The sequence below is a fragment of the Lagopus muta genome, chromosome 1, assembly GCF_023343835.1.
Source record: "Lagopus muta isolate bLagMut1 chromosome 1, bLagMut1 primary, whole genome shotgun sequence".
Lineage (NCBI taxonomy): Eukaryota > Metazoa > Chordata > Aves > Galliformes > Phasianidae > Lagopus > Lagopus muta.
In genome coordinates this window covers 176,781,340-176,925,518 of record NC_064433.1, presented here as the reverse complement: position 1 = coordinate 176,925,518, position 144,179 = coordinate 176,781,340, and the positions used below count along the sequence as shown (strand labels likewise).

The 144,179-nt window shown below is 42.6% G+C and overlaps 2 protein-coding genes and 1 long non-coding RNA gene across 4 annotated transcripts in view; all 3 read right to left on the bottom strand.

The window, feature by feature from the left end:
- The window catches only part of XPO4 (exportin 4), a 78,298-nt gene extending 3,083 nt beyond the window's left edge, over positions 1 to 75,215 (bottom strand). Inside the window, exons 1-23 of the mRNA XM_048942782.1 lie at positions 75,073 to 75,215; positions 54,440 to 54,545; positions 49,434 to 49,575; positions 49,037 to 49,175; positions 36,907 to 37,023; positions 36,035 to 36,188; positions 28,441 to 28,553; positions 25,866 to 26,023; positions 25,429 to 25,603; positions 21,403 to 21,579; positions 19,051 to 19,193; positions 18,792 to 18,937; positions 17,373 to 17,550; positions 15,755 to 15,914; positions 14,169 to 14,338; positions 13,060 to 13,234; positions 11,698 to 11,991; positions 10,634 to 10,814; positions 9,648 to 9,766; positions 8,978 to 9,108; positions 8,099 to 8,216; positions 7,025 to 7,117; positions 1 to 4,887 (exon numbers count right to left, since the gene is read on the bottom strand). The exon at positions 1 to 4,887 is cut by the window's left edge and continues 3,083 nt beyond it. Of these exons, the coding sequence (XP_048798739.1) occupies positions 4,690 to 4,887; positions 7,025 to 7,117; positions 8,099 to 8,216; positions 8,978 to 9,108; positions 9,648 to 9,766; positions 10,634 to 10,814; positions 11,698 to 11,991; positions 13,060 to 13,234; positions 14,169 to 14,338; positions 15,755 to 15,914; positions 17,373 to 17,550; positions 18,792 to 18,937; positions 19,051 to 19,193; positions 21,403 to 21,579; positions 25,429 to 25,603; positions 25,866 to 26,023; positions 28,441 to 28,553; positions 36,035 to 36,188; positions 36,907 to 37,023; positions 49,037 to 49,175; positions 49,434 to 49,575; positions 54,440 to 54,545; positions 75,073 to 75,150 (3,465 nt within the window). The 5' untranslated portion in view covers positions 75,151 to 75,215 and the 3' untranslated portion in view covers positions 1 to 4,689. The remainder of the gene's footprint in view (positions 4,888 to 7,024; positions 7,118 to 8,098; positions 8,217 to 8,977; positions 9,109 to 9,647; positions 9,767 to 10,633; positions 10,815 to 11,697; positions 11,992 to 13,059; positions 13,235 to 14,168; positions 14,339 to 15,754; positions 15,915 to 17,372; positions 17,551 to 18,791; positions 18,938 to 19,050; positions 19,194 to 21,402; positions 21,580 to 25,428; positions 25,604 to 25,865; positions 26,024 to 28,440; positions 28,554 to 36,034; positions 36,189 to 36,906; positions 37,024 to 49,036; positions 49,176 to 49,433; positions 49,576 to 54,439; positions 54,546 to 75,072) is intronic.
- A 10,037-nt stretch (positions 75,216 to 85,252) lies between these two features.
- On the bottom strand, positions 85,253 to 91,604 carry LOC125698479 (uncharacterized). Of its 2 annotated transcripts, XR_007379200.1 has the most exons (4): positions 91,565 to 91,604; positions 90,535 to 90,941; positions 86,523 to 86,602; positions 85,253 to 85,769 (listed from the first exon to the last, which is right to left on the bottom strand). It is a non-coding gene; the product is annotated as an uncharacterized LOC125698479 (long non-coding RNA). The 2 variants fall into 2 exon arrangements; XR_007379199.1 differs by lacking the exon at positions 90,535 to 90,941 and having other exon boundaries at positions 91,565 to 91,602.
- Positions 91,605 to 95,874: 4,270 nt separating this feature from the next.
- LATS2 (large tumor suppressor kinase 2) lies at positions 95,875 to 143,937 on the bottom strand. Its single transcript, XM_048955131.1, has 8 exons — positions 143,659 to 143,937; positions 138,878 to 139,461; positions 108,519 to 108,651; positions 104,255 to 105,792; positions 101,029 to 101,611; positions 100,277 to 100,459; positions 98,873 to 98,979; positions 95,875 to 98,180 (listed from the first exon to the last, which is right to left on the bottom strand). Exons 2-8 carry the CDS (start codon positions 139,214 to 139,216, stop codon positions 97,686 to 97,688), a joined length of 3,378 nt encoding a protein of 1,125 aa, XP_048811088.1. The 5' UTR covers positions 139,217 to 139,461; positions 143,659 to 143,937; the 3' UTR covers positions 95,875 to 97,685.
- Between the last annotated feature and the right edge of the window lie 242 nt (positions 143,938 to 144,179).

Sequence of the window (144,179 nt, the reverse complement as noted above, 5' to 3'; positions counted from 1 at the left end):
ATGGAAAAGTGCACGAGCATGATCTTCCATTGAGGCTGGGAGAGCCTTCCCAGTCTTTTATAATGGCCTCGAGGAACACGAAAAGCAGGATAGGAAATGGGACGAAATGAAAAAGCAGCACTTGCTTTAACTCACTGAGGAGGAGGGCAGGCCACGGACATCTTATTTCTCAGTTGCTTGAGCCCCAGTAAATCTCACATTGCTTTTTGTTTTCTTAATTTTTTTAAGACAGGTGGCTGCTTAAGGCTCTACAGCAAATCACACCATTTGCTTCATCATCTGTGCTAGGGAGCTTTAATCTCATGTACTGCCGAGGGCACGATTTTATACTAGAAGCAATGTAGAGGTTTTGGAGGGCTGGCTCTTTGTGTGTTAATCACTGCCACCAGGCTCTAGTTACACTGAGCAGAACTCGAGTGACAGTGGGAGAAACTTGAGAGACGTGGGAGAGACAATTCATGTTTGTTCATTGCAAAAAAGCATAAAAAAAAGGCAATAAACCTACCACCACGAGAAGCACTTGAGAGAAGCAGCAGCACCAAAGCCTGGCTACCTAACAACTGTCCTCCTCCTGTTTTTTCTATTTAGAGCAGAACCGAGGCACCGCGGTGGGGAATCGCGTCTTAGAAGAAGGAGCCACCACTGTAACTGAGGCAGCCACTGCAGACAGCCAGCAGCACTGGACTGCAGTGGACCACTCTTGTAGAACACCGTTCTGCCGCTGCCTCGACGGCTTTATAATTACAAAAACCTCCTGTTTTCATGACAGTAAATCTTACACCTCGCAAAACTAAAATTAAAATATTTAATATTTACATAGCATTTCCGATCCTCAACGCATTTTATAGGCATAAGCTAACCCTCACAACACCCCTGTGAGGTAGGTAGGTACCATCGCTGTTTTTACAAAGACACAGATTTAGCGACGTGCCAACGGCCACAGAGGACCCAGTGGAAAAACTGATACAAAATTAGAGGAGCCTGGCTCCTACTCCTGCGCTTATATTCATCAAGCTACTTCCGTAAAGAACACCCCTCTCACGTAATTATTTAACTGAAATTACTTGAAGAGTCTTACAAAAGAAATGCTGCAATTGTCTCTTTGTAATAGTTTTCACGGATCACAAGTTAGAATTTACATTACCTTTTAAAGAATTAAATTTTAAATGGACAACTGACTACTCCAAGCAAGCTTATTTTCTAAAACTACATGGCTTAAATACAACGGGATTTACCCAGGTAAACATTGGGGTTTTACCAAGTGCAATGCACTATCAAAGAGATGCTCCAGCTTCAAACCCCTCTCGTTGAACTCGTAGGATTTGGACATGCTGAGAAAACAAGTTTCTCGTTCCTGAGGAAAACCGTGAGCCCTTTATCTCTGAACAGCGAAACACAAACCTGGGGGCAATAAGATGCAGCAGATTCTTGTGGTAACCCAGCAAAGGTAGTTAAGGCATTATGTGCATGAAAGCAGAGGTGTAATGCAGTTCACTTCTCCCTGCCCATGTGTCTGTGCTTTCAAAGTCTTGAATTTCACGACCCAAGCAGATAGTCATGCTTGCCAGCATCAGAATCTATAGGCTGAACAACAGAAAGTTACTGTGGTAGCATTAAAAATAGCTATGATGATGGGGAAGGGCTGGAAAAATGGGAAAGAAGCTACTGGATTTCTACCCTCAGAAGAAAAACATAGGAGCAATAATCTGTCTTTGCAATATTATGCCTAGACAAATAAAGTTTGTTACAATTACATCATGCACCATTTGCAATTCAGTTTGACATGCCCTTTTTGGATGTTTTCTTTCAAGAAACAAGTGCCTTTTCAAAACTACTACTCCCTTTGTATGCTGAATGGAAAATCAATGCAGTGCATATGCATATGCTATCGCTATTTCAGGACCATTACTTGGAGCCAGCTCTCAAGGTGCGCTGAAAGCCGTCCTTGGCGCTGTTCTGAGGACTTGAACGAACAATACACGCTCACAGCAACTGGATGCGGTGTTTTGTTTTTGCTGGGGTTGAGGAAGGGATATACAAGCAAAATAGATTAGGCAGAAGTAGCCACCCAGCCAGGGGTATGAATTCAGAGAACTCATCGTTGAAAAACGTTCTGGGAATTTCATGAGTGTCACTAAGCGGAGACATCTTTGCACGTGCTCTGAAAGAAAAATCATCTGGCAATGAAAGATCCACGCTGAACAGACAAGAGCAGAAGAAAAATTAAAAAGAAACATTAAGCACAAAAATCACACAAAGCGCTCTCTGGGACAGTTCCCTTTAACATAACATCGATTTTAAATAGAGGGATAAACAAAAGTTTTAAACAATCTTCAAAATGTGTTTTTGAAAGTAAATCTTCATACTTTAGCAGGTCTTGATAGACAAACTAAGGCGTGCATCAGCACTTGTTACAATACAGCGGGCCTGAGTAGAAAGTAATGGGTATGCACGTGAATTTGTTCTGAACACTAACTCCATTTGTATCCCAATCACTTATAATACTTTTGATAATGTCACAAATGTGCAGTTATATTTCTGAATATTGGAACAGCTTTAAAAAACTGACAGTGGCACAGCTAGTTGTAGAGGAGCATTGATTATCCAGTCAGATCCAAATAAGTTGAAGGTATTTGCCACGATCTCTTTGAAGGCATTGGCCTACATATTTGGCATCATCTACATTGTGACGAACCAGCAGCAGCTCTTTGAGCTCCTTCTGTTCACAGGCTTTAATGCCCCCAGTCACCCTGTGCAACATACAGGTTCAGAGAAACACCAGAAGCAGTTTCAGAATCATAGCAAAAAACCCAAGCTAATTAAAAAAGATCAATCTGCTGGGATTGTTATCATTTGAGCAAGTACACAGTCAGGAGTTTTTGGGGGTATTTTTTTGAAGGAAAGCACTACAGCTTCAGGGAAAAACAGAGTGCAACACCCCTCCTGTTGTAAAAAAATATCCAAATTATGTTGGAAATAAAACACAGGGAGCGTATATGATCTAGTAAGTTTTATGGTCACTTTCTCATGCGTAAATCTGACCGGGCCCAGCTTTCACATAAATTAAGAGAAATGTGCAATGAAGAGATGGCTTTTTTGGCCTTGTGGATCCTCACTTGAGAGAGGTGTGGATTTAACTGAGAAATAAAGTCTTAGATCACTTATAGCACAGTATTACAGATTTGTCTTTTTAACATTCTGGCTATTGGGACTAATTATGAGATGAACAGCTGAAGGATGGCACTGAGTTGCAAACATGATGCTGTACTTAGCCACACAAAGGTGTGCACTGTACATTCTACAGAAATTCAAAAAACATGGGAAATGCTCAACAACAATCTAGCAGAGGTGTTAAACAAAAGGGCCAACTTCTGCCTCCATTTCCACTAAAACCGATTTTACTCGGCGCACAACATTTGTGTTTGCTTCAGTTTTCTCAGGCTTGTGACTGGAGACAAAACAGGCTTCACTTTTGTGTTTGTGTGCTACTATTCCTTGTTGGTCCACTAAACTCTGCTGTTCTGCTGTCATAACCACTGAAGTGCTGACAAAAAATGAGCAAGAGCAGAGCAGCTGGGATGGCTCTACAGAGGCGGAGCTACAGCAAAACCCAAATCCCCCACAGCACTGCACATCCCAGTTACCTTTCTTGACCAGAGTCAAGTAAGCACGGCCTCGAGTCAAAGGGTTTGCTACCACTGTTCTAGCACAAGTGTTTTAGCTAATGCCCCAACTTTGAAAGGTCTGTAAGTCAGCAATTTAGACCTTTTGAGTTGTTATTGCTTGAGCAAAGAGCTCAGTGTAGAAATACATCGCAGTTGCGCGTAGCCTGGACGTGAATCAAACCGATGCTGAAAGTAAAACTACGCGTGAACCCTGCGTCACACTCAACTCCAAAATGACACCTGTCTGTGTGAAGGGCTGCAACAGGCACACGGCAGCTTAATGCCAACATCCTAAACCAACTCTGAAGAGTCAAATCTTGCCTTAAGTTCTGTAAGTATATGAAGTTTTTTTTCTTTTAAATTAAGGCAATGAAATGGCTGCAGATCCTAAAGTTCATTTTAGGGGAACAAAAATATACACCTTTTTCTTCTGAACTTTAGGCAGCAGAACATAATGTAAAAACCTGCATTACAGAAACACGCAATGTCAGGTTGATCTAGAAAAACAAAACTAAACGCAAGTTAAAACACCATTCTTTTTTTCTCCCCATTGGAACACCAAACTCAAACTTTAGAGAGGAAAAAAATAAAGCTTAAAATCAGCTAAACTGTTTAGAGCTTTTTATGTATTTGCATCACACTCTAACATAATTCTGGGTAGAAAAGAAATCTGCACGTTTATCTGGACACTCATTTTAAACCAGTGGGGAAAAAGGCACTGAATTTATTTTTCATTGTGCCCATATCTGTTTGCACATATATGGAAAAAAAATTAAATTCTCATTTTCTGTTCATTCTCTCCCACACACAAGTATGACAGATTGCAGCTAACACGTAATAGCAGAAGCTGATTCGAAGTTGACCTCTCCTATTCCACTGTGTTATGTATGTTCAAACTTCCAGACTCTCTAGAATCTGAGATGGCTGCAAAGAACCCAGAGACAGGTACAAGATTTAGTCAGCATTCAGCGTTTCTCAGTGCATTTTGCAGAAAGGGTCTAAATTAGGCATAGAGTTTTGTTGTTTATTTTACACAGAGAAGTCCACCAACATTTGCCATAAATTCTTCTAAACTCTTTAAGAAGGCCATCTTCTGCTTACGGTCCAGTGTAGGAGGAGTGCTGCTTGCAGTAAGCTTGTTGAAGGCATCTGCTAATCGCTGGTAGATTACTGGATCTTGTTGAGTTGATAGTAAGGTTTCAACTAACTCTGAATATTCAGCCTGTTAAACAAACGCGAGTCTCATTAATTTAAACATAAAAATATCCAAAGCCACAATATATACAACTTCTCTTGTCAGGACAAAATCCAGAATTAAGGCTGCGACTGAAAACCCTCAGTAGTATCTCCCCACCAACTCCACCAACTGGTGTACCAGGGGCTGCTATGGACTTGCGGCCTCCCACCTTTCTCTAAACCAGATAAAGACTTTGAACCAGAACAGGCCGAAACTTCAAGCACTCCCCTCAAAGTTCTTTCTGGCTCTTAGCATATGCTCAGTTCTATGAACTGAGCTTCTCTCCCTTCACAGCTGCCCCACATTCAGTACGCCATTTCCCTCCACAGTTCTCCCTCTCTCTGGATTCCCTTCCCTGGGACGGACAGCTTAAATTCCTAAGAGTTTCCCCACTTGAACAGCAGCAGAAGACAAAGAAGCACATTAAACGTGATTAGGATAGTGAAGGAAAGGCTGAAGGTTTTAAGAGCAGCAAACTGACTGCTGTTCAGGGAGCACCAGGCTCCTGGCTCTTTTTATCTAACATGCTCACTTGTCCCTTTACGTCGATGAGTGCTGCTAACCAGACAGGAGATTCATATGGAAAAGTGGCTTAAGAACACCTCTGTCAAAGGCTTGTCAACCTGGCAAGAAGGGCTTTCAAGAGCATGTTGGGGGACAGTGGTAACAACTTGTAGACAAGTGGGGATGGTGATCAGCAGCACTAAGAACGTGAGGCAGTAATAGATCTAAGAGCGTTCATCAAGAAGGATAAAACAGCCTGAAGGAGGCAAACCTCAAATGTCTAAGAATAAATACATTCAGCCTTGGAAACAAACAGTAAGAACAGATGCAGAGCTGCAAGATCACTGCAGAAACTTAGAGGTGGTGGGACAGCTGATATAACTGGAGTGCTCTAATGGACAGAGAGGTTCTTTGGACAGAGAAGAGCACAGAAGGTTGCTGTTTACGTGAAAGAAGGAAATTAAGGATGCTGTCTTATGGACAAGGCAACAGTCTAGCTGAGTGCTCGTGGGTCAGAATAAAGAGGCAGTAAAGATGATGACATGGTGTGAGTTATTACAAGTTCCCTAAACAGGTGAATAGAGGACCACCAGGTCATCTTTAAGCAACTGGAGAAGAATTTGGGTCACAGACTCTTAGGAGATCATCTCCCTGACACCTGCATGCCAGATTGGCCAAAGGTTTTTCTGCATTTGCTACTCACAGACAAGGACGTACTGGGCAGGGAAGTGGTACTTAATGACAGCCTTGGCTGCGCAGATGGTGAAATAGTGGAGTTCAGCATCCTTAAGAGAGTGAGGGCAGAAGAGGAGAGTACTGACCCTGCACATCCTGAAAGCAGATTTCAGCTTATTCAGGAGACTGGCGGGTGAGATCCTGTGCAATGCAGCTCTCAAGACCAGCAAAGCTGACAGGTTTGTTATTTCAAGGCCAGCCACTCTATTGCCTTTGAAGGACTGCGGAGACTGGGTACACACTGATGGCTGTATGAAATCAAATGTGTCCATCTCCAAAGGATTGTGTTTAATGGTTCATATCCACGTGGAAGCCAGTTTTAATAGCGCCCAGGGGCCTTATGCTGGGGTGTCCAGAATTGCAGTAGAAACAGACCAATTCCCTGCAACTATACAGACTGGGAAATGAGAGCTTGAGAAGCAGTTCTGCTGAATAAAGAATCAGAGGGTTTCAGTGGAGCTGCTAAAGTGTTAGCAGCACACTGGACTGTATTTATTATTTGTCTTTACAGAGCTCTCATTCCATATTACACATGGAATACTGTGTCCAGCCTTGGATTCCCCATTGTTGAAGAACAGTGACTGATCTAAAGGAGGGCCACCAAGATAGTCAGGCAGGTGCTGAAAGTACATCTGTTTTAAAGACAACAAAGCTTTCAATGGGCTGCTTGGAGGCTCTGCACCACCTATCTTGGAGGTTTTGAAGACATGGTTGGAAAAAGTCCTGAATGAGCCAACCCGACTTTGGTATTTAGCCAATTTCAAGCAAGAAGTTGGACTACAGACCTCCTGAATGATGCTACAGTTTGCCAAATGCACAGTAATTAAGCATTCTCCACCAAAAAGTGAGTGGTTTTCAGAGTTCTGAAGTGTTTATATCATACCTGATGCAAACACACTAATGTGTAGAATGCTTCACCTGCTGCAGTTGTCATTTCTGTATTGTGCTTCTGAAGTACCAGCATATCAAAGACCATCTGAAATCACAAAACAAAAGCAGAGAAAGAATGAAGTTCCTCAAGTTTTCAAGTCTCCCACAAGAGTCTTTCTCTCACAGAAAGACAAACAAGGAATGGATTAATAAGATCAATGTTAAAAAATTAAGTGGAAAATTTAGAGAAAATGCAGATAGCCATGTTAACATGATGAATGCAGTTATTTAAGGTGTTTCTCACACTCTTAGCTTAGCTGATGTAAACTCTCAATGAGAAGTCTCTAGCACTCTGAATGTCGGATTGGTAAGAAAACATCAAGCAAAACTGGTCTACTGAAATCCAGAGTCCAGAACACAAGTACCCCAATCACTTTGTTCCTGATTATCAGTGAGCTACCAGCTGGCTGCTACCTGCTAACCTGGAAATTCAATGAAATACAGTGAGTGGTCCTTTAAGGAAACTGCCAAGAAAAAGCAAAATTTATTGGGTACGTTGAACAAATGACAGCATTTACCTTTCTTTGCTGTACCCAATTATGCTCTTGTTTTAGTATTCTAACCCTAACTTCATTTCACACAATTCTGGAAGCTTTGTGACACACTTAACAGTAAATTTAACTGCTGAAACTACTGAGATTCATTCAAGAACTCACGTACCGAGCACAGACAAAATATAAATTGCTGAAGTATATGTATTTATATATAAATATAAATAATTCTGAAGTATTCAGATCTTTTGTCGAATGTTGAAAAGTCATTTTCCTCTCTGTGTTCCTACTCTTCTTTCTAACAGTCAGTGTTCCTGATCCTCTATGCTCTTCTTCAACTGCAAGTTCTGTCTCTTACTATTTGTGCATGATGCTCATTAATGTAGTCTGACAGTATCACTATTTGGCCTCTTGAAACCACATGTATGCAAAAAACAAACAAACCAACCAACCAACCAACAAACAAAAAACACAAAAAGGCAACTACAAGACAACAACAAAAAGCCCACAAAGTAACATGAAACAGTTGTTCTTACCTTAAGAAAGTGCCTTGTTGCTAGAAAGAGGGCTGAATCTGTTTCTTGTGCTTTTGCACACTGTTCTGCTAGCGGTGTTACAGCCTCCAGACAGAGCTGGCAAACCTCAGAACTCATTCTGGTAACGAGCATTAAAGAATCAACACCAGATTTCAGTGAAATTGTGACAAAACTTCCCAGTGGCGTCACTAGAAAACACTTCAATGCTTATATATTCCAAGATATCTTTGTATTGTAGAGCCGTTAATAAAATAATAAAATAACAAATATAAAAAAGGGGAAAAAGGGAACTCTGTCTTTGTTGCTTTCCTTTATTAGCTGCACCCCCTGAAGCACCACAACCCTCTCTGACATAACACTTTCAGAAAGAGTCCCTTATGCTCAAGCTCATCTGTGTCTGACACGTGCCACAGATTAGTGAAAATGGTGCTCCTGTTGTAAGAGGGAGAGCCCATTGGCAACATGACAGGAAATGCTCTGGAGCCAGCCCAGGAGAACAGCAGCAGTGTTTTCTATTACCAGCTGAGAAACTAATTCAGGAACAGCTTTGGGATGCCAGCTGAAGGCTTATGAAGTTACACACTCTGAAGTGAAGTAATGGAGGAGGCAGGAATGGCTGCCAGAAAAAACTTACACGTTCAACACTGCATTCAAGCAACACGAGTCAGGAAATTCAGCTAATACTGGAATCTCAATAGACACTACCATGAGATTCTCAGTCACTAGGAGGCACAGAAGAGGAATTGTTTATGGATACAGAATTGTAGGTACGGAAATTGATAGGAAAAGAAACAATGCAAAGAAAAAGAATCAAGACTTAACACGTCCTTATAAAAGCAGCTCAGACTTTTAAACACTCTCAAGCCCCACAAAGGATACGATGACATCCCTAACTCCAGTGAGTACATTAGGCTCTTAAAGAGGTCCTCTGGAAGTTGTGGGATTTTCTCAGGGAATATCTCGCAGATGAAAGTGATTAGTTTGTAATATTGATTACACAGCGATGGAAACTGCCAAAAGAAAAACAAGATCGTTTCAGAATCACGTAGCATTATCCTGGCATTATTTCCAGCTGTACAAAGACACAAGTCTGATGCTTTGCCCTGAAAAAAGACAATTATAGGCAATAACTTCAGTTATCAGTGGCTACAACTACACTAGCAAAAAGCATGGTGCAATAGAAGCAGACTGCTACAAGTTCAAGTTGATGGCAGCTGTCCAGTATCCACTCCATACAAAGTTATGGAGTTTTACTTCCACGTGAGCAAGTCTAGCCCTGAGGGGAGAAAGCCTCTCAGCAGCTGGAGTGCAAGCAGGGTGCTCCGAGGGCACGTCCTTTGCCTTGGTTTCATCTATAATGCATGCAGCTCTCACACTCAGTAAGTGCCACCAGATGAGAACCAAAGCACGTCAAGAGGAGACAACTGAGGTACGCTTCAAAACTGTTCCCCTGATTCAACTTAAGTAGAATGCAATTTAGAATCCATTTCTGGGATTCACTACTATAAAACTTTCATATTCCAGCAGTTGCATGTAAGAGCAAATTTACCTTCAGCAGATCCTGAGACATTAGAGGCAGAACTAGATTAACCCCATATAAGACAACATCTGCAGCTGATACAGTTCTGTTTGTAGCTTGCCCAGGCTCGTGTCCTCTAAATACTTCATCTGTAGCAAAGACAAAAACATGTTTTACAGAAGAGACTATACATACAGACTAAGTATACTGAAGAGTCACATTACTTTAATAAAGACATTCTTAGTGATAGGACTATTACCCTCTTCCCAAACAAAACCACGAGGCACTGTTTTAAAATAGAAACGTAGTGAGTAGAGACTGCCACATCACTCTATATTTATATTCACAAGGACGAGGCATTTCATAATCACATGTACCAGATGACATACTAAGCCAGAACACTTCAGATACTTTGAGAGTTCCCTTCCATTACAGAATCTTACATTTGTTTCTAATGATATCAGCTTCATACTTGCATAAATACACTGAGTGAAATATTACAAGCATTTCTATGCTTTCTCTAAATTTCTGGATAGTGTACATTAATAATTTATATGAACGTTATGAACACAAAGATAAATAAATTGGGCAAATTACTGAAGCAAACTCTGTAATAGAGAATTTGACAAGTTTCTCTACTTCCTGTTACGATCCATATTTCCCAGCAACTGGACATGACCTTACTTTTGTCATTCTCGCGTTAAGTTAGCAGCAATTGTCAAGGCATCTGATAGCTGGGTATTAAATTAAGGTAGTACTCACAGTCTTTGGTTTCACTGTATTTTTTTTACAATACTTTCAGTGCATCTAACATCCAATGTCAGACTCAAATAGTATGTATTAACAGCACTGAGTTGTCTAGTCAATGGACAAATTCTACATCTGGTCTTGCACTTTTGTGTTGTGCATACATGACAGAACAAGGCAGATGCACAGACTTTTCACTTTACCTTGACTGAACACATGCCCCATGTTTAACACAAATTACAGCTCAGCAATTACCAAGTACTCCATACCTGTATCACTGAAATCAATGAATTCTTTTGATAGAAGATTAGTGAGAAGCTCCATAATAAGAAGGAGATCCTGGTACTGGTCTTCCTCTGCTGTAACATCTATCCGTTGTCGACCTAGATTATTCTTTGAATACACCTGGAGCAGAGTTAGGCAGGCCTCATACAAGTTCATGGCTTTGGCCTACAAAACATTGTTAGATAACAGTAAGAAAACTTCCACATGCCAAAAGTGACACGTTTTGTTTTAAGACTGTACTACATGGGCAGTGATACCTCAAGAATCAAATTTCATTTATATAATCCATTTTTGTAATAACTGCATAAAAAATCACAATAACTGAGAATACTTGAGCCATATATCTATGTGCTGTTGACAAAAGCACTACAACACTACTTTTATCAATCCACTCTTAGGAAAAAAAGTGACGTGGGATAGGCTGCCCTATCTCATGAATCTCACCAACTGGAATTAAAATAACAAACAAAGGGACATGCTTCAGCTATCAAAGTCTGGAGCCATAATACACTGTGCAGACCCAGTTGGAGGTAGGCTTCTCCTAGACGCAACATCAAAATTAGCCAACAGTACTGCAGTACAAGGGGACTGCATTGACTCATCCCATACTCACTCACAGCAACCACTTGCTTAGGACCAAAGCAGTATCTCTATAGCATGCATTGGTCACAGACAGCAGTCCTGCCATTGTGCTAGACAAGACTTCACAGAAGTATGAGACAGTCAAATCAGCACTCAGTGTGGTCTGCACTCATGTCCTTCATACCTGCTAAGACTAGTGATGAATTATAGTTACATAATTTTTTCTATGAGAACAGTCTAGATGCCCTGCTTTTAATCTTCGAGAATGTAAACTTTTAAACAAAGGAATTCCTCAACCACATACGACCATAAAGCATTTCCATTTCTTTCTGTATCAACAGAATAGTGATGTGAACACAGGGTTTTTCTCCATACAAAACATAAAAATTGCATTATTTTGCAAGAGGGAGAGCAACATTCACATACGACTACACACAGACACACTTCCCGCTCTTGGCTTATTTACCTCTCCAAGATAACAGATTTGTTTATGTGCAACTTCAACAAAGACTTCTATTATGAGATTAACAGTTTCTGGTGTGTTTTTGTACACTTCCATCAACCCAATGCAATTATTAAGGAAGTCCATTAGGAAATTGAAGAGAATCGCTACGTTGTCGATCTGAGTAGCCTCAGCAATGCCACAGAGCGCTTCTAATGTAGCTGTGATTTCCTGTTTCACCTCCTCCTCTTGGCAGATCTGCTGAAAGTTTTCTTGGTTTATCACATTCAAGAAACGCTGCTGAAGTGGTTGAAGAACCTGAAAATGTTTCAGGAAAGTCACAGTAAGATAAGCATGTTGATACATGAATGAAATTTCAGATTTAAGTAACTCAGCAAGCTCATGGGTTGCTTTTATCATAGCAGTACAAGATTCAGTTACTTCCAGTTTGCAACTGTGTTCTTTTCTGTCTCATCAGCATTGTCTGAAATGAGTGATCAGTGATTCTCACTATTCACCACCCCCTGCAGGTTAGTTTCACAACGAGTACCTCCATAAATATTTAACATTACTTTATCATGTTTAAACAAGTAAGGACTTTGAGTGACAGCATTTGATGCTTTTCCAGATTCAATACTGGCAACAACAAAATCGTTACAGGTCAGTGCTGAAAGCACTGATTAATAATTATGTTCCCCATTGTCTTTGTCACATTACAATCTCTCTTACTCAGCCAGTGTGACTGCAGCTGTAACAAAACCAATTTGAATCAACTTAGAGATTTCCATAAAACAGCTAAATGCTTTTTCCAGTGCCTTATCATCTCACTTCATTAATTTTGTAACTTTGCTAAACTTTTCTCTGAGGATCAGTGTTTTTCAAACTTCAGAGCCAACGTAGCGCTCCCTGACCACATTTCATCTACCGATCTTCCTGGCATTAAATATCTGAGTATTAACAGAACACAGGCACAGAAAAGCTGATCAAGCTTCTTTATTTTTTTCTCATCAGCTTCACTCAATGAGAGTAAGTAAATAAATGAATAATTCATAACCATCACCAAATTAAAACAAAGGGAAGAAATGAGGGAAACTCTTCACCTTTACAACAGCATTCTGTTATGCAGGATTTCATGAACCCTCCAAGGGTTATTTAGCCACGTATTGGCTATTCCTATTTAGGTACTGATGGTTTAGATAATTTTGGCAACTCCCAGGTGCTATAAGATTATGGATGTTCAAGAGTCACTAAAAAAATAGATGTCAAAATCGGAAGATTCTGAATGAGCTAAGTTTGCATCATCATAAAATGCTCCAAATCAACTCCAGACTTGAATTGTACAACTTGTTAAAAGTTAAAGGTAACAGAAGCACCGAAACATCTTACCTCTGTCCAGTATTGTTGTTTCATTTCCGTATCCATATGAGCAAAACCTCCTAAAACTAAAGCTTTCATTAGTGTTCTCTGCACAGAACTAGACAAATAGTGAAGAGGAGGGCTTCGCCTTGCAAACTGTTTAGCTAAATTCCACCAGTTCTCACACTGAATAACCAAGTTTGCCCTAGAAAGGGAAAAAACATTTTGATTAAAGACTCAAAAAATTGTACTTTGAACAGAGTGCATCAGGTTGCTAGCAGCTGTCAGAACATTTTAATTTTCTTAATTGTATTTCCTGTCTTCTAAGGTTCAGTTGCCTTTTGATTTCCATCTTAATGTCTCAGTCCTAAAATTTCTTAAATATATACTCTGAAAGTAGCTCAATTCATATAGGAGAAAAGCAGGAAAGTACTTTAGTTTTACACACAAAAGAACACACACACAGTTAATGGATATATTACGTGGATTAAGAGCTTAGTCTCATTATGTCATGATAAAATAAGCAGTTTGTTCCAAAACTAGCTCCTGAGGGTTTTATTCACTTATCTTTATAAAGAAAATTTCTCAAGCATTTAACTCCTAAAATTTCAGTCTTTCTACAGACTGAATGTACGTTTGCATGTCAATTCACAAAAGCAAAACATTCAGGCATTTTCTGCTTCACAGTCTATAATACTGGAAAAACTGAAATTTGGCTGAACCCACCAAACCCTAGATTATTGTTTCCTTTAAAGGTTTGTAAAACACATTATATATAGGCTTAGCCAGTATCTGAACTCAATCTGACACAACTTGCTCAACAATAACCAGCAACATGAAAATCCTTGCAATAAGAGTGGAGACCAGGAGAGTTTTCAATTCTCACTGTTTGGAAGTGAGGCACAAAGGAAGGGGAAGGAGAGTGCACTGATAAATAATAATGGAGATTAGGTTTGTCAAATCTAGGTCTCACTCCTCGCTCGGTCAGACATTTTTTTCTTCCACTTATAATATGTTACTAAAGTAATTTGACTTACAGAGACATGAATATAAAGTGCCCCGTATCTGGATTACTTTGGCCAAAACAATTTAAAGGAAGCAAAAGAAGTTTTTTGACTTCCAAAGGTGTAGCAACTTACCGCTCTCTCCTTTCCACTAATGTTACTAGCAGTTGTACAGTATCATTTGCAAGGTCCTGCTCTGAACTCCACACTGCCAGGTTACTGATCACTTTTTCTAAAAGGTAACCCACAATCCACTGGGAACCCTCTGTATCAGCACCAAATGCTGTACTAAATGGCAGACTTATCTATAAGAAAAGCATTAAAATGAGTGAGTTTTACAGAAGGCAGAACCCCAAAGTGTACGGTCATCAGTCAGCAAATTCTTTTCAGGCTGTCACTTCTCGCCTATTTATAATACACAAATGTTACACAGACGAAGGCAAAGAATACCCGTAACACAAAAATCTTTGCCAAATTTATCTTCCAATTTTAAGCACAACACCTAAAAAAAGAGAAAGGTTTCAACCTCATCACAGCATCAGGTTCGATCACGTCTAGCTTTTAATGCCACACAAAGTTCAAAAGCTTTAAAAATGAACAGAAAGATCCAAACCAATCCATCTCCCACAAGTGTTTCCATGAACTTGCAATATGACAAAAGTAACTAGAAATAAACCTCGCACTTGATCTGGGTTGAGTATTTTGAGAACTTATTTTGATATGCTTCCTTGAACTCTCCACTTTCCTATCTTCAGAAAACAAAGTTTAAGTTTAAGTGAAATCCAAGGATTCTGTAAGATTCGCACAGGGGCTCCCTGTCAGCACACCACCAGAATTTCTAATTTTAAACTGTCTGAGCATAAGAGTTGAACAGAAATCTTCAATCACTTCCACATGCCAACACATGTAGCATTTCCCAGATACTCTGTTTCACGCTCTCCAATTCTTCCCCAGCTATCTTTGCTCTACTGCAAGGACAAGTTGAATAATGTAACTTGAATTAATTATAAGTCTTTGGTATCTCCATCTTTGTTAAGGAGGGACCTCCTGAAGCGTTAGTATTCTTAGCTGCTTCAGCAGTGGAAATAAAGGGAGGAGAAGGAGGCTTCCTTTCCAGAAGTTAGAGTCAACAGGACCTTCTCTAGCTGGATTATAGTTAGTAGTATAAGCAAAACCAGGATCAAGGTCTAATCATGATTAGTGCTGTCCAAACATGATGAAATGTTGCCCTTTACAAAGAATGCATTATAAAAATCATGAAATATACAGTAAGAACATATGAGATTGGGAGAGAAAGTATCATGATTTTAGCTAATGTCACAAGGTAATTCAAGGTTATGTAATTCAAAGTCATGACCAGGTTACTCACTAAATCATCCATCAAGGGCAACCACTGTCTGAGAGATGCACTGTAAGAGCTGACGCAGCTTACAGAATTGCTCACCTGTTAAGCAGCCTGACAGCACACTATGCTATTCTGTGATGCCACTGGCCAGAAATCATATTTATGTCAAAATGTGCAAGAAGAATCCCCTAACAGCTTATATTTCTAATTTAAAAAAAGAAGACAACTACTTCCAAACTTATTCCAAAATAAACCCAATCCCAGTTAGTATTGAAATGCTTTATCGTTACGTATTAAAATAGCTACACTGACATCTACATCCACAAGATACGGTTGCTAATACTCACCAAGGCATTCATAAAGGTCATATCCTTACCTGGTCATACAGTTTTTCATCTGCTAGGAGGTAAGTCTTTGCCCAGCGCTTGAGGAACCATACAATATCTTTGCCCATCTGGGGGCTCAGAAGGTGTGTGAGATTTGCTCTTATTGCTCGAGATTCTACTTCTGACACTCTTAAAATAGCAGACAACAACCTGAGGGTTACAACATACAATAAGGATATTGAGAGTGTTTTCTGGAGAAGCAAAACAACTTATTTTTCATGAAATACAAAGGGAAGAAGAAGAAAACAAAGTGTTTTCACTCTAAAGAAGTAGAGAGCACTTGAATTTATTGCTTCTTTAAATGTAAGAGAGGAGACAGGCTACAATGGCAAATATCATCCGTGAAGTCAGAATATGCATTAAAAGATAAAGTGGTTTTCTTTGATATCAAAAACACTGGAACAAAAGAAGTGTGACATGCATCCTGACAGCATGGGATTTCTCCCTTTCCTGCTCCCCTAGTTACAAAGTGGGGCCTAATGGCGAAGCTTCAGTAACACAACAGTTCCTGAAGAACAACTGCAGAAACACCCAGGTATTTCTTACTTTCTCATTACCACAGAGAGACAGTGTGATGTAGCAGATCACTAAATGATTGCCTCAATACAACCAGTCAAGAAAACTGTATTAAATGTTAGATTTTACAGTATATCAATTAAACTTGGTAGCAAAACATTGGTTTTCTCAAGGAATTTAGGAGTTGACAGAGGTCTACTTGTTGAAGAAATTTCAGAGCTATTGTTAGAGAGCCTCAAATCTATATCTGATTTTATTTCTATCTACACCAAGACACTGCATTAAGAAACTGTTTATTACTTGAAGCTGCCAGACTTGGAATCAACAAGCAGTACTGAAACTCATGAATACATTAACTCATTAACTAATACATTAGGATTACCCACAAAGGTAGATTTTTCTAGCCTTTTCCTGAAGAAAATGTTTAGTACACAAAAACTAATCTATGGCTAATGTAGACAAGCTCACTAAAGCTCTGGAAAGTTCTTTCTCAAGCTGCACACATATTGAATGCATTTATATAGCCTACAGTATGGTATCAAGATTCATCTGTGTTGCTTTAAAAACAAGATTTCAGTAATTTGAGCCACTGTATGGACTTTCTGTAACAAATAGATTAAAGACAAGGTTTCTGTAGAGACAAAGTTTTTGTATTTGTTTTAATAAGCAGCTCATGTCCACCATTACAGCCATTAGGTCAACAGTCTAGTCATTTTGGCCATCCCATCTCAAATAACTGATCTGTTTTGATGCCATATTCTCGCTCAGCCCTTCAGCCCTCCTCCTGGATCACCCTGCCTTCAAATATAACCTGTGTTAAAGAGTGTAATCACTCTTCCCTTCTTTACCATAAGAAAATTATATTTAATCTTTTCTCTTTTCTTTTACATTGCTGTCTTAACGTGTCTTTTATAAAAACATTCATACAAGTTATTTACCTTACTTTACAACTAGTTAAAAGATATACTTGATTTCTAACGTTCAGGGTTTACATTTGGCTTTTTACTTTTACAGTTCACAGAATTCCACCCCTGTTCTTACTTTTTCCTCTGAAAAAGCATTCGACATATATAACACATGATGCATTTTTACCTTATTACAGAATCAGTTCTGTTGTACCCTGGGATGGAAGAGGCCTTTTCTCCTGGAGATCCCAGAATTTGAAGTGTTGTATTGATGTCAACTTCAGTTGAATGCTTAATGGAATATTCCATGACTTCTGGAGGTATTAGCGGAGTCTCTCCCTGAGTATCATTAGCCAAGAGGTAGCCTTACATTAAAGAAAGAAAGAGTGATCACAACTTTCTATCCTAGGTTAATCTATAATCTTATCTAAGCTTTTTAATGAGAGAATCCATTGGCTTAAATGCAGACATCATACCAGAACCAGATGTTTATACAAACCCTGACTTACACTGTTTAAATATGTACCACTAACTTTGGAGAGAGGAACCTAATGTGACATTAAACAAATACCAAAACATAAATCATCAGATTAAGTAATAAAAATAAGACAGGGTAAACTTTTAGTACATGAAGTAAACACATCAAGTACTGCAGCCAATTCAGCCATTGGGAAAAAATATATACACATTTTGCAGTCACTATTATCTCTGTTAAGTAATAAGAACAAGCAGTTGATTTTACAGCTTCCCTAGTAAGTCCATCTCATTTGGGACTTCTGCTCTGCTAACATTTCAAATCTCCTTTTAACTTTCTGACATCAAACTCACTACTGCAAAGTTTTCCTTGCATAGCAACAGCAGATCAGGTCAAGCAAGGATTTTCACAATACTCTAGTCAGGCTAACTAATATTAATTCCAGATTCAGAGTTTTCATTGTCTGATCTCATAACCATCTGAGATATGAATACAAACTTCATTTCACAGTGATACAAAAGTATTATAAACACATTTATGCCAACATCTGAGAGCAAGTTAAACAGCAGGCGTTCAGAAAGACCCCACAAAACATTTCATAAAGTGTACATTTCTTTTAATGAAATACAGACACTATATTTGCTAATATTACATTTTGCAAACAGATGTTAGATAATGCCATCTAAAATGAAAAGGTTCTAAATTTAAGTTCTCTGAAATAGCAAAATGCCAGGGCACGGACAAACAGCCCTGAGAGATTCTGGAACTTACTTGACTTCTGGCACCACCAAGTAATATTGCTATCCAGATCTCACGTGGATTACCTCACAAAGCCGTATGACCCCCAGACATTACAGCTGAAACCATGAACAGACCAATTTCTTGAATACGTTGACTGGTAACATTTCAGAAGTCTATGACAAAATTATTAATGGGAATTTCCAAAGGATGTACTTCATGTAAAGATGCCATAAATCTTTTAAAGACAACTTCTGTGTTACTGCAGACAGGTGAATTGTAAGCATATACAGTCATTTACCAGCAGCTGACATGCAAAGATTTTTCTTTCCTGAGGTGTTGCAGCTGCTATAGCAATATCAGAATAAGCTCTGCTTAACACTGTTCACTAACCTGTGACTAAAATAAGCCAATGAATATCCTCATACAGGTCATCAAGCACTTTATTGTCAATTGAGCCTGATGCAGGTGAGGCAAGCAACTGCTGCTGATGTCTTTGCAACTGACCATGGAGCCTTGTCACTCGGTCTTCTAATAAACTGTGGACAAACCATAATAAAATAACTTCACTGTTTTTAAACTGTTTCAGCAAAGACAAGTTTTTCCAATTAGACAAATTTATTTGTTTGTATTCATGGCCATTGTCCTGTACCTTGTAAGAAGAGGTATACAGTGTTCTGCAGCAATTCTTCCTAGCATGCCAACACTGGCCAGCTGGTCACAGAACTGGTCTCTGTCATCCTCCTGCAGTTCACTGATTTCTTCTTCTTCCCGAGAGGCCACACCATTGGCAGTCTGGTGTTATTTCAACAAAAACAGAAGCAACCAATTCATGTTACATTCACTACAATTCTTTACCACTGGACTTCTCTATGTTATTTTGGCTTCTGTGTCACAGAAACGCAATAGGCTAACACTACATTAGATGCAGAAGAAATAAACAGAAGAGTACATAAGGCTTTATATTGTCTTGAAATAATAATTTCACAAACTTATCATGAAACAGCAAATTCAGTTCATTGTATATTTGCTGCCTTTTCCAATAGTGCTCTCAAGTCAAAAGAATCACCGCTAGTGAAAAGAATCACAGAATCACAGAATGGCCAGGGTTGGAAGGGACCTCAAGGATCATGAGTCTCCAACCCCCCTGACACATGCAGGGCCACCAACCTCCACATTTAATGCTAAATCAAAGATAGAAGTTAAGAAAATTGATGCTCATTAATAGAATAAGAGCAGACTGGACAGCAGGACAGTTTCTTTAATCACATACATAAATAAGCTTGGTCAAGCATCCACTGCTGTAGGCACAGTATAGCAATGCACTGAATGACTCTGGCTCATAGAGATGGTCTGCAAACCCAATGAACAGGAGTCTGCTAAAATACATGTAGATGTGGATTTCAAAACACGTAATCAGGCCAAGAACCATTTGAAACACTGGGACTTCCACATCCTATTCATTAGCCAAAGATACTCTTCCTCTGAGATCTTACTTAGATCACAAGAGGAAGAATTTTACAAAATGAAGTGAAAATCACCTCTTTCAATAAATATTTTCTATAACTCACTGCTTGAGAAAACAAAAAATCTCAGTTTTAGAAGTTTATTTCTTACTGATGCAGTAGGTGCAGTGTTTGATTTCTCAAAGTACATCTTGATTATAAAATACCAAAATAATTACAAGACTGTTTTCTTGAGGAGATGAATCATATGTAGAAATCACATATCAATCTTACACGTGTTTTTAAGAAATCCCTTGAAGAATGACAGAATTTACATAAATTACAAACTCAAGCACAAGTGGTGGAGAAAGCCATCATTCTCCATTGTTTTTGCAAAGGCTCTGGAAAATTAAATCCAAACAATTTCTTACATAACGTGCTTTTAACCCATATTTTCTTTATCTAACCCACCAAATCATTCTCTTTTGGCAACTTCAAAGTCGCAGCTGTTTACTGAAGAGTGAGTCTGGTCTCAAGGCAGAGACTGAAAGTTCCCGTTACTGCTTTGATATCGAACAAGAAGCATTCTAAAATGCCAGCTGTGGCTTTTAAAAGGTTACCCATGGGATAAATGACTTATCTCACAGAATGACATGAATTAACCTGTGGATACAAGCTATGTCAAGACCGCCTGATATGAATGCAAAGTTCTCTTGTGAAATATTTGTCTCTGTTTTGGCACTGTTATTACCATCTGTTGCATATCAAGATATCAGAATTAGGTTTTACACAATGATTTTCAGAGTGAGGTATCTTAAGTATCTTTGCACAGCATCAATATAAGTTAATGTAGTTATTGAATCAAATCTCTGCAATAATTAATTCATTCAGTACCTACATCCAAGTTTCAGTGCCATAATCTATTTCAGAGAGATCCATACTCCTGGCAAAGAGGTTAACTTGCTTTCTTTCTCAAAGATTCAGCAACTAGTCAAGTTAATTTTGTTTTTCCTCTAGAAGAGTCGCTCATAAAAATTCAGTAGGGAAGTCACATACCATTTTATCCAAAAGAATGTAAATTTCATGTTTCTTCTAGACTAAGCATGTTATTCTGTATTTTCCTATATATTTATGCATGTCAGTTACACTTCAGTTGGAAGGTAACAAAAGCACAGAAGGCTTCCAATGTCACGGAAGATTTTTACTATGACTCTAGGCAAGAGAAGGACAGTCAAAGGTTTGGTCACTGCATGGGCAGCGAGGATCAGCAGGATGCAGATCAAGTTGAGTAACAGGTTTTTTTTGTTTTTGTTTTTAAAGGTATTTTTCATCTTTGTATTCCTTTATTTACTTTTCATAATGAGAGAAACAGACTGGAAAAAGAGCCTCTGAGTAACAGACTCTTTCAGCATTTTTTCATCTCCAGTCAAAGTCACAAGCAGTAATTCTACAACTACCTTCTTTGAGCTACATAACGAAGCACAAAACAAAACAAAACAAAACAAACATGAGTTAGTTGCCATATATTATCAGCAAGAACTACTAGAGAAAGGGCTTACCAAATTCCTTGTACCATCAGGAGCAGCTAGATGGCACTGAATGTAAGAATTAAAGACCTGAACAGCATGTTGGGTAAAGAAACCCTTATGGAAATGTTTGTCATCTTGTACCAAAGTAAGCCAAGATTCCAGCAACTTATCATATGCTTCCATATATACCATGTCATCTTTATCAAGCTGTAAAGAGATGAAAGAAACAAAACAAGATCTTATTTCCTAAACTAAATCAGAGGAACATACTGATTCTCATTATTATTACTCATTATTATTTAACAGATGTCCTTCTAATTGTGAAACAACAAAAAAAAAGTAATCACAAAGCCTTTTCAAGGACAGTCATAAATAAATCAGAAAGAATTGAAGTAATGCATCAAAAAAAAATCAGTGCTGCTTTGTTAGGGTTTAAAAATCTGTTGGTGTTTAGTTTGTTTTTTTCTTCTACTGTTCAAAATCAAACTAGTCTTAAGTTAAGCCTTTAGTGCATGACTGCCTAAATACAGGCACTAGCAGGCTCCCTCTACGATGATTCCAAGCATCTCAGGTCATTTTAGAAACTACAAATAATTGAGCAATATCTGTTTAATTAATTACATAAAAAGAACAAGTGCATATAGATTAATATTATTTCAAACATAGTGGAAAACAAGAGAGAGAAGAGATTACAACTCTATTATGAAAGAAATTGTTGTTATGACTGCATATGTTAAAGAAACCCCACTACAGGTAGTCCATTTTAATGAAACACGTCTCCTTTTGTGCAGGATAAAAAGAGAGTAGAATTCTATAGAATAAGCCCTGCACCTCCAATTGTTTAGTGCATTTTAACTGCTATTCATGTATGTTTACATGAGGCACTCAAATTGGCACAAGGAAATTCACATCTGGAAAAAAACTCCTGGGTTACAGGCAAGCTAGAGAACCCAGATAGCAAAGGGATTGTTTCTTTTCAAAAGGACATTTAATGCATTTCCCCCCACACACACTTTATGCAAAAATTAATCTTCAGTAAATACTACCAACTGCAAATAATTTAAATATGAACATATGGACGCATTTGCTTGTACTGCAGGACTTTTCTTGCCTCTAAAAAGTCTTATCAACTTTTATCCAACAAAATTGCTCACAAATTACTCTGAGATAGCAAAGCTTACTAAAAGGATTTCTTGATGAAATACAGAGATCTAAAGGCCTCAGTCACGTTCCACACAGAAGAATTCCTGACTTTCAGAGAAGTTACAAACACGGCTGCATGAACAAAGAAAAAGAAAACACTGGCTGGATGACTGACTAAGGGAAAATACCACGTTGTAAGCATTTCAAGGTATCTTCACAGCATCCTTCTGTAACTGCAATGCAGTTATAGTTATAGAAACTAAAGTATGGCACACTGATGCAAGTCTGAAAACAAAAAAATGGAGAGAGAGATTGAAACTGTATTCAGTGCTAACTTAAAGTAAATTTATGACTCACATAACATGTCTTATTTAAAATTTGGCTACATTCATTGAATCACCAAACATCTTGACTTGAATGTTTATAAAACGTACATACAATAAGAATCCAGAGCATAATGCAGTAAGCAATGTTGTTTTACTAGTGACAAAGCAATTCAATTTGAAAGGGCAATTATCACACAAAAATGATGTTAACAGCTGATTATATTTTCCTAAGGAAGCCAGGACTAGTGAGTTCAGGACTCAAGATGTTTAGGAGAGGTGAGGTGCAATAAGTAAGGCCAATGTCTAGGATGGGAAAGGTGAACTCATACTTCTTCCCTTGTAGACTGCAGACCAACCCTCAGCATGGCTGAAGCTTGCTGTTCTCCAGCAGCAGAGCTGCTCAGGCAGGTGTTTCAACTTCCCTCAGCAGCCAGGTAAGCATAAAACAACATTTGAACATGATTTTTGGATTGTGTTTTCCTCTCTCTCCCCCCCTTGGTTGAATATCAATATTAGCAACAGCAGCAAGTACTGTCAGCAACAGCTTCTGACTCTGTGCCAAGACGCATATTGCTTTGAAGTGGTTTGCACATTACAGCTTGGGACCTCCTGATTTTGACAGTTTCAATAGCAGTCTTCTGGCTGAGTTGATCCCCTGTGTCTGATGGGGTTTCTGCAACATTTGTACAAGCTGTTCTACTGGCAGAAATATGGGAAAAACAGCTTGTCCCACCAGCAAAACTTTGCTGTGTACACTTGCCTGTGTTATGCTGCATTTTAGAATTCTGACAAGCTGCAGGAACATTATCTCAGGATTCTACTGAGTCCAAAACACATGGTTTTCTATTTTTCACCAAGAACTCTTATTTGCACATGAGCTCACAGGGAATCTCAGCAAGAAGCTTAGGATAGAATGTTGACCACAGCTTGGACTTTCCTAAGCTATAAGATTGCTTTCAGGGATGCAAACCAGATCCAGCAACACCATTCTACAGTCAGAGCACACCATACCATTACACCATCTGTGTAAGTGAACAACAGCTTGAAATTCTCACAGTGCACATCACTGCTGACACACTGTTCAGGTATAGGAATTATTTTGGAAGACCCAACACCACACAATTCTGTAATCATTCTGGAGATAAAGAAACAACATGAAGTTTACATCTCAACTTCACATCTGTTACACCTATGATACAGTAAAGTGATGAATATGTAACCTTTCCTTTAAAGAGAGAATTTTTACATCATGCTGTGGCAAAGTCCTGCACAGTCCTCTTTCTGATGTTGCTGGATCTGATAACACCGAATATAACACTGAAAAAATTGCCTTCAGCAAAAACAACGGGATGATATAAGTGTAGGCAGCCACTGCTCAGTAGGCATCAGTGGTCACAGCCATCTCCAAAACAAACTCTGTACCCACAATGGTAAAAGCTGCCACAGGCTTCTGCTGGGACAAGAAGTGCTGAGCTGGCAGCTTCCACCAAGCACTGCTGTAGTGAAAAAACATGGCTACATAAAACAAGAGACTACCTGAGGAAATGTATATCCTCTAGCCCCCCTCATTTAAATGATAGCTATCTGTGGTTTTGCAAAACCTTTCTGTAAAGGTTCTAGGACTTCCAGTCTAAATGAAAACTGGGCCAGAAGTATTACATTTTAACCTTACGGCATAGTTCTCAAGCACTGCAAGCAATGCTAATACTAATACACCTGTGATCTTCAGTAAAGAAATGTGTCTGTCAACTTTATAATTAAATACTTCTGTAACAATTTTCCAACTCAATTATTAAGCCTGGTCAATATAGAGAACTCAAAAAAATAATTGGTAACGCTAACAGCAAAAAACTGGCTGCTACTGTGATAGCTTCATTTTAAAATAAATAACTACTCCATGTAAGTAGTTCAGGTGCAACATTTGCCTTAATTCTTATGGGCTTTTTACAATCAATTCCATTCCCCTAGATGTTTTTATTTAATGCAGTTTCTGGAAGGACAAGACTTACCCCTAACCCAGCTGATCTTTAATGTTACAACCAAAGTCTGTAGAACAGCAAAAAGTCCTCTGAAGTACAGATATGTACATGGAATTTGCTTGAGTCATGCCAGTAACACAGGGATTATTGGAGCTGCTCTCTGTATAGGGTTAACAACAGACCTTAACAGCTATATTCACTTCAAACAGAAGTTCCTGCCTGTAGAACCCCCACTGTGTAAATATCAGTCTGTCCATTTGCTCAGGTTGTCACTTCAAGCTTTTGTGTCTGTAACAAGTTCATTATCTACAACACTTCTCAGAGAAGTCCTACAACAGCAACTGAGCAACATTTAAAGACTTTCCTACTTTTTCAGTGTACCTGTTATTTTAAAAATGAAGATATGAAGCAGTGCTTTAAATCCATAGTTTGAAAGATGCAGAGCATTACATTATGCAAAAGCAAAATTATCTCAGATGTGATTTCAGAAACAACTAGAACAAAAGCACTGAATTTCACAATACTTAATGACAAAAGAACCAAATTCTCACTCCTTATTACAAGGAGAGGGAAACAAAAAAGACTATTTGTTGAGAATGGATACTTACCACTTCTTCCAAGGCAGCGCTTCTTCCAAAAGAACAAGTGAGATGGGCGAGGCAGTTAACAAATGAAGAGAAAAGTTCATTTGGAATGGCAGTTAAAATATTGCGCGGAAATACAGTTATCAGGTTGCTGATAATACTGGAAATTCCAACTGCTTCAGAGTCTTCTATTTCAATTCTATAGATAGAAATAAGAGTTACTTTTCTGCCATTAAGAAAAATGCTAAAAGCCAATTGATTTCGCTGATTCCTTTCAAATGAATCCATCTATATAAGAAGCACCTACTTCCAGATGCAGTTTTTAAATTTCAGGAATCCAAAAGTAAAGACAGATTATACCTAGAAATAAGCAAGTCGTAACAGTTCTCCACAAACACACACTGCACTCTGAACTAAAGCTTAAAAGATGTCATCTAAATTTAGAGAGCAGGCATACATACCCATTGATAGTATTCAGTAATCCCTCAATGAAATGTGCCAGGTAATCAATTTGTGAACCTTCGTCAGGAAAGACTGAGCCATGCAGAGATGCCAGCTGTGCCAGACACTGTAATGAATCTTGGGCCATATCTGTATCCTCTCTGATTTTTCGGTGTACCTTTCAGGAAGTGAGATAGTTAGCAATACATGGAAAATAGGGAGTTCTTACAACAGTCACATGGCTCTCAATCCAAAAGAGCACGCACCAAAAAAAGCTTATTATAACTTCTATGATTCTATTCAGTCCGAAATGCAAGGCTTCCTACAGCTCTCTGAAGCACAGCCAATGACAAGACTGGGACTTGCTTTGCAAAGTCGCAAGCCGCCAATTAACTCGCTGAAACCAACGTTTAGTTAATCTTACCTACATTTTGAAAATTGAACTCAGCACCGAATGCTATATCTTAAAGAGAGAAACAGATGCCAGCCAGTCAGACATACTGCTCCTGCTAAAAACAGCAATAATGACAGTCATCTCTATTATGCTAACTATGCCTCGGCTACGGAGTCTTGCTAAAGTTAGTCAACAAGTTCAATCAAGATTATACAGATGCTTCTTTAGCAGAGGTAAACATTGAAGACAGACGAAAATGAATGCATCACTTCCTTGGCAACACCCTTACATTATACAAGGCCAAGTCATCTTCTCTCATTTCTGTGGCATGTTACATCACTACTTCTGCTGGTAAGATGCTCAAATCTGCCAGTATTTCAGTGACCAAATTGTCACTACCTTACTTCAGTTATCAGCTATGGATTTTTTAGAGTTTTCTTAAGCTCACTCTTCCATGTTTTCACATAAGGTTTACTCAAAAAACGTAGGGTAGCTTCTTCCCCCCCCCCCCCCCCCCCCATACCAATTTATGTAAATTACAAATGTCATGAAGTCTAGTTAAAACACTTCCCATTTGTGGTATTACAGTTTCAGCTTTACACAATTTGCAACTAGCTAACCTCTGCGAGATCAAACTGCCAGGTGAAACAAGCCCTAACGCAGAAATACCCCTTCTAACACACATCCTACATTACATTGAGATCAGAAGTGAAGGCTTCCTCTTTAACATGGCAGTCTTGCCAAGTTTTGCAAGGTTATTAAAATTTCTTAGATCAGATATATGCATATGAACAACCACCATTCACTCACAATACTTCAAATAGGAACCTAATACCAACAGCCTCGAGCATGGCAAATCAGGAATCTAAAACCAAAACTGACAGCGCACTGCCCTGGCTAGCCTTCATTCAAAAATAATCAAACCCAGGTCTGCTATGGTTGCTATTAAATAAAATACAAATGCAATAAAACAATTCTGCATGTTATTTAAAACAAAATCCTTATCATAAGTACATACTGGTCTCCCAAACTAGCTAAAGAGAGATATTTAACTCAGACAGCTTTATATTATTAAACGAGGAAGGGTTAACATGTAAGCCAAAAAGTTATTTGCATGTGGAGGTTCACAGCTGACAGTAGCAACTGTCTGGATAGCCTGGACAGCTGTTCCAATTGTGAGGAGCTGCTAAGAGTTCTGCCACTGATTTTTTTCACCTTTTCAGAACTGCTGGAACAGAAAAACTTTTAGTTAAAAAAAATTACCAAAATGTCCCACCAAGTATGGACGTGTACCCAAACATGTATCAGACAACTCAAGCACCACGGGAGATTGCCATTTACTTCCTCTAGTAAAAGCTTTGCTCCCGCTTCGAACACACTGCTTCTCCACTTTGCAAGAACAAAGTAGCTTGAAAATGCTGAATTCTCAGGTCCTCAGAGATTTAACATAAAATAGCAGAGTAAGCTAACTCATAAGCCAATACATGCAGCAGCAGCAACTTCGAGTTGAACAAACACAACTTCTCCCCCAAAACGGGGGGAAGAAAGAACATTACTTATAAGAGTTCTATTATCAGACTTCTTTTTAAAGGATGGGAAGTGAATATGGCATTCCCTCTCCCTGCTTCACCTCTTCCCTTTCACTCCTAACAAAATCTCTTTTGATTTAGCATGCTTGGATTCACTTTGTACTGGGGTAAGAGATGCAGAATCCTGTATGCGGAACTGGCCAGAACAGTGCAATTACATTACTAATGTTCAGCTGCTCTGTTAAGCAATTGTTCTAATATCAGCAAATAACCCCACACACACCCTCTTGATCCTTTTTTTCTTTTTTTTTTTCTTTTTTTTTTTTTTTTTGAGAGCTGTTACACCTTATCTGAAAGATTTAATTTATCACCGCTTACAATGCCTGGTTTCATTTAGTATTGGAATCTATTTCCCAAAGCACTAAACATACAGCTTAGATAACTATATACTTCTTATTTAACAGTTATCAATTTAAGACAATTTATAGGCAAAACACATATCTGGTAACCTAAGAAAAACACAATAGTTCTGCTCACTTTGACAAATTGGCTGAAATGAAGGGAAACAGTCCTACCTGATGCAAAAGGAAGGATCCAACAACAAAGCTTTATAACAAGAAGGAGCTGCTTTCCCTGTGGTCTGGACTATGAAAGTTGAAGAATGAAACTTACTGTAAAGAAAAGCTCCATAACTCTGCTGTCCAGGAGGGTCTCACGCCAGGATTCTGTTGGCTTTAGCATCACATTTTGTGAGGATTCAAACATAGCTATATAATGTCTGCCCAGTTATCTGGTGTCAAGGTCAACAATAACATTCCTACTTGGCTTTAAAAAAATCCTAGATACAACAGGATCCATTCAGAAAGAATGTAATGGAAACAAACTTTAAGCCTCTTCACATACACAGCATAATTCATGCATGAGGCCAAGGAATAAAAGGTATTAAGTATTGAAAAAAAGAATGCTCCAGGAATGTTAGATAACAGTTTGATCATAATTATGAGACATACCATAGTGATATGATCACTTTGATAACCAGGGTGTCTAATGTGACACAGCGAGAAGGGAAAAAAGCAACCGCAATTAACAGGTGGTAAAATTTATGCAAAATGGGAAATCATTTCCTAAAAAATTTTCCTGGCAGCTTTTAAAAAGGCCTTACGAGAGCTAAAGATAGCCCACTGAAATCCATATCCCATTTTTCTAAATAGCCAAATATGCATCCCAGAACGCAGATATGTTAGCCTTGCATTAATCGGCATTTTTCATCACGCTGTGAAGAACAAAAGCATAAGGCACCACAAGGTACTGCCACAGCAAACATATGCTTGCATGAGACCCATATAAAAGCGTCCACTCTGCAGTGAAGCTACGACTTTGCTGCACTCCTTCCAGCTATTACCATACGTTCTGGCATGATTTAGCTTTTATGAAATTCTGCCAGTGCTCCAGTAAAAAAAAAAATAACAGAGACATGAGCAAAACCACTTGAACAAGCATGTGGCATTCTTTGTCAGTCTGATCACAGAGAAGCATTTATCAAAGGGTTTTGAAAGTCCTTCCTTCTGACACCCCTCAATCCAAAGAGCAGAAGTTTAACACATGAGTTATGTTTTCATTTGTCTTCCGAAAGCCCTTCGCTGCTCCCTCTGATCCCTTTGTAAGCCAACATCAGAAAAAGTGCAGCATGCTCAGCTGCATATAACTGGTCCTGAACATGTCTGCAGTGTAAAGTCATCAGGCGTTACAAAAAGTAAGTTTATCAAAAGGTATTTATACCTCTGAATGAAAATACATTTTTACAAATAGTACCACACAGGAAAGAAAGCAGGCCCCTGGCAATCTGATGATTGATTAAGAGAACATACATAAAGCAAGCATCTAGTTTCAGACAAAGCACTGTGATGCAAGGCAGAAGGCACAATTTTAGGTCCTCGGTGTTCTGCCAGTCCATGAGTTCCCAACAACCACAGGGCAGTTCCAAAAACAGCCACTTTTTCCATGGCACAGCACACTGCAATGCAGGAGAACAATCATGGATTTTCATTAGCACAAAAACCAAAAACAAGACATCTTCACAATTTTCAACACAATCAATGTGTGTTGAAAAATAACAGAACTGCATTATTTCATTTCAAGCAGAGTAAAAAAAACGTAACAATAATAAAAAATCAGAGTTGGCTATTTTACTTCCATCTGAAATAGAAATGTCATGTAGGGATTCAGAAGTGCTTCAGTTCTTCCAGATAAAAGTAAAATTTATCATGTGCATCCTCTGTCAGGAGTAATATCACAAGTTAAAACTAATTTAATCAACTCTGGCACTTTAAATCATCTTTTTTTTTTCCCCTTCATTTGGAATATTCTTGAAAGTACACTTCAACAGTCTTTATTTACAAGACCGTCCTTTGCCTTAACACTCCAGTGTAAGACTGACATCAGCACCAAAAGACTATTGATTGATTATCAGTCTGAAAATCAACTTGCTCATCACTTGTTTGTGCTCACAGAGGGGACCAGCTACATACCACTTTTGACGTGGAATGGAAGAAGGGCCGATTTGCTGTCGGTATTTTAACAAGCCTCAGTATTTAGTGGCCCTTTCCTGTTATTTTTAGTTCCGTTTCTCATGCTAATGGACTGATGACACATCTGACAATAGTAATCTGTGGGTAAACTATTTGTTCATTAAACAACACAAATTATACCTGCACCCATTACCAAGATTTTACATCTATTTTCTGCTCCACACTTGGTGAATGCAAACACGACCACAAGCTGGGTGTGGAGATGCTTTCTACCGCGAAATACCAAAACTTCAGCCCTATTAACAGCAGCCCAGATGTGTCAAACCTGAAAAAAATGGCACTGAATTACCTAGCACATGGCATGGGTGTGGTGAGAAGTGTCATCTTCATCAAGAAGATGTATTAACACGTACCAAGCTCTACTGAAAAGAGTAGCAATGTAACTAGATGCCTTCCAGCACGATACACCTCTGATGTTCCTTGATTAGAACCTATAGAAGAAGAGGAGATGCCAGTGTTCAAGAAGGAGGTTCTTCTGTCTTTGATGAAATTCACGTATGTAGCCATTAGTGTTACATTTGGGCTTTGTTTCACAAACACGAGAAAAAAGAATAACATGTTTTAAAATGCTAAGTTTAACTTACAGTTAATATAAAAAACTTCTATCTGTTTCTTGTTGGAGCACAGTAACAGAAAGAAAAGGTAAAAAAACCTGTAATTTTCTTCACAGTCTTTGCCTCGCTTCCAGGAGGAGACCGATGAGTGATTGTGAATAAGAAAATATTTCACATCCATAGCCATGGAGGATCATAGTACTTCAAGATGCCCAAAAATTCTAACATTTGCAAATGGTTCCCAAAGTTTCGGGTTCTTTTTTTCCCCACTGTGAGAGGCGAGGCAAGGCAAGGCTTGCCCTGGCACCATGAAGGAGTTTAGGAACTCAAAACCCAAGGCTAAGTATTCTGACAGACTCCAATTCACAAATTTGTCCACAGTAGTGAAAAACTCAGAAATGGAAGAAAAACCCACAGAATGGCAATGACTGATTATTTTTTTTCTTAAGTTATTTTAATTGCTTAACCTTTGTTGTCTGGAAAATTCTGGAGAGCTTTATATTAGTCTTTGACTTACACCTCACAAATAAAAATGCACTAGAAAGGTAACTGCTTGATATCCACCACACATTGTTAGAATGCTAATATACTTCTTGTATTTGTATTTTTTAAACCTCCCCTTGCTTGCTAGCCCGTCAGCCAAGCATATAGGATGAATTAAGAGCAAGTTGAAAAAGACATGCAGAGGCTTGCTGCCCCCTATAGAGAATACCTTCACAAATCTGCATGTAATTCACACTCTTAGGAAACAGATTCAGCATTCATGAGAAAGAAAGAGTGCTTTAGCATTCAGTTGTTAAAATACAAGTATTGCTATCAGTGGAACAACTATCTGATATGGGAAGCACCAGATTCAGATTGTATCTACAGAACAACAATCTAAGAGGCATAGGAAGCCCTCAGCTAACTTTAAAACCAGTCACTTCTTGCTGGTGGTGTAGCCATGCCTACATGAAGTCTCAAGTGGACCACCAAGGGGATTTGCAGCTCACACTGAAACTCGTTATCCCTACTAACATTCGCTACAACTATACAGCTCCACATCTCTCTTATGCTTAAACCACCTATGCAGAAGTCACTGCTATGGAGATGCACACCCTTCCTCTACACACTGCTTACCAACCAAAAAGCTGACGAACTTCTAAGCAGTAGAGATATCCAAGTTAATTTTCACTTCAGAGAGATGAAACTGATAAATGTAAAAGACAGATCTCTCTTTTGCTCTTTCTTCAACACAGCTGTTTTAGTTATACTGACTTTTACTTCCTATTCCAAACAGCCAGGACAGTATTTTCATCTACCAGATAAAAACTGTATTAAATGTTGGATGATCCCAGGCTGCCAGCAAAAAAGACAGCACTGCTGCTGAAGGAAACCCACATTGCCTCTCCTCAGCACAGGCTCAGTCATTTCTGCCACTGTTCAACAAATCAAAGTCAGGGCCTCACCCTGGTAGAAAGAAGTATTCAACCACCCTGCTCAGTGACACACTCATGGGAGTCACTGGAACAGGATGCTTTTTCAGCAGCAAAGCCAACTCAAATAATTCCTCAAAACAAATCTGGAGGCTTTTTTTTTTTTTTTTTTTTTTTTTTTTTTTTTTTAGCATTCTGTGTGTTTTTCACACACTTCCATTACACATAGCAGATGCTACCAATCAGGGTTGGACTAACTCCAAGTCTTCAACTTCAACTATATTGTTCACAGGATCTCCCAGAGAGAGATCTCTCATTCTGGCTTGAGATATTTTCACAGAGATTTGAAGAGCTTGTTCCTCTAAAAGCATGGCTGAGGAACACATACTGAAAACAGAGTTCAGATCAGACAAAAGCTTCAGTCAGTTCATGCAATTGTTGCACCATTCATTTTCATGGCATGTCAGTGATGCGCATTACTGGAGCACTTCCCATAGGTTTATGTAACCTGTATTTTAAATTCAATTCCCGATTCTACATTCACTTGAAAACTTGCCAGCTTGCCTCCAAGCAAGAAGAGGCACCAAATCGAAGAACTAAAGCTGAAGTTCCTCTGTGTTCATGTACTATTAGCACCTTTACAAAAACCTGTGCCTTTATGAATGAAATAATGCACAAACAGTTTTGTAACAGGTAACAAACATCCTCATTTAGATGAGAGATTGCAAGACAAAAGGTTATGTTTTGATAAAGAACTCCTATATTCAAGGGCATCTATCCAAAGTCCATTAGAACATGGCTGCCGAGAGCAGATATATCCTAAAGTAAAGAAGTGAGAAACTCTCTAGGGGCAAAAGAATATAAACTATAGTTATGTCCTGAATCCATAGGAGAAGTTATACGCCCATATCAAAATGCATTAGAGCCTACCAACACACACCTCCCTAACTGGATGAACACTCAATGCAATGTATTAAGAGAGGGGTCCTTGAAGGCACTCTACCTCTTAGTACCCATCACTTGCACATCCTTAACCAATCGGAACACTTACTTAAGAAAAGATGCAGTTAAAACAAGTTCCATCCAAGCAAACAATATTAAACAAACGGTGCTGTGCTGTGACAACAGTGAAAAAAGAAACCCTACAGAAGCCAACATGCCACAACTGCCACACGCTCTCAGTGCAAAACAGGAATTCTATGCTATTGTCTTTTCCAAGAGTACTGCCAAAAGCCTTAAACATCTGCAAATACCAGTGAAACAATACCACAAGGTAACAGATGAAAGCAACAAGAGATGATTGCCTATGTGTTAGAAAATGAAATTGAAGCAATTGCACATGACTGAAGGCCTCCTGGGTCACTGTGTCCTGCCTGCAGCAGGCACTGCACTCTGTGACACTCAAAAATGTTCCAGCTTAGGAGTAGGTATGTCCCAGCCTCTCTTCTTTCACTGCTCTAAGAAGGTGAGTATTCCACAATGCAAGTACCAGCTTTTCTCGCTGGTAACTGACAGCTCACATTCACTAAGGCTCTTCTGTTATAGTAGCTGGCAGCATTGCCTAAGACTACATTTAACAATGCAACATACACTGAGTGATCTTGAGTGACAGCACTTCTCAGTTTTTTTATTCCCTCCCCTTGGAGATACCAGAATTGTGCAAGAGGTTACAAAGAGACACCACTATGCTGCAGGGAATACTGAGAATCATTATTATCTTGCCAAAGGAATATGAACCAAAGGAAAAAAAAGTTATATATGTGGACACAATGGGTCACTTTACTCCATGCTTTAGGTATTATATTTATGCCCATTGCTTTGGCATGTGTGCTGTCAAGATTTGGAAAGAGGACACCAACTGATCAATCAATGCAGCAATTCTTATGTTCTTGTGTAATGTGCTATCTATTTAGGAATTGCAGCCAAGTTAAACTTCACTGCCGAGAGCCAACAATCAACAGCAACTTTTTAAACCAGTCTTCATAAGGGAGATCCACACCACTACATGCTACAGCCACCTTAACAGCTACCAAGTCTTACTTAAGACCCACTTTTCTCAGAGACGATTAAAGCTATACCAAATTCTGTGAAAACAGTTCACTAAATAGAGGAGGGAGACCAAAATCAGTGCAGTAATTTTACAGCAAATTGAAATGCCCAATGGTAGAAAGCCGTAAGATAGGACACAAGTTACGAAAAGATTAGACATAAAGCCACATAAGAGCACTTGTGGTGGTACAGCACCAGAACCCAGCCTCCAGAAGTGGCCAGAATTTGTTTAACAGCAGCAGTATCTTGTGAAAACCACAACTGCAAGGCTTGACTAAATTGTTACTGACATCTTGCTTGTGTATCTAGTTCCACCACTGCAAAACTCAAGGTTATGACTGAGCACTCCTGAAAAGAAACCTAGAGCTTTTTCTTTCAAACTGTAACATCATCAGTACTCATGACTGCATCAGGTTTCCACTGAGCAAGACCATAAAACAGAAGAAACTACCTCCAAACACCACTGCACAATACAAGGGCATTTCCTATCTATTTAAGACGACTGCTTTAAAAACAGAAGTTTACACACATTATTTGAATTCTTACAAGTCCCAAACCCTCTCCTGAAAACTTTTGTAAATGTAATCATTTCACTCTAATCTCAGTCTCATAAGCACGTGCAATAAATTACTCTCTGGTCCCCTGCCAAATCATTCCATCCATGATATTTTCCAGAAAAACAATATTGACTGGCACTCTGCTTTATTAAAGAAGAATAAGTACATTTTAAATAAATTTCACTTTTGCTGTTCATCACATAATGAACAGATTCAAAGACAACAGACACAGATGCTGCCTTCTGATTGTCAAATGAGGGAAGAGAAATAAAATGCTATGCAGAAGACTTGAAGGCAACATAAGATTCCTGCAGTACATGCAACTTCATTGAATTTATTCAGAAGGTTTTAAGAAGTTTATAAAGGAGCTTAAAAGTTTGGGTGTTGGTAAGTCTGCTGAGCATCTGCAAGATGAGGCAGCAGCTATCAAAAGAGGTGTCAATGCTGTATGCCAAGTGATGCCTTACCTTTATATTTCTACTATATTCTTCTAGCCCATTTTTCAGGCCAAGCATTTCCACTCTTTTTCCTTCTTTCACTGAGGCTCACTCTCTGTTTATTATATTCCTATTTCCTTTCCATCTCTACATTTCCCCTGAACTTTCTTAATGAACACACATTAATAAACTGCACACAGGAATAAACTGCACCAGTGTGTTGGCAAAAAAATACATATTTCCTCCCAGCAAAAGAGAAGAAATGGAATTTTTGGGCATGCACGTTCCTAAATTGGGCACTTAACTGCCCCACTCCAAATTAAACACAGCTGAGATCTCTTCCCTGTTTTGTCCTGCAGTAAGGGAGAGGGTTGCACTTTCCCTCTCCTTCACAGCAACAATAGACACACCAAATGGACCATCAGCTCAGAACTGAGAGCTGCTCTTGAACTAGTTTTGTCTTTTGTATAAAATACTTCAATGAAAAGTAACAGTAGTTCCTATATGTAAGCGTGTTTTAAGCAAGCACAGGGATGACCAAGAGTATTAATGAAAGAAAACATGCTGCTTATAAAATTTACATTTTTCTCTTCTCACAAAGACTTATCACCCGTTAGAACATGACCCAACTCATCTGAAATGAAGGGCCTGAGGCAAAAAGGATATAATTCGGAGGAAGGAAGTTCCAGCTTAAGACCTGATTGGCTAGTGCAAGATAACGCTGAAACACTGAAGACATCTGAGCATTGAGGTTTTCACGTCTGCTGAATTCCTGAAGTACCTCTACTGTGAGCATGAAGATCTGCCGCAGATCGTCCTCCTACAGTTGGGATGGACACAATATATTAGAGTCTCTCAGTCTGTTCTGTTCCCACCCTATTTTTCATTGAAAAATAGATAATAACCCAAAGTTGACAGTCAGAACCCCAACTTATTTGCCAAAATTAATGCAACATGTCTGTAAATAACAAAAAAAGAAAAATATTATCATAAGTACTAGTTTTAGAAGAAAAACTTAACAATATCTCTTAACAATTGGTGAAGGAGGGGTTGATCTTTGACACAAAAAAGTTGGTAAATTATTCCACAACAGTCAGAGTTTAAAGCGATGCCTTCACAAAAACATTTCTGCCTGGCCAAACAATACATCTGAGACAACCAGACTACACCATCTGCAATAATATTTTTAAATACATAGCTCTCCTTGGCTTTAAACCAAATCTATATTTAAGACTATCATTGTTCCACAGAGTGTTCGTTTTGTTTGCAATTGGTAGCCAAGGAATTAAAGAGTCCAACCATGTAAAGATCTGTAGCTCTACATTGATAAAATGGGCAAAAAGGGATGGCACTTTTTGACACAATTATCAATTCTTCTAAAGTAGCCAATATCTGTATTTGTAATACAGAGCAATCCAATTAAATGCAATCAAACATGCACTGTAGATGAATGCCCCAGGGGCAAGAAAATACTTCCACTTTTTAACATTTAAATTTTAGAAATATAGGTAGCATATATTGATACAGAACTACTTTACCTGAAATATACGTTTACAGTTACCATGGAACTCCATGCTTAGTCCAATGTTGCTGGTTTTACTTGAACTTGAGAACTCGCTCAACAATGCCGTTAAAATGGAACAGGCCAAAGTTTGCTATAAAGAAAATAAAGTGGAGTAATTTAACTAAAAGATGTCCAATAATTTAACACCATTTACAGTCTTTCAGTCCGTTTGTTAGCATATTCCTGTGGCTATTACTTCAATTTTTCATAAGACAAAGCACAATAACTCAAGCTTTCAGGTGTACAGACACTAGGGTGAGCCATCTCCGAGATCATCCACGTTCCATCCTTAAAAAAGAGATTCAAGAATTTGAGCAGCATAAAAAAAAACAACTAAGCACCTGTACAACCATCATTACAAAATGAAAGCAAATGTCATCAATTTGCCAGCCCATTTATTTTCTCCCACTGTACACACAGCTTTACAGATTCAAGGAAGATTCAGCTACCAGTATTTTCTATCCAATAGTTCATTGTAAACTTTGTTGTGGCCCTCCCTTGCATTTGCTACACTTACTAAGTGGATACGTGATCATCATTAAACTTATACCACAGAAAGTGAAACAACCTACTCAAAAACAGAACCTGCAGTACATCATTTACTACAGCTCTCCCATCAAAAAAGGGAGGAATACACAGAATGCTCCAATAATTGAAAGCTTTTCCAAGCTTCCCTCCAAAGAACAAGCTCCACAAGCCTCAGGAAGAACCTTTAGAGCTACTCCTTTAGAATGATGTCCCCAGAGCAGTATAAAAGTGAGTGAGGAAAAGACATGTTAATTTTAGAGAAACAAATCCACGGAGAAAGGAATCTAAGTATCTTCTTCACTCTGAAAATTTAAGGTGAATCGAATGCTTATTCTAAAACACAACTTAAAAGCCATCCTTCCTTTATGAAACACATTGCTCCAGACACAGTTGCTGCTTTTTTGAAATAAAAAAGCTTTTTTTTTTCCTGATATCGAAGTTCAGCAACCATCATCACCAGTTTGAATGTATTTCTGTAGCTGTTCACTACACACAAAGGAAAGTAAATAACATAGTGAGGATACAACAAGTACTTTAGAAGTGTGCCATGTACTACCATAACAAGCACAACGGAAACTTATACTGATGAAATGAAAACACTTTTTGTTAAATAGACGTTCTTAACAAAAAATTTCCATATTAATGGCTATACTCCTAGACTGTTTGGAGCCAAGGTGCCAGGGATGGACAGAGGGATAGGAATTGTTAAAGGGTCATGCATGCCAGCAAGTGTCCAGGGGTTAAACAGAAATATGCACACTACCTCTGAACACCCGAAAGATTAAAGTGGAGATGATACTATTTATGCAAGCTCATACAACAGCTGAGACCAGTGCCATCCACCCACCAACTGCAACATCTTTGTTCAGAAATGCCTCTGAAGTCAGTACCTTGACCCCCCCAGACAACTAGTTATCTTAGCTAGTATACACTAAATTAACATTCTTACTTGCTAAATAAATCCCAGACAGATCAAACATAGCAGCTTCCTGATACTAGACGGCTGTTCTTTTCTGCTGCATAATAAAGCTGTACATTGGGCCAGCATGTTGTTGATCAGTTGCTAAATCCACATTTTCCCATTTTAAAGAAATTTCAAGTGGATTATTTCTCATCTACTTGCTCATGACAAAAGCAACAGTTATTCAGTGAAAAACATCACACTTCAATCTGGTCCAGCAAAAGTACAATTCTCTCAGTCCTATACAAGATGTAAGATACTTCTAACTAGCTCAAACATTTCAGTAGTTTCTTTCCAAATTTCTGTGTAAGCTATTTCATTATTTCACTATTTCTGTGTAAGCAATTATTATTTTTAATTAACACAAATGCTAGGTTTGAGTTGATGTAAAAATTAACGTCTAACATCTAATTAAAGGCTAACACTGACTTTCAAGTTCAATATTTGAAGTTCCATATGGAAAGAATTAATCTGTAGAGAAAAAAAACACCACTGACCCAACCCCACAAAAATACTCGAAGTTTGGCTCTAGAACAATGCTTCAGATAAGAATACATGTTTTTAGAGAAATAATCCCAAGTTGCCAGAGAACACTGCCCAATTTCAATCTGCACCAGGAGTTGCAGAAGCCTCACGAGGCACCCTCAATACTTCAATACAGACTTCACTTTATGCTTCAATTACAAACATGCGGATACTTTTCAGCTCTGAAAAGTACTGATGCAAGGCCATCATTAGTTGTAATCACAAATCTGCATGGTTTGGGTGCTCTAAGATTACTATATGGTGTCTGTGACTGCAATGGTACAACAGCTCTGGACAAAGCTGAGACCCATCTGGTCAATAGCACAGACACCCTCACGGCAAGCTGCCACTATGAGAGCACAGCACAGGCAGAGCAGCGGTGCAGACCCTATGGCTAGCTGCCAATTGCTGGAAAAAATCACTGAGTTGGAATTAGAGGTAAGGAGCAAATAGCAAGCTGAAGTGGACATTTTCTCCTATTGCTTTCTCTGATTTGTTTATATGGCATAAAGCCACATATCTGCTCTGTTCAGACAGTAACATGCTATAGCACAGAAAAAAAAATTGTGTCCTGGATGTTTTTACTCTGCTTTTCTCCTGATCTTAAAGAGAAATTTAAAATGAAGGACAAATGTTATGACTGATGGTGAAAGCTCTTCAAAGATACAGAGAGCAGCAGATGCAGCTAGGCCTGAGGGAGTCTGCCATGGGCCCGATGAAAAAGCTACAGCAGCAACACTGACTTCAGCAACAGCTACTTCAGGTAGACCAGATACTACTCCAAGCACAGGGAAGAAAAGCATCAGATTATCATCATAGAATGGTTTGTGTTGGAAAGGATCTTAAAGCCCACCCAGATCCAGCGCCCTGCTGTGTGTTCAGCGCTGCCCCCCACCAGCTGAGGCTGCCCAGGGCCCCATCCAACCTGGCTCTGAGTGCCTTCAGGGATGGGGCACACACAGCTCCTGAGCAGCCTGTGCCTCACTGCCCTTTGAGTAAAGAATTTCCTCCTAATATCTAACCTAAATCTCCTCCCTTTTAGTTTAAAGCCATTCCCCCTTGTGCTGTCATTATCTCCCTACACAAAAAGACAGCCTTCTTCCTATTTACTGTGTTACCGCAGGTCTGTGCTCTTTATTCCTTCCAGCATCCCAGCTCATAGCAAACACCACACACTGCATCCCTCTATCCTCCCTTCCTCCTTCCCCAAATCTTGCATTCCCAGACTCCTGCCAACACCTTCACCTTGGTACGTTCATTCCTGGAATCCTGCCTCGTTCCCCCCTCATCCCAAGGCCTCCGCAGGCCCTGTGTGCCCTTCTGTTGCCATCTGCACCTGCCAATTGCTTCTCTGAGGATGTGGAAATGTGCCCCAACAGCCACGATATCATTGCAACAGAAAGCCAAAGGAAAGATCTCCACCCCAAACTTAAGCTCTATGGCAGCAGCAGGCAGAGGAGATTGCTGGATGCTGGTTTTCCAACAGGCAGATGTGAACCTCCCAGAGCTCAGTTTGAGGGCAAAGCACAGGAGCTGCCCCTCATCTGCAGCCTGCCTGGGCAATTCATAGCATGTACACAGAGCTACACACAAAACAACCCCAAAACTCCCATAAAACTGTCGTAAGATGATATTAATTAACATAAACTGCTATGCATAGCAGCAAGACTGCAATTTTTATAAGAATATTGAAAGACAAACTAATTAAAAGAATGTGTGTCTTGCCATCCATTAAACTCTCCTGAAAGCACAGAAACATACTTCAGATCTTCTGCAACAAAGCTTCCTCAAACTTCACTTTGCTGAAACTTTATTTTATGAAAAAAAGTTTTACTTTCATAAAACTTCACTTTATGAAGACCAATTCCACTACAGGTTAGTAAGTAAAATTCTGAAATACAGTTTTTGAATTTACATGCATGTTTGGTACGAAGACACACAGCCTATCAAATACAGTCTGTGGTACTAGAAGAAATACTTAAAATATCTGAAAAGCAACATTATCTCGTGTAAATACTAAATCATTCTGCACTGTGAAATTAAATTACTCCCTCTAACATAATACATTTGAACAAACTTGTAAGTTTGGGGGTTTTTTTAATTAACACTTCACATATGCTTTCTGCCACGCCACAGAACAGATGACAATAATACCACACAGTAACAAGTAGAAAATGCGCATGATGTTGGGCATCATATTTAAAGTCAGATCTGAATGTCTGTTGCCCAGAAAGGCCATTAACTTCACTCTAGTAAGAGTATACCTCCAAACCTAGCTTGACTCACTTGCTAGCAATTTCACTAGTTCTGTCACAAGTACATACCCAAACAATAACCCCATCTAACAAAATAAAATACCTCTCTTGTTGAGAGCCTCTGAGAATAGCTTGGCACTCACCCCAGTTAGCTTTATTACCAGAAATAAACTTTATGAAAGATCGCTATACATAAAATAGACTCTCAGCTGCTCAAACAGAAGATCAATGGGACTTGAGATAAGAGATTAACTTGGCAATCAGACACCCAGTAGTGACATCGTTTTAGTGATTTTCTTTTTAAACTGCTCTCATAAAACACAGACGCTACAGAAGGGCCACACACCATTTGAACAGTAATCTTTTATGCATAATTCATAAAACTCAGATGCCATAAGAAAATGCAACTTATTCCTCCAAATGGAATGTCCCCTACAACAAAAGCTAAAGCCATAATGTTTGAAGGGATTTCACACTTGTGCCTGGACTGCCCATGGAATAAATGAACTGCTTCATTGGAGTAGTTAGGTTACAAAGCATCTGAAAGAAAGAAGAGTTCAAATGTGGCTTAGGAAAAAATGGACATGTGGTACACCAGCTCCAAGGCAGAAAAGTCAACTGACAAAGCAGAACAAACTGCACCACTTAAAATGTTTTCTCTGTTCTGAAATTCTGAGCAGAGAATCAGCTAGCTCATCACAGACTTCATTTGATTGTTCATTCCTCTATGAAAACCTGAAATATCAGGCAATCCACAAACTCGCATACTCTGCAATGTCACTGACACCCACAGAAAAAATAGTTTTAAAAGACTAAAGATCTCAACTGCACAGAGTAAATTACAAAATCAACCCTGTTACATTAACTTGTTGCCAGACTGAATGTATATTTATAGGACTTTTGTCTCCACTCCTAAAACAGTTACTGAAACCAAAGGGAAGTGCCAAGAAGCATTTAGTAGCATTCCTAAATCAGCTAGTTTTAACCTGTGTAAAGCAGGAAGAAGAGGCAGAGTTTGCTGTGGTGCTCATAGATGATAAAATTCTGTGGTGAGAATATGTCAAAATCAGTTTTACCAAATAAGTTGTTTAAAGAAAGCCTTCATTAATAAAGGAGGTAACAGACGTCTTCCTTGATTTTCCTAATATGTTCAGAGTAAATCCCCAAAACATAAACTGCAACTCCAAATGGAAAGGTAGCAGTGAATAGGACAGTGACAGGATTAAAAGAAATGACATTACGAACACACAGTAACCAGGTCTACTTGGGCTTTTCAACTTGTAAGTACCATTGCAGTGGGAAAACAGCAGAAAATCCACGAGGAGCTGAAGTAGCAGCTGCCCCACCCCAAAATAAAATAAAATTAAAAAACAAAAAACAAAAAACAAATGATAGCTAACAATAATAATAATATAGTTAAAAAAAAAAAGTAGTTTAAAAGTAAAAAAACCCAACAAAATATATTCTGAACCAACAAAAGCAAGCACCAGGAAGAACCAACTGGATTTCATCTATTTTATCCTGCCCAAATGAGCCAACTGGTGGAAAAAAGCTGTAGAGCAGGGACAGGATGATAGGAATAGGACCCACAGCTGCAGATTTGTGCTGTCAGCAGTAAGGGACTAGCTGAGCTGAGCACCCCTTTCCTCCCCACTTTACCACCACCTGCAATGACAGATGAGTGATGCACAGTTAACACACCACATCTACAGCAGCACAAAGGCCAAGATCGAGCTTCCTGGGGCAAACGAGAGTAGCCACGCAAATAAACCCTCTGAGAGTGAGCCGAGAAAGAGGAAACCAGTCACTAGGGGCCACAGGAAGATGATCTTGTGGCATGTGAAGTATGCAGACTTTGGCCAAAGGGAAAAGGAAAGCCTCTACTAATAGCCAAAGAGGTAAGCTTGCTGGAGTTTAGGATGCAAAACATGCTTTCTTTTGTTTCTCTGTGAAGCAGGAATCAGGAGGGAGAAAGAAAAGTAACCGCATCAAGCGAAGTGAAGATCTGCAAACCATTTATCTAGAGGTAACATATTTTCTCCAGGCTCTTGTCTGAAAGGCACCAGTTGGATCTTCATTCCTACAGTAGCTGCATGAACAAACCCAAGACCTCCCATTTAATTCCACACACCAAATAGTGAAGACTAGCCATGCAGCTTGCCATTACTATTACCCAGCAGCAGAACTAGAGGATGATATATACTTAGTTTTGGCAGGTCATACTTCTGGCAAGTGCTCTTTGGTAGGCAGGGGTCCCTTTCTCCCCTGACTCTTCCCTACACTCGCTCCTGGCCCTAGTCCCCTGTGCTTGCCTTGCTGTCAGGATATGCCAAATGACCTGTGGTTGTCCAGGGCAGAATTGCTTAGAAAAAGAAACCAAAGGCTTAGGAAGGAGAAGTCAGGTTGTTCCTATGTAGACAGACAGTCTATTACTAGGTGTTCTGTTTTCAGAAAGGCAGTAAACCCCTGAGAAGGAATAAAGACCAAAAAGCACTTCTGAAAGATGCCCTTCTGATATCCATTTATTTGTACATCACCACAGTAATAAAAGAAATAGGTGTAACACATGGAAAGGTATAACTTCTTCCTTTCCAGTGAGGCCTCCACGTCTACACATCTCATGTGATGTCTAAACTGATGCAACTGCCTTGGACACCATACACAGAACAGGGAACACACACATCTCTCCTCTGGATCTTGCCTCCTCACTTTACAACCCATTGAAACCCTAGCTGTATTGTAGAAGATAATACTGGGAGCCATTAATTTGTAATATTGAAGTTATTAAGCAACCAAGCTGGAGTACTGTTGTATTACATATCTGGCAAAGTAGATTCTCTTTCAAAAGAGAAATTGGAGACCTTTAAAATGCAGCCTGGTTAATACAGAGCACTAAAAAAAACAACTTGTTTTAAAGTTTTTTTACAGTGTTAACCTTGTATTTGGAGTTGTTTCAGGATGTCTAAGATTCCCCAAACCATTTTAAAATGCGCTAGCTTAGGCCTTCATCGGCCACTTCTCAGAAAAAAGGAAGCAGCTTAAACATTCTCACTTACCATCTGGTTTTTAAAATTCAGTATGTTTCCAGGGTAATAAGGTTTACAGGAAAAGACAGTACCTTTATTGGAACAAGAGATTTAGCTGAAGGCAGAGGTGATCTATGTATGTGAAGGGGAATAGTACACAAGGTTCTGTCAAAATTGTCAAAATATAGAAGCCAAGAGAGGCACTCAAACTCTTATCCCACCATGCAAGACAGCAACAGTTAGGCAAGGATCCAAGAGTAAAACTCCTCTTTGAAACAGAAATAAGACCCGTAAATGCAAAGCAAACACAATTAGTTATCTATTTAACCATTACTACCAACATTTACTTCATAGAACCACAGAATGGTCTGGGTTAAGAGGAGATCTTAATGCACATCCAACCCCCTGCAGTGGGCAAGAGCTGGCACTCACCAAATCAGGATGCACAGAGCCCCCATCCAACCTGGTCTTGAATACCTCTGGGGATGGGGCATCCACAGCTTCTCTAGGCAGCCTGTGCCTCACTGCCCTCACAGTGAAGAGTTTCTTCCTTATATTTAAGTCTACCCTTACAACCTTACCTACCTTTACAACTTATGCCTTGTCCTATCGCCATACTACCTGAAGAATCCATCCCCATCTTTCCCATAGGTCCCCTTCAAATACTACAGGGCCATAGTAATATCTCCCCGGAGCCTTATTTTCTCTAGGCAAAGTAACAGTTCAGCCTTAAAGTGAAAGCCTTAAATTTCATTGAAGATGAATATCAAGAATTCTATTTATTTGTATTTCCCTCCATTGCTCAGATGAGATCCACATCACATTCCCATGCAGTTCTAGGTAACATGAAGCATCTGAATATCTTCTCTAGCTTGAGTGTGAACATCAGGAAGCAGACAAACAAATTTGTAGATTTTAACAGAGAAGCAGTTGACAGGATCCCTGGTGTTCTTCAAACAAGTCTTGACAAGCCTTGCACATTGTAAAAAAAAAAATAGGCTTTGGGTATGGAGCTATACAATTAGGATATATCCTACTGTACATATCAGTGAGCCCAAAAACACAGCTTCAAATGCTTTCCTTATTCTCTATCAGGTCTGCAGTAGTTGGACCCATTCTGTGTCCATCTACCCATATTCTGGAAGAATTCAGACAAAGTCCATCTGACTGTGTTTGTGTGCAGACCGCCTCTTCCTCCTGGGAATCAGCCACCTAGCTGCCAGGATTCATAGAATCACAGAATCACAAGGTTGGAAAGGACCTACAAGTTCATCTATTCCAACCCTAATCCTATCACCATTGCTACCACAAGCACTAAACCATATCTTGTACCTCCTCATCCAGCCACCCCTTGAACACTGCCAGGGACGGCGACTCCACCACCTCCCTGGGCAGCCATTCCAGTGCCTGACCATTCTCTGAGAGAAAAAGTTCTTCCTTATTTCTAATCTAAACCTCCTCTGGTGCAACTTGTGGCCATTTCCTCAGTTTGTTGCTGGGGATAAGAGGCCAAACCCTTCCTCATCACAACCTCCCTTCAGGAAGTTGTACAGTGCAATGAGGTCTCCCTTGAGCCTCCTCTTTTCCAGACTAAAAAATCCCAGCTCCCTCAGCCACTTCTCTTAAAGACTTGTGCTCCAGACCCCTCACCAGTTTTGTTGCCATTCTCTGGACACATTCCAGAACAATTCCTGTTCTTTTGGCGAGAACGAAGACAAACTCAGCCCTTCAGCTATGCGAAAGCACTATATTCTAACAGAAACAGAAGAGTCCAAGAAATTGAAGGTATTTACAGTTGAAAAGAACTTGGCTCACACAGTTCTTCAAAATCAGTGACAGGAAACATGCAATTCATATTTTAAGACTGGCCCATGATTTTGCATCTACTGCCAGAAGCTCTGTCCCCCAGAGATGAAGACTTTGAAAAGAGATGCTGGAATTCGATTTGGAACAAGCTTACAGCCTGTCTCTTCTGATCAAGGCAGCTTTTATTGAAGCTCAAGAGGAAGGGAAAACAAAACCAGAAAACGCCATGCTAATCTTTATCCTTCCAGAGGTTTACTACCTGAAGTTATTCATAAATTAGCAGGTAGCCAGATCCTCTGTTCTCTGTGTTCCCTTCTCAAACGAGAGGTCACTTTCATAGGATCCATAAAGGTCTACACTGTGGAACAGCAGGAACCATGTTCAAACCCCAGCTCTAACCACAAGCTCTTCCCATGCTTGCAGCATTACCTTTCCTTAATGCCCTGTTATTTTCCTACCAAGTACACAGTGTTCCACTATTAGAACATTACTCAGTTCTAAAGCCAGCTTTTTCCTTCTCCAGTTTATTTTCTTCCTCTTATCTCCCTTTCATTTTTCATTCTCAGCAGTTCATTCATTAGTCTTTCTCATGTCAGTTTGGCACATTATTCAACATACCATCAAGTTCCATCTTCAAAATGCATCCATTCCTAAAAAATATTTTTAACCAATGCTAGAGAAGATATCAAGCATATCAAACCCTACAAAAGGACACGAATGCAGAAGGCAGTAAAATATGCAGTTTTCCTCTTCACACCCACATTCAGGACCTGACCCTGTCAACACGCTACTGACAAGTCATGAAAATGTCATGGAACAGAAGTACCTAACACAAATAGAACTGGCACAGGTGTCTGTCAGGAGCTGGGCACTGCATTTCAGGGAATGGAAAAGATGAAGTACTTCACACTTATGAGATAAAGGGCCAGGTAGCTTCAGAGCCAGCAGATGAGAAAACAAGCAGGAAACACAAAAGAGAGTACTCTGTATTTCTAAAAAATACTCTAAATTTCAGACTACTCTGTAAATTAAATAACTACATCTTCACATACAGACCCAGGTTGACTACATTCCTTTTCTTAACAGGCCAAAAAGTATTTTCTCTACTGTGGTGAAAAAACACATTCTCCTTTTCAATAGCTTCCCATCCACTCTTCTCCCTTACCCATAAGCCTGACTCAATCTCAGCACCTGTAGAAAGCCACTATCAATGGCTAAGAGCCATATTTGAAAGCTTTAAGCATTTTTAACCACTATGTGACTTACTGCTGAGCTCACATTATTTGTGAGCCTCAGGCAGGGGGTGGAGAAGACACAAAGCAGGCAAAAGATCAGAGAAGAAAGAGCAGAAGTCTGGGAAGGACACAGAAAGGGGTGAGGAGGATGGACACAGACCTGGGAGTCACAAAGGTGTAACAGGCCTACAGTTGTATTAGCATATGGGAAGAGATGACACTTTCTAACCAAGATAATTTTAATACTCTTCCTAAAACTTGAGCACAAATACTTCACAATAACTATGGAGCAAATGTTGTTTGTGAAAGGGGTGGATAAAGGGAAGTGTGGTCTCAAGCAGCTAGTGGCACTTGGAGGAGAGCGAAGAGCTGCCCCTTTCCCCAAGCACAACCACTGCAATGCATTGGGCAATGTATTTACAGCTGGTAGCCGTGGTGAGCTGCATGCTGTGCTCAGTGCAGCCTGCCTGCAAATCAGTGCAAGCACAGAACACAAGTGCACAAGTAGGGCTGGGCAAGAGTTAACTCAGAGTTAGCTTCTCTGTGAATACGCAGGGTGCTATCTGCTCCCTACTTGTGTATTTTGGAAGGATAGTAAAATCTACGTAAGCACACACACTGGCAAGCAAAAAGTTTCTGAAAACCTCAGTTGTAACTCCATTTTAGAAATAAAATTACATTCCCTGGAAAAAAGCACGAACTAAGCACTGTTCTTCTAAACAAATACCCATTTCTATCCAAATTGCACAAACCCAAAAAGCTGAAATGTTCTTGCTAAGGTAGCTGTAAAAAAAGGTTTAGGAAAATAACCAAAATTTCCACGTCCTGGGGAGATCCCACTTGTGCACAGAGGTGACATGCTATTTTTAGGACCATGACATGAGCTGCTTTACTTCTTGCACACTTTGATCAAATTTTTTGCGTTAAACATTTGTTGCTCACATCCAGCACAACTGCTGTTCCAAACACACCAGTCAGTCCCTCAAGGTTTGGCTCATCTGAGAAAAACTTCAGTTAAAAATTTCAGCACGGATCTACGTAATCTTTGATTTGCGTTTGGTAGGAAGAAAATCACCTCTCTTTAATCTCTAGCTTCATGCCTCTATTATGACCTATTCTAAACTTATCTCCTGGCATAGCAAATGGCATTTCACTAAATGCAGAGATAGATATTGGACACCTTGTTTCCACTTTGAGCTCCCTCTGGAAGGTAACACTTACCCCAGCAGTATGATATTAAATCTAGAGTAAGTTTTCTATTTCCACTCCCTGTTTTCCCTCCTCGCACCCCTTTCTCTCCACCTACCCAGGGAGCACAGAGGCCCATGCCTCTCACTCACAGCCCATTGCGACAGCTGAGCACAGGAGGGTGCAGTGCTGCACAGATGGAAGAAGGACAGGGAGCGCAGCGAGCCTGCCAGCAAATGCAAAATCCATTTTAGATCATGCTGTTTTGTGAAAGAAACTCACAGGAACAACAACAAATCAAACAAACAAACAACAAAAAAAACAAAGTAAAGCATGTAGTCAGAGAAAGCTGTTCCCTCCAATATGCAATATAACTGCCTAGCAAAGAATTACACATACTACCACTAGTTCCAAGACATTTTTATTCAGAAATTTCAGACTTAGTAAATGATTGCTCAGACAGTTAATCACTAAATTTCACTTTTAGATAAGAAAAGTAGATTTTTATCGTCTTTAAAGGACAACATATGCTGCTGTTACAGATTGCTTAAATTTTGAAAGAAAGGATAGAAACACTTACCACAGTGGGATTACCACTGCTGATCAACTGGCTGACTTCATGAAAGATGCTTTTGCAGTCGATTGATTTGTCTAATGATCCCCGTTTCACTATGACCGCTACTGCCAGCAGAATCTGCTCCCGAACATACTTTTGAAGGCTGTAAACAACATTGTTAACAATATTTGCAAATAACTTTGGAAATCAATGATCAATTATATTTTAGATGCACTTTTTCAAACCTTTTGTGTGAATGCATAAAGGCAAACTAACAACTCTATGGAATTCAACCGAGCAATAAGAAACTGAAAGAAAAGTTACTACTGTAATGGTCTTCTGCCAATACCCTTACAAACAAAATGAAAACCAAGACTGCAGGCTGAATCCTATACATTTGGCAGCACTTTCCTGTACTTACTTCGGCCTTTGTAAGACATAGGTTAGAAGGAATGTGCGCAGTGATTCGATGCTAGTTTTTTCCAATAGAATCCATTCCCTTACAACTGCTTCCATTATCGCTGTAGCAGCTTGAAAAAGAACATAGTCCACTTTACTAGTTTCTGTGGGGAAAAACAAAAGTAATTGAGTGTCAGGAGTATCTATTTACCTTGCATCTATTTCTAACAAAAACAATGGACTCTTAATATTACATAATTATTAAATGAAATTTTGTTACGATGAAAATGAAGATTTACACCTCAAAAGAGGCAAAAATAAATAACTCAGTTATCAAATTGCCCGGTGCTATCAGAAACTCAGGGGAACAAAAGCAGGCTACACCAGGAGACTGAGCTAATGATCAAGAATGGGAGTGCTAATATAACTGTAGAAAAAATACATGTGACAGATTTAGTCACAGGATATTAAGATATGATTAAATTGACAGGCATGCCAAAATGAAGACTCCTCTATTATCAAAGAACTTGCCTTTGGAACCAACAGTGCATAAATTACATGTATCTTATGAATGGCAACAAGAAGCAAACTCACTTAAGCTCTAAGGGAGCGTTTGTGTTTTATTACAGAAGCAAAACTTTCACAGACTGGTGTTTTTAAGATTTTCTACATTCAAACTTCCACAATTATTTTCAGGTAGTCAAAATGTAACTTCCTTACTGAAGTGTAGAAATCATTAACCCTTACTATCTGAATATCTGACTGCTTTGCATATAGGTGGGCTAAAGGAACTAGAGGATGATGTTACCAAAAAAAATGACTGTTTAGGAGGCTACAAAGAGAAACCCCAGCATTTGAATGTGATTTATATGATGATAGAAAGCAACTACAATTTTTTTGATCCTTCACTTTTGACAATTTTAATTTCATAGAATCATAGAATGGCTTGGGTCAGAAGGGACCTCAAGGATCATGAAGCTCCAACCCCCCTGTCACATGCAGTGCCAACCTTCTAATCTAATACTAGACCAGGCTGCCTGGGCCCCATCAAACCTGGCCTTGAATACCTCCAGCAACAGCACATCCACAACCTCTCTGGGCAGCCTGTGCCAGCCTCATCACTCTATTGGTAATTTAGAAATAACTATGTAGAGGGACCTTGATAAACTCAAAAGGTGGGCCCATGTGAACCTAATGAGGTTCAACAAAGCAAAGTGCAAGATTTTGCACTTGGGTTGAGGCAATCCCAGGTATGTATACAGACTGGGAGAACAACTCCTTTAGAGTAGCTCTGCTGAGAAGGACTTGGGGGTCCTGGTTGATGAAAAACCTAGCCATGAGCCAGCAGTGTGCACTTGCAGCCTCAAAGGCCAGTTGTATCCTGGGTTCCAACAGAAGAGGGGTGGCCAGCAAAGGGTCCCCTCCCTTAGTGAGGCCCCAGCTGCAGTACTGTGTTCAGGTCTGGGTCCCCCAACAGAGGAAAGATGTGGAGCTTTTGGGAAGGGTCCAGAGAAGGACCACAAAGATGATCAGAGCGCTAGAGCACCTCTTCTATGAAGACAGGCTGAAGGAGTTGGGCTTGTTCAGCCTGGAGAAGAAAAGGCTGTGGGGGCATTTCATTGCAGACTTCCAAAATTTACAGAAAGATTATAAACATGAGAAAAATAAACTTTTTACATGAGTAGATAGTGATAGGAAAAGGGAAAATGGTTTTAAAAGGAAGGGAAATTTAGAGTAGATATTGAGAAAGTTTACCATGGAAAGGCTGCCTGGAAAGGTTGAGGATGCCCCATCCCTGGAGGTGTTTAAGGTCAGGTTGTGGGGCCCTAAGCAATCTGATCTAGTACTTGACCTAGTGGTTGGCAACCTGCCTGCGGCAAGGGGGTTGGAACTTGATGATCCTTGAAGTCCCTTCCAACCCAAGCCATTCTATGACCCTATGATCTCAGTAGCCAGTTCAAAACATTCTGAGTCTACAGAAAACATACAAAGAGCATTCAGAAAAAGCGTAGTTACGGGGCGGCAAAAACATAAAATAAAAAACAAATTAAAATTCCAGAACTAAACATGGAGTTGGAGCTACAGCGGGCAACATGCCAGGACTAGAAAAAACTGGATTTGCTGAAGAAAGCCTCAGTCATGGGATGACAGGCTTTAAAAACTTTCTTACACTGATTATATACACACAAGCAAACAATACACATTCCTTTATATGCAAGTTCTATATCCCAGATAAAAGCATTCCAGCAATTGGATGCTAAGTAATTTAATCAGGCTCCAAACCCAAACCCTCCATGATTTAAACATGCTAAAATCAAAATAAACCTCCTTTAAAATCTACTAAGCTTAATTTGGAAAACAACAAAACCACTTAATTGAAAGATTAATGTGCATGTCTAACAATAAATATAAACCTGCACAGGAATTTTAATTTTGGCTTTTTTTGTTGTTGTTAACTTCTGCATCTTTAGTTTCTCAAACTGCCCAAAGCACATACAAGAAGAAAACTCTTGTAAAAGAAAAAAAACAACAGAAGAAGATGGAATTTCTCCTTTGCGTCAAGTACCACAGATGCACAACTGCAATCATTAACAGCACAGACCTCCAGCACCGTGTAAACTTATAACCAGTCAGTGCACTGTTATTCTCTACATGAAGTTACTAAAGAAAGACAGGACGTGCTTTGCCAATACATTTAACAGCTATAAGCTTACACCAGAAGAACGTAGAGCCTCCTGCTTCCTGGGTTCAACTACAGGTTTCTAAATAAACTGTACGGCAGTGGCTGTTCTCCTTTCCCTTACGCTATCCATCTCTGTCGCTTTCCCTGCAGGGCTCATACACGCTTCTTTCCATGAATGCCATCAACATCCTTATCACTCTCCACCTCCATTCCAATTCCTGCCTTGACCACTCCTTCCTGTTCCTTTTTTAAAGCCAGCACCTCTGGTTCCTACTCATCCTTACCTGCTCAGTCCCCTTCAATCAGCAATTCTTTCTGTCTGCACTGTATGAACACTTACTCAAAAAGCAAAAAATCTGGGGGAAAGTTCTTCAGTTCTGGGTCTCAGTAACTCAGCTGCCCACTGGAGAAAACTGAAAGGAAAAACCTGCCCCACCTAAAACCACTGCTTTCTCAATGGTGATAGCACATGATCAGTTTAAAGATGTAATGTTTCTGGGCATCCAAAAGGTGTTCATAACAAGAGCACATTCCTTTCAATCATTTATATTTCAGAAGAACAACTAAGAAAAATAACTATCACTGCAGACATTTTTCATTATTAATGCTACATGGTACTTCTCTGAGGACAAGATGCAGCAATATATCCCTTAGCACACATAATATTGGTACATGTATTCCATAAATTTCCGTTACTTCTGATTAGTTACAAGTACATCTCTTAATAGCCACTGAAACGTTCTTCAAACAAAGTTATTTACACATGTTCCGCTGCCTATGTAAAATTATTTAAAATCAATGTAAGGAAGAAAAAAACCCAAACTCTTCTGACTCAAGGCACAAGTGTGGTTACAGCCTTCAGGACCAGACAAAGTCCTACTGTAATGCACAAAAACCTTAAGAAACGTATTTGTAGAAAAATGTTTGCTTTGGAGGAGGGCATAGGAAAGGAACCACACCCTGCTCTATATATTACAGAATAATTTGACAGCAGAGTAGATGGACTGCATTAGCAACACTACAGTATTCATGAATCATACTTCTCTAATGCAGTAAAATTGAAAGCAACTGTTAAGAACATCACAGAATGAAGTAGAAAAATAATCTTTTCAGACTTCAACATTTCTCTGTTTATGACAGCAAATTCTTTGAAATGGGAAGTTGCTTTCTGATTTTTAGGCATGGTTTTTTAATTTTTAATTTTTTAATTTTTTTTTTTAATTTTTAATTTTTTAATTTTTTTGTGTGTGCATTTCCACACATACCAGCTTTCATCACCAGGTCTCAGATCCAGCTTTCCCTGAAACTTCCCTCCACTCCCCCCAGCACCATAAATCTGACCAGTGCTGCAGCGCTAAGCAGGAATACATGCTCACTGCACCCGGATTTTTTGAACTATTTAGCTGCCAAACTAAATAATAATTCTCTATAGGGCCTGTAAGAATAGATTTATTTTTAAATACTTGAAACATAACCAAATTTGCACCATTTCCATAGAAACCTATGATTTTTTTTTTATTAAAAGAGTGACACCTACATACTTCTTTCCAGTCTCTGTGCATATAATCCCACAAAATTTTTTTACCAGTACTCTATTGCCTCTATCAGGCAGACAGAAACTTTTCTTTAACCATTTTTTTTTAAATAGTTGTGCTGTTAACAGCAACTGACATGTGCAATCCAAAATAGTTTATTGTTATGTACAGCACCAGTACAAAATCTGGCAGAAGGACACAAACTGTGTCACTGGTTGATACAGTGGGAAGCATCAAGCAACCACAGTACAGGCAGTTCTGCAAATTCCACGCATTAGCTAGCATTACAATACAAGATATAATAGAGACAAGTTTAATCTGTTAAACTTATCAGTTCAGGAACTTCGCCGAATGAAGCTGCACCTCACCAACCACAAGGGCACCAGAAACAAAACCAATGGCAGCAAGGGGCTTCATCCTCCCCATCACAACTCTATTTAAAGCAGTCCTGGCAGTTCTGCAGGCATTTAAGCTGTAGTTTCAAGCAGATTTTGCACCAAACCTAATATGAAAAGAAGCAGCCTTGCCTCCTTGCAACTTCTAACTGCCGCCTCCTATTCTTCTGCCTTATTTGGGTACAGACATTGACAAGCTGAACCTGAAACAGGTCTCTGTTCACGTGCTCGCCCTGAAATGCTATGACTACTGTACTGAAACAAGTAGATGAAGTGTGAAATTTGGGAAAACAAAAACAAAAAAGAACCCATGCAAACAAGAAATATCCTTCATCAAAATCAAACCTGATGTCTGTATTCCCAGCTGCAGAACATAGTTCTAGTTACAAAAACTGCTCAATTTATTAAAACTTACCCAAGATGTGTTTGCAAACAGCAAATGGTGATTTTGATTTTCTAAATGATAAGAATATGTGCTCGGCATGTTGGCGTTGTTCATTATTGACCATGGAAGGTGGTGCCTGAAAGAGAAAGAAACAACTTTATTCATACTAAAAACCAGTTACACTACAACCAAACTGTAGATGCACGAGCAATAGCACAAACTTTAAAGTATCTGCCTTGTTAAGTATCAAAACCTTGGTAAAACTGCTTCTTCTGTTCCACTGTATTCACATTGCGTGCATGTAAGTGTGGCTATCAAGACATCAGGCAGAGAGTGAGTAATTCTAATTATTGTCTTCCTAATGATGCTTCTGAAAGAAAGCCACCCCTTATTTTGCCCCCAAACCAAAACAGCACTGTGCACCACTAAGGTTGCCAAACAAGTTCACAGTCACAAAATACTATTTTTGCTCTAGGTCTACATTTGTTTTAAAAGATATGCTCATACCGTAAATTCAGAGGATAAATAATTCTTGCCTATGGCTGTTATAAAATAGCGTATTAGCAGTAACATACCACCCTCTAGTGTTTAACGTTAAAGTTGACACTCTAAAGATGCCATGAGGCCCAGATTGCAGAGAGGGGTACATGTTTGGGATGGTGGCACCACCGCTCCGCATGACATATGGGGCACTTGGCTGCTCAGTGCCTCCTGCCTCTCACCACATGGAAGCCAGCTCCATTTTGTTTCCCAAACTGAGTCACCTCCAAATAGAGCATGAAACCGAACAGCCACCTGGATCATCACAAGGTGGGCCATGGTGTGGGGAGCACAGCTCACACAGACAGCTTATTGCATGGAGGGCTGCAACAGCCCAAAGGCAGAGCAACCCACAGAGAACACCAGCCATTCACAAACCCAGGCTGTTCTTCCTCGGGCTGCATTAAAAGAGGAGTGGCCAGCACAGAGGTGGAGTGATTGTCCCTCTCTACTCAGCTCTTGTGAGGCCCCGTCTGCAGTACTGCATCCAGGCCTAGGGCCCCAGCACAAGAAAGACACAAAGCTCTTGGAACGGGTCCAGAGGAGGCCCCTAAGATGATCAGAGGGCTGGAGCACCTCTCCTGTGAGGAAAGGCTGAGGGAGCTGGGCTTGTTTAGCTGGGACAAGAGAAGGCTCTGGGGAGACCTCATCGTGGTCTTCCAGTACTTTCTGGGAGCATATAAACAGGAGGGGGAACAGCTGTTTACAAGGGTGGACAGTGATAGGACAAGGGGGAATGGTCTTAAGCTGAGACAGGAAGGTTTAGCTTAGATATTAGGAGGAAGCTTTTCACTCAGAGGGTGGTGATGCAGTGGAACAGGTTGCCCAAGGAGGCTGTGGATGCCCCATCCCTGGAGGCATTCAAGGCCAAGCTGGGTGTGGCTCTGGGCAGCCTGGTCTGGTGGTTGGTGACCGTGCACATAACAGGAGGTTGAAATTAGATGATCATTGTGGTCCTTTTCAACCCATTCTATGATCCTATGATTCCCTTTTGCCATTAATATTCCCCAGCACCTGCTATTTGGGATTTATCTGACAAGTGCACAGCAAAAAATGCTCACATGGGGAAGCAACACCACAAGGCAGTGTGAGCTGCAGCCTTCAAGAAAGGAGCATGCACACATGTGAAGACGAAGGTCTTGCATAAAGCCTGGTCAAGGTGATACAGTATGTTGCTGTACCTCAGCTGGGCTTCTGAACTGCCCATGTGAATGTTGTCCCTGGCCATCCCAGCACTATATGTGAGCTGCCCTGCTGACTTGTACAGCTGCTCTTGAAACAAGAGCACGAAGACCCGGGCATAAAGACGGCGGTATTTAACTTCAGAGAAACGTTTTTCAGTTAATAAAGCACCTGTAATTAATTAATTAAACCTGATTTAACTAATTCCATCCTTCACAAGACACCTCAGCCTCACCACCTCTGGAGATGCGAACGTGGCACCTGCCCACATCCTCTTTGAGGTCAGCAGCAGCACCCACCCACAGGTATCAAAGCTGTTCCACGGGAAACACTTCTTTATACCCACAATAACTAAAAAATAACTCCATTTCACATTATTTCAACTCTTCTTGTTCTCTGAAATCCAATTACAGAAGACCTCTAGCACTTTGAGAAGGCACAAGTATTGTATTCCTATACAAATTTTAAAAATAGTAATAATTTAGTTCTACATTATGAATATAGACTCTCAAAACCATGCAGAAGACAGGAGTGCTCGGCAGTCACCAGAGGGAGCCTACGGCTCACAGCCTCCTGCCTTTGCTGTATGCACCAGTGTGTTTTTTTTTTCTTTGCTGTATGCATCTGCACTAAGAATATGCTCAAGCCCAGTTAATTTAGGGCTGTCAAAGAAAATCCAGTATGCACATATGAGAGTGGTGAGGTGCTGGAACAGGCTGCCCAGAGAGGTTGTGTCCCTGGAGGTGTTCAAGGCCACATTGGATACAGCCCTGGGCAGCCTGGTCTAGTATTAAATGGGGAGGTTGGTGGCCCTGTATGTGGCAGGGGGCTGGAGATTCATGATCCTTAAGATCCCTTCCAACCCAGGCCATTCTGTGATACATATTCTGCACACTCAGTTTCTCTTTATAAGAGCATTAAGTGAGCTGGCAGCTTTCTCCAGCCTACCCACTGTGCTTGAAAGCACCCTTGCCTCCCCCCAGTGTCAGAATTTTTAAGTATTGTGCACATTTACAGAAATCCTCTACTTTCTCCAGGCAGTTGTGAAAAATCTTGCATGCCATTTGTATACCAGTAAGGAGTGGGGCCTGTCCTCTACAATATCTTTATTGATGACCTGATGAAAAGGGCACTGAGTGCACCCTCAGTAAGCTTGCAGATGACACCAAGTTGGCTGGAAGCGCCGATCTGCCTAGGGGTAGTGAGATCTGGACAGGCTGGATAGCTGGGCTGAAGCCAGTGGAATGAGGTTCAACAAGGCCAAATGCCAGGTCCTCCACTTTGGCCACAACAACCCCAGGCAATGCTTGGGGCAGAGTGGCTGGAAGGCCTGAGGGTATTGATTGATGCTCGGCTGAACATGAGCCAGCAATGTGCCCAGGTGGCCAAGAAGGCCAATGGCATCCTGGCTTGCATCCGAAACAGTGTTGCCAGCAGGAACAGGGCAGTGATTGTCCCCCTGTATTCAGCTCTGGTGAGGCCGCACCTTGAGTACTGTGTCCAGTTTTGGGTCCCTCACTGCAAGAAAGACTTTGAGGCCCTGGAGCGTGTCCAGAGAAGGGCAAAGAAACCAGTGAGGGGTCTGGAGCACAGGGCTTATGAGGAGCGGCTGAAGGAGCTGGGATTGTTCAGTCTGGAGAAGAGGAGGCTCAGGGGAGACCTCATTGCACTCTGCAACTTCCTGAAGGGAGGTTGCAGTGAGCTGGGATCGGCCTCTTCTCTCATGTAACTGGTGATAGGACTAGAGGGAATGGCTTCAAGCTGCACCAGGGGAGATTCAGGCTGGACATTAGGGAATGCTATTTCTCTGAAAGTACTCTTTCCAAAAGAAGAAAATACTACTTCTCAGTGCCCTGAAAGAGTGGTCAGGCAGTGGAATGGGCTGCCCAGGGAGGTGGTGAAGTCACCAACCCTGGAGGTGTTCAAGGAACGTTGTGTGGAGGGACGTGGTTTAGTGAGAGCTATTGGTAATAAGTGTACGGTTGGACTAGGTGATCCTGTGGGTCTTTTCCAACCTTGGTGATTACATGATTCTGTGACTCAACAAGAAGGAAGAGAAGATGGGGGCTTTGCCTTACCTTCTCACTCTTCTTAGAGATCATAAATAATAGCAATGATTCTCAATGGTTTTCAGAGAGGTGGTAGATGTCCCTGAAGACATTCAAGGTCAGTCTGGACGTGGCTCTGAGCAACCTGACTGAGCTGTAGGTGCTCTTGTTCTGTGCAAGGGAGTCTGACTGGATGACTTTTAAAGGCCCCTTCCAATTCAAATGATTCCATCATTTTTTCCACCATCAGCAGCAAGCAGCCCAGTGAAAAACTCCCTTCAGTAAGAGCCCAAATCACCAAGGCAATCCCAGATTTTGGATTTCTTATTGAACACAAATTTTTCATTTCTATCTTAAATTCCATTTTTCTCCTCTTATTCTGGTGGTACACCAATTTAAATGTCGTCATTTTTAACTGGTGCCATGAGAAAGGATAGTGCAATCAGAAAGGGATAAAAGGGCTACACATTTGTTAATACCTTACCTAGGCAGAAACCAATTAAAGCAAGCAAATATTACAAATAATTTCAAGTAATAATTCACTGCATATTGAAAACAGGAGAGTGGTAACTTCAAGAAAAACCAACAGTCCTTTGAAAAAAATATGCACAACGAGGAAACACTGGCTGAAGGTGCACTTGGAAGAAATAAGGGGTTAAAAATGAAGCATGTTTTAAATACAAGTGGTCAGGTGCAGATAGGGAATCCAAAGCCACGTGTTTGTATTCACAGCACACACTTAGTACATGCATTTCCTAAGCATTTCCTAACTCAATAATATACCTTTCAAAAAATATAACTAAGATTCACCACTGACAGAAAATGCCAAGCAATGAAGGCAATGAAGACATGAGAACCAGCTGCAATCTTTGTAAGTCTGAAGTGGGAATATTTGCCGATAGTAGGCTGAAGAAGTCACACCACATTCACGTTTGAGGTCTTGTCAGCTTTTTCAGACCTTCTCCTTACTTCTGAGGACTTGCTGAAGAAAAGAAGAAAAAGGTGCAAACCTCCTTCCCTCTCCAGTTAGGCAGGCAATTTCATGTTGAACAATACAGATAGGAAAAACATCACATTTCTACTTAAGAAAACAATGTCATTTCCAATACGCAAAGATCTTCAGTATCAGAGACTTATGAATCACTTCTAGACAGTGACAGTACCTTACAATTAACACTTCTAAGAGTCAAGTGACAGTGATATTATTGAAAAATCAACAACTGAAGAGATCCTTAAGTATTACTTATCCAATTTGCACTTATTTCTGCATCATATATATTTTTTTTAAAAAAAAAAAAAAAGCAAAAATAAATCACCCATGATTATGTAAAAGCAATTAAGAACGAAATGAACAAAATGTATTCCTTGCAGACGGAAAAATTTGCTAGAGACAAATTCTACTTTTTCACAGATTTCTGCTATGGCACGACAGCACAGAATACAACCAATTGAGCATCCTCCTGCAATTACCCAGAGGGAAATGGGCAAATTCGCACAGCATAAAGAACAATCATGTCCTCCTCCAGATTTCACTGCTTTTTAAGAGAAGACAGGAAAAGTGCACTGGAATGTTTTAAGCTGACACCCACAGTATTTCCACCTACAAAAAATGTCTCCTATGAGCAGCACAGCCTCAACACTAGAAGCATTAAGAAAAAGCAAATATGCCTGAGCAACTTCTCTTGTATTTAAAACAGATCAAATTACTTGTACCTGCTACTACTGATGCCAAGAAGAAACTGTCTTGCCAAAGGCAATGTTTATGTCTGCAAGAAAAGTAAATCACAACCTAGACAAGGGTAGAAATAAGAAACTTGCTATTCAGTGGGACTTCACGAAATTGACCCTGAACTCCCCAAGTGAGCTTTCCTAGGTACAAAGGGGCATCTGCCTTCCCTGCAGTCGAGAGGGAAGATAAAACTGTTCCCTAACTGCAGCCTGCGGGCCATTATCATCTTAGAAAAAGCAATTAAACACATTAGCTGTTCTTCCAAATGGTGTCTAAACTCTGCCAGAGGGATGTCTGGAAGCCTAAAAAAGACAAGAAACTGAATCTGTACCAATATACAAGTATAAGCAAGAGCCACCCAGACAGCAGGGTCACCACTGGGTTGGGACCATGCTGACAGCAACCACTAGGCAAGGCACGGAGTGAAGGAGCCCAGATGGCTCACCAACACCTCCCTGCAAGCAATGGAGCTGAGCTACACAGAGCCATATGCAAAGCAGAGAGATCGTGAGCAATCCTGCAAAGCATGTGCAGGGAAATACCATGTGACAGTGAGTATGAGCAGAATTATACAAGAGCAAGCAATATTTTTGAGTAGTGCACATGTTGCGCTAAGGGAAGCTAAACATATTGTTCCATCCATGTAAACAATCATTATACAGATCTAAGTAATGAAAAGTCTTAACTTACTGTGCACTTCTACTAGGATGCTCAACACTCCCTCCTCTACTACCAGATCCAAAGAAAACCTTTTGTCTCTTAAAAGAAACAAGCAAGACCACCTTAGGAAATTCACTCTTCTATGTAAGCGAATATGCATTTTTACAGAAAAATGAGATTCCAGAATAAGGACATTTATGTTTAATTCTACCAAAGTCATGGCAAGCAACATCCCAACACCACATCATCCTGCCTGCTGTGGAGTCAATCCACAGATTCAGTCTCCAACCCAACAGTTTACAGTTTTTTCCTACCATCACAACACATTCAATAACCATCATCTGCATTACTAAAACAGTTAACAGAGAGCTCAAATACAATAGTCAGGCAGACAGCTGGATGACAGACAGTGCTCCTCTCCCAGCTGCTCACCCCATGGTCCAGGAAACAACACCTAACCACGCAGGGATGCCCGGCCCACCTGTGGAGAGGCTTCCACCAGCCAACAGGTCAGGCTGCACAGAGATGCGTGGCAGCAGCATTCAGTAACCACTCCACAAGTGGATGAGACATTTGTGCTGTGGGCACCAGGCCAGGAAGCAGTTTAGACAACAGGTACTGACAGCAGCTTCATCTGTCCAGTTCAGATCTGTCACTAAACAGAAGTGAAAGCCCTGAACAATAGCTAAGTTACTGCAGAAAAACCTAGCTAGCATAGTAAACAGTGACAAGATCTGGTGTCATTGTGATGAGCTGGAGTCAAAATAGCAGTCCAAGGAGTGGTGACATGAATTCCCCATCAAAGAAAAAGTTCAAGATGCCCTCAGTGGGTAAAGTGATACGCGCTTCTTTTGGGATAGGAAAGGAGTGATCTGGATTTCTTGGAACTCAAAGAGACCATCAGCTCTTCCTGCTACATTATGATGTTGACTAAGCTGAAGCTTGAACTTTAAGAGTCAGGCCAGAGAAGATGACAACACGATAACGCCAGGCCCCATGCCAGTTTGAAGACCATAGAGAACACTGCCAATCTAGGCTGGACTGCCCTACCATACCCACCACACGGTCTGGATTTGGCACCATCTGACTCCCATCAGTGAAAGATGCGACTGCACGAGCAACACTTTCCTATCAACAATGCCATCGTAGCAACTGTGAAACAATGGGTTACCTCCACTGGTGCAGAATTTTACAAGCACAGCAAGCAGATCTTGTTCATCACTGGTGAAAATGCATTGTTAATGGTTGAAAGGCAGTGCTTTGTGGCAGAGAATCTGCTCCATCACATAGTGTTACTGTGCTCACTGTGTCTGTTCTAGTTTCAATGGAAAAAAAAATGGGAGGCATTATTTTCAGATCGACCTACACATGCTCCAGTTACTTCTTTTGCACTTGCTCTTTGGGATAATCATTTACATTACAGCACTAACTCATTTAACAAATTAAAAGATGAAGTTGTTTATGAAAATTGCTAAGAAAGATGCAATAGATGGCTTCTGACCAGATGTGCAATAGAAACAACACAGTGATACTAAAAAAAAATAATGCTGGATGAAAAAAAAATTATTCCCCAAACTGATTATCAGTTGAATTATTTAAACTTCAGAGTGCCCAGTATTTTTCAGTTTATATTTGGAACAAATGCATGACTGCTCAAGGAATTACTTCCTACACATCTGTTCTTCACCACCTTGCTTTCATGCAGACTTAACAATAGGATTTTTTTCTTCTCATCAGATTTAATTTTGTATTTTGCAGCTTAACTACTTAATGCAATCTTCTGCAAGCAGAAGACACATTTTATACATTTACAAATATATAAAAAAAAAAACGCTTTTACAGTGAGGGTAGTGAGGCACTGGAACAGGTTGCCCAGAGATGTGGTTGATGCCTTGGCCCTGGAGACTTTCAAGGCGAGGCTGGATCACACCCTGGGCAAACTGAGAGCTGTGCTGTCCCTGTTCATTCAGAGGAGTTGGACTAGATGGCCTTTAAAGGTCTATTCCAACTCAAAGGATTCCATGATTCTATTCCATGATTGCGGTTGTGATAAGATCTATCCTCAGTTTTGCAATGGTCTATATTTATATACTATATATATATATATATATATAGGCTAATTGATGAGAGAGCCAAAGTAAATGATTGCCATTAATATCAAAATGTCTTCTGAGATCAAGCTTCCTAAGATAAGCAATGAATACTACAGAGATTTTATTTTTCTAGTAACAATTTGAGCCTCAAAGACACAGAACTATAAGTTCTTCCTTGAAATTAGCATCCATTTACCTGCACAACACACCTGACATACATAATTTGTGATAACCAGTCTGCAGAGGAAACAGCCGTTGCTGCATGAGGGCACAGCTCCCAGTGTTCATGCTTGCTTTTCAGCATCAAACAGGAACCCAAGACCTGCTGCTTGAAGAGTGAATAGGACTTGCAAGGAGGCATGGAAAATAAATGGATCTCAACTAGAGGCCCCAAGTCCATTATCCTGGATGGCAGGAAGACTTAGATGGCAGGTTCTTAAACCACCACAGGAACTGGCAGTTAATTTACCTATGGCATGTTGCAGTGCTTCAGCGGAATAGTAGAATATAACCCAACACATCCACAGCCCCTGAAATCACACCTGCACCTTGATGACACTACTTGAAGATTCAAGTAGCTCAACTCTATATTTCAAATTACCATATGTATAAGATAGTATAGACAGGCTTAACTCAAGAATCAGGACTGTGATAATGAATTTGAGGGCAAAATTTTAAGTCAAGAGCCATTGTTGTGATCCTGTCCCACTACACACCAGGTCATAATTACACTGCTGATGGCACTCTTCATTTCCTAATGCTCGCAAGCTGAGATTTACATGATGTATATAGCCTCTTTACTAGGCTAACCATGCATCAAATAATGCCAGCAACTGCCTTCTTAGTGAAGCAGAAGTGTTCTGGAGCATCTGTTTTTTCCCATTGCCCAATTTTCAATCATACTTGTTGAAGCAACAGCTATAACCACCTGTTTTGCAAGGGCAGTGTTAGTTTTCCTCACACACAGCCTTCTACAGCGAGATGGAGCAGGAGATCCCAGAGGTAAGAGCCACTGCTTGAACCTCGAGACAGAACAAGTTTGCAAACTCACATAGAGCCAGAAAAGCCTGTCATGGTTCTACAGTTCTTGGTTACATTATCTGCAAGTAGTCAGCATGGGTTCATCTGCAAAAGCCACTCACAACTCCTACACTGCTCATGCGTTAAAACTTTAGGATGAACACAATTATATCCACACTCAATTATATCCACCTCACACATGTCTGTTTAGAGCTCCTCAAACTGACTAAAAGAGGCTGAAAGCACCACGCAGCTCTCAGTGCCACAGCCCATGCTACAGCAACTACTGACAAACCTACCTGGCCAAGGAGGCCAGTGCTCCTGCCAAGGACAGCAGGCACACAATGCGGGCTGCAAGGCAGAGGCAGCAGCGGTGGCAGGGCACCTACACAATGCTAAAACACCTCTGCCAACACCCAGTTGGACATCACTACTCTGTGAAAGACTTAAACTGAGATAACGACACATTTTTTTTTTGTTGCTCAAAGTTTGCTTCTCATCAAAAAGGCATTTCCTCCCACCGAGTTACAGAGGAAAGGCCTACATGTCAGCCAGCTGCCCAGCTCCAGAACTCAGGTTTTAGCACTTCCTTCTCCACTGCCCTTGCTAACATTTCAAAACCTTTCCACCCCAGTATAGTTAATTTGAAGGAGCTGATTAAAAGTGACATAAATTTTAAAAGTTTCAAAGCACAAGCCAGTTTGATATGGAAAACTCCTCTAGCTTAGTGTATTATCAAAATCACAAGCCTTGAAATACCAAGTGTTTTTACTAAAAGCTTTTAACTGTTATTAATGGAAACTTACAGACAGACAGGTAAAATACACATGAGAAACAACACTCGTATCAGAAATATAACTACAGAAACACGAAATTTAGTGCTACATACACATTAGAACACAGGATGCCATTTATTTTTACTGCATTTTACTAATTTGTTCTGCTCTTGCACGCATAACTTGAACCGTGTGTTACTGAAGTTTGTGTCTCTATTCATCCCCCACCTCACGTACAGACGGGCAGTCATGCAGTACATATTTGCAAAGGATCTTCAAAAAGCACTTCTATGAAAATAAAACTTTTTTCTTTAATATGCAGACATTTTGGGCTTCCGTTTTCTTTAGAAGAGGTAATTTTTATAGACTCCCTTAAAAATAAATGTCCAAGTTCACTCCAAAAAACCAGGGCGAGTTACCTAAACCTCAAACTCTGAACAGTGCCAGGGCTCCACATGCTCACTGAAAAATGACTGCAAGTAAAATGTGCTTATCTTTACATACTTTTTCTTATTGCTGTTAAAGACAATGTTATTGTAATACAACCATCAGAATAGCTCCTGACATTATTATGATTTCTTCAATACTAAAATGTTATATTTCTATATTCTCTGATAAACAATTCACCATCCTGAAGCTAACCCAGCTTCTGTTCTTAATCCCATTTAAGACAACCTCATGCACTAACAGTATTGCAGCTAAGCCTCCCCGATTCCTCAGAAAGCAACATGTTTGGTTTTGGGAAGCTGCGTTTTGTTGTTGTCAACAAGTAGGGCAACCTCTATTCATGTTTTTCTCATCAGAAAAAGAGATATGCACATAATCTGTTAACCTCTTACATTCTCTCAACGATGATACAGGACTTTAGCCATCTAAGAAGCTACCAAAAAAGCACGGTTGATAGAGAAGTCAAACAGAATCAACCTAAGGCCAATGTTATTAGTGAAGTAAGAGTAGAGGCCTGTGACTGAAGAGATGGTAGTGCTCACCTAAGTGTGAATGGCTGTAACCTTAAGGGGGAAAAAAAATAAATGTATGATCAGTGCAGAAAATGGCATAAGCTCTGCGAACATAGGATCAGGGTAAAGTTTTTCAGCCACTGCTTTAACAACACACAAATTCAGCTTTAAGGCACCTAGCATCAAACCAGCACCTGTAGTCAAGTGACACAAAAAGGGAGAACATCTTTTTTCTTTTCCCCCAAGGCTGCAGTCCTGTTGCATCAGAGACAGATCCCATGGATCAGGCCTCCCATTTCAGGACCTCCAGTTACTCTACTACACACACATAAGTACACATACCCTGATACAGAGGACTTCTCATTAAGTCTACCACTGACAAGAGTACTAAATGTAGCTGTAAGATCAGGTGTGTAACACAAGAGGAAACTAACCAAGCTGTAAAATGAGACTAACAGCAGAGAGACAGATCTGCCAGGACCATGTCCTGCTGAGAGAGGTGCCCACGCTGGCCCACTTGTCCCATATCACCAACACACGCAGCCTCTCCCTGTCTCCAGCCAGGCTGCACAACAGTCCGATTTATTCAGTGCTGCCACGTGATAGAAAGACTGCATTTCTGCAGCAATGGATCAGTGCATACCTACCAAGGCCATCATGGGTTGTATTTACATGACTGTTTCTGTTGTAAGGTTAGCATCTATACTGTTTGTGTAACTAACACCATTAACAATAATTATTGTTAATTGCAATATTATTATAAAAGGAGATCATAACAGTTTGAGCACAGGCCAACACACCAGCCTCAGGAGTACTGTCCCAACTGTCAGATCTTCAGACTCTGTATTAATGATGCTGCAACCTGCTGTGGAACTCTGGAAGTCACCTCTGCCCTCCTTCATGTGAAAAATCCCAGCAGCTGAGATATTCACTTGGGATGTGAAAGAGTCAAGCTCCTTCCAAAGCAGCCTGAAAAAAAAACACCAATTCAACGTGCCTCAACCACCCCTCATTGTCTTAAAAGCTACCAAATACCCGTTTCTGAAAAACTCTTCCCACTAAGAGATATCAAAAACATCTACGAAGAATGCTAGTGTTACCCTTCTCCTTTCTAGCAATGGGATCCTGGTCTATGCTAACAGTTGTGAACAGGCACTGCCTTAGCAAAATGCCAAAGCTCACCAGTAAGGCAATGTAGAGCTGGAGCCCTCCCTCCTCACCTTCCACTACTAGTCACACATTACTAATGTTATCTCATCCTAGCTTCAGCAACAGACAGGTCTTTCTGTAAGAGAAGTCCAGCTCAGTCCAGCTCACCAGAATAGCAGATAACTAAGCCAGCAAAAAGGCAAGTAATGGTTTTCTTCACTCATTCGCTGCTGGACTTGTTTGGGCTTCCCTGACAACACAGCCAATATCTGCATGGCATTTACCAGCCTGGGACTGCAGATGTTCTTCACCTTGGAAAGCCCTGTGAAACCTCAGGCTCAGCTGTCAGACAAATTCCATGGCAAAACACCTTTATGCTCCTTATTGATTTCACAGTTTCTGTGAAATCTCATTCTCATCACTTTCTGTGGTGAGAGGCATTTTCAATGCCCCTACCATTTTGCACAGCATATAACACCACTGGACTGCAGGAAGAGAAATACTGAACACAAATCATGATACACCTTCAGTCTTTCTGAGCATTCACTTCTACAGTTCTGTCAGTTGTAAGCCAGTAGGCACCACTGAAGAAGCTTACCTAACTTGGAGTAACACAGGCTATAAAATCTCATTCACTTGCTCCTATACTATGCCAAATAACTTCAGATACATTTTCCATTAAAAATATAACAAAAAAACCCAACCCCATAAAATAGCCTGGATCTGAAAACAAGTTTATCTTGCTAAGGGGCTGAACAGCACAATTTGACCAAAGTTTATTTTGGTCAGACAACCTTCTTCATCTCAGTCAAGGTAGCAGAACTGTTAATAATGCAACACAGCAAAAGTAATTTCAGCTAAAACAAGACAACTCTGTTTCTCCCTGCATCCAGTTCCCAAACAGCCACACACAGTGGTGCACTGCTGCTTGATGTCTGGGCAAAGCCAAGGGCAGCACTGAACAACTGCCACAATGAGGAATGCATTTTACTAAGGGAAAAATGGAAGAAGACATGATAATCAAATCCCACCCTTGCATCAGGCCAGGAAATACAAGCAGAAGAACACTCAGGTACATCTAATCCAGACAGAATTTTCAGTAATAAAACCATGTCAGAAATTCATGGAAAGGAATGTATTACTTAGGTGTTTGTGACAGCATCAGCTCAACTTAATTATCAGGAGGATTTCTCCCACCCCTCCATATGGAAAGTTGTTAATTAACTAATGAACACAGATTATTCCAACAAGGATAAGACTCAGGAAGCAGGTTAAAGGGAAGACAACAGTAGGTAGCAGCAGAGCAATTATCCAGATGGAGTCATCAGCTAATGAAGCTCCCCAATAGACAATTCCAGATGCAGACACCCAGAATTTTCATTAACAACATGAACTAAACATAAAAACATGTTAAAGCAACACTGACATATCCAACGAGCATGAAATATCACTGGCTCAAAAGATGAATCCTCCTCCCCTGAGCACGAAGAATCCCGTTTCACTAGATGCTGGGTTTGTTTGCCAAAGATCTCAGAACCAGCACCAACCTTCACATTCCTGTTCTCAATTTCTCACCCTTAGCACTGTATGCTTTGGGTACACTCCATGCACGTTTGCTCCCAGGTAGAAGTTTCATTAGCATGTTGTGCACTGCATGTTCTCATCTTCTCAACTTAATCTGAACTGTGAGAACTGTAAAATGCACCCACCATAGCAGTTCTCAAGCAAAAGGCAGGAAAACCATACATGCACACTGATGGACTCTAAGTTATTTAGTGCAATTCCAGAAGATCTGGACTGCTTGAGCATGGCTGAAAACACCACCTCGATGACCTGAAGTAAAGAAGTGTAATGTTAAATACTGTTAGGTATAATTCTGTATTCCCACCCTAAAAGTCTACAACCATCTAAAGTCTTCATGCTCCCACACTGCAGAAGAATGCAATTCTGGTCAGCACATGTTAAAAAGTGTCACAAACCTAAAATGCTACAGAGGAACACAGGGATAATTAGGGGCGTCTCCTACATGAAAAACTGACTGAATATAAAAGGTAACTGGAGAGCACAATATGGCAGAGAGCTACAAAAATTCAAGGACAGAAGAAGAAAACCCAACTACTTGCTATTTCTCATAATTCAAGAATGAATTAGATGATCAAACAGCAGACTTCTCTGAAGTAAAACAATGTTTTGGGCTGTTCCCTCCCTCAAACAAGTGAAACTCATTACTGCTAGACAGATATAATGCAAAAAATAAGAAAAATAAATATATATTCCAGAAATAACCAGATACGCTAATGGAAAAAAAGCTGCAGTGCATCCCAGGGTTCTGGAGGAGCTGGCTGAGGTGGTTGCCGAGCTGCTCTCCATCATATTTGGAAAGTGGTGGCTGCCTGGTGAGGTGCCAGATGACTGGAGGAAGGGTCACTGTCTTCATTGTCACATTTTCAAGAAAGGGAGCAAGGAGGACCCCGGGAACTACGGCCAGTGAGTCTCAAGATCATGGAACAGATCAGATCATCCTGGATGACATGCTTGATTACACAAGGAATGAGCGTGTGATCCAAGACAGCCAGAACAGATTCACCAGGGGAAGGTCATGCTCGACCAATCTGTTGGCCTTCTATGATGGAGTGACGGCATCAGTGGACAAGGGAAAGGCGACCGATGTCATTTACTGGACTTGAGCAAGGCCTTTGACATGGTCCCCCACATCCTTACCTCCAAATTGGAGGGATGTGGATTTGATGGGTGGACCATTCAATGGATAAGAAACTGGTGGAAAGGCTGCAGGCAGAGGGTGGTCATCAATGGCTCCATGTCCAGGTGGAGGACTGTAACGAGCGGCGCCCCCCAGGGGTCTGCCTTGGGACCGGTGCTCTTTAACATCTTTATTAATGACATCGATGAGGGAATTGAGTGCACCCTCAGCAAGTTTGCTGATGACACCAAGCTGAGTGGTGCGGCTTATGGTGGAAGGAAGGGATGCCATTCAGAGGGACCTCGAGAGGCTGGAAAGGTGGGCCAGGGTGAACCTGATGAGGTTCAACACGGCCAAGTGCAGAGTTTTGCACTTGGGCGGAGGAACGCCAGGCATCCGTACAGACTGGAAGGAGCGGTCCTTGAGAGCAGCCCTGTGGAGAAGGATCTGGGGGTCTTGATAGATGAAAAACTTAACATGAGCCAGCAGTGTGCTCTTGCGGCTCAGAAGGCAAATGGTATCCTGGGCTCCATCAGGGGTGAGAAGAAGGGTGGCCAGCAGGGACAGGGAGGTGATTGTCCCCCTCTACTCTGTTCTTGTGAGGCCCCATCTGGAGTACTGTGTCCAGGTGTGGAGCCCCCAGTACAAGAAAGACAGGGAGCTGTTGGAGAGGGTCCCAAGGAGAGCCACGAAGATGATCAGGGGACTGGAGCACCTTCCCTATGGTAACAGGCTGAGGGAGCTGGGCTTGTTCAGTCTGGAGAAGGCTGCAGGGTGACCTCATTGCAGCCTTTCAGTACCTAAAGGGAGCCTACAAAAAGGAGGGGAACCAACCCTTTGAAAGGGTAGATAACAGCAGGACAAGGGGAAATGGTTTTAAGTTGAGAGAGGGAAGATTTAGGTTGGATGTCAGGGGGAAGTTCTTTACAGAAAGAGTAGTGAGGTGCTGGAACAGGCTGCCCAGAGAGGTTGTGTCCCTGGAGGTGTTCAAGGCCACATTGGATGGGGCCCTGGGCAGCCTGGTCTAGTATTAAATGGGGAGTTTGGTGGCCCTGCATGTGGCAGGGGGGTTGGAGATTCATGATCCTTGAAGTCCCTTCCAACCCTGGCCATTCTGTGAAAAGTTCATCAACAGTCATTATAAACAATAATGCTACCTAGAGCTCTTGAAAAATACTAACTTTAACATGGTGAAGTACATACCAGTACCTTTTTTTTTTTTTTTCAGGTCTTTCTTCTAAATCAGCAGCCAGAGGTTACTGTTGGAAACAGAACTCAGCTGGGCAGAGGTCTGGTCTAATCTAGCCATAATATGGCATATATCCAGCTAGCCTTGCCAGATGATGACCTGGAAGACTTCAGCAAGTCTCAGCATTGAAATGATTCATTAGTCTGAATTCCTTCCAACAGGTAACCTGCTATAATATAATCAGAGCTGCTCCATCTCTTCCTCTCATCTTTACTATTACTCAAGAGTCAAAATCTGAGAAACTGCCCCAGAGAAGACAAGATGCCATGAGAAATGGGACTTCTTTGTGGAAGGAGGAGTGTCACATCCCTAAACTCCAAGGAAGGCAGGTGAAAAGAAAACCCCCTACAAACTGTCAGGACAGATGTTACAAACAATTTGTTATAAAGTTTTAAGAATACTGACATGCTCCTTTATGCTGCTGTTCTACCAACTTACTGAAACATCTGAAAGAGAACTTAGTTTGACAGTGTCAGACTATCAGCTTCATCCTGACATCCCCCTTGGAAGGACAACAGACATCCCAAACAGAGAAGTCCCCAAGAAGAGAAAAATGTATGAATTCCCTCCACTGTCAGCCCCCAAAAGACCAGAACATTTAAAAACGTGTTAATAAGGGAATTCTGCAAAAGCCTTTGCTCAGGTGTTCTAGAACCCACCCAGGGACCTCTGCACACTGCTCAGCTCAAACTGCTGCCAAAAAGAGAATGTGCTTCAAAGTTGGATCAGGTTGCTCACGGTCTCATTCAGTCAAGTTTTAGATTTCCCCAAAGATGAGAGATCCCATAGCAAGCAGCCTGCTTCACTACCTCCCCCAGACACACTTACTGTGCAAATTTCTTCCTTCTGTGCAGCTGAAATTTCCCTCTCTGAAACCTGTAACCTCTTGTCTTTTCACTATGCATCTCTAAGGAAAGCCTGGCATTTCCAGTACCCAGCCAGCCTGAGCTGGCAAGTTAATTTTACAGCGAAGGTGTATGATGCAACGCAGCCAAGCTGACAGCTCAGCAGTGCTAATGGGGCACAGCAGCCCTGCACATGTCCAACAATCTAATTTCAGCCCCCTCCTTGTGCTAGCTCTGCAATTTAAATGGCTGCAGAGTTCATCAATTCATCTTGCTAAGCTGACAGAAATCCATTCCCTTGCTTAATTCCTGTGTCCTCTTTGCAATATTAATATGTTCAGCACAGGGTCACAAGGGAGAAGGTGGAACTGCAGGTGGGAACAGAACATCCCTTTCCAGAAGGGGCCAGGCAAGAACCAGCTGGGAGCCGTGAATTTAGATGTATGTGACAGAGAACATCATTTGCTCAAACAGCTGCAATCTGTCAGCAATACCTAAAGTCTTATGCACACTTCAGATTCCATCACCTACAGGATGAAGTACGCATGTCTTTCCTTAATCACAGTTATTTCGGTTGGAAAAAACCTTCAAGATGGTGCAACTTATCCTCCTAATCCACAAAGGCAGTTATTAAAACAGTGCTTAACTGGTACTAATTACATTCAGCACTAATTACCACCTGAGTTAAACAGGACATAAGAGATGGAATCCATATGTTACAGCCAAGGGATGCCGTGCTGTTTGGAAACACAGCAGCACTGCTCTAAGCTTGGTTCATACAGACACAGCTATGCATGGCCCTCACTGAGCCGAAGTCACTCAGGGCAAAGGCACCCATCAGTCATGGCACTGCTCCACAGCACATCAGGTTTTAAGTTATGAGGCACTGTGGGGAGCTTCAAACACACACAGTTTGAAAAGGAATCAAGTTTCACAAGTGCCTGCTTTTTAATATGACAAATGCACACACCAAAGAACACCGCTATAGGACTGGCATTCAAAGCCATATTTGGAAGCTAATGACAACTCAGACTTATCTTTTTAACAGCTCTAACTTGCACCAAATTTCAATCTTTTTGCAAACCCTGCCTTTTGAACGAAGGCTACCTAGAATCTGCCGAAAGGCATTACAGCAACAAAGGACAAGGGCTCTTAAACAGCTGTAGGAGAGAGAATACACTGACATCCTTCCACTTCTCACAAGCTGCATACCAAGGTCTGTAAAGCCCATAAGGATCAGCAGTTTGTGAGGTCAGAATAAAAATATCCCATACCTGACACACAGAAAGTAGTTTTCCAAAGCAAATCTCTACTCACCCAGAGCAATAAAAATAGAATTATCAAAACATCTAATATCAGAGATTTAGAGAGCTCAAAGTAGTCAATACTTACCCTCAAGGAAGGTTAATTGAATGTTTTTACTTTTTTTTTTTTTTTTTAAAAATTACTATTAGCATACCTGAATTCCTCTAGTCCACAATTCCCCAACAGCTCAGTATTTCAGTATGAAATGATGCAAACTACGACGACTCCCTGCTCTGCTACCACGCAGCTCCTCTGGTGTCCTCACAGCCATGCAGAGGACCAAGCCTGTTGCCAGTGTCACCTGCCCAGGGTGACATCTCCTCCCCCAGTCTCCCGGCCATTCCCTGCCCTCTTCAAGCATTCACAGCTCTGCCCTCTCCCAGTTTTCAGCTATGGCTCCCTCCAAGGTGCCAGTCCCCAGACGGCCTCCACTATCAGCACCAGTTTCACCACCCTCCCCTAAGGTATTTTTCACCTTTCAAACTAATCCTATCATGTTGTTTAATGGCTTTGTGCCTCCCAACGGCCACACATCTTTACCCATTGCCCCCAGCTCCCAGAAGACCCTTCACAGATCTCACCAAGGGGCAGAGAAAATGTAAATGAAGGTTATCACTACCCCGGTGCAATCCTGCAGCACGATTTTGCAGTTTGCTCACAGCTGCTGAGAAGGTGCGGACACAGCATGCACAGCCCTTCAGGGCTAGGGCCCTATACCGAGCACCATATAGCTTCACAGCAGCCAGGTTGAGCTCTTCCAAGGAGCCCCAGAGACCCCCAGAAACACAGAGCACAGGGCAGAACCCTGAGCAGCTCTTGCAGCCTCTGTGGCCAGCCCCAGGCTTGGTGTGGGCTCCTCAGCCCCAGACAGTCTCCAGAAATGACTGCTTCACATGGCTTCACCGGGAGCAGGGACTTAACTGACTCCTGCCATTTTCATGCTGCCCATGGGTCTTCTGAGAGCAACAGTGGAGAAAAAACTACAACAAGCAAACCAGCAGCTAAGAGCTGCAACGAGTCCATGTTCACACAGATGTAGGCTGGAGGAAGAGTGGGAGAGATCGCATAATCATTAAGGTTGGAAAAGACCACTAAGATTACCCAGCCGTACCATCAAACCATGTCCACTAACCACGTCCCTCAGTTCCACATCTCCACATTTCTTGAATACCTCCAGAAATGATGACTGCACCACCTCCCTGGGCAGCCTGTGCCTCACCACTGTTTCTGAGAAGAACCTTCCCTGGCTCAACCCGAGGCCATTTGCGTCTCCTCCTATCACTGTTACCTGGGAGAAGAGCTGACCTTCACCTCAACACAACCTCCCTTCAGGTGCTGTAGAGCGCAGTAAGGTCTCCCCTGAGCCTCCTCTTCTCCAGACTGAACAATCCCAGATCCCTCAGCTGCTCCCCATAAGAATTCATGTGCTTCAGTGCCTTCACAGCTCCACTGCCCAGAGAAGGACACACTCCAGGGCCTCAATATCTTTCTTCTAATATAGCAAGGGGCCCAAAACTGGACACGGCACTCAAGGTGTCGCCCCACCAGAGATGAGTGCAGAAGGATGATCCCCTCCCTGCTCCTGTTCACTGCACTATTGCTAGTACAAGCCAGGATACTGTTGGCCATCTTAACCACCTGGGCACACTGCTGGCTCACATTCAGCCAGCTGTGTGCCCATTACCTTTATCACCAAAGATCCTAACACCCGTGTCTGCTTGACCAGAGAGTCTGGCATCTGCTCTTCATCGGGAACACAAGCAGTGCCACAGGAGCCTGGTACTTTCTCCCAGTACCAGCACTTTTATTAACACTACACCACAACGCGTTCCCTCGGTGGCACTGCCAGGCCGGGGGGCACGCAGCACCGGGCTCCCTAGCACGGACACAAAGCACTGGAAACACCGCACCATCTCGGACTCCGGATACTATCGAGAGCAGTACTCAGCCAGCCCAGCGCCGCCGCCACGCTCCGCGGCGCGCGGGGCATCACGCAGCTCCGCACGAAGGACGGCGCGGGGCAGCGCGCCGCTTTACGTCCACGGGGACGAAAAACTTTTACGCGGCGCAGAACGCCGCGTCTCGGCGCGACCCACCGCCGGGCCGGCTGCGTGCCCCGCGCCGCGGCCTCGCCCCGCAGCGGCACGGTGCCCAGCGCCCGCCGCGCACCGCCGGGCCCGGCCCAGCAGCATCCCGCTCCCCCAGGTGCCGCGCTCCCTCCGGCGCCGGGAGAGCTCCGGAAGCGGAGCGGCGCGGCCCGCCCCTGCCCGGCTCCAAGCGGCGGGCAGCGCGCCCCGGGCGGACCCGCGGGCACTGGGGGGGAGGAGGGTCGGTCTGGCGGAGGGAGGACGGGGACGGAGAAGAAGGGAAGGGAAAAGGGAGCGGCGGCGCCGGCCGGCCGCCTCACCATCAGCACTTTGGCCGCGTTCTCCAGCTGGGCGATCACCTCGGGGGCCCCCCCTGCCGCCACGGCCGCCGCCATCATGGTCTCTCTTCAATGACGCGCCATGCGCTGCATTCTGGGACGACGCGGCCGCCCAGCCAATCCCGGGCGCGGCGCGGCGCGGCCCCGGCGCGGAGGCGAAGCGACGGCGGCGCCGGAGGCAGCGTGACCGCCGGCCGCCAGCCAGGGCCCGCCGGACGAGGCCCCCGCCCCTGCGCGCCTTCCTCCCGCCGCCGCCAGACCGCCTCCGGGGCGGGCTTCGAGCACGCGGTGCGCCCGGGGCGGAGCCGCCGCTACGCCGCCGGTTGGAGGCCGCCGCGGCGCCGCGTGAGAGGGCCCGGGGATGCGGTTGTAGGTCGTGGTGGGGAATGGAGAACGTGGGCTGCGACTTTCCGAAGTTGTAACTGCTTTGTGGTTAGCGCAGGTGAAAGCCCGAGGAGGTTTGCAAGGGATGGAAATCTCTGAACTTCACGTGTAACTCCGTCTGGAGCTCACCTCGTGTTGTCCAGATGGGGGTTACTGGATGGCATCGCCTCTAGAGAGCGTCCAGGAGAGAAGCTGCACATCTGCAGGAGCACAGGGACTCGGGCTGTGCTTGCGCTGCTGTTTCTGGGTGTTGAGCTGGACATAAACAGCAGTATGCCCTCACAGCCCAGAAAGCCAACTGCATCCTGGGCTGCATCCAAAGCAGCATGGCCAGCAGGGTGAGGGAATGATCCTGCCCCTCTGCTCTGCACTGTGAGACCTCACTTGCAGTTCTGCGTCCAGGTGTGGAGTCCTCAATACAGGAGAGACATGTAACTGTTGGAACATACCCAAAGGAGGGCCACAAAAATGATTCAAAGGATGGAACCCCTCTCCTATGAGGACAGGCTGAGGCTGGGGCTGTGGAAAGGCTCCAGGGAAACTGAACAGTGGCCTTTCAGTATCTAACAGGAGCTACAGGAAAGGAGATGGACTCTTTAGCAGGGTGTGTTGGGATAGAACAAGGGGAAGTGTTCTGAAACTAAAAGAGGGGAGATTTAAGCTGGGTGTAAGGAAGAAGGTTGTTGTTTTTGTTTTTGTTTTTTTTTACAATAAGGTCAGTGAGGCACTGGAAAAGGTTGCCCACAGTGGTGGTGGATGCCCTGTTTCTGGAAACATTTAAGGTCCAGTCTGGATGGGGCACTGAGCAAGCTGATGGACCTGTAGATGTGATGATTCATGGCAGGGAAGTTGGTTTAGATGGCCTTTAACGGTTCCGATGGTTCTATCGTTCTTTAAGGGTAGGAGTTTGCTTCTCACATCTGATGTTGCACACTCAGTTTGCACGCTGGAGCAGCCTTTGGAGCACACAAGCTGTGACACCTGCAGATGAATTGGAAGACCTGTAGCAGCAAAGCACAGAACGCCTGGGCCCACCCACAGCTCCCTCAGCACCAGTCCCTCACAGGGCAGCGCCGCTGCTCTGCTCCCTGGGCCCTGCTCTTGTACCGTGCCTCCATCCAGGGCTCTCCCAGCACTAGGATGAGGTCAGCTGGCCTCTGCTGCTGGGGTTACACAAAGTTTGGGACACAGCAGCTCCCTCTGCACACTTTGACGTTCACAGGCTGTTGGTGCAAGATGAGTGTAGATACAGTGTTACCGATGTGGGTGAGGGGAGGGAAGAAAAGATCAAGAAAATAGGATGTAAGAAAGAAATACAGCTTACTGAATAGAGGAATGAAAGGGAAGGTGTCTGTGTGTTCACTCAAGAAGTGCAGCTTTCAGTGCCTAAGAAGCAGCGGTAAACAAGATTAGAAATAGCAATTGAACTCTGTGATTTTGATTTTGTGGTTTACCTAGGACACATTGTAATTCATGCTGAAACATTTAATGTGTTTCAGGGTACTCTCCACTCTTATTTCCTTCTTCAAGGGTGTGGGGAGATCAGCAGGGCTGCTCTGGAAGGAGAAATAAGTACAAGGACAATTGAGCTTAAGCTCAGAGATGGAGGAGCTCAGAGATGGTGAAATTGTGACAACACTCCTAAGTCCTGAAGTGTGTTTATAGGACAAGTGGAGCAATATACAAGTGCTACACTAAAAAATAGCAAAGAAGAGCTAAAGAATTAGAAATTTGCATGCAAAGAGGTAACGTCAAAAACAAGCTGAAGAGTACTGGAAAAGCTATTTTAAGAAATTATGTGTTCAGTAAAGGACGGCTTCAGCTGAGTACTTCTGTACTTGTAGCTTGTATTCCTAATGAGATCCTTCATTCTGCTGCTCTTGGAAAGCAACAGAAACAGTGTGGTGTTGTTCAGGTTGAGGCGTGCTCAAGAGGTCCCCATGCCAGTCTTCTGCCCAACAGACCATGTTGCTTAGGGCTTTGTCCACGTGGCTCTTGCTTTTTAGCATATGCACGAGTAATCTCTATGAGAAATGGCCGTGTTCACATAGTTACATTTTCTCTCAGCTGTATCACTGTCTCCATGTTCTCTTGAAAAGCTGATTGTTCATGTATCTTGTCAGAGGGAATGCTGAAGCTATTTCTGCCCTTGGCTAAAAAGATGCATCCTTCTTCCTTAACACTTCCTGCTTTTGTGGTGTTAATGCTCCTAAAATAGTTCAAAACTTTCGGACTGGCAGCCAAGCCAGAAAGAGTGCTATTGATAATGGGACCTGTGCTTCCTGCTTTAGCAATCCTCTGTCTTGCTTTCTTCCAGAGCTGAAAACATCCAATTAGTGCTAGTTTTGGTCAAAGATTAATAATAGAATCATAGAATGGCTTAGGTTGGAGGGGACCTTAAAGCCCATCCAGTTCCAACCTTGCTGCTGTGGGCAGAGCTGCCATCCACCAGCTGAGCCTGCCTAGCGCTTCATCCAACCTGACCTTGAGAGCCTTCAGATATAGGGCAACCCCCAGCTTCTCTGGGCAGTTGTGCCAGTGCCTCACCACCCTTTCAGTAAAAATTTTCTTCCTAACACCTAACCTAGATCTCCCCTCTCATAGTTTAAAGCCATTCACCCTTTGTCCTGTCGCAATCAGACGATGTAAAATGTTAAAGAAAATGAGCCAATCAGTCAGTAATGAATTATTATTATTTAAGAGTATGTGTTGATCAGACAGTAAAATGCTGGGTCCATTGACTCCAGCATGGACCTCCAGAGCAAGGTGCCCAGGACCACATCCAGGGCTGTAAAATCCCCAAGTAGGAGGCCCCACAGCCTCTGGGCAGCCTGTGCCAGTACTCCATCACCTGCATAGTACAGCAGTGCTGCTGGTGTTCACAGGGAACCTCATGTGTTCCAGTTTGTGCCCACTGCCTCTTGTCCTGGCACTGGGCACCACTGTACAGAGCTTGGCTCCATTCTCTTTTCACCCTCCCTTCAGGAATTTATGGACATTAACAAGATCCACCTGTTGTAGTGATGAGATTTCTTCACTTGAGAGCATCATGGTGAGGAAACAGAAGTGACTGAGAACTAAATTACATGATACAAGGAGGCCAGTCTCAGCAGGGAGGTGGATCACTAGGATGGAAAAGCAACGGCAATTGCAAGCTTTCAAGTGGCAAGTTTGGGAGGCTTTAATCTTTCACGTTTAGGTGGTTTAAAGCTTTTGAAACCATCCTCCCCTATCAGACATGCATTCTGATTTATTGATGGTTGATACCTTAGCATTCCCAAAACTTCCTCCTGATTCCCAAGTATATTCAAAAGATCTCTTCCCACATAGCCCATGCTCATTTTTAAGATCTCTTTTCTCTAGCCTGGAAGTCCAGTTTCCTTTTCTCTCAGGCACTTTTCTTCCATTATCCCCCCAAACTCTTGTTAGTGAATGAATTAACATCCATCTATAAACAAGAGGTCTGTAATAGAAGTGTCTTGTCTGTAGGAACAAGGAGTTGTGGGATGAATCAAAATGAAACAAATTCTAGGAATTTGCTCTATGGGAGCATCTGTCTGCTCTTAGAATCGTAAAATCACAGAATGGTGACAGAAGGGACCTTCCAACCTCCTGCCATGGGCAAAGACAGCTCCCACCAGATCTGGCTGCTCACTTTGAATACAAGGCCCACCCAACCTGGCCTTGAGTACCTCCAGGGATGGGGCATCCACAGCTTCTCTGGGAACCTGTGCCAGTGCCTCACCACCCTCTTGCATTTGCTCTGGTGCAGAGCATAAACCAGCCTGTGTGTTTTATTTTATGGGGGTTGTGGTATCTGGGGTCTAGTTGTAGCAGCACTGAGGATTTACAACTACAAATAAAACAGTGAGTAATTAAAAATACATCTGTTTGCTATCTGAAAAAGAGTTGTTTCACTTTAAGTTGTTTATGCTCCAAATTATATGATTAGCTCTTCCATTTATTTCTTACAGAACAACAGTACACAGTGTTGCAAAGCCAGTTTAGTCATTCTGTGTTCATTAGTACAGCTGTGGCCATATCTGAGAGTTCTCAGTTTTAAGAATGGAGTTTGGCTAAGGATGGAATGAGTTGTAAGTGAGGTTAATTGGAGGGAATGAAATATTAGGGATTCTGTGAAGGCTTCAAATGGCTTTTCCATCAGCAAGGCTTTACATGGGGGTAGACACAGGTGATGCCAGGATGCAAAATGTCAGTGTAAGAAAAATTGTAGGATAATTGGATGGCAGCACTATTGCTAAATCTAGTCTTTAGCATCCTCTGACTCTTATTCCTCCATTCAAAACTACAATAGTAAGAGCATAAGCACTGATTAAAAATAGAGCATGAATTGTCTAGCAGCCACTGTTGGTTTGCACCTCGGTGTGCTGAGAAGGAGGGGCACACAGCAGTCACCAAGTTTAGCAGTTTTGACCTTCAGAGTTATCTTCTGGATTTGTGACTGGTTGACTAGAATATGTTGCTTGTAATTCACGTGTGGACATTTATCAGTAGTATTTGGAAAACGTGTGTTATCCTCCTTTGTGCTGAACTCTGCTGTGCTCTTCTGTGGTACTTAGGAAAACTTTACTGGTACAGTAAATGCTAGGATGATAGTTTGAGCCTGCCTGTTTCATTTGTGTAGCAAACACTTTAAAATCTTCATGTAGCCTGTATATAATAGAATCAGAGAGTCATTAAGGTGCCAAGATAATGTAGCCCAACTGTCAACCCATCACACTATGCCCACTAAGCCATGTCCCTCAGTGCCACATCTCCACGTTTCTTGAATGCCTCCAGGTATGGTCTCTCCCAGGCAGCCTGTTCCAATACCTCCTCAGTCTTTCTGAGAATAAATTTTTCCTAATACCCAACCTGAAAGCATGTCCAAGCATACACGCTGAGGACTCAGCTTACCAGCTTACTGCCTCTTTTGTCTCAAACTGACATGAAGGCAAACTTGCCAACCTGAATGGGATTGATGCGGCACCAGGGTATTTTAGACTACTGTCTGCAGACATCTACTTGTTTCATGTACATGTAATTCACACGAGATTAAGTCACCTGCTTCATTAGCACAGGCTACAGTGCTTTAGTCTTTGAGAGCTCATTCTGTTCTGACTCTGCTCTTAGGATACCTGCTCTTAAGTTTCCTACTCCAGTAGTTTATTCCCAAAGCCACTTGCTTAGGAGAGGGCTTTTCCTTTCTCTCAGTAGCTTATGAGTCAAGGTCTTGCTGTCCTGCATAAAAAGCAAGGACCCAAGTTTCTTGTCTTCATGTCTTTTATTGAACAACTGTTCCAGAGTGTGACTTCTAAGAGCTGCCATCCTGTTTTCCTGCTTACTTACTTCCACTCTATTTGCAGCCAGCTTGCTGGCACAGGAGTAGATACTGTTCCTTATCCTAATTAGATTTTCTTGCTTCTTAGTGTTTATTCTGGGTATGTTTAGAAAGTTGTGTTGCCTTCGTTCATTGTTCTGCTAGTTCGTGCAGAATTAGAAGAGAGTTACTTCCCATAGATACGTTCTGTCCCTTTGATCCTGCCAGCACTTCTAACTAACTAACTAACATGAGTTGATCTGCTCAGAAGTGGCCACCTGAGCAATAAGTGATCCTCCAGGCTGTTTTAAAAGGCCACTGCTTTTTCTATAGCTCTGTTAGAAATACTTTCCACCAAAGTCATGAAATTGCCTTCACTAGTTTCATGCCTGTGATGTTTTAGTGCCTTAATCCACCCCAGATCAACTGATAAACACAGGTGTGTTATAGCAGGAATTTTAGGGTGTTAATCCTAGAAGTTTTATGGCAAGAAACTTCATTCTATTTCTGTTATTCCATGCATCAGTCACTGACTTTTTCAATACCTTTCATAACTTTTTACTGAATGTGCCTGAACACAATTTGCAGATTTCATTAGCATGCTCTATTTTTGTTCTCAAGCCATTTGTAAAAGTATTATAGATGGGTCTATTTTCAGGCTTTCCATCCCTTGACATGCCCCTTCGCAATAAGGTCTATGTAGCAGAAATACCATCTCTATTTTCCATCACCAGTCCTCAAGGTCATCACTGGAGGTTGTCTCAGGGCTAGAATCAGCTCTGCCTGGCACAGCGCAGGTAAACGGCTGCAAAGAAGTTCCTAATGACTTTCAGACAGGAATTCCATTTTTCTCCGTCTTGTGGGAGGGCCTTGGAAATCTCAAGCAACTGCATACAAATTTCAGATTAACTGTCCTTTACAAATGTGTGCCTCATCCATTTTTGTACCCAACTCACGTTTCTCAACTCTTTCTAGTGGGCACCACAGTACAAAAAAACCCAAACAACCAAACAAAAACAAACAAACAAAAACAAACAAACAAACAAAATCAAAAAGATGTCCAAAGGAGGCTACAGGGATGGGGAAAGACATCTGGAGGACAAGATATATGAGGAGCGGTGGAGACCCCTGGTGTGCTCAGTGTGGAGCAGAGGAGCTGAGGGGAGGCCTGATGGCGGCCGCAGCTCCTCACAGGGAGCAGAGGGCAGCGCTGAGCTCTGCTCTGTGTGACAGCGACAGGGAACGGCATGGAGCTGCGTCAGGGGAGGGCGGCTGGGGGTGAGGGAAAGGGGCTGCGCCAGAGGGCGGTGGGCATGGAACAGCTGCCCAGGGCTGTGGGCACGGCCCCAGTGCCGGAGCTCAGGGAGTGTTTGGACAACGCTCTCAGACACAGGGTTTGATTTTGGATGGTCCTGTGTGGAGCCAGGGGTTGGATTCGATGATCCTTATTGGTCCCTTCTGACTCAGGATATTCTGTGATCAAAACCCTCCAGACAACCCCTGTGCCAGCAACTCAGAGCTCTGAGGTCTGACAGAACGGCTACCTTGGCACCCAGTTCTGCAGCTTTAGCTGAGGAAGCTGGCCAGCAAATCCTTTCCTGCTCCACCCCTGGTTAGTCTGCACGGGACAGCTGGCTACAAAGTAGGAGGAAAGATCTTAGTGGATTAGGCTTTACTGCTCTAGAAGCGTTCAGTAAAGACTGATAAACTACTACATCTCCTCTATTTTCTTTCCTGTATAAGTCAATCTAAGACAGTTTCCATTCTAACAACTAATAATGTTCTGCATGACAAAAGGGCAATAATTCTTAAATTCTAGGAAATTTAGCCTGGATTAAGTAAACAGTTTGTGCCTGTAGTTTTTCGGTTCCTCAAAATAAATCACATAATCATTAGATTTGGAAAAGACCACTAAGATCATCCAGTCCAACAATCAACCCATCCCCACCAAGCCCGTTAACCACATCCCCCATTGCCACATCTCCACATCTCTTGAACATCTACAGGAACGGTGACTCCATCACTTCTCTGGGCAGCCTGTGCCACTGCCTCACCACTGTTTTGGAGAAGAAATGTTTCCTAATATCCAACCTGAACCTTCCCACAGACAACTTAAGGCCATTCCCTCTTGTCCTATCGCTGTTACCTGGGAGAAGAGCTGACTCCCACCTCAACACAACCTCCCTTCAGGCACTGCAGAGAGCAGTGAGGTCTCCCCTCAGCCTCCTCCAGACTGAACAATCCCAGTTCCCTCAGCTACACCCCACAAGATTTGTGCTCCAGACTTTTCACCAGCACAGATACAAAATCATTGCCATACTGGATTAGACTTTACATATATCTAATACTGTGCCGTATATCTAGAGCTTACAAGAATGAAATGGGACATAAATGAGCAGCTGGCTCATCTGTCCTCAGAGCAATGCCATCCGTGTCTTTAACAGATGAAAATAGACATGGAATAGACAGAAGACATTCTAGTATTAACTTTTGGATATAGAAATATAGAATGACATTTGTGAACTTTCACCTTTCTTACACACAATTTATCTTTTTGTACTTTTTGTATTTTAAATACCTTGCCTGGAGAGGTGCTGTGCAGTCCTCTATCTGTCAGTGCAGCCTGGTGACCCCAAGGCTCCCCCTCAAAGTACCCCCCCTCACTTTGCTCTGTCAAAACAAGACACTGAGAGAGGCTGTGCTGGGGGAGAAGTGCTGTGTGACAATATTCCACGGAGCTCCCTGACCATCGTACCATCGCACGTGTTCTCATACTGGGCTGCATGTCTGGCAGCGGTCCTCAGTCAGCTGCCTGTGTCCATGCACAGGTGCTCTCCTTGAGATGGCCAAATTAATTTAGAGCCTTTGAGCATACGTAGATAATTTATATTTTTGTCTCCAGTGTTTATTTGTATTGTATTTGTCACCGCTGAATTTTCATCTGATCTCAGGTTGTCCGTTCACATATTCCTATTAAACCTCTCTTGATTACCACAGCCTGCTCCTGGTTTTTAAGATAATTAATTTACTTGTATGATCTGCAGATTTGTTATCTAATATTTCCCTTTCCAGATGGTACTCTCTTAAACAATAACAACATTAATATACAACCCTGTAGCACCTGTTCTTAATTTCATCAGTTACAGCATAAATCTCTGTTATATTTTGTTTTTTTTTTTTAACCAGTTCCTTTCCATTTTGTCATTTCAATTCTCATTCTTAATTTCTTAAAACGTTGTCTCTGAAGTCTAAAAAAATATGAATTACTTCTCCCTTTTAGAGTATTCTATTGCAATTTTTAAGTAATACTGTGAGATTGCTGGGCCGTTTTTGTCTTGTGCAGAAAGCATGCTAGTTAAGTGTTAGCAAGCTCGGTCAAATTAGTAAGAATCGAAGAGAACGATACACTTTTTGTAGCCTTCTTTCTCTTCTTTCACAGTTAGCAGAGTATTAAAAGATTTACTGCTAAAAACTATTTCAGTGCTGATTTATTACTAGTTGCCCATGTGTGAGGTTGTCAGTGAGTTTACATTCACCTGGTTATTCAGATGAATTGTGATAAATAAGTGATATCCATTTGTTTCTTTGGGTAAAGGCCTAGATGTATGTAATCATAGACTCATAGAACCACCAAGGTTGGAAAAGACCTCCAAGACCATCCAGTCCAACCATACACCTATCACCAGTATTTCCCATTAAACCATATCTCTTAGTACAACATCCAGGGTATCTAGGAGGGCACCACTTGAGTCACAGAACGGTTTTATTTTGTGATGACCAGAAAAGCAAATACTTAATAATTTGCTTGGGCAGTCACAAACCAAACTATCGCATTGTGATGTAAGGCACTGGATCTCCTAGATGAGCATCCTTCTGTGTTTACCACTCAAAGGAATACATGTAGTAAGCAATTCAATTTACTTACTGAAACTTGTTGTGAACACGTCTTCCCAAACCAGGCAAGCTAAAATTTTGGTTTGTTTGCAAATAATTTGTGGATGAAGAAAGCAACTATAAGGTTGGATTTGTGAACCAGTCTTTCTTCTTGGTGATCTGCTGGTCCCCAGGGATGTCCGTGCACAGGGTGGGACAGAGATGAGGACAGATGATCTGAAATCAGTGCATAATCTATTCCACATTGCTCTGAGCCAGGACTCCTGATGGGCTGCGCTGCACTCACGAGTGTCCCTGCACTCACCTGGGGTTGGGTAGGGTTTGGTTTCGAGATCTTGGAGGCATGCTTCATATTACATGCTTCATATTACACAGCATATGAAAAAAAAAAAACAAATTTAAAGTCTGCTTAACCCTTAATTAAAAAACATTTGTAAGCAAGCAATCAATGCAAATTTTGAAAATTGAAAGTAGTTGTCCTATGCAATCTAAAACAGTATGTGAGGGTCCTGCTTTGGATAAACGAAGGCAGTGATCTTAATTTGTAATCAATCTCTTCACATCGTTTATAGATGCTCTGAAAGTTTTTATTTGATTTGATTTCAAAACCAAATTGATACACTATTAACAATTTGCCATAGGGAAAATATTCCGAGTGGGATTTTAATTTAAGAAAACAAGAATGTCAGATTACTCATCTTCACCAGCAGAAATTCATATGCAAATCACCTGACTGCTTCGTGTTATTCTTAGCTGCAGCATCTGCCAGCACATTTTTCAGTAATTCTACATGAAATGCCCTTTGAAAGTGAGCATCAGAGTAAACAGTGGAACAGAGTAAGCAGACTGGAGCTGCTGAGGTAGTTGTGTTAGCCTCGGTGATGGTGCTGCTGGTGTTCTCAGAGGATGGTCGTCCTGAGGCACTAATTGCTAAGGAGGCCACAGTGCGGGAGGTTCCAGGGCAGCAGAGGAGCTGGATGTCTCTGATGCTTGGAAGTGCATGAAATGTTGACTAAAACTTGTCCTACAGCTTGAGTTAGAACGAGAATATGCTATCATCCAGGCATGCCTTTGAGAAGTCCTAAAACATGGTATAGATAAAGGAGGGAGAAATGCCACGTGTAAACAAGGAGATGTTGTGATGAGTTGGATTTGGTTTGTTTCTGCTGAGCATTTGAGAGATTTACATGCCAAGGCAAAATGGTGAAAGAGGTTTCCTACTGGAATGTTTGAACATCTGTTATAAGAATCATACTATGACCATGCATGGTTTGCTCTGTTGCTGTTCTTTCGACAATCTCCATTCTTGAAAAACTTCAGTACAGAAGTGCTTTTAGCTCTACATAGATAGAACCTACTGTCAGCAGCTTGGGTTAGAAATAGCTCATCCAGAGTGGCCTAAGTAAAACGTGCCTCATTGCTAGGATGTGGAAAAAAAAAAAGGGGAAGAAATACATCACAGCAGGCAACAGCATTTCTGCTATCCGGAGACCCAGTGGTACAACGTACCCCTCCCATTCCCCTGACACGAGGATGTGTCTACACAACAAAAATGCAATATCGCCGTTTGGGGCTGGATGATCTCTGATGCAGAAGGCCGAGGTGATTAGGGCAAATAGACTCGAGGCTGTGTTCATTAGCCAGGAAGTGGTAATTACCAAATTGGCAGGAAATGTGCTGGAGGCCAACGTACCAACACTGACACAGACAGACATATTGGTTAGTTCACTCAGTGTCACCAAAATACTGAAACTGCAATGCCAACTTTTGTTTGAGAACAGCCAGTTGACTTCATTTTATGTTTAATTTTAGCAAGCTCCGAAACTAAACTCACCTTTATTTAGAGGGAGTGCATCTAATTTCTCTGCTCCAACTACTTTGGTGTAGAAGGTGTTCTTAAATAATTGGAAAACTCTAGAAGACAAAGAGTTTACTGTTGTTTACAGAACTGTACATCTTTTTTTAAGCCCCTGTTGATGTGACAATTGCCTTGGCTCTGGTTCAGAGGAAGGCAAGCTGCAGGTGCTCTCACTCTTTTGCCAAAATGTGCAGCGGTGGAAAATCCCCATCCCAGTTCCAAAGGTCCATCACCTCTGACATCACTATTTTCACTCCCTTGAAAGATGGTACAGCAGTTTGGGGTGTTGTGCTCCAACATGAGGATGGTGACTCTGCCTATGGCAGCCTTCCAGGCTCAGAGAGGCTGGATATCATGCAACATTTCAGTTTTAATTTAGCATTTCTGTGGAGTTGTTTTAAAACTATAAGACAATTAAGTTGGAAATCTGAAATGTTTCTAAAATCTACCTGAAGGGATAAAATGAGTTTTTCTTTTCAATTCCACCAGGCTGCTCCTGGGACCTGACTCACGTGGCAGTGCTGGCAGGCCTTGCCCAGTCTGCACCAGATGTAATCAGGTATTACACAGTCTCCTGCATTTTAAAGTATCTAAAATACTATCAGTAAGTCAAAAGGGTTGAGGGAGGCTCAAGTTGTTCTTTTAAGCCCAACGATATGGACTCACTGCCTGGTTCAGGAGGACAGTTGGAGTCTCACCACAAGATGGCCCCAGCATTAAGCACTGCTTGTCGAGTCCCGTGTGTACTGTCATCAAGTGTTCCTGCGAGAAACACCTCTCCAGTGTTATGGGGCCTCCGTGAAACAAACAACCCTTAGCTCCATGGTGGTTTAATTCTACACACCAAGCACTCTGCCCAGCTCATGAGGCTGTCAGCACCCACAGTTACATGCTCTTCTCTGCCTCATTGGTTGTGGTTAGGTGATATCTGATGTAAACAGATTTAGAATGAAAACTGAGTTACCTCATCCACAGATTTCTGGAAGGAGAAGGCTGGCTATGGAGCTCAGTAAGGAGGCAGTCCAGAAGCACACAGCTCAGTACAGGGAATCATAGAATCATAGAACCATTGAGATTGCAAAAGACCACTAAGATCCTCCAGTCCAACCATTAACACATCCCCACCATGCCCACTGACCACATCCCTCAGTGCCACATCTCCACATTTCTTGAACACCTCCAGGGACAGTGACTCATGTGCAGGACACCAACCCAAGAGATTAAATTATGCTTCCTGAACAATTTTCCACTCCTTGGCTGCTGGACTGCGAACACTTAGGTCAGCAGCTATTAAGGTTAGCACTTAATCTAGTGAGTTCATGGGATGCTCTCAGCTCTCATTAGCAGCTCTGAGGACATTCAGGTCTCAAGCAGAAAGATAGCCACAAACAGATTAATGAAGAGGACTACAGTGCCTGAACTTGTGGTGTCATTTGTATTCTACAGGCTTAAATGACATTGGTAGATTCCATAACAATTCTTAAAGTGAGGTGAGTGTTTGATTAGAATTGTATACCAAAAATATTTTTGCCTATGGAGTCACCTGAAATAGCTAAATTTACCGATGAGAAAGAGAGCAAGAAACACCAATTTGGTTCCTCTGGCCAGAGAGTTGCTTCTGCTCATGGATGGTAACCATCCCAAACCCAGCTTCCTGGCCTGCAAACAAATAGGAAGCTGCTTTGCTTGAGTGCTGTCAGTAGGCTGGTGGCTGGAGGGTCCACTGCTAGGTGGGACAGTGGCTCCTGTTGGACCTCTGCATCCTCTGGAGACAGAAGATTTCTTGTCCCTTTGTGACAGCCTGTCTCATCAGACTGCTGAGGGTCTTGTCATGGAAACTCTTAATTTCACCAAAATTTATTGCTTTGAAGCAGAAACCTCTCCCTACAATTCCAGTCCACTACTCCAAAGAGCACAGTGGTGGCAGTTAGTCACCATTTGCCATATCTAACAAAGTGGGCATTACTAGTCAGCTACACAGTCCGTTATCTAGGTTGGGAATCTCATTTTGTGCCAACCTGGCATCAGCTTGCAGAAAGACCCTCGGCAGCTTGTAAGGAGTAGGGTAAGGTTTGGTGTTCAAGTGTCTATGCCCCATGAAATCAAAGATCTCATGGGATTTTGGCTTGCCAGGGCAACCTGAAGGCTGCCAGAACTGGATATCTTGTGGCAAGAGGTAACTAAGAACTTTGTTACATCCAAGCACCTTCCAGGAACTGGGCTTCTCCTCTGTTCAAAGACCGACACCTGAGACATCCATCCATCAACCCACTGCTCAAGTGCTAGGGAGAGCTGCAGTGGAGAGCAGAAGTAATCCTAGTGGCAAGACCTGGTGTCTCTTCTGTGTAACACTGCAGATAAAAGTGAACGGCAGATTGGAGGAATCGCACAGCAACATGTTTTCTGACCCTGCTTCTCCCCTCATTTCACTTTTTGTCCACTAATACCAGGTGTGAAAGAGGAAGCAAAGCATGCTGTTGGTGACCAGTTTTCCCCAAAATTCCCCGCTGTTCCCATAGTGGCTGCCTCTTCTGCTTACAGGGGCTGATCAGTCACAGGTGCCCCATGCACAGCCCCAAAGGGAAATGCTTCTCTTTAAACCTTTAACTCATATCCCAGGGCTTCACATTAAACTAGAAGATGATTGGCAAAGACACGGTTGTTCTTTCATGTCTTTTCCCTGGGCTTCAAGCATCCTTTCTCTGCCCCTGCATTTCCACTCCTTATCCTGGGACGTTTACCACTGTCTGCTCTGTCAGATTCTGGTGTTGCCCCTGTGAGCACTTACTGCTGTTACTCACTTTAAAAATAAAGCCACACACCGGGGCAGAGAGTCTTAACAGAAGCACCATATGTTCATCTTAACAAAAGCACATATTAACTCTGGGCTTCCCACTGCAGGAGAAAACCATCAGAAAATCAGGCTGGGGAAGCTGCATACACCTTGTGCTATTCTGCCTGGTGTTCTGCAAGCAATTAAAATGCCAACAGATCGCCAACAGTATGGGCTTGTGATCCACAGAGTGCTTCAGTGCCCATGGGAACCGTAGAGGAGTGGAGAGACAGAAAACTGTCAGTGACTGAAGTTCTCCATAGACAAAACGCTGTGAATTGCAAAGAGGGAAGGAAACAACATTTGGGGTTTGGGGTATAATAGCACATAATGCTGTAACACCATCCCATCAGTGAGCTCCCCTGGCTGAGATAACGGGGAAGCTGTTGGCAGAGCAGCAATTATCACGCCCGAAAGAGGGCAGCAGACAAATTCCTATGGCCGATTTCACGGCACAATAAAAAAATGGTTTCTGGCAATGATAACTGCTGTTTCAAGTAGCTCGGTAACTGGGAGCTGTGCCAGAGCCCGACAACAGAATTTTACTGGTGTTTCTCAAAAGGAACTCCAGCCTAATTATATACGTTGACAGCCAGAAAATGCAAAGTAACATTTAAATTCATAATAAAGGGATGAGGATGCCTTGTGCAATAGTGCAAATCTTCTAAATAAGTCAGTCATTTATCTGCAAAAGGAACTTAAACGTGTCAGGCAGGAGGATAAAAAGCCAGGGATGTGCAGCATTCCTCACCGAGGCCCATCCACACCACAGCACCACTCTTCCTTGAGAAGGAACACAGAAGTTACTCCTGAGCCCAACCAGCACCGTTCTCTGCCTCCTGCTGGGCACAGCTCTCCTTCACTTTCCCCACTGGTCAGAGGGGCCCCAGCAGCCTCGGCCCACCCTTGGGCTCAGGGCAGCCTATGTGCTGAACTTAGGTTGGGCAGCTTGGGTCTACCCCAGGTCACCTCAAGGTGTCCTACAGCTGGGGAGGAGAAGGCACCAGGGCAGGAATGTGCTGGCAGCAACTCACTCTGCTTTGGCAGAACCACTTATTAAAATCAGCTGATTACTGAACGAGCTGTTAAAAATCCCTCCAAGCAATCCCCACATGAAACAATTACATTTTTGCAGCTTCCAATCAAGTTTCTCACCTGCACAGGAGATTTTAGACTCAACTTTATGGAACCTGAACACCAGGTGAAAGCCATCGACACAACACAGCTGCTGCACTGTCTCTCAACAAACCCATGCCAGGGCATTGCCTCAGCCCTGCTCCAAGGCTTTCACTGTGACTTTGAGTAATTAGGCTTCAAGGTCATTTGCATTAATTAACAAGGCCAGGAGCAAGACTTGCAAGTGTGGAATTGGCTTTTGATGACCACAACTGTTTCATCTGGGTACACCTGGAGCCCCTCTTTAAACCATAGAATCATATCACAGAATGGCTTGGGTTGGAAGGGGCCTTAAACATCACCCAGTTCCAATGCCCTGCTGTAGGCAGGATTACCAGCCAGCAGGCCAGACTTCCCAGGGCCTCATCCAACCTGGTCTTGAGCACCTGCAGGGATGAGACATCATCATTAGCAGTTTGTGGGAACAGAAAAGACAGAGGAGCCCATTACCCTGAGCAGAACCATCGTAGAGAAATTGCAAAACAGCAAACCACATGCTTTGATTTCTGTAAATTAAAGCAAAGTGTGCATAAAGGGGTGTCAACTCCCCACTATGAGCCTGGGTGATGAGCTCTTGTCTCGCGGGAGCACTTCACAAAGATGCTCATGGCTGGGTTCCTCTGTAGAAGGTCCACCACAGCCACAGGCACTGCCTGCCTTGGAGAATTTCCTAGCACAGGACATCCTCCACCAAGGATGGATTAGACACCCGTGCAGTCACCAACCTCTGCGCGACCTTTTCTGTGAACCATCCCTACGCCTAATGGGACACAGGTCAGGACAGGCTGCCCAGGGAGATGGTGGAGACATCAACCCTGGAGGTGTTCCAGTGTATAATCAAGATGTTATAATCACAATATAATTGTGTATAATCAATAGATATCAAGATGTTATAATCACAATATAATTGTATAATCAACAGATATCAAGATGTTATAATCACAACATAATCAAGAGAATTAGGCAAAGTAGACAACAATCACAAAAGAGAATGAGTGGAAGAGCTTACCCTTTAGCTGAGCTCACCAGAAAACACCAAGAGAGGTGATCTCCAGAAGAGATCCTTCCCCTCTGGTAGCCAGCCCTTAAATAGGTCTAAGAGGATTGGAGACTGGCTCCACCCCTTCTGGCAGCACAGGTGAATTGCCTTCACCTGTGCTCCTCTGGCTGACTCATGGCTCGCCTCAGGTGATCAATCAGAGGTTCAGGCCGTGACTCAGCAGTTCCCATACATCCAGTAATGTGGAGATGTGGCTGTGAGGGACGTGGTTTGGAGTGGTCACGGGTAGGGGTTGATGGTTGGACTGGATGATCTTAGTGGCCACTGCAACCTTCATGATGCCATGATTCTGAAGACAGATGACATCAGCATTGCATGGAAGAAAAGGATGTCAATTAAGCTCATTTTTATCCCAGCTATTATTCAGTTTGACCTCTTCTGTTATTTTTAGAGCTGATTTTAATTGGCAGGTCCTGATATGTGGGAAGCTGAACATTAAAAAAATATATATCCTTTGGTCTTAAATTGGAACATGCGGCTGGAAATTTCCGAGAAATTATATTTCCAAAATCTGCTCTGGAAACATCAAAATGACGTATTCACAGCTTTCATTTTTATTTTCTGGCCTTTTAATACTTTTTTATTGTGATTTTTGGACACACCTTTTTTTATCTTTTTATTTTTTTGAAGTATGATTGTAAATATATGAGTAAGTTTCTCCCTAAACCTTTCCATTTTTGTCAAACCAACATTTGAGATTTTAAAAGCATTTTCATTGAGAAAAAAAACCAATAAAACCCACCAATCACCAATCTCTGGATTTGCATCTTTCTGCCCCCATGACTTCTTCAGCAACACAAGCAGCGTTCCCTGAGGGAAACAGCCCGCCAACACCGGCTCCCTGAGAATGGAAAAATAACTTTCTTCTGGGAGATATTTGCTGTTATTTATAAAATTCCTCTGGAGCTGTAGAATCATTACGGTTGGAAACCATCTCTACGACCCTTCGGTCCAACCATCAACCCTCCCCACCATGCCCACTGACCACGTCCCTCAGTGCCACATCTCCATGTTTCTTGGGCACCACCAGGGACGGTGACTGCAGCGCCTCCCTGGGCAGCCTGTGCCACTGCCTCACCACGCCTCTGGGGAAAACACTTAGCTTAAGAGAATTTTCTTCTACAGTGAAGCACGTGGGGGCAGAGCACAGCTTATGTCATTGTTACGGTCCTGTCCACAGCCAGGATGAAGGATGGGGAAGCTGAACACAGAAAAGCATTGCTCCTGCTGTTGGGTGCTCTGTTTGTCCCACACAGCAGAAGTTACCATCATCTCTAACCAGTGCTTGGCCATGAGCCTGGCGCTGTCCTCCAAAATGGCGTGCAGTTTCCAGCACTCACTCCATGGTATTACAAGTCAGATTGTAAGGACAGCCTGGCCTGGTGTAGAGATCACTAATGAGACTACGTGGCAACCGTGACAAGCAGCTGAGATACATGCTGCTAGAGGTAATTTCATTTTCAGACTTTGCACTACTGAACAGAACTTAATAGAAACATAGAATCTTAGAAGGTTTTGAGTTGGAAGGGACCACAAAGCCCACCCAGCCCCAACCCCCTGCCATGGGCAGGGCTGCCACCCACCAGCTGAGGCTGCCAGGGCCCCATCCAACCTGGCTTCGAATGCCTCCAGGAACGGAGCACCCATGCTCTCTGGACTCTGTGCCAATGCCTCACTGCCCTCACAGTGAAGCATTTCTCCCTTATGCCCAACCTGAACCTACTCTCTTTCAGTCTGGCAAAAATTCTTTCTCCATCTTCTGCACAACCTCCCTCTGTGCACTGAAAAGCCACAATGAGCTCTCCCTGGATTGCAGTCTGAAGAAACCCAGCTCCCTCAGCCTGTCTTCACAGCAGAGGCACTCAGCATTCTGAGCATTTTCGTGGCCTTCCTCTGGGCCCAGCCTAACAGGTCCATGTCCTTATGCTGGGCCCTGCAGCTGGATGCAGTATCCAGGTGAGGTCCTATGCCAGGGACTGTAACTCCTCCGATGTACACAAAGCCATCAGTGCTCTCTTTGGGATGAAGCAGGGTTGTGCAGACACCCGTTAACCTCAAGGTGACTAAAGGACTTGGTACGTGCTTAACAGATATGCTTACCTGCAGGTGTATGCGTGTGTCCCCTCAGCAATGTCACTGTGGTTCTTCCCCACACAGCACGATGCTGGGACTGTAGGCCCAGCTTGCTCCATGCACACATCTGCAGCCTGTCTCCTACCCAGCAGCACTCTTGGAATGGGACATCTTACGCTGTGTGCTCCCCCCAAATCCCCATGAACATCCCAAGGCAACCACTCGCAGTGCAGCACGGTTGGAACAGCTCTCAAGGCTTTTTCCCAGCTCCCATTCTCCACCATCAGCTGTCTCCCCCTCCCCACGTGCCTCACACACATACAGTCCCTTCTTTATTTTAAGGAGGGCCACATGCCTGGGGCTGTTCTGCTAACAGCAGTTTCCTCTGATATGCAGAAGCCAGAAGATGTAGTCATGGGCATTTTCCACCTTGCTGAAGGACAGTCAGTGCATCCATCAGCTCACGTGAATTTCAACTGCCCGTGTCACTGGGCTTCTGCTGGACTTGAGCTAATGCAGTCTTTGCAGGTGATCACAGCTTTGTGGATCAGATCCTCAGTTTATTTCCATTAGCAATCATGATAATGAGCCCAGGTCTCTGTTTTTACCAACGCTGTTCAGGGCACATTCACTGCTCAGACCAAAAACCAGAGGAAGTCACAACTTCCATGTTCGTGCTGCAGCAGATTTCTTTGCCAGGAAAAACATTTTTACACATTTTTTTGTGTTTTAACGGTTGCTATTCCTACATTATCTATTCCTGAGATTATTTCCTGTGGGAAAGATTTAATACTTTTAATTCTAATAATATTTTTAGTAGCAGTTGCTATTTTCTGCCAAAGATTCTGTATTTTGGGATGGAATTGAATTATATGCTCTAAATGTCTCTTCCCATAGCAATTTCCTTAGGAAAGCTTTTAGAGCAGTTAATTCATACCTCATAAGCTACAGGGAAGAGAAGAGAATTTTCTGAAGTCTATGAGACCGATTTTCCACTCAGCTCCAGGCGATGGCCCCGCTTCTTGCATGGCTAATCCTGTTCTTATGTTTCCATTTGAAAGCCAAATGCTTTTTTCCCTCATTTAGTTTAAGTTATTCAGGCTAGGTGGTAACTTCTTAGCTTGTGACTTCTGCAGGTAGTTCTTTCTCCCTGAACCAGGAATAATATGCTTCCCAAGAGCTGCTGCTGTTTCCTGGCCCCAGAGAACACAGAGATGAGAGGCTGCAGAAGCCCTTTTTTCTTTTAAAACGAGAGGTTTGCTGTTTTGTTTTTTTAAATCAAATAAATGGAATTGACACAACTGAAAACGTTTTTGCAGGAAGTTCAACGAGAACTGGAGCCAGTCCTAATGTGTGCTGCATAGCTACCCGGCCACGTGCCTTCACACTTACTTCAGTTTTCCCCTGAGGTGGATGAGAAGGTGTGAGCCTTCTGGAGATGGTGCCTGATCAGCTGAAAGGATGAAACTTCCAGTTCAGCTCTTCACTGGGTGACGTGGCAGTAGTTGTTCCTTGCAGTACAGATGCTGAACAAGCAGTCTATCAGGTATGGAATCACCACTTCTTTTTGGTCTTGTTTTGCTTAATTGCAAAGATTCTGCACTTGAAGGTGAGTTACTTACCTCTAAGAGCAGGAAGGAAGCACACCTCCCCATGGCTGCTCCAAAGAACTGCTGCTGTGAAAGTGACAGCGTTGAATTCCATGCCATACACTTTGTTGTATCAAAATTGCCTTAATGTGCCCAGAAATCCTACACCAAATGCTACGAAGAGGTGAGATTTGGATCTTGTGTTTGTAGCTCAAACCCATCACTAACATTACAAAACAGACCCTTTAAAAATTCCACTTTAAAATAGGCAGAAATAATCCTTTTCAAGAACACATAATGCAGCTTAGATTTTGATTCAGATTTTTAATAAATTGTGCCAGTAGAAGCTTTCAAAGGCAATGATATATCAATAAATAACAGTTAAACTGAGTTCCTGAGAAAGAACCTACCACATGAAAGAATGTCAAATAGATGTAAATAACAAAAAATGGCATTACTATATAAAAAAGCAGTAATACTGAACCTTACATGAACTGTCACAACACAAGCACTGCATACCTCAGAACATTCCTTTCATACAAATGTAAACAAATACACAATCATTTTTTAGTTTAGGCTGATGAATTTATATGATGTTGCTTAGATATCTAAACACTGGATAGGATAGGATATGCTAAAACATTAAGGAATAATATGTGGACCAATATATGGAAAAAAAAACGAAGTTCCAGATTAGAGAAAAAAAAAAAAAGAAGCAAAAACACATAAAGGAGTGTTTTCCTCACATGTTACGATGTCAATCATTTTAAATAGGACTGTTACACTCATCTGAATTAAGGATTTTTTCTGTGTGTTTACTTACTTATATATAATATATGCAAATACGTATGGCTTAATTACTTTAGTATTCTGATATCATCTCAAATAATTCTCACTTATACATATAAGAAAAATGCATATTTTAACATAGTTAAGATTGATATTTCAAAGTAAGTCTACAATCCGACAGAAACAAAGGACTGTTGTGCTCCACCACAGCAACGTTCTCTAGAGACAAGAGGGCAGAACGACCTGTCAGCAACAGCAGCAGTGCCGGCTGCGGGGCCCGAAACACCGCGATCCTGCAGCCACACACAGACGGCATGTGAGAGATGCGCAGGCTGCAAAAGCCGCGTCCCTGCACGAACTCAGGGTCTCTGCTACAGGAGCACAGCTTGACCCCTTCTGTTCTGAGGACACCGAGCTCCACGCTGGCACTGGTGCTCTGCGTTATGGACAGCACTAAGCAAGGAAGGCTGTGCTGCACGCTGTGTGAAGGGGTCAGAGCCGGCCTGCTGCCCCCAATCTGCCCCCTGCCAACAGTCGTGCTATCGATCCTTCGTGGGGCAGTGTGTGTGCCCACGACAGATGCTTACTCCTGTGATCCGCTGCGTCAGACCACAAAATGACAATTCGGTTCTAAACGTTGCCATCTGTTTTACAAAATTAGTACTGGATACAGTTGTAAGAAGAAACCATCCACACGATGCATTATCAACACACGGTTTAAAACGGTCTGATTTCAGACCCTCAGAAAAAACGGATCCACAGGACCTGCCTGTGAATGGCAAGAAAAGGCCATTTCAAATAGAAAAACACTGCTCATGCAACATTCTTCACACGCTAGACAATGAAATCACACCCAAATAGTCGCCTGCTCACACTTTCTATTACATTCCAACAAGCAGAAGGAAATTAAGCAGCTTTAAGGTTACGTCACAATTTTGAAATGTGGAAAATACATACAATAAACAAAAATCGTGGTGCGAGTAAAATGGCGTCAGTAAATTAAGAAAATTAGAGAGCTGACTTTTTTGTTTGGGTTTTTTTTCTTTTTTTTTTTCTTCTTTTTTTCCTTTCTTACATTATTGCACAGAGACCTTTCATCACACGCTCTTCAGCTTTACGCATTTTCCTAAATGTGAAATAAGTGCTATGGATAAAATAAAAATGTAGAAAAGAAGAACAGCAGCATGATTTGTCAAAGTTAATCCCTATAATTTAGTAGGAAAAAAAACACCCTGCTATAAACAAAATATAAGTGCTCTTTATTCATTTAAAAAATAATGCTGACAGATGCAGAAATCTGTAAATTTATCTGAGTAGGGGGGTGCTGACCTCAAATAACAACAGGCCTAGAAATGATAGACTTCTGGCCTTGCAGATTTTGGTGAAGACCAGGACTTCAAGTGTAATCATCAACAAAGTTATTTACAGTAAAACTGACCTGAACTTCCAAGAGTGCCGTTTTTAGGACCTGGCCTTGCAAGTTTCTGACTCCCCAGGATGACTTCAGCTTCATCTGATGTTAGACATGAACAAGCACTGCAGGATCAGCTCCCAAAGGATCAGTTAAAGGCCCAACTGGATTTGAGATTAGTCTTACCTGGAGTACTCTATACAATAATTTACACATATACAGGTTGACAAGCTCCAGTCTGATCCACCATGTCTTTGTCCTCTACGCTGGATTTCTCAGACTGGCCAACTTCCATCCCGGAAGGTTTGGGATACCTGAATGGATAGCCGTTGTCATCGAAGAACCTTCGGAAAGTGAACTCATAGAAGGCATGCTCGGTGTGCTTGCTGTTGGAAGAAGCCAATGGATCCCACGTCCTGGTGCTGTCACCACTCGCATCGTTCCAAGGGCTTTCCTCTTCAACTGGATCAAAATTTGAAGTGTCCATTGGATGGCTGATCTTTGGAACATAGGGAGCAGGCTGCCTACGGATATCGGCAGAGAAGTCCATAGAGTGAAAGAAAGAATGGGCCTTAATATCATCTGCTCCATTTCTTCCAAGCCTGTCCTCAGCTGCACAGCACAACTTTGTGATGAGATCCGTTGCTTCAGGGCTTAGCTTGATCTGTGAGGGGATGTGCAGTGTGCTTTCCCAATTTATCACCTGAAGAGAGAATGGTATTAAACATCTAATCCTAGAAGCAGAAACCTTCTGATCCTTTTGTCAAGCCTAACTGTAGAAAAGCATACACGAAACTAGTCCACTCACATCCTGTTCAATTATTTGAGAGGTTCAAGAACCCAATGATTAAATAGCATCAGCTGTTAAAATATTTCTTAAACAAATCAAGAAATGTCAGAGAACAAATAGAAGAAGCAATTACATTTTAAAAAAAAGACAATTAGTTCATGGAATGATTTCCATGACGTTGCTTCATTCAGTCTCCAAACTGTAGGAAATTGGTTATGAGATATATTAATTCTAATAAAAACTACTGACTGCTTAACTTTGAAATTCTCACATTGCCATCTGACATTATAATTATTCTATCAGCTTACTCAAATCTGATATGCACCCTAAATAATTGATACGGATGAGCCTGTGCTCCAGAAACCAAAATTATGCAGAAAAGGTTCATAAAACCAGCAACTATCTATGCAACTGGACAAGTCAGTTCTGGTTTGACAATCAGCATCTTCACTGATTGCAAAAGGTTTTGTCCCTGCATAGAACTATTTAAAATCAAGCTTTCACAACAACGGCTCTTTTCTCCAATACAAGAGGGGATGTGTCTGTACGTGGTGGAGAAAAGATGGAAAAGGTTAAAATTTTGCTACCACAGGAATTCCACTTACCTTCAGTTGGGTTTCTGTGGGTGTAGGAGCCAGAAAAGGAGGCTGTCCCACTAACATCTCAAAGAGGATCACACCAACACTCCACCAGTCACAGAGCTGGGTGTATCCTGAAAGGCAAGTCAAAAAGTTGTCCTCCATCAGTCACAGAAAGTCTGTACAGAGCTACTATTTCCTCTTGCAATTGAAGATCAAAACTGCAACACAGACTTTTACTTTGCCTCAAACAAGTGACCCAAAACCAAAGGACTCCTGATCCAACTTCATCATAAAATGCTTCTTCTTGCTGATATAAATTCTAGTGTTGTCAGTAAAGATCTCATACTGTTGTCTGGGAAGCATTCTCAATATATTTAATTCTCAACAACAGTAAGTGGGGAAACCACATAATTAGGAAGAATGAGCTATTTTTTGTGTTTGTTTGTTTTTTTCTTCAAGACCCATCCAACAGTTCTACCACTTCACAGCATAAAGTGGCCCTCAAAGGACTCACGACCTACTTAATGACCAATGTCCCCCTCCAGGTTCAGTGGAGCTGACATTAGGGTTGTAGAAGCTGCTGAAAGACAAAGCCAGACTAGAGATAAAGATGACTTTGAGCAAGTTCTAAGCAGAGGAACAAGTTAAATCACTTAATTGTTCAGACAAACGAAGTAAGACACAGCTTTGAGATCTTCAAAAGGAATGGAGGACTTGAACCCTGCATTCAATGAATTCTGTTATTAGAATTCTGTATTCTGTAGAATCTAACCTGAAATCTCTAGAAATGAAAAAGTGTAGAGATAAGCCTCAAGGTCAGGGTTGCAGACAACTCTGAACATCTAATCTGCTTCCTATAGTGAACATGTCTGTTTGTCATGGATAGTCACAGAGTATTGTTTACATTCCACAAGCACAGCTTTTAGGTGTAGTATGTCCAGGGTAACTTGGGTAAGACTTTATTTTGTTTCCTCAAGATTCTGACTGGGAATCTGAAGAATATGTATCCACAAGTTTTTATCAGCTATACTGCAGTGATCCATCTCAACAGGTGATTCTAAACAATCAGATGGCTACTTGCTGCTATTTGTAAACTCACTAGCAGTCACGGTCTACGAGTACAGATAACTGGCTTTAAACTTGAGAAACACCACTGCCAATGACATCTGACATGTTCATCAGAGGCCTCAGAGTGAAGAGATATGGAGACAGACAAAGCGCAATCACCTTTAATGTCAGCATTGTGAAGCTAATCAGCAGAGCATGCACAGAAATCTGTTCTCCTTAATCTGAGCGTCTATGGACTTCAGAATGACAAACTTCCAAAGCAGCAAATTAAGGAGAAAAAAAGAAAAAAAGAAAAAAAAAAGAAGAGTATTTCACAATATTGATGATTATTTAAACAGGAGATAAATAGACATTATCTACCTTTACGAAGCAGGACTTCAGGAGCAATGTAATTAGGGGTTCCGACTAATGAGTGCGCTAGACATCTCTGATGTTGCTTCTTAGCTCTTTGTTCCAATGTCTTCAGCCTATCTCCACATCTACAATTGGACACATCATCCCAAAGATCACTGGGCTCCATGCTGTCCTGTCTGATGTGACTCCCTTTCAAGTGGGAGAGAAAATTTACAGTTACAGACATAAAACACAACATGCAAAGAGAAAAGCATTCATCCAGATTTAGTCTGCCATCTTCTAACATCACTGAAGAACAGCACCTGAACTCTAAATCCAAGGCAATGTCTTCTGCCTTCTTTCCAATTGGTTTTCCATAAGCAGCAGAATGTCTCTGTCTCCACACAGGGAAGCATGCTCCCATACAGGAGACAGAGAATATATTTAGATCAACTGTACCAATTGTTCATGACCTTTTTGCTGACATATTCCAGTTCTCCTCGATGGCATGCACAAGAGGTACCTGGATTAGTTTAAATCTGGGATTAAATTCTTTCACTACCAACAGAGACCCTCCAAACAAATATGAACTGAAAAACTGCTGCCACTGCAGCATCCAGCCAAATTACTGTCAGGGATTTGAAAAGTGTTGGAAACAAAAGACTAGAAACAGACAGACAGAATGAGTAAGACAAACCCATCATAATTTCCTGACATTTCTGCCAAGAGGTAACTTTGTTTCAAGATAAGAAGGGCAAATAAAGGCTAGGAACACTAACCTTTCTGGTAGTATTTTGAATTGTGAGTCCACCTGAATCCCGTACACAGTCCGAAGTCGGTCAGTTTGATATGCCCATCGAGGTCTATCAGAATGTTGTCAGGCTTGATGTCTCTATGAATAAAACCCATTTTGTGTACGCTCTCAATAGCCAAAGTGAGCTCTGCAATATAAAATCTAGCAAGACGCTCTGGAAAGACCTCCATCCGAATCAGCAGACTCATCATATCCCCACCAGGGATGTAGTCCATTACAAAGTACAAGTTCTCTTTATCTTGGAAGGAATAATAGAGTTTAACCACCCACTCGTTGTCTGCCTCAGCAAGAATGTCCCTTTCTGCTTTGACATGAGCCACCTGGTTCCGGTTCAGTACATCCTTCTTACGCAGAGTTTTCATGGCATACAGGGCATGAGTATCCACTTTGCAGGCCAGGCATACTTCTCCAAAGGCACCAATGCCCAGTGTCTTGATCTTCACAAACATAGATTTGTCCATTTTGGCCCTTTTAAGCCTGTTGTAGTTGGACTCCTTCTGGTAGAGAATTTTCCTCATTTGTTCCTGTTCTGCTTCACAAAGGCCTGCCTTTATAAGGGAAAGCAAACCACGACAGCTAGTAAGATTATATTCATAGCAATAGAACAATAAACTAGCATTCCCAGAAAACATTTCTCAGAAAAAGTAATCTAGAACTAGATAAGATATTGAAAACAGTCAGCCTCTGGTCTGTCAAGGTGTTTCATTTGCCATACCTTTCTACCTGAATCTAAGATTGCTACGTGTTTCTCATTCTCCTGAACTACAAGGTATTGGGCAATACTGTCAGGGGAACAGAACAGAACAGATCTGACCGCAGGATTTGGTTTTTAACTCTCAGCTGTGCACTTTACCAATACACTCCACTATGTGTATGCACAGTGCAGCACAACTTAAACTGAGATGCAGAAGCCCATTGGTTCATTAATAGCTCCCCAGAGCAATTCACATGAAACCTTCCTACCTAGCACTTGTCTTTTTCATAGCAATTAAGAAACTATTTTTGACAAAGTATCTCGGAACCCTCTTTCTTCAAAACCATTTTTCTTCCTCTGTCATACAGAGCCTCCGCTCTCACACTTGGCAGATCAGATCCCTATCTTCCAAAATGTACGTATATAACCCTCAGGTCTGGCCTCCTCCCAGACACTGAAGCCAAGATCCAGGTCCTATTTCTCTTTAAAGGGTAATTTTTCCCTTTGAACCTGCACAGTAACAAAGCTGGCTTGTCCAGGCACCATCTGTCCCCACAGAGTCTTAAGGTAATTAAAAGTATTTTTACATGTAATTTCACATGGCTGAAGGTGAACATCTCCTGCAAAAGCAGAGAAGTACCCAGCTGGACTTTCCTCAGGCTTCAAGATAGAGCCTGCACAATTTTGCCTTCAGTGCTTGTCTGAGAACACTGGCAGCCTTCACCAGCAGAAGCCCCTGGGCTGACTTCCAGGATCCTCTGAGAATTCCCTCTCCACAGCAGACCCCTTCCTTTTGAATAACCCGGATCTTGAACTAAGTGAAGCATTCTGAGAGGAAGATTAGTGAGTGATGGGAAGAGGCAATGGGGGATGGAGATGAAGCTGACTGAGGAGCAGGCTAAAGATCCAAGTATTCACCCACAAGGCTGCTGCTTTGACTGATTTTTTCCATTTCACACCTGCAGTCGAGCTGGACTACACAGCAAATCCCCACAGCTTAAAAATGAAATCCATATGAATAAAGGATGAAGGAGGTAAAAAAAACCTCACAGAATAGGTAGGGTACCTCAATCCATAATAAAAGAAGCATTTATTGTTTTAATGCAAAACAATTAGTGTGTTGTATTCTTGGTTAATTCTGGAATAATGTGATATTCAGATGGCCAAAATCTCTTGAGTTTGTGGTGTGTTATTCCAGCCAGAGATGAGGTTGCTAGGGGAAGGAGCTGTTTTTGTTTATAGTTATCTCTGAGTTACAAAGTGAACAAAGGCTGAAGGGCCAGAACACAACTGATGCTGTTTCTTATTTCTTTAGAGATTGTTCCCCAGCTATCTCAATCTCAGGAAAATATTCACTAAATCCAAGCAGTGCAACACAACCTATAGTTGCACTGAGGACAAACTATGAACTGTCACTACAATACTGACCTTTTAAGAGATTTTTAGAAGCATTAAATGTAAAAAAAACCACCGGATTTTCTTGAGCAGAATCACAGAATTGCGGGGGTTGGAAGGGACCTCAAGAGACCACTGAGGCCAACCCCCCTGCTAAAGCAGGCTCCCTACAATAGGTGCACAAGTAAGCATCCAGACAGGTCTTGAATATCTCCATTGAAGGAGGGCAGTGTGAGTATCAAATTAATTGACTCTAGACAGTTCTAGGGAAAATCAGGTAAGTTATTACCCATTATGCATTAATAACAACTTTTCTTAGAGTTTATCCTTAAATACAAAAGTAGACTAGGCATATTCTAGCTAATCACGCCTGAAGAGAAAAAAATCAAAAACTTTTCCACATGTAAAAATTAAAAACAGAACTGCCAGAGCAATCATCAGAACTTGGCAGCTTGCTTCAGAAAGCCCTGTCAGCGAGTCAGTTTAGTTTGAGTGCTACTATGAGATGTGAATGAAGCTCTCAAAGTGCACCTCACCGAGACCTGCCTCTAGAACAAGTTCCAGCAAAATTCCCAAGATCATTTCAGCTGGCCAAGAGATGATTACTTGCATGGTATTATTACTAACGTATGTTCAAGAGACAACTTTCAGTCAGGTATTATATAGTCAAGGGAAAATACAGCATAGTAAACCTATAGCCAAGTTAAACTGTGGCTCTGGTGAATAAGCAGTCACTATCATGGAACAGGCAGGAAGAACTGGAGCAAAGAGAAAACCTTTCTCAGACTTTTTCAAGGGCTGTGAAGTATTGTCAGTGTTACCATGGTCTCAAACCTGGCTGAGTCCTCTCCTATGCGAGCTTAACACTTTCCTACTAGGGGTGTCTCTGCTTTATTTTCTTGCAAAGACAGACTACTTCTCTCAGCTTTTTCAAACAGTCTTCCTGATCTGCACCCAGGCCTCAAGTGAAAACAGTCCGGAACAAGGAGTGTTGAATATCTATTATCACTCCCCAGAGAACTCTCCTTTATACATTTTTTGAGTGATTTAAAATAGTAATAATTAATTGACCCTATTAATTATATATATATATAAAAATTACTTTAGCCATTTCTTGCTCCAATTGTAATCTTCTGTTAATTTTCTGCTGGTAGGTCTTTATGACATTTTCTACATGTTGCTCCATGTAGAACTTGAAAGCAAATGGTGAGTAGCTCTTTATTCGGGATTCTCTCTTTTCCTCATCTTTGCCATTTTTTCGCACAGGCACTGGAGATGTCTGGATCTGCTTTTTATCCTTGCTTGGTTTTTCAGCTTTAGTGTTCTTGCTGTTTTTGTCGTTTCTCTCACTGTTCTCCTCAGCCTTATTGCACGTCGCACTGGGGACTACACGGAGGGTCTGCTCCACACCCATGCATAAGCAATTGATATCAAACTGCTCGGAGCTGCCGGGAATTAACAAATGCTTGGGATACGGTGGTGGTGGACACCGCAGCTCCTGGTTACCATAATCCACATCTAATTGATAGGCGTTGGCCGCTCCAACAGCTGGAACGTGCTGTTCAATGATCTCTAGGCCATCCACGGCCGGCGCCTGGGCAGGTAACCAACCAGGATGGGAAGGTCCCACTGCAGTCTGAGGCTCGGGTCTCATCACTCGCATGCTCTTCACTGGCTGGAGAATATGAGCAGATGTGACCGCTGTGATTGTATTTGGAGATGTAATTGAAGGATCGGGTTTTCCTGGAGGAACCTGTCTCATAGACACGGTCACTTGTGGTTGTTGCTGATGGTTGTTAAAGGAGTTTGTTCTGCTTGGCACCGAGGCATCAGGTCTGAAGGACACGTGTTGCCGTGGAGATGATTCTATTCCTGGGTTCTGTAAAGAATCTCGCCGTGAAGGCGCTGCTGCCTGCCACTGCTGAACTTGAGGATTATTCATGTCATAGAGGTCCATGTTCAGACTATTTCTAGATGGAGTTAATAGATTTTGTGGTGGGCTGTCTGCAAAATCATTACCAAACGCTGGACCTCTGGATATCACATGCATTTGATGGGAGGGAGGACTTGTCTGTTTGTGATGAGAATGTGACATATACAGGCTTGCCGGTGCCTGCTGAAATGCATGACTGGTGTTATTTTGAACAACTGCCCCTTTATTTGGGAGATTGGCATAACCTCCCTCCTGTTGCATCTTGTTTTGAAAGGATGGACTCCTCTGAACACCATATCCCATGGGCTCCCCCTGCACCATCATGTGCTGCCTACTGTAATGCTGGCTGTTGGAGCCATGGGAGGCCTGCAGCTGCAAGGCTGGGCTGCTGTGATTAGACACGGGATAATTAATCACAGAAGACTCAATATTTGCAGGGTATGTTTTCTGCTGATGGCTTGTTGGAGTGCTGTGAGTGCCTACGCCAGAGGGTCGCTGTACAGGCGCGTTCATAGCGGCAGACTGTGAAGCAGAGATTAAATAGTCCATGTATGGCCGTGGAACTTCAGTTAGCATATTTGCACCTTCTGCTGCAAAGCCTGTCCCTTCATAGGCTGCATTACTGATCTGATGGTAGGATGGAAAAGATTCACTCGATCCTTCGAAGCTTGGCCTGCGAGTTACGTTATTTGGCACAATACCCTTTCCTTTACAAAAAGAACACAGAAAAACATTAGGAAACAATTCAGGTGAAGCAATTACTTTGCATTACTCATCCACCTATCCATACACATGCACACAGCCTAGGGATTATGTCTTACAAAAAAAACCCTACCTCCCAAAACCTAAATTAAGCACTCTCAACAATCAAAGTGATAGGTGCCAAGTATTACCACCAATAACAAGCTACTGGCTCACAACACTGATCATGCCAGGAATCATCAGGGAGTTCTACTAAATAATCAGAATAGAAGCACAAATTCCTTTACTGTGAAGTCATCAGATTACACTTCAGCCCAGTTTTTAAAGCTGGACCAGCTTTTACATTGCTGGTCATTGCCCACAGACAGGAGGAAGCTACAGAGCAGAGAGGTATGTGCAGCACAAACAGGGACAAAAGCTCCCTGAAGCACTGTCAGTACAACTTGAAATCCACATAGCTTTAAGCTACCAGGTAATCAGCCCGCTTCCTTCTCTACAGTGAGCTCATTGCTCATGCTGGGGATCTGTTTGCATCTCTCTGTTCCACAATGCTCCTCAAACATCCTTGTTTTCTACTCCATTTACAACAAAGGTGTAACACAGCTTATCCTATCTTCTTTCCAATGTGTCGGGCAAAGAATGTCCCCTTAAATCACTCATTTTCCTGCTGTTCAGTGTGTCAACATGCTAATCTCAGCTTGAAGGACTGCAGAGACAAAATGCCAGCATTCCTGTGCTGGAAGTGTTAATAGCACTTTTCATCAGTTCTCTCATCCATGGACAAACTGTGGGTGCAGAAAAAGATAGAGAGATACTCTGAGCTGGCTTTTTGTTCCCGCTCTGGCTCTTTAGCTTTCACAAATTGTAGGACTTGGCCCATGTATGCTTGAACAATTTCCTTTTAAAATCTTGATTTCACAAGGTCTGCAAGTGCAGTTGCACTGCATTAAGTCCAACAGGCTGGACTGCTGGATTGCAAGCTTATTTGCCTTACAGCATATCTCAGCTGAGCCAGGTGCAGCACCCTTATGCACTGCTGTGAACTCCTCACCTGCATACACACAAACTGATAAGGACATGCAGAACATTAAGCAAGGCCTATGCATCATTTCTGCACACTGAAGAGGCTGTGCCCATACTAAATGACGCATCATAAACAATGCAATGTTTTGAAATTAAATGAAGTTGGACAAATTATCAACCTTCTTTCAAGTGTCATCTATTATCAGCAGCAGTTTTTCCTGCGATAACATAAGGGCACACTTCCAAGGCTGTACTTACAGCTACTCCCTGGAAGCTGATCTGCCAGAACACAATGAGATGCACTGATAAGGCTGTGGCAATCCAAATAATCCTAAGAAGTGGCTGCTCTGGGCTGGATGTGGGAGGCAGCCACATGACCCTTTTGTCATCTCTGTCATCAGGAATCACTTGCAGCCTCAGGGACAAACTGACTTTGTTTTCTCATAGGCCACTGAGGAAAGCAGCAGCAACAACTGTCCTCTTATGGGTCATATTCTTCAACTGCATAAAGAATCTTGCTAATGTAAGGAGAGGTATGAACTCCACCTCCGAAATTTGTAAACCAGTAAGTCTGTTCTGGTCTGTCTAAGGAATATTTGGAACTGTAAAGATACCAAATATACTGGTTACTGCTGATTTTTTTTCACCTGCACATTCCCAGCCAAAAAGGTTACAACCATCTCTTGCCTGTGAAGTGTTCTAAGTGTATTCTGTAAGATTCATTAACTGTACTCATGGCATCAACTCTTTTTATATATAGTCTCTGTCCAAAAGAAACATCTTTTAATTTTTAAGTCTTGATGGTATGCTAAAACTCATTAGCTTTACTATTAAAGTAGGACTAAAATGAGTAATGTGAAAGATCTATTTCCATATACCAATACAAGAAATTCAGAACTGTGAGTTTTACATTCCTGAATTGCAAATGGAAAGTTCCCAGGTAGCATTACATGCTCCCCAGTCATCTGCAGAGACCTGTACTATCCTAGCACAAACAGTGCAACATCAAACAGATCAGTATGGTTCTGCTGCACCATAAGCAAGCAAACATTATTTGCATGATATTTAAGTTTTGCTTTCTATGTACCTAAAAGTAAAGGGAGATCTGCTCAAAAGGTGAAGGACTCAAAACATCTGCACGTATTAGAACGTTAAGAAAGCAAAACCAACAATGGAGTCATTAAAGCTTTTTTCCTGGAAAGACTTTTTAACCCTTTTAGAAGAGATGTATGTTATTTTTGACGTTTGCTGGTCAGGCACATGCAGGGCCCAAATCCTCTCATTTAGTTTATATGGGGCAGAGCTGAAGCAGACTAGCAGGGATGAGTGAAAAGCCACCTTAGCCTGAGCTATTTCTGCAGTCTACTCACAAGGATGCCAACATGAATGACTTCCTGGGAAGTGAGATTCACAGCTCCACAGCCTTTATCTACGTGCAAGCTTTTACCCCGTGGTAGACTCAAGATGATTGAGATGACTTGCACTGAAGGACAGACAGCTTTGTGTTTAGGAAGGAGCAGTAGGAATGTGCATGCAGATGGCTGCTGCGAAGCAGGTGAGCTATGCTCACCTTGCAGCCCAGCTGAGCATAACCATCATCTGCAAGACTACTGTTGGACACAGCCTTTCTCCTTCTTAACAGCAACAGGTTTACTCAAAACCTAGTTTATTGCAAGAAAGAACAGTTTAAAGAAAACTTCGTGCTTACCTGGTGAGGTCTGCTTAATTACACGTACTATCTGCTCATTTCTAGGATCCAAGTAGCCCATCTTACTGATGTATTCCAGAGCTGCTTCAATACTTCTGCTACCTGTCTGCTTCAGCGCCCGCACGGCCATTTCCTGTGTAAAGGAAATACAAACTGAATCACTCTGAGACAAAGCCCAAGCATTTTACTGCAAGCTAGAAAGCAGTCTTAAACTTACAGAAACTTTTTGTAATTTACACCTGGTAACAGCTGTCTGAAGCCAAATGGACTCACATTTTGAAAACACTTGCTTACCCTGTACAATTTAAAAATTAAAAGAACCCACCAATTTCAACCTACCCAAGTTCTAGATCTGGAAAAGTCAGCACAGTTTGACTTAGTGTGAGACAGAAGGAAATACTTGGCTTTTGGTAGTCGAAAGCACGTCTCTCTAACGCGCCAGCATCTCTCTATACAGCGAGTGCAATTCTGAACTTCCCCAAACACCACAAGAGTTAAGTAGGCAGGGACTGATCTATGCTGGGCAAATCCTGGCCCCACTGGAGGCAATGGTCTTTGCAGTACTGCTCACTATCTATGTGGTAAAATACTAGCACATTAAGCTGTATTTCACATTATTGGCCTTTCTAACTGCATTTCAGTGGGCACACATTACTTTCAGTCTGAAAAATTAGTATGGGTGCCAGGCATAAAAATGAAACTGCGCAGAAGTAAATACTCCAGTTGAACAACTCCATCATAATCACTGTTAGTGTCCCTTGCTCTACAGCCAGGAAACCACTCTCCCGGACTTTGTTTATACACATACTTATGGCTCAGGTATATACAAAAGATTTCAACAGTGATTCTCCTCTGACTGCAAAGTAAAATTTGCAAATCCTCACATAGCTGCAAGGTATTTTCTGAAATGATGGAGAAAGTGAAATCCAGCATGAATTCATAGCATTGAACTTCAGCCATCAAAAAGTCAGATTAACTGTCTAAAGTAGTTGCCGAGAACTTCCAGGTACTTCCATAATTACTTCCAGAAAGCAATTCATAAGACAGAAACAACAGGAGATAAACTCATCTTTGGCAACAGACGATTAGAAGACTAATTTGAACCAGATACTTACCTCTTAGATAGCAGAATTTGCATGAAATAAATGTTATTGTCAAGGAATTGTCAGCAGAGCTCGCTACTTTGCCACCCTATTGCCATTTTAGGGGGCTTGTCTTCTTCAGTATCTTTATGGATGATCTGGATGAAGGGACTGAGTGAACCCTCCGTATGTTTGCAGATGACACCAAGTTGGCAAGAAGTGTTGATCTGTCTGGGGGTAGGAAGGCCCTACAGAGGATCTGGACAGGCTGGATTGTTGGTCTGCAGCTAACAGAATGAGGTTCAACAAGAGCAAGTGCTGGGTCCTGCGCTTTGGCCACAGCAACTCCAGGCAATGTTAGAGGTTTGGGGTAGAATGGCTGGAAGACTGTGTTGAGGAAAGGGACCTGGAGGGTGTTGGTTGACTCTTGACTGAACATGAGCCAACAGTGTGACCAGGTGGCCAAGAAGGCCAACAGTATCCAGGCTTTTATCAGCAATAGTGAAGCCAGCAGGAGCAGGGAGGGGATCAGCCCTCTGTACTCAGCTTTGGTGAGGCTGCACCTTGAGTACTGTGTTCAGTTTTGGACCCTTACTACAAGACAGACATTGAGGCCCTGGAGTGTGTCCAGAGAAGGGCAACAGAACTGTGAGGGGTTTGGAGTACAAATCCGGTGGGAAGCGGATGAGGGACATGGTTTAGTGGGGAAACACTGGTGGTAGGTGGATGGCTGGACAAGATGATCTTGAAGGTCTTTTCTAATCTTGGTGTTTCTATGGTTCTATGATTCTGCCAGTGAGACCTGCCCATAGGCACTAAATCAGATGGAATTTGGCTTGCTGGCTGCAGATGTGCTGGCTGTGTTGGTGCAGCATTGCAAACGCCCGGCTCTCCCACAGGGCAAGGCTATGTGTCAGATTGCACGCAGGTAGCCCCAGCCCATGTGCCCCTTTCCATATCATCTGGAGCAAAGAGCTTTGCTTGGCTCAACTGCAAGTGCGTGTTACATTCACACTCACTGTTTACCTAGCAATGGAGGATGGTCTCAGATGACACTTAACACAAAGCTACATGCTGGCACTTTGCATTTAATTTCACTTAGCTCAGTCTCCTGCTACTCCCCCCAGAATGGAAGTATTTTCTCCATTACTCAGAGGTTCTGCTGGGGGAATAGCTATAGCAAGTTTGAATATTTTTCATACAATTTATGAGTCATAATTCATAGAAAGGCAGTAGTGGGTTTCACATTTCCTATAGCTGAAATATTTCACTGGCATCAACACATTACTAAGTGCAATTTTAAAACAACAAAACTATTATGCATGAAGGAAAGAATTTCCCACAATGTTTTTTTCCCCTTTCTTTTTTCTTTTTCTGGATACATTTCTGAAGCATTAGCAAATTCGTATCTCAGTCTGAGCCGTCTCACCATCAAGGGGCTCTGGCTGCTCACACGCCGCCCTCTGACACTGGCTGGATCTGACCTTAGACACAAGACTTCAATTTCCCCAAAATCAAATGTGCTCAATACACAACAAGGTCTCCGAGCTGGATCTTGAGCTTTTTTGATTTTGTCTGCTATGGGGGATCAAGAGAACAAACATATGGTAAACAATTACCTTAACCATTAATAAAAGTCTACGTAACGCACTTCTCCCCATCTTAAATGTGATAAACAGAATTTAGAGAAGTTAAAGAACGTGGCCTTTTATCACCACCATGATATCTCAAAAAACAAACCTTCCCTCGTATACTTGCACTACAGTTCTCATCTTTTGCCACTGCCACTGTCAGAAGACTAGCACCACTAAAATGACAACAGTTTGCTCACAGCTGTGTGTTCTACCTTTAGCAGGAATAACAAGGGATTCATATTTAAATCAACAGGAATAATGGGAGGGAAAAGCCCCGAACATTTCAGGACAGACCGTATGTTAACTTGGAAGAGCCAGCAAGAGCTTTGACCGGTGGATGTGTCAGTGACAATCGCACCCTCACTGCCCACTGTGTGGACAGCAGCCAGGTACCAGCTCTCCGCCTCTCATCTTCATGAGTCAGCTCCTGCTCTCAGAAGGGTTTCCTCATCACTGACCCTGTCTGCTCAGCATTTATATCGCTGCTGGAAAAATGTAAGGTTTCTTGTGGTTCAAAAGAACACCTGTATTCCCCAAATCCCATAGCTTTGGCCTTTTCCCCCACAGATACCATGAGACACACACAGCCTCTGTTCATGAGGTCAGTTCCCAGAAGGCTTGCATCATCTCTGAGCACATGGGGGTCGACAAACAAAAAATAAAGATTTCATGTAGAAAAGGAGGGAAGCAGTGCAGAAAATGAATTAAATAGCACCGATAACTGCAATTATGGGAGGCTGGAGGTTGGGCATAGAGGTTTAAGTCAGATGGAAGTTGTTTGTAAGAAGGAGCAGAATGGGCTCAGGAAGGAGAGGAATCAATGCCGCAAGTTTGCAGACCGATACTGGAAACAACAGAAAGGCTGGTGAACAATGTGACAGACACTGGGCAGGGAGAAATATGCACAGCTACACTGACACAGCCAGAGCTGTCTCAATGATATCACTGCAAGGTAAGTACATTTTAGAAACAGTAGGAAGAGAAGATCAGAAATGAGACATGAAAAAAAAATCCATTTGGAACAGTATCGAATGCCAAAACATTCAAATAGGCACAGGACCAAATCCAACTCCCACTGAAGTCAACAAAGTTTTCCATTAACTGCAAGGTACACTGCTCTCTGTTTCTGCTCGTTTCCCTTTCAGCACGCCAAGTGCTGTCAGTTGCAGCACTGCTGAGAAACCCAGCCCCTGGCTTCATGCTGCACACCCTGCAGCCAGCTGTCAGGGTCCAAGCACAAACACGAGCCCTGGCAGCGTGCACCCAAACCACCAGGGAACAGAGCAGTCCCGGCCCCAGCTCATTCTTTGCATTCTGTGTATTCCCCTTGGAGCATTCAAACATGTCTCTGTGCAAGCCTTCACGCACCTTTTTGCCTCTAGACACTGCTGCTGGTGAGAAGAAGAAAGAATAGCTACAAAAGGAAAACGTGCTGTTACAAACAACTAATAACTTCATAATTAATGTTACAACTGCGATATTAAAATGAGGTTTCAGTGGTTAGTTGTGGTTCAGGACAGACCTAATGGAAAACTAGCGTCAGGCCAAGAACCACAAAGTTACCAATGTAGTCTTTGTGGACTGGGGCAGCTCTGCAAAATTCCATATTTGTGGGTTCAGAGAAAAATGGGAGAGGGGCTGCTTCTCAGCTAGAGCCTCCAGCAGCCACCCAAACCAGAGAGCTGCGTGCCAGTGTGCTCAGCAATTTCCCCATTTCTGTGTCCACAGAAAGCAGCTTGCCAAGCCGCTTCAGGATGTTGTTAGAAGGAAAGGCACCTTTCAGCTCGGATGCTCAACAGGGAAAATCCTTGTTTAATGGTAAACAGATATTTGGACATGTGCACAAAGAGGCTGCACCTCTCCGTGCTCCACAGACAACGTGAAAGGCTTCCCCTGCTTTACCCTCCTGCCTGGCCTCGCTCCACCAGCACTGGCAGCGGCGAGCGTTCTTGCTCTAGTACAGAGTTGTCCAGCAACATTTTTCATTCAGAAGGCTCCCAGTTGCCAAGATGTATTTATCATCCAAGTGAAGATTGCACAATAAGTAAGACCTTTTCCCAAGAACATTGTGTCTGAAGGAGACAATAGGTCCTCCAAAATTTGGCAAGGGCAATTAATTGCTAACAACAGCTAAAAATTAATTACCCACTTTCCATTCACAATGGAGGATGGGCAACAGATGCAGGAAACAGATACAGGTTCCCTCCGGAAGGGAGAAAAATCAGACTCCTGCCAAAAGGCATGCTCCAGAATTGATTACGAACCTTTCAGAGACAGTCCACCACTGTAAGAAATTTCATTCATGATTTTAAATGTGCGAAAACTAAGAAATTCAGGAAACAATGCGTACAATACGCTCTGATGGAATTACTGCAGCTCTACAGAACAGAGAACTGTATTTTTTTAATACTCCTCATCTGCAATTGCTCTCCATTTGGACGCTTCATCCAACTCTGTACTCTACTTTGGCTTTGCCTGATTTCAGGTTGCTGGCAGCAGGGCCTTCATCTTGCCCACAAATTCCCATGCTTGATTAAAACCCTAATTGAAACATTCTAGACATATAACTAAAGATCTATCCTGCGAATTACTAGAGATCTTCAGTTTAGGATATCAAAACAGCAGGAGAACAACAGCACAGGCAAAAAAAGACCTGTTGAGTGTCTACTTGTCTGACATGGGATGACTTAGCCTCTTCATAATCCATGCAATCCATTCAGAAAACAAGGGGAATCTACTTCAACGCCAGCCAAGATTTTTCTGCCTCCATCAGTCCATTAGGAAGCTCTTCACAGTTACCGTGCTTTGCTGGCTGTACACCTTCCTCTTATTTTCAGCTTCAATTTCACATGGCCAGTTAATCCCCCCTATCTTTAATTTTGATTATCTTTAAACTTCAAAAGCTCTGCTGTTATCTGTTGGGAATGAACCCCCTCTCATCCCAAGGGTTGCAGGTTGGCCTCCTGGGTTAAACAAACCACATTCCTTTGGTTTTCTCTTGCAAAAACAGGCTCTCTGCTCTCTTCTTCACTGCAGTAGCTCTTCTCTGTATCAAGGAAGATCAGACTGGAATAAGGTTTTTGATAAGAGCTGCACACACCACTCTGAGTAAGATGCAGATGGTGCAGATGATGTTACTTTGGAAGCAAAGTCATTCATTTTCTTTGTTGACTTCAGCAGAGGAAGTTTGAGTTTGAGGCTTTACTCCTGGCTTTCAGTCCTTGTTTGGAGACTCTGCTCTTTGTGTTCTCCAGTTTATGCCCAGTTCAAGCAGTACTTCAACCCTTAAGGTCATCCATTACTTTGGTAGGCCACTCCAGCCCTGCTCTGCACCTACTGTATGTTCTCAATTTGTGCTGTCAGAATGTTTTTTGTTTTTTGTTTAATCAGACTTCGTAACAGAAAAAGTATAAAGAACAGACAACCTAGGGTACATAAAGTACTGAGGGCTGGACAAAAATATGGGCAGGTGGTGAAAAACAAGACTCACTAAATTAAATCAAATCAACACGTGAAAAAAGTCTGAGCAGTAAGTTAATAATGGGGTTTTACAGGTAAGGAACAAGTTTAACAAGAAAGCTTTAAAATAACATTTCTTTTTATTTGAAGAACTAACAAAGGGAGTATGTCCAAAAAACAGAGGGAGAATTTAGGAAACGATACAAGCTTCTGGTCAGCATCCTATCAGAAGAAAAAAAATAGAAATAAAATTACTACAACATTCACCACCACCTCACTGCTCATGCTTCTCTAACTTTCTAGTCTTGATTCAGACGGTCACCTGCAGGCTCCTTAACTAACCTGTGTTTGCACAGCTGCCAGCACAACAGTGGAACTGTTCTTGTTTCTCTTGTGGCACTATGATAATTTAAGATTACACAGAAGTAAGGAAACAAGCCCAAATGGTTCAACTTGCAGTAGTAGGCACAAAAGCTGTTGGAATGCTCGTGTGTCACTGCTCCTGGGTCCCAGGACAGAAATCTTCATACTGCTACCATACAAACCAACCTGTGAGACTGCCTTCATCCTTGAAGCCACAGGACATAGCACGTTTACTCTAGCTAATAGACAGAATGCATGTGGTTGCATGTTAAGCACTCTGAAAAGAAGGTGGTAACAGGAAGGCTTGCAGGAAACTGAGAGGTGCTACCCTCAGAAACAAACCCGCAAGTCACACAAGCTGCCCAGAAGAAACGTCTAAAAACAGGCAAGGAAAGAGTGATCACAGCATTAACAGTAATGAAAAGGGAGTGAGAATAATCAAAAGCTATCACGAATGCCACTTGTTTTGGGATCTTTATGGTGAGTAGGCTGGAACAGAGCCTGCTCTGACCCAAGAGCCTGCTCAGAGAACAGAGCTGCTGTGACCCAAGCAGGAGGTGGGGAGAGCAGAGGGCAGCAGTGAGCAGCTGGCCCCTTGGCACATGCAGCTTGGCTTGGGACCTGAAGGGCATGGCAGTGCCTATTCTCCTTCCTGTTCCGGCCAAAAACACACCTGTGCTGGGAGAAATCTCACTTCCCTTAGGCATCCAATAGAACAAGAGACACTGACAGCACCCACAGAGGATCTGCCATGCTCATATATTTACCAACACGCTTTCCTGGAGGCATCTGTCCTATGCCAGCTTAGCGAGGAGCACAGGTTCAAGCTCTGCCAACAGTGACAGGCAACAAGAACATCTCCACAAGTGCAGGAAGGCCCAATCCTAGAAAACATGCCTTGCTGCAGGTCACACAGAGAACTGAGAGGTGCAGTAGGACAGGATCACCTCCATGCTAAATTCACAAGCCAGACTTGCATTAATGGCAAGAAGAAGCACATATTTGTATGTTTTCACTGTGCTACAGATCTCATCTTCTATCTACACCAAGTCCTTTCTGTGATGACACCCACAGCCTTCCACACAGTGCTGAGCCCTACGCAGACATAAGGGAAGAATCCTATTCTGAAGGAGATTTCTGATTTAAAGCAGAACAAACAATTGTATATGCAGCCATAGCTGTTCCTCATTATTCTGGGTCTGCTCACTGGAGAGCTATTCCAACTATTCAGAGCTCAGGCTAACCAAATGACCCATGACCGATTCATCAACAGAAAGTTCTTTAAATCTCTCTTTACTCAGTGCTGGAGCAGAAGCATCTCAAATCAGAAGCATTATTATGTGTTAAATCAGAAATCCTGTACTCAGAATAAGATATGTTACATAAATAGCACTTCACAAATTATTGCATTGTCAGGTTTATATCACAGAGCAGGATGGAAGACCATACTTGCTTCACACACACACACCTCACAGCACCTTTCCTAAGGTGTCATTTTACTTCCTCAAAATGACACCACTTTGAGGCAAGAACAGGGAACTGGTCAGGGCCTGCAGCAGGTTCCCAGCTCCAAATCTCTCCTGTCCTTCCCAGCTGCAGCCTCTGAGCTGACTGCTGCCCCATCCCACAGCTCTCAGCCATACACCTGCAAGGCTTTTGAGTTCCTCTGGCTGACAGGAGCCACACCAACCCACGGTCCGTCAGGTTCAGCATTGAAGAAGTAACACAACACCTTAGAATAGCTATAGAATTCTGAAGAAAAGAAATGGAAAGCAACTAGAAAATAAATTTAAAATTGATGTAAACACACAAGTTGTCCCTAGTCATGAAGCGTCACATATCCCAAACTATACCATGAAAAATCCACCCAGTTCCTGTTCCCATTTCTGAACAGAAAGAGGTGCCAGCACAAACTCCAGCCTATTTCAGCACCAAATCCAGCGCTGGGCGAGCTCTGAGGTTCCCATCTAGCACTTGAGGAACAAGCAACCCACTGACTCCTCATGAAAGAGTCAACCACCAAATCTTTTGTGCAGGGCAGAGAAGCAGGCAGCTTGTTGCCAGCCTCATTTTGACTGATGTTGCTAAAGCTTTCAACACAGCTCTTCCCAACCCCAACTTCCATTTCCTTTCTTTGAGGAGGAAAACAGGTGAGCTGACACAAGAGAAACCTTCAGAGTCCTTCAACAGCAGCACTGTGGGAACTGCCAGGCTGTATCACCAGTCATTAGCAGACAAAATTAGCCATTGAAGTCTTATAATGAGGAGGAAAACAAACAGTGCAAGAATCTTCAAGTGCTCTTTTGCCATTTGAACCCTTCCTTTCGATTCATCTGTTTTATAACATATACCAGCAGTGTGCCCAGGTGGCCAAGATGGCTAATGGCATCCTGGCTTGTGTAAGAAACAGTGCAGCCAGCAGGAGCAGGGAGGGGATCGTCCCTCTGTACTCAGCTCTAGTCTCAGAGTGTACTGTATTCAGTTTTGGCCTCTCAATACAAGAATGACGTTGAGGCCTTGGAGCATGTGCAGAGAAGGGCAACGGAGCTGAGAAGGGTCTGGAGCATAAGGCTTATAGGGAGCAAGTGAGGGAACTGGGATTGTTCAGTCCAGAGAAGGCTCAGGAGAGACTTACTGCTCTCTGCAACTACCTGAAAGAAGGCTGTGGCAAGGTGGGCATAGGCCTCTTCTCCCAGGTAACAGCAATAGGAAGACAGGTATCACAGAATCACAGAATTGTAGGGATTGGAAGGGACCTCCAGAGATCATCGAGTCCAACCCTCCTGCCAAAGCAGGTTCCCTACAGTAGGTCGCACAGGTAGGCATCCAGGCAGGTCTTGAACATCTCCAGAGAAGGAGACTCCACCACCTCCCTGGGCAGCCTGTTCCAGTGCTCCGTCACCTCACTGTAAAGAAATGGTAAAATGGCCTTAAGTTGCACCAGGGGAGGTTCACATTCGATAGTAGGAATAATTGTTTCTCCGAAATAGTGGTGAGGCAATGGCACAGGCTGCCCAGGGAGGTGGTGGAGTCACCATTCCTCGAGGTGTTTAAGAAACATGAGAATGTGGTTCTGAGGAATGCGGTTAGTGAGCATGGTGGGATGGGTGGACAGTTGGACTTGATAATCTTAGGGGACTTTTTCAACCTAAATGATTCTATTATTCTATGTGTTAAAACAGTAGCTGCAGCAAAAGCAGCATCATGCTGTGCCAGAACCAGCTGCTATTTTAAAAGGGTTGTATAAACCCTTTTCAGTTAACACCAATCTCTTGGAAACATCTTTGTTCAGGTTCTCCCTCCCAGGCAGGCTGCCTGACAAGCAGGCCCACTCGCTTCAGGAAGGGCAGGCCGTCCCTGCTCCCCCCAGAGCCGCCCATCACGTTCTGAGCAGTCAGAACACCACCACGAGCTCCCACATCCTTCTGAGACAGCAGGTTTTTTACCCTATCAGGGCAAGTAAATCAAGCTGGATAGAATAGCAGTTCAGTGAAGGCTTCATGATGAGCTTATTCCCCTTCATTAGCAGCAAGTGATGTGTTTGCTAATTTTATTGCTCATGTTAGCCCAAAATGCATTTGGCTGGCACTCCATTTATGGTGATGCTATTTGTATATGAAAGCATTTCTTTTCAGTGGCCACAGACACTAAAATGAGTGGTTCTCATGGCCCTTCTACTATGGATACATCTTCAGTTATGTGTAAAGGATTTTTACAAATATTCACAGAACTTGCAAATGATTCCTTAGCCAAACACGATACAAGGGACTTGTCAGCTGGGTATTCAGCTCCAGCAAAATGAGTTATGAGCTTTGTTGTTAAGGAATAAAGCCCCAGAGCACTGAAGGGAATTGTGTCAAAGACTGGAAGAGCTTTTAGCACTGCCAAACTCAGCTGCACCCCAGAATGTCATTCAGCGCTGCACATTTGAAATGCATTAGTACAGCTTACAGCATTTCTTCATATCCAGCTTAACAGACTCAATTTTGCACCCATCCTCATTAACGGGGCCTATGTCAGATTTACTGAGTGCTGCTTATTTAAGGCATTACAAATTTTCTTGTATTACTGAAGATTTTAACATTTAAAGAGTGCACTCCTCTCCTCTCTTGCAACTTTGCATGGTTTTATTGAGTTTAAAAACACCAGAACTTTCAAGTGTTGTCTCATAAACTCTTGTTTCCAACTTAATTTTTCTCCTAGGAATACTCTAGCAGAACTATAAATCCACCAGGATACCAGGCTGGGATACATTGCCACTGAACTGATCTCTTCTTTAAGGATTTGTACCACAATGAGACTCCAATGGAACTCCAACCGATATCCTGTAGTAACGCACATGCAGAGAGAAAAAAACAATCCAAGAAACACTGTGAGAAGTGGCCTTCCTTCCTCTCTCAGCCTCCCAATGCTAGGCAGCAGCTTCACGTAACTGATAAAACATCTGGCTTTCATCTCAAGATTCCTCATATTTTTCAGTGCAGACACATATACACACACTAGCACAGAATTCAAGCAGAATTCAAGGCAAGATTGCTTGGCATTTTTATTGTTCAAAGAGTAGGAAGATGCATGCTGGACTTTTTACATGCAATACAGCTTTAAAACTTGCTGGTATTTTGGATTTTTATTTACTAATTGGAAATTTTTCTTTTAAAAATCTTATTCAAAAATATGAATAAGGCATTCATCGTTTGAGACTTAAAAATCAGTGCACTCAGCTTTGTACTGCAATATGCTCCAACTGCACTACATTAGGGAACTCACGAGACATGTTCCAGAGGTCACTTAGTTTCACTCACTCTGTCAAATGCATGTGTACAACTATGGGTCTGAGAGCAGCAACTACTTACCACTGCTTAAGGATAGAAATATCCCTAAACTGCCTGAAGGCTCTGTGTGACTACTAGTCACTGCAGCTTCCTGCAGCTGCAAAGTAAAATGCAACCTTTAACAGTGCTAGAGGAAAAAAAAAAAAAAAAGAGAGAAAAAAAATCTGACCAGATAAAATATGTGAAGGTCAGGCTTTTTACATGTAAAGCAGCCGCAGCAAAATTATTCACATTCTTAGCACATAACTGCCCAGGATGAGATTCCATGGAGAGACAAAACAATTCGCCCAAGAGAGCAGCTGCGTCTCCTTCAGCTCAGGGCTGTGGGGGGGAATGCCCACCAGGGTCCCCAAAGCTGACCAAGAGTGAGAAGAAAATGAAAGGCTGTGCCTGCTCTGCTCCAGGGCAATGGCTTTGTGCCACCGGTCCTTTTCTATGCTCACTTACAACAAGGAAGAGTAATAAACAAACAGAGCCAGCTGGTAACAAACAATGTCACTGATGTCCTAGAGGAACCATGTAAGCAAACACCCAGGTCTGGTTAAATGTAGAGCAGTAGTAGAGGAATCATCAGATAATGAATAAAACAACCAAAAGAAACACAGTCATCGGGTTTCAATTCTACTGTGTAGTTCTTTTCAGAGATATATTTGGTAAGTAGAAACCCATTTCTTTGAAGGTTTCCACAACAGCCCGTGTAAGTTCTCTTTTTACCTTGTATTTCCTTAGCAGTACCTCTACTCAGCTCACCTTGACATTGTTTCCATTGGCTATAGCTAAAGTGGCACACTTCAAATAACCAAGACACACATAGTGCTGAAGAATCACCCTTCTTGTTCCACTCCACCCACACACAAAGGCTGTCACATGTATTCTGGGGCTGTTGTGAGAAAAGTAATCCTCTTCTGAGATCTGAGCCATCCCATGACCATCAGCATCTCCTCACAAATCTGCCATTAGCTATCCATGAGATCAGCCACAGAACATGAAAAATGACCACACCACTACAGTGTACTCAGCATTGATAAGTCAGCATGCACACCTTATCTTCCAACTGCAACTGTGTCAGAAACAACTGCCCCTTGCCTGACCACTCACAGCTGGCTTTACAGAGACTTTTAAGCAAGCTGCTGAAGGTAACTCAGTTCATTTTGAGCCATGTGAGCAAGGGTTAACTTGAGCAGCAGCTCAGCTGGGGCCGCCAAACCTGGGTGAGGGGAAGAGGAGAAGCAGCAGGAAACTGATGGCCACCTTTGGAGCACAGCTGGAAGGAGGAGCATGGTGAGCACAGGAGGAGCTTTCTCTCTGATGGTGGTCGACTTCTCTGTTCATTCCTACACCCTGTGCTGTACCCCAGTTGTGTTCATATTTCTCCCACTGAACCCAAAAGTTATTTTTAACCTGGACTGGATCCCTGAGCAGTCACCACTCAGCTCAGCACGGTGCCAGCGCCGCTTGTGGGAATGCAAGGGGAGGGAAAGTGGGAAGGCAGCAGCTCTGCTGGAGCTCCTTCCTGCACACCAACCTGCAAACTTCTCAGCTGAACAGATATGCTTCCAACAACACCCCACGCCATAAGATGGGGCTTTTGTGTTTTACTGTTGGTTTGGTTGGTTTGTGTTTTTCCCCCTTCCTGCCTTAAGAAAGTTTTCCATTGCAGCACTTCATGTGTTGGTGTCCTATTAGGTTTAACAAGGTAATCCCTGTTAACATGTACAGTTATCACCTAATATTCCAAGGTAACAACAGGACATCTTTCAAAAATGCATGTGATCATCCTAAAAAGAGATAGCCAAGGGGAAGCAGCCTTACAGGACAGGATATAAATCAACATGTTAGACAAGCCATTTTAAACCACAGGAGGAAGGGAAAAAAAGCCCCACTATCAAGCCAATAAAGATCCTGTAGCACTGACTCTAGAAGGTACTGAACCTGTTCTGTATCAACTACACGTTTTATGAAAATACAGTATTTTGAATTCTAAAGAGGTCTGAATTCTACTACCTTCAACTGACACAAAAGAGATAGAGGAAAGCCAGAGGGCACAATTCCCCTCATCCTCCTCCACAGCTGAAGCAGTGCCTTTGGCCAACTGTCTCATGCTGACACCACTGCTTACTAATACTCCTAGCAACAGACAGATGCTCCTCACCTCCATCTTTTAAGCTTTACTCCAACTTTCAGAAGACTGCTGCTTCCCAATGCTCTCAAGCCATGTCACTTGGTAGGAAAACAAATGGCAGATGTTTCCCAGGCTTTGCTATCATCGCAAGGTGTGCTCGATTGGATCAATACTATCCAGAGACAGCTGCGTTTCTTCAGAGATCCTTGAGGGTGCAACATGTTAAGAAAGCAGTAAGAGACACGTAACCACTTTTCTTTCTTGAGATAATATTCTAGGAAGGGGTGCCTATGGCAAAACGACCCAGGGCAAAACTCGAGTATTTCAAAAGACTGGCCAGTGCTTTGACAGGACAGCACTAGTAACAACCAGCACAGCAACACAGGTTTCAACCATGCAGCTCCCCAGAAACCAAGATCTCACCACGAGCAGTGGGGTGCTGGTGAAGTTTCTGGGTGAAGTAAAAAAACATAGTTTTCATGCAAGTGTTCTACAAAGCTGCCAAAGGTAAGGATCTATGGCTGGCTAAGCAATCAAGCTCCAAACTCCTAAATTTCCCCTACAAGAATTGGGTAGAGACAGTACTCCTATTGGTATCTAACCCGCATGTGTGTTGCCAAGTCCTGTTAAACACATGTTGCATCACACCACTCTGCAGAATCAAGGAAAGCTGTGCTCCCTGAGCAGGCAAAGTCCAAAATAAAGCTGAACACCCATGGCAACGATACATGGAAATGGTCTCTGTATTTAGATGGTGAGGTCACTCTACACCACTCTACTCCAAGAGATCATCCTGTGGTAGTGTTCCTCTCTTCTCCCACGTGGCTCCCATCTCTGTGCACACTGCTTTGGGCAACGCTGTAAGACTCACAACTGTAAGTTTAGTGATTCCTGAGCATCAGTGTTCAAATTTGCTTCCAGATGACAGTTTGCTTCCAAGGTCAACATCCACTTCTCATAACAAGCATTGCAACTGTCTGCTCCTTTCCTCCAAGGCATCCATCTCGTCTCAAAACTATCGACATTACAATTCATATTTAATTAAGCTTTTCAGTAACTGCCACAACTAGAGACTAACTGTAGAAGTCAGTGATAAGCAATTTCAGAAGTATGACTAAAGATACAAGTATGAATAGAAACTTGAATTTAGGCACTTTCTCCCACAGCTAAAACTTGTAGTATTTATATTCCAGAACACGCAATATCTGAAATGCTGGAACTATCTGAAGGACCACCACACAAAGGAAACATCAGCACAGTCATAGCAGCTCTATATGCGTCCCATTACTTTCTGTAATAATCAGACAGCCTACATTTTAAATAGGACCTACATAGGATCTAGAGCAAGGTGTCCTGGCCACAGCAGGGGGTTGGAGATTAAAATCTTTCATGTCCCCTCCAACCCAAGCCATTCTATGACCATAAATGCCAAGTGATCTTTAAGTTAGTATTTCAGTGGTAACATCTAGGTGATCTGTCTGTCAACCAATATATATACTCCATATACCAGCATTCCTTCCATAGCATTCCTTCCAACATGGAGTATACAGTCTAGACATTCCACCTGTTCACTGCTTATTTACCTCTGCTCTGAACATTGACTGAACATATATCTAGATTACCACCTGAAGAGCATTAAGGAAGCAAACAGTGAGGTAAGAATGAGAGAGATCTATACAGGACAATAAAAACACACTAAATACTGCCATCCTTTCATTTTTTCTGTGTTGCGACTTTCCTACACCCCTACCCTAGAAATGTCAGTTCTGGCTGTGACACCTCCTGGTAGAGTCCTCGTTTTTTGCAGAGCTGTTGCACCACACACCTCTACTGCAATGCCAATAGAACACTGCCTTTGTATTTGATTATTGCTGTAACGGAGCAATGCAAATGTGAAACCCTAGGTGAACACTGAAACTCTTGTTAGCAATTTATGCTAGTAATGTGATCTGTCCCACACCAAGCTTTCCCCAATTTCTGACACAGGTCTTACAGCACAGATCCTGTTCATCCAGGAATGGCACCATCGTGTTTTCTCACACTGCTACCAGTGCCTGAAAAACTCTGTAGACTCCGAAATCATCATTTAGAGAGAGAAAAAAAGAAAGTGAATATCAGGTGCACTTCAGAAGAGAGGAGCACCTTAACTGTACATCTTACAGCTGCACAACTGCGCCTTAACTTAAAGTACAGCTGCAGGTGATAATTAATAGTTCACATAAACTAAAATCCTAAGCTGCAGATATTAAATGAATTTGATCAGGTTTCCATTTAAGGCTAAAATCTATGCCTAAAACCTAATTCCAAACAGCATGTGTGCATATTGGTGGCACGGGGGGACTCATCATGCAAAGTAAGAAGCAAAACTCAGGCCTGATGAAATGAATAGAATTTTACTACTCATTTCAATGAAGACAGCATCTGAGCACAAGAGCCTTCCAGCACGGTGGGGCTGGGGATACAGGCCCAGTCTAGATACGCACAGTTGCTCTTTAATCCCAACACATAACTTCTCCCAACTTTCCCATCCCGCGGCCCAAGAACTCCACGCTGCAGTGCTGAGAGAACGCAGCCAAATCCTGCCAGAAACCTGGATTGTGTCAACTTCATGCATTTTGTCTTCTGACCCACAGTATCCAAGGGACCCTCTGTTGGTGCAGGTGGGGTCTGAGGGAGGAGGTCACAGTTCCCAGCAGCTGAGGAAAAGGCCTCCCCACCCCCAAGCACTTCCTGCAATGCTCCATGCACTAAAGTCATATACCACTACAGGCTGGATCGCAGCTCAGTGCATTCCACTGCACTTTGTCACGCTTCCCTGATCGATACTATGCCAAAAATGACTAGCTTTAACAGTTCTCTGGTGAATAGAAGAGTTTGCAACTCTGAAGCAGAGCTGAGATTTTTATTTGTGTTAAATTTGCTTTTCTGCTCTGAAGGAAAATTTTTAGTGCTGCCTTTAATTCTCCTTTTGTGCTTTTTTCTTACTTCTGTAGTGATTTTTGTGAAGATAAAGGGAAAATTCAAGCTGACTAGCTTTTCAAGGCCTTAAAGAGACATCTAAGCTAAGACTGAAGGAAGAAAAAATATGGACTAGCAAAATATGAAGAAAATGTACATCATAATCATATAAATCAAGAAATACATGGCAATGAGCCATGAGAGATTCACAAGCCAGCTACCATGGAGAACAAAATCCAAAGTCCAGCTGGACTATCTAAACAAGCACAGAGCAACTTTATCCAACATTTGCACACTGACCGTTTATTTACTCAGTACCCAACTGAGCACAATCTTGTGGAATTATACAGACTGCTCCTGCACACGTCCCTTCTGCTCAGCTTCTCTAGACACTGACAGCTGCAGGCACTCTGCTCAGCTATACTTTCAAAGGCCATGGCCTAAGAAACTCTCCTTTGCTTTTACTCAAAAACCATGCCTACAATTACAGAGAGAGAAAAAAAAAAAAGAAAAAAAAAAAAGTAAAACTAAGCTACGTCCTTAACAGAGCGAAGTGTTCACTGTGGCCATGCTGGGTGCTGCTCCCAAGTGAAAGAATACCAGCATGCTGCATGTGCACCCAAAAAAGGGATCCCACTTCTCTCCAAGCCAGCAAGGTTTGTTCAGTACAGCAAGAACTGTTGCTGGTTCCAGCCCATTTTTGGAACAGAGTATTTTGCTATCCAACCCCATCTCTACGCTGACCTGGAAATATGCCTGTCCCAATTGCTACTCGCGTATGGAAATAATAAAGCTATTTTTACATGAAAAGCGAATCCTTTATTTTCCCAACAGCAAGAATAACCATTGCAAGGAGCACGGAAGCAAGACATTTGGAATACAGGAGGGAGTTATCTATACTACCAAAAAGCAGTTCAGCCTTGTGAGCAGAGCACAAGGGCAGATGAGTGGTTAACCCTGATTTTACACAGTAAGTACATAAAATCTACAAAGCAGAGGGAAACATGGAGCAACATGGAACCTTTAGAGTCAGCAAGCTGGGCACGTGGGGGAAGATGTCTCTTGTTGCTGGAAGCTTCAGCCCTGTGGCCCAGCTGCCCACCTCCCAGAGTCAACATCAAACATTGCACGCTGCTCAGACACCCAGTGCCTGCCTGCCCTTCAGCAAGGGCATTAGCCTTACTGTGCTTCCCCTGCACCCTCACTGTTGCCAGCCAGCACTTTCCCAACCATCTGAATTTCCTCAGCAGTAATAGCTCCTTTATCCATTAGCTGCCATAGTCTCAGTGTTTGATTAAAAAAAAAAAAAAAAAGTAAGAAAAATAAGGGAAATTAAAAATTAGTTCCATGGTGCCTCTTCTTAGACCAGGTAACTGCAATCCCACATGAAAATGGCAAAATAAAGCAGAATGGCAGCCCGGGGGTGAGATTTTCCTCAAACTGGTGGGCGCTAAAACTTGTGTGCCAAGGGGATGATGGCCCCTTGGTAGTCTAACTCAGGGATTTGTGTGGTGCAGAGCAATGGGCCCATTCCGAGGCTGAGAGAGGAAGAGAGCACATGCACTCCCCTCCACAAGGAAGGAGAATGAAAATGTCTTCTTCTGAAAACTGAGGAACACTGTCAAACACAAAGCACAGCTCGTTGCGCCAAACAGCATTCCTAGAGATGCTAACAGGCAGCAGGACGTTCTGACCCTCCCTGGAATCTGGCAGAAGGCAGCACTACTCCCAGCACCACAGCCTGGCGCAGACGTGCTGCAGCTCATGCTCTCCTCTGCCTCCTGCAGGGATACGGCCCAGGCTCAGGAGGTGACTGCCTGCCCTCAGCACCTGGGCCTGCTGGCAGCACGGAGCAGGGCCTGCTGTAGCAGTTCTCATCTTCCAGCAGCTTCTAACACTTACATATCTCAGGAAAGTTCCTGGAGAACTGATCCGTTACAGGCTTTACAGCACTGAAGATGTTCCGAAAAATACCTTTTCTAGGCTACTTTCATGTGGTTAAAAAGCCCTGAAGGTTCACTTCTCAGTAAGCAGAGATGGGGTGGAGGGGGTGAAAACCAACGCAAAAGAAAATTCTTGTGGCTTGCTTTTGAATTTGCTGGCATTACAGACATACTTTTGCAGTATGGGAACTGGCTCACACGTGCCCTGGAACAAACTGATAAGTTTTGCCCACTTATACACATCTTCTAGCCTCCATGTCTCCGATCTGTGCAGCAGAGCACCACACCAACATCACCTCCCCACCATCTCCATGCCTGCAATACCATGCACGTTTCACAGGTTCTTCAAAACAGATCTTCAAGAAAGCATTCAATGAACTCAGTGCTAGCATTAGGGAATAGAACAAACCAATCTTCTGAATAGGAGGGCACGCCAAGGTGCAGAAAGGACCACAGGAAGGAGATGGAAATGAGTTTATAGCATAGCAACTGCTGGAGCTCTTCAAAGAGAAGACTCGCAGGTTGCTGCAGCACAAAGACAGCTGCCTGCTCCCACATCTGGGCATGACACAGGCAGTCAGCAGAGCTGTTGAGGGCACGGTGAAGAGAATGAGTTGGACAATCAAAAACTAGGCTTCATCAAGGTGGAACAGACATTGCTTAGCAGTTATTTGGAATAGAACAGCTCAGACCAGATTTGTCTTGACTTAAAAATGTTTTAATTGGGACAGGCGTATTTGTTTCCATAATCCAAGATATGCTGCATGTATTAGTAGTTCCAAGGTTGCAGTTCATTAATTGAAATAGATTATGCACCTTTATTAGGCTGACATCTGGCAGGAACACAGAATGAACAGACTAAGTCTGGCTAGAAGGAAAGCTAAGGTAGGACAAGTGCCTAATTGAAGCACAGACCACAGCATCCTGACACTAACCAGAAGACAATGAAGCAATTAAAATACATAGGATGTAATGTCCAAGTCCACTTGCAACTACAATTCCTTAAGATGTCACACTAAACATAAAAAAAACAAGGTTGAAGTCTATAGAATAATTATTTCCTAATATTTTTACGTATGTAATTAATTTGGGGTATTCAGGGGTACATGGAGAAAATAATGAGGGAGATTTTGAGTACTAGTTATTCAAAGCAGTTGAGCAGAAAACAATGCAACAGAACAACAGGTTCAACACCAGAAGGTGGCAAAGAGAAGAGCCTTGAAAATATTTACTTTTAAATGCAGTGGAAGAACAAAAATGAAGAGGAGGTGCTACAGAGCAGCAACAACAATCTCTGAGCTCTTGCCTAGATTTTGCTTTGAAATAATACACATCCAACAGATTCATAAATAGGGGATGACGAGTCAAACCTAGCCATATAAACACACAGCAGTGGTTTCATGCTGCCAGTTAGCTCTCCTACTAAAGTCGATATATTCACAGGGCAGGAACTTTTGTGTATTACCACTCAGCATCATTAACATTCTATCACTTTCTCTATGTAAAGATTAATACACTGCATCTTTGTACACTTCTGATCAAATTACTTACAAGTCATGCATTAGAGAAAGAAAGGATATAGAAAACAATCACAAAATGTTCAACCTACATTTCAATTCTACCTACATTTAACCCTCAACATTTTTTTCTGCATTGATTTTGGATTATTTTTTTGTAACCGTGCAGAAGATGGCATGTGTTGCAGTAACAGTTTCTGATATGTACACATATACTAAGAACAATTAAAGGCACAGCTGCACAGAGCAGTTATTTTCAAAGGCTGTCCTGCCACAGCTGTTACCTGATTCAGAGTTACTGGTACACCGTGTTCTTGGCCTTCAGAAAATGAACTGACCTAGAAATAATTCTCTAAAAACTATTTCCATATCCTCTTCTGTTCTCTTCTTCCTTTCCCTCCCAGGGAAACATTTTTAATTGCTTGGCTTCGGTTAAAATGAAGAGCAAAAATTTCTAATCAGGGAAGTCCATCTCTTGCACTGCAGGGAAGTAGAATGCAGTACCTTGTTTACTTAGGCTGAAAAAGAAACATTCAGAACAGTAACAAATCCTATGGATTAAGTTCTTTGCTAACAGCTGGTACCATGCAAACACTGCAGTCATCACACACACCAACACACACATCTCCTGGGTACAACCTGATTTTTACATATCAACTTGTAAGCTGCCAGCGATGGTCCAGATAGCAAGGTAAGATCACCAGAACACTTCTGTTTCACTATGTGCTATAGGTGGGTGACCCCATCAAGACTGAGTCAACAGATACACCTCAGCACTCAACACTAGGGAAGGCACGCCAGCCACCAAGCGATGGCAAGTCAGAAATATTCCAGCAGTAATAATATTTTGGTTATCAACAGCAGACAAGCACAGAATGTATATAATGGGCATTTCCACTACGTATGAAAAACAGCAGCTGCCATCACTGGAAGAAATGGAGGTTATCGCGAGTAGTCAGCATGGCTCAGCAGGGGAAGGTCATGCTTGACCAACCTGGTAGCCTCCTATGCTGTTGTCTCTGGCTGGGTGGATGGTGGGAGAGCAGTGGATGTAGTCTACCTTGATTTCAGCAAGACCTTTGATACTGTCCCCCACGACATCCTTATAACAAAGCTGAGGAAGCGTGGGATAGATGAGTGGACAGCAAGATGGGTTGAGAACTGGCTGACTGGCAGAGCACAGAGGATCATCATTGGCAGTGCAGAGTCCGGTTGGAGACCTGTAACCAGCAGAGTTCCTCGGGGGTCGGTGCTGGGTCCGGTCTTGTTCAACATCTTCATCAATGACCTTGATGAGGGGATAGTGGCCACCCTCAGCAAGTTTGCTGATGATATGAAGTTGGGAGGATTGGCTGACACGCCTGAAGGCTGTGCTGCCATTCAGCAAGACCTGGACAGGCTGGAGAGCTGGGCAGTAAGAAACCAGATGAGGTTTAACAAAAGCAAGTGTAGAGTCTTGCATCTGGGAAGGAATAATTGCATGCACCAGTACAGATTGGGGGATGAGCTGCTGGAGAGGAGCTCTGCAGAGAGGGAGCTGGGCATCCTGGTGGACGACAGGTTGGCCATGAGCCAGCAGTGTGCCCTTGTGGCCAAGAGGGCCAATGGCATCCTGGGGTGCATTAAAAAGAGCATGGCCAGCAGGTCGAAGCAGGTGATCCTCCCTCTCTACTCTGCCCTGGTGAGGCCTCATCTGGAGTACTGCGTCCAGTTCTGGGCTCCCCAGTACAAACAGGACAGGGATCTCTTGGAAAGAGTCCAGTGGAGGGCCACAAAGATGGTGAAGGGCCCGGAGCAGCTCCCCTGTGAAGAAAGGCTGAGTGAACTGGGTCTGTTCAGCCTTGAGAAAAGGAGACTGAGAGGGGACCTGATCCAGGTCTATAAATATCTAAGGTGTGGAGGACAGAGTGGTGAGGCCAGACTCTTTTCAGCAGTGAGTGGAGACAGGACAAGGGGAAACAGCCAGAAACTGCAGCACAGGAAGTTCCGCACAAATGTGTGCAAGAACTTCTTTACAGTGAGGTGATGGAGCACTGGAACAGGCTGCCCAGGGAGGTGGTGGAGTCTCCTTCTCTGGAGATATTCAAGACCCGCCTGGACGCCTACCTGTGCGACCTGCTGTAGAGAAGCTGCAGGGGGCTTGGACTTGATGATCTCTGGAGGTCCCTTCCAACCCCTACGATTCTGCAACCGCCAAGAAGGCTCAGCTTGAAGGTCTCTTTCATCACTCTCTTCACTGTGTTAGAGGCTGCTGGTCAATGCTCAGCTGAACACAAGCCAGCAGTGTGCCCAAGTGGTCAAGAGGGCCAATGGCATCCTGGCAGCAATAGTGCAGCCAGTAGGAGCAGGGAGGGGATTGTCCCTCTGTACTCAGCTCTGGTGAGGCCATACCTCAAGTATTGTGCTCAGTTTTGGACCCCTCATTGCAAGAAAGACACTGAGGCCTGGAACACATCCAGAGAGGGGCAATAAAGCTGTGAGGGGACTGGAGAGCAAGTCTTATGAGGAGCAGCTGATAGAGCTGGTATTTTCAGTCTAGAGAAGGCTCAGGGGGACATTGTCACTCTCCACAACTGCCTGAAAGGAGGCTGTGGTGAGGTGGGGCTTGGCCTCTCCTCCCCAGTAACAGCAATAGGATGAGAAGGAACAGCCTCAAGTTGCACTAGGGGAGGTTCAGGTTGGATATCAAGAAAAACTTATCTGAAAGAGCAGTTAGGTACTGGAATAGGCTGCCCATGGAGGTGGTAGAGTCACCATTCCTGAAGAAACATTTAATGTTGTACTGAGGGACATGATTTAGTGGGAAATACTGGTAACAGGCAGATGGTTGGACTGGATGATCTCAGATGTCTTTTCCAACCTTTGTGATTCTATTATTCTGCAGATGCGTTGGCAAGTCACAGTGAGATAACATCCAAGAACAAAGGGCACTCAGGCTGCAGCCTGACTTACGGGATGTTGCAGGGCACTGTGATGCAGGGAGGTGACAGTACCTGGGGATCCAGCAGCACTGCTGCTTTGTCACACAGCACAGGCACTGCAGAGCAGTAGCGGGGCAATTTCCTGTTCCCACCTCCCAGGCACAGCTGTGCTGGTCACTGTTTGCCCTTCCAGCAGTGGCCTTCTAAGAACTGAGCCAGCATCCTGAGTATTTCAAGACGTACAGTTGCAGTACTACCACGTCTTCAGGAAGCACAGAGTCACAGTACCTTCATTCTGCCCTTAGGCAAATACAACTACATCTGGCAATCGTATCTTAAGAATGAAATACAATAAAAGTAGCTTTGATTCTTTTAGCATATTAGATTATGCAATCAAATGCCCGGCTACACCCTTATAATTTAAGTTACTGTAAGCTTACATACACAGCCATGTCAGTATTTCCACGGAAGATAGGGATGAAAATTCCCCTCTCCTACCCTCTCCCCCACTCCAAGTTATTTTAGTTTCAGTTCTGCTGATCCAGTAACTTCAAAGTAGCTTCCAAATATTTTTTTCCTGTGAATATAACAGAAAAAAAAAAAAGGGGGGGGGGGGGGAGGGGAAGAAAGCTTACTATTCTAAGTGCATCTATGCATATTTATCCACACTTTAGAAAAACTATTCCATGTAAATGGCACATACCTGTATACCACATGAGAAGCAGTCAGGGACTTTTATCTACTTTCCCATGAGTTCCATTAGCAGCTTTAAAATACCCTTTTATTTAGTTTAGTGTCTAACAAAAAAATAATTGAATTGAATGAGTCGAGGTTGAATTAAAAATGTTCCAAAATGAACATCTTATGTTACCTCTAATCTAAGGACAGCAGCATATAAAAATCCTCTGCATGAAGCTCTCCTACTGACATTTCTCTCCAAATTTCAAGGCTTTGTTCTTTTTTTGTTGTTGTTGTTTTTTATCTATTTTTTGGGAAAACAAACAAACAAAACCACATACACATGCAAAGATGCTAATTTCCAGGCTCAGAGTAAAACCACAGCATACATCACACTCAGATACATGCTGCAAACAACAGCCAAGATGTAGACTGAGAATAACACAAATGTGAAAGGAATAGTTACACCCTAATACTATTGTGATAGCAACTTCCTGCTGTGCTACTGGCAATCTTTACTTTTGGTTACAAAAGCTTTTCTGTACAGAGACTGAAATTAATGCTTATGCAGAATTTTTACTGATTTTAATAAAAAAGGAAATGGCCCCAAAGATTAATAGCTTGACATTTTCCAAGCAATTAAGTTACAGTAAATACAACTATCAACTGTGAGTTAATCCTGTAGCTTACAACAGCAATTTATGATTTCAGAGTGTTACATTAACTCCAAGAACGATTTCCTGACAAGAACAGGGAGCATCAGTTTACCATAATTTGAGATTGATATGGATCTGTAGTTGAAATTTGGCATCTGAGTCCTGTTGCCATTTCAAATAATTCTAGTAGGATGTCCCAGTATATTCTATGTAATTTGCCTAAGAGAGCAGACCAACAAGAATAACAGGCAGAACTCAAGATGTGCTGCAGTTCTCCTCTGTGCTGAAACAATGCGCAGCTGCTAAGCCAAGAAAACACACCTTGTCTCGAGAAGGAGCGCATCAAATCACCTGCCACCACTACAGTATTTCTTCCAAGGTGAAAAGGGAAGAAAAAGCAGAACCATTTGTCGCCCTTCTGCAGGACCAGCCACACTCAGATAGAAGAAATCCACAGAATACCTTCCCAGATACACTGCAGGAAATGCCAAATGACACCTAGAGAAGTATATTCACTACGGCAGTGTCATCAGAAGTGACAGCAACTGATAGGAAGGTTGGAGACAAGAGAACAGGGATAGAAGAGAGAGGAATCAGCGAGCACCAGCTCAAGAACAGCCCTCACCTCTCGCTTTCAGTCCCTGCAGAGCTGGAACTCGTTTGCTTTCTGAAGTGGCTAAAACCTGAAATGACTTAAGGGGCCAACCTCAGGTATGTGGTACAAAAAACATGCTCCCTTACAAGCCTGGATGGATGAACCCTGCAAGACATTGGAAATTTCTCAGAAATAAGGAAAAGGTCAAAGCAGAAGAGAAATTACAAATAAAAAAAACAACAGCAAAAGGTTATGAAATAAGCTCCTGAAACAGCCAGCAGAGACAACAGACTCCACAACCTACCTTCAAATTAGGTAGTAAAGAAAACACAGGAGACTGTTGGCCTGAATTATGAAATCTGCATCAGTCGCTAAAATAAGATTCCTCCCCACATTCAACAGTGAGTGCCCTCATTAGAAGGCCCTTTCTTTTTTTTTTTTTTCCTTCCCAGTAACCCACAAATACTTTATTTGTTCCTGACCTGCAAAAGAACCTGATGATGACTCAGTTGATATCTTTGGCAAATAATCTAGGCAATCTTCTGACAGTTTATTCTTCAATCTTTTTCTGTTAAAAGGACCTACACTCAGAACACAACTAGGATGCTTATCCTGCACAGCAGAACCCTCAACATAGTTGAAGTTTATTAAAGTGGAAGACTTTTATTATGCAATTAATTCCCCCACTTGCTCAGGGATATTATAAAATTCACTTCACCACGAAGGCAAGCTGCCTTTCCTAGGCTTCACCTCTTCAGCAAACAGATTGCAAAAGATATTTTACTAGAAGCAAAACCCCAGCTACGCATTGTAACACGTTACCAAAACAAAAAGACAAGGATTATATGCAATTGTGACACGGAACACTGGTTCTACACACATAATAATAAAAAGGATGTAATCCATGATGAGAAGATCAAGACAATCCTGCAACGCAAGAAGAAAAAATAACGAACCCACATACTTCTACAACCTGAATCTCAAGAACTCAGTGTAATGTAGGTGATAAGATGGTCAGCTCGATATTCTTGTACTCATTACAGTATCCACAAACACCATTCCAGTTCCATGGGATACACTGTAATCAGTGCCCAAAGCACAGATCTTCCTTTTCTGAATGTTCTGGCATTAGCACAGGTGGGGGGCTTTATTACACAGATATTTATTAAAAGCCTCTGGAAGAAGTGTAAGGACTTTCATGCTTCACATTCACACAGTTGTTCAGGCTACAGTACGTACTGCATGTTCCCAGAGATATGCAGCCTCTGAAAAACCCTAAAACATCACTGTTAAAAATAGCTGCCCATTCAAGCTGTCTAGGAATCTTCACTCAGAAGGTCCATCATGGCTCAAACAGAAAGGGTCCGCTTGAGGAAAAGAACTGACAAACGCATTGCATTCCTCAGCTCATCCAGAACCGCCGCAGCCCACTCTGCACTACAATGTCAGCTGCTGTTTATGTTCGGAGGAAGTACAGTAAGTACAGTACAGCCCATTCAGGTTGGTGGAATGCCACTGATCATATGCTCAATTGCATCTATTCATTAGAAGAACTCAATGCACAACAGCAGCTGCATTTAACACCACGCCATCCAGTTGCCCCAGGTGATTCCAGGAGTTCATCAGCCCGCAGGAACAACACTCTGCCCTCGTGTCCTCGCAGCAACTGCATGTTACACTTGCAAGCCTAAGAAGTTGTATTTAGGAAATAACGGTGCATTACCAGCCCTTCTGGCTTCGAGATTTTGCAACAAGTAAGGTCGGGCCTTCTGCAGTTGTGTTCTACAAGTTCCAACAATTTACACTGCTCTAATAAAAAATGATCAGTACTCACTAGGTAACTACTGCTGAAGAGATGACTTCACCAAAGAACAGACAAGCTACTCCACTTGTTTCAGAAGAACTGTGATTGTCTGTATACATATAAAGATATCTACCTATCTATAGAAGTGTAATCCTGGCATCTGCCATGTCAATAGCAAACTCCCCATAAGGTTTCTGGAGCCCAACGTCACCATGAAACCATAAGCAATACAAACAGCTGAAAACAAACCTTTGTGAAGGAACATGGGCTGTTCAAAAGGGCACATACAATTTCCTAATTGATTACAAGGACATCTGCATGCGTAACACCTAGAATGACTGAAAGACACAGGTTTTGTATTTACCCTGAATTTCACCACGTTCTGTATACTTGTTAAGTCTATCAGCCAGCCTATAACCAATTTCCTGTCTGCCTGGGTCTTTCACACAGCAAGAGGAAAGGAATAAGAGATTATGATGTTCCCTTTTTCTCTAATTAAACCAATTCTAAACTGATCTTAATTCTACCTCTCTGCACCTTCCCTTACCAATTTTCCCATTGTTAAAAATGTAACTTCTCATTCCTTGACACCACTTCCCTCCATCCTTCCAGAAATCCTTAGAATGGCCCAATAAATAAATGGAAGAATGCTGATGCTGGCAGTGTCCACCAGAGCAGATTATCACTGCAGGCAGGATTACTGCCCAAAAACACCACCTACAACACCAAACAGCATCAATTGTAAAACAGAGCTCACACAAGAACAAATTAATGTTAGAGTCATATAACTGAAAGTTATAGTTTCTTAGCTTCCTAGAACACCCATAATTAGAGCTTCTTAATCTACCTAATCATCAAGTTCAGATGCTTGCAGCAACTAAACATCTGATCAGTAGTCTGCAAAACAGGATCTGCAGGGCAGGAAGGATAAGATCTTACACTGTGAGGCTTGCTGGAAGGAAAGGCTAAAGTAGGTCATCCATGGGTTGAAGTCCTTTCACTCTCACATACTTCTTTCTGGAATTTGAGAAAGTTTGCGGTGGGGAAAAAAAATATATATATAAAAAAAGAGCCCAGGTCAGAGGGGAAAGAAGGCAGCAAAGCCCACTTACCAGCCTCACATTAGCACTGGGTCCAGGTGTACATAAAACCACGTCCAAAGAAGCTGAAGCTGATTTTACCCTGTTCAGCTGAAGATTCATAAGCTGCCCGCTGGACTACAGAAGATGGCCCCATGCTAGAGATTTTGAACTTTTGATTCACAAGCAAGAGAGCTCGGAATGGCTGATGAAATTACTTCACGTTATGCTCTGAAACATTTCAATTGTTAATTCAGAGCGACACAGGCACCAGGAGGAAAGGAAGAATCTACACGTAGTAATCAGGGCTGTCACCTTACACCACTCTCCAGGGCCAGATACCATTCACACCAACTCAAGAAGCTCCATTCATTCACAAAGCTCTGAGAGGGCCAAGCTTCACATGGCCTGGACCCACATCAGGAAACACAGCCCTTTCAGACACCAGAATCCAGTTTTGGAATCTCTGCTTGGTCTCTAGCCAAACGTGATCATGCTTACGCTTAGGTTTTGAACTCAAAACACACCAAAGGGATTGCCCCAGAAAATCCATTCCCATGTAACAAGTCACAGCTGGGGAAGAAAGTTAAATGCTAAGATGGAACAATCACAGCCAGTAAGAAAAAACACAAAAATGCAGAACCAAGCTAAGAAGGTAGCAAACAATCAGTGTTCGTTTTCTGTGCTCTGTAATAAGTAAAACCACTGTATCAACATTTAAGGCAAAACAGCTAAGAATGTTGCAGGTCTAGTGCATTACACTATGCTTAATGCCAAGACATTTTAACAGGTGCTTGGGTATTTCTGTTTTATACATTGCTTCACATTTGTGTGCTCAAAACGCTTTCCAAGACTTCAACAAGCTTGTTCTGCGTGTGAATGATTTGTCCATGTAACCTACCAAATGCACATTTCCAATCCAGAATCCAGCTGTGCTCATTTAACCTTGGCTCATACCCACAGGGATTGCTCTCATCCTGAACAGCTCGGCAAATTTGGAGAGTAGAATTCTAAAAAACATTGGTTTCATGGCATGCTTAAGGTGACAGCAAAAACTCCAGTTCCACAAGCTGAATTATTGTTTGCTACAGCCATCTTGTTTCACTGAAATGGAAAGTGGTTCAGTTGTACTGCAGCACTTCTCACTCTGCTCTGCAACCTCTGATTAATCTCACACAGCATAAACTCTATGGAACAGGAACAGCACTAATCAATGCCTATATAGCTCCAAAGAAACGCAGACTTCCTTGTTACACAGACTTGGGATACGGCCTAGGAGAGCCAACTGATTAAGTTTCTGCCATGAATGAATAGAGGTTAAATTCTGAAATCAAGCAAATACCAAAAATAGTGTGTTAGTTTTGAACATAGTTTACTTCAAGGACTATGAACTGTTTCAGCCTGACAAACAACTGTCATTTAGTCACATGGGAAAAGTTTTTTCCTTCAGCAATGAGAACCTGAACCAGGAACAGCACACTCTTCTCTCAGAGACATTTTGAGCTATTCTTGGGCAGAGGTGAAAGTCAGTACCAAAACTCAAAGCACATCCAAGGTACGTGCAGCTAAGCATAAAGAGGCCATGATCTGCTCCATGTGAATGGTCCTGAGAGCATACAGAGGTTTCTCTGCAAGCAATGCCTCCTATTCATTTCCATGGAAACTACAATAGATACAAAGAGCACAATAACACTATTTGATAGTGTTTTGTAGCTGAGGATTTGCTCTCTCTTTCAGTCACCACCATTAGTTATGAATTTTTGCCAGTGATGAACAAGAGCATGTCATGCTCACAACAACATGCACCAGTGGAGGTGACCCATCGTTGCCACTGTGGAAACACACCACCCGCTGCCTCCCTGTGCTCACAGCCACTGCTTGGTCTCCGTGAACACTCCGCAAGTGCCAATGAATGTCAAGAGGTGCCATTTTTTCCCCACATGGAGGAATTCAATGACACACCTTTGCTTCATATGCACTTCCGTGCCAGACACCACTGTGTCAGACTGCCCCTCTGCTGCCATCTGTTGCACAGCAACAAAATGCAATGGAGTATTGGTGGGAAGGTTCAACCTGTACTGCCATCCCACCGACATCTGCCTCTGACGTTCTGGGCCAGGATAACAAAATAGGAGGCGTTACTTTCAGAGCAGCTCTCATATTCCAACACCCATCTCAGGATGACAAAAACAAGCATCTCTGTGCTGAATTCCTTATCTGAGACAGGGCTACCCTCCCTCGGTGGAAGCAAAGAAGGTAAGGAAGAAAAGGCACGCAGCCAGTTACACTTGCTCCTTGCAAACAGCAAGTGAGCTTCCTCAAAGAAGACCACATACATCATCTCTTCCATTTGCTTCTGACAGTGAATAGAGTTTAAACATATTAGAATTCAACCCTTGTACTCACAGTTAAAACTTGCCACAGTATTGAGAAGAAAAAAAAGCTACGCTACTCTGTTAAGCCTCATACATCAAATTAAGAAATCACAGAAGTCCTACAGGTCACCACAACCATCTTTATAACATGAATTAACCCCACACTAGACATGCCTCTCAACAGCAAGTTCATCTGCTCAGCTACACAACTGCCAAAAGACTTGGTGCATTTTTTTCAACCAGCAAACTTGATAACCACCATCAAAATTGTTACCTTAAGATCAAACATAAATTTATTTTGATCACAGTGACAACTCCCCTCTCTTCAAACTCATACGTACCTGATCACAACCTGCATTCACCAGCTCCTGGAGCATCTGCCTATTCACTTCAACAGTTGCTGTATTGCTCGACTCGTTAGCAAAAGGTAGCAAAGAATACCTAATTTCTCGCAGAGCTTTCTGATAAGGTCCAAACTTTGCCGTTTGTCTCATCTGCTGCTGCCTTGTAGCATCCTTCCCTACTAAAATCTTAGGGTCCAGAGAAGTTTCACTGCCTGGTCCAATCGGTAGTCCCTGACCTGAAGATTTGGATGGCTGCTTTAAACCTTCTCGAATCTCTTGTAACCTTTGTCTGCTGTTTCCAGAATATGTCGTAGCAGGAAAAGTCTTTGGCCTCATTGTTAATCCAGTTTTCTCTGAGCATAAATACAGCTTTATTCTTGGGGAGGTTTTTTTTTTAGTTATTTTATTTCTAAAAAGTGTCGCTTAATGGTATCAATTTCTTGTAAACACAAATCCTTCAAAGGGAAAAAGAAAAATGGCAAAATCCTCAGAAGGTTTCTGCCAGCATTTTACTTCAGCTCACGATCTTCACATCTCCAACAGAAAATCTCTGGAGTCATCATTTCACAGACCAACGGCGTCTGAAACGAAAGAAAACAGAAAGCACGTGTCATTAAGTTGATACTGTAAACACCTCCGAAGGGACAGCATGACAATTAATCAAGTGAAAGTGAATCAGTTTAGCCTATTAGGCTGTCACAGCTGGATTCCCATTAATGACAATTATCACTTTATCTGTTTTTAAGAATAGGATTTCAAAAGGCTTTCTCGACATAATCAAAAAAAGCATTTTTCTTTAAGGCTTCGTTTTGAAAATAAATAAAATAAAAACCTCAGAAACTACAAAGCTTGAGAATTTCATACACTACCTAATTGTGGCAGGTTTCCCATCCCATTGCATAACCAAATCCTGGACAAGCCTATCCTGTTTCATAATTAGGGAAGAGTATGCTCATGAAATGTTTTTCCCCCCACTTAAGATTTTGTTTGTTTTACACTAGCTGAGCTCAGTTTCAAGAGTTTATGAAAAAGACTTATAATGGAAATATTGATGATTCTAGCCATAGCAACTTCCAGCATTTCAATAACAAAGCGACAAGATTTTCTGCCGTTCCACATGAATGTTCTAGCCAATGTTGAAGGTAAGAATTCTCCCTGGAATTGGAAGAAGGGTTTTGTTTCCTTTCTTTGTATTATTTTTAAAGGGTACAGGGGTGGGGGAATCAAAAGGGTGATACATGCCTTAACTCTGCCCGACAGGAAAAGACAAGGGGAAGGAGCTACTCAGTAACAGCACAAAAGGCTGAAGAAGCTCCTGCAGCTCACATAAGATTGAAACACAGCTGTGATACAGCTTCACAACCCTCTTCTGATATGCAGCAGAGGACAGCTATGCAACTACGGAGTAGAACTGAGCTACTCTGCAACTTGCAACATCCTTACAGCATCAAGAGGTAATCAGAATTCTTTATTTACTGAGTCTTTGTGGCATTGCCATTATACGTGCCAGACATTACATACAGATGCGCTTCAGAAAAAGGATTAAAAAGAAGCATCATATACTACTGATGCCGCAAGTTTGCTTCTGCCACCAGTGCCAGCATTTGCAAGGTGACTCTGCCCTGCTGCTCCAGCTGCCTCATTGAGAAGGTCAGAATTTTGTCCAGCTGTTTTGAAGCCGCAAACGCAGAAGCTGGTGAAGCACTCGTATTGGTTGGTCACTCAGAAGTAGAGCAGAACTTTTCTCTCAGCCCTCCTCCCCTCTTTATGAAGGGGCTTCACTTCTGCCTGCAGTGTTTTTTTTATATCACAAAAAGCTTCCCCAGAAATAGTCGTACACTCCACTCATTGCAGTTCCTGTGACAGTGGCAGCATTCTCAACAAAACAACAATTTCTTTACAATTAATACCACCACCTCTCACAGACAAGCAAACAGATTACTACACGAAAGCCAGGAGTCCAGACACACTCCTTGAAGCCCATCATTACCTCCTCATAAGCACGGGGTTTACTGTCAAGAGAGTCAAGCCCTCCTCTAAACCAAGAACTGAGCACAGGGCAAATTACAGCCAAGTCAGACCCCAGAGTCCTTTATAATAGCTCAGCACTTTGAAATACAAGAGCACAGACTGATCACCTTCAGTACTGTCTACATCTTACCCTCTTAACTAAGCATGCCAGGGAAATTTCTGTACAATGTAACAGCAGCCCAGAACCATCCAAGCTGAAAAGCAGCACAGACCAAGGCTGAGAGCTCCTGGATCAAACTGCTGGAGAGCATACAAAGGAGGCCACACAGGTGGTGCTGACCCATGTCAATCTCTTGCTAACATTTAGATGCACAATTATCTAATGATTACTTCTAACATATTAGAATTATAGAATTAGTCTTGAATTCTTGACTCGGCACTGTAAGGATTTCCTGCAACTTAACTCATATAAGAGTAAGTGGCATAAGCCCAAACACGCAAACTGGCACTTAGCAACATCTCTTGCTTTAAAGAAAGCAACGGTACTATGCAAATTTTGGTATTTTTGCAAAATCAGCTATTAGGCAAGAAAATATGCTTTTGTTATGCTCAACAATGATAAAAGCAACTGAAGGATCATGATGGAATTTTGACTACTTAGAATTTAGCAACAAATAGCACAGAGCCTTAGTAAAGTGTTAAAGAGCAAAAACAGCATCACAGCCTTCTTAGGACCACATCATAACTTGCTAGTGCTTGAAAGACACAGAGCAATTAAGTGATCTATGACTGCCCTTCCTTTCCTGACAGCAGCAGGCACCATATGGCTGGGTTTAGGAATCTGGGCTGTTCTTCCTCTTTTCAAACCCCGTGCCAACCCGCAGGCCTGGGATGTGCAGGAAGAGCTCCAGCCCTCCCCACCTTTTTGCCACAAAGAACTGCCTTCCTACTTACACACATGCTTCACATAAAGAACTGCTGTGACCTTTAGCCTAGGCTTGAGTCTAATAATGCTAGGTCAAGCCAGCTGGCAGCTTCTTCAGCTTGCACTCACAGCACAGCTAAACTAGAAAGCAACGCTGATTGTTCAGACAGTACAAATGAGAACAGCAACAACATAACTTGGAACTGTAGATGTGCTTCATATTTTGCAGAAGGTTTTTTGGTTTTTTTAACTAGATATTCAAGATCAGCCAAGAAATCGGGACATTAAGTATTACAGATAATTTACAAAGACAGACAAGTTGTCTGCTTTTTAAAGTCTATACGCATCAAAAGAAACAGTGTCTAAGGATTTGTGACTGTACATCTGGACATTAGGTAACCCTGAATCTTAAGACTTCACCTTGCCTACAGCATAGATATATCCATAGCCTTTTTACTGTGATGAGAAGTGATTTCTCAGAATTATTTTTGAGCTTCAAGCCATTTTGATTAGATACTTGTAAGGTGCTGGGTTTCTTTAAATGTTGGTTTGGTTTTTTTTTCCTCCTGCTAAAATGTTACATGTTCTGTGTTAATTAGAAGCTTGTCTGTTACTCAGAAGAAATAAATAATCTTTCAAATATTTTTAACAACACTAAGTCAGAACAATTTTTGAGTAACTGAGATTTTTTTTCTTCATCTGAGAAATACCAATAGCTGCCTGGCAGCATCCAACCAGCCACGCTGCATTCACGTGCTGAAGTCTGCCATCCCAGCACCACTGCCTACTCACTCCAGTTTCTTCATTCAGCAAATGAAAAGCTGAATAGCTGCATATGCCAGTGGCTCTGTGGGATGGGACACCAGCAAGAAACTAAAGCTCAGTTGTGCTTCAGGAGCAAAGTCCCAAACCCTGAGCCGGCAAGTTGCTTCCCAGCCTCTAACTGCACCGGCACGGTGAGGAACTACTGACGGCTGCAGAAGTAAGGACTGAAGTTTGAAGGAACGGACGCAGCTGCCTGCTAACTTGCAGTCTCCTGGCATCGCACCGGGCTTTTTAGCTCGGAAGCGCACGGAAACAGCCTGGCCACTTCATGCTGGAGGTCTAACACTAACCTGGCGAAGAGGAGCCAGGAATTTCACTGCGTTACAAGCCAGGCTCCCCTTTACAAGCGCACGCACGCTAAAAACGGCAAGAACCTAAAGCAGGGCTTTTCCTAACATCCCCCCCTCTCCTTCTAACAGAACCGTCCCACTCGGCGCTCAAGTCGCAGCGCGACTCACGGGCGCGGGCCCGGCACAGCGCTGCGGGACGCGGCCGGCAGCCACCGCCGCAGTCCCGGGGCGTTACGCGGGGCGCTCCGCCACAACGCGCGGGTCCCGCGGCGGAGCTGCGGCCGCGCTCGGCGGGCAGGGCCGGGGCCGAGGCGCCGATCCGGGCCGTGACCTTCAGGCCGAGCCGCGGGCCCGGCGGAGCGAGCTGAGGCGGACGGAGCTCGGCACCTCCGCGCGGCCCCGCGGGACGGTCGGGCCCGGGCTGAAGCCCCCGGAGCCGCTCCTCCCGCGGGCGGAAAGCTTCCAGCAGGAGCCCCGGCCGCGCGCTCCGTAGAGGAGCCGGGGTCGAGCCCGAGGGTCACCCCGCGCCGGACCGTCAGACGGCGACCGGAGAGCGGCGAGGCCTGAGGGGGTGGGAGGGGGGGGCGGGGTGACGGGACGGGACGCCACGGCCCCCGAGCCCCTATTCCACAGGCGGGACACCCTCCCCGGGCCCCGGGCTCTAACTTTCTCCTCAGAGAAGCGGAGCATCCGGGCTGGAAGTTCGAGGGGCGGCCGGGGTGGGGGAAAAGCCGCACCGCCGCACCCTTCCTCGCTCTCCGCCTCACCTCCTCGGGGCGCCCTCCCGGCTCCGTCACGCGGCGCTGCGGCGGCGGCCCCGACGGCGCGGGCCGCTCTCCATCTCCGTCCGCTTCGGCCGTCCCGGGCGCAGTGCGGGGCGCAGTCGGGACATTCGCTACATTGTTAGCATTCCTCGCGCGTCACGTGACCGCGCGCCCGCGTCATTCCACTCTCCCCCCCTCCCTCTGCCGCCCCTCCCGCCACATACCAGCGGGGGGAGGGGCCTCGGGCGGAGGGCGGGAACGGCCGCTGGGGCTGCGGCTGGGGCTGCCTGAGGAGAGGCGGCGGGAGTGGTCTGTCCTCCGCCCCTCGCTGTGTTTACAGGCGCCGTGTGGCACTTCGCCACCTCGCAAAAACTTCGCCCGTCTCACAAACTGTTCACCGTCTCGCCATCTTCTCCCCGCTCCTTCAATTCGACGGATTCGCACCAACTTTCTTTAAAAAAAAGCGCTGAAATGGTCTCCAAGAGATGCTAGCATCGCTGTCCCGGTTGTGACGGTGGCTGTGT

Excerpts from the sequence above, each read along its gene's own strand:
- LATS2 (XM_048955131.1), bottom strand. The coding sequence starts at position 139,216 with ATGAGGCCAAAGACTTTTCCTGCTACGACATATTCTGGAAACAGCAGA. Across the intron at positions 100,460-101,028 it reads TTCAAAATACTACCAGAAAG|GGAGTCACATCAGACAGGAC; the intron begins GTTAGTGTTCCT and ends CCCACTTGAAAG. Across the intron at positions 98,181-98,872 it reads CCACAGAAACCCAACTGAAG|GTGATAAATTGGGAAAGCAC; the intron begins GTAAGTGGAATT and ends TTCTCTCTTCAG.